Source organism: Falco peregrinus, chromosome 7, assembly GCF_023634155.1.
Source record: "Falco peregrinus isolate bFalPer1 chromosome 7, bFalPer1.pri, whole genome shotgun sequence".
NCBI classification, from domain to species: Eukaryota; Metazoa; Chordata; class Aves; order Falconiformes; family Falconidae; genus Falco; species Falco peregrinus.
In genome coordinates, this window is record NC_073727.1 from 31,540,268 (window position 1) to 31,684,446 (window position 144,179).

The 144,179-nt window shown below is 37.1% G+C and overlaps 1 protein-coding gene across 2 annotated transcripts; it reads right to left on the reverse strand.

Moving 5' to 3' along the window:
• Window positions 1–19,964: 19,964 nt before the first annotated feature.
• On the reverse strand, window positions 19,965–104,244 carry TBC1D32 (TBC1 domain family member 32). 2 transcript variants are annotated; one of them, XM_055810873.1, is made up of 34 exons: window positions 104,155–104,244; window positions 101,699–101,853; window positions 97,500–97,661; window positions 94,508–94,685; window positions 93,793–93,864; window positions 92,482–92,607; window positions 91,514–91,592; window positions 91,268–91,368; window positions 91,119–91,180; window positions 90,456–90,600; window positions 89,668–89,727; window positions 88,138–88,237; window positions 87,731–87,868; window positions 86,419–86,511; window positions 86,027–86,169; window positions 83,436–83,563; window positions 82,086–82,287; window positions 79,059–79,141; window positions 76,485–76,623; window positions 75,714–75,801; window positions 74,092–74,210; window positions 73,332–73,448; window positions 69,874–69,962; window positions 57,622–57,744; window positions 56,264–56,372; window positions 55,329–55,422; window positions 49,458–49,583; window positions 39,508–39,591; window positions 30,387–30,456; window positions 29,463–29,578; window positions 28,371–28,525; window positions 26,525–26,665; window positions 24,469–24,657; window positions 19,965–21,188 (listed from the first exon to the last, which is right to left on the reverse strand). In XM_055810873.1, the coding sequence occupies exons 2-34, from the start codon at window positions 101,851–101,853 to the stop codon at window positions 21,069–21,071; spliced, it is 3,906 nt and encodes a 1,301-aa protein (XP_055666848.1). In that variant the 5' UTR covers window positions 104,155–104,244; the 3' UTR covers window positions 19,965–21,068. The 2 variants fall into 2 exon arrangements, with proteins under 2 accessions (XP_055666848.1, XP_005242222.2); XM_005242165.3 differs by lacking the exon at window positions 104,155–104,244 and adding an exon at window positions 103,745–103,979.
• Window positions 104,245–144,179: the final 39,935 nt, after the last annotated feature.

Here is a 144,179-nt window from a genome sequence, read left to right on the forward strand (position 1 = left end):
AGCTTTGAAATGTTTTCTGTAATCTTTTTACATGTGTAACTCTTAGCAGGCTACTAAAATACGATGGTGATAACAGTAAGATAGTTATCCTTTTTTGTTAATTTTCTAAGTGCTTTCCCTACCGCAAGTTCTGCCAGGAGTATTTAAAGGGGGCGGGGGAAGGGGAAGAGTTGACAAAGGGAAACCAAAAGCATCTTTATTCTTTCCACTTTATAGCTCAGCATGTGAATGATGTGCCACTAAATCTTGCCTTTTACATACATATAAAGGTGGAAAAATAAAAAGTGAATTATCAGTGCTGTTGAAGTTGATGGGAAAACTACCGTGACTTTCTCAGAGGCCAGTGTGAACTCAGAATGAACTCTAAATGAAAGTTCAGTTCTGGCAGTAGATGCTGAAAGCACGGCTGGCTGCCCGATATACCTCAGCATCTCACTAGCACCTATTCACTTGCCTGTAACTTGCAATCATGCTTAGATAACAACGGTCTAGGGTAATGAGCTTAGGTAGGATCTGCTCCAGAGGTGGTATATGCCCTTTATTTGCTACTTCCGTGAGGAAGCAGAATAAAAGAGGGAGGAATTGAAATTTTCTTTTGAATTTCTTTTTTCTAAGGGGGAAGAAGGTGTATAGTGCTTAATGGGTGATGGTAGACTCCTTATGAGATCTAACAGAAGAGTCTGTTTCTATTCAAGAATATAATTGGGAAGTTCTTCTATTGCTCTGGTATCTGTGGGAGAAAAGAAAAAAAATGCTATGAATATTGCTAACACAAAGGACTTATAATTGAAGTCCCCCCCATGCTGGCATGTAGTGCAGTTTGCTGCTACTCGGTGTTACATACCTGACACGATGCACCAGCAGGGAATGAATCCTCCTGAATCATAATCACTGGACTATGGCAATGGATGGCGGCAAGAGAGGAAGTCTGGAGAAAAGGAAGACTTTCCCCTGGTAGAAGGATAACATTAGAGATCATTTAGTAAATCTTGCACACACAAATCCATAGGCCCCAATGAGATTCACCCCTGAGTGCTAAGGGAGCTGGCAGATGTCAATGCTAAGGCACTCTCCATCATCTTTCAAAAGTCATGGAAAACGGAAGAGGTGTTTGAGGACTGGAGGGAAGCCAATGTCACTCCAGTCTTCAAAAGGACAAGAAGCAGGACCCAGGAAACTACAGGCCAGTCAGTCTCACCTTCATCCCCAGAAAAGGTGATGAAACAGTTCATCCTGGAGGTCATCTCTAAGTATGTAGAGGAAAAGGTTTCTGGGAATAGACAACATGGATTCACCAAGGGGAAATCATGTTTGACCAGCCTGATAGCCTGATGGAATGACTGGCTGGATAGATGAGGGGGGAGTGGTGGATGTTGTCTACCTTAACCTCAGCAAGGCTTTTGATACTGTCTCCTATAACATCCTCATAGCTAATGTGGGTTAGATGAGGGGAGAGTGAGATGGGTTGAGAACTGGCTGAATGGCAGAGCTCAGGGGGCTGTGATCAATGATGCAGAGTCCAGCTGGAGTCCTGTAGCTAGTGGTGTTCCCAGGGGTCAGCACTGGTTCCAGTCCTGCTTTTTTTATTCATCCATGACCTGGATGAAGGGACAGGGTGTACCCTCAGCAAGGTTGCTGATAACACAAAACTGGGAGGAGTGGCTGACACCCCAGAAGGCTGCGCTGCCATTCAGTGAGACCTGGACAGGCTGGAGAGCTGGGCAGAGAGGAACCTCATGAAGTTCAACAAATGCAAGTGTAGGGTCCTGCACCTGGGGAAGAATAACCCCACACACCAGTACAGGCTGGGGCTGACCTACTGGAAGGCAGCTCTGTGGAGAAGGACCTGGGAGTCCTAGTGGACAGCAAGTTACCCTTGAGCCAGCAGTGTGCCCGCATGGCCAAGAAGGACAATGGGATCCTGGGGTGCATTAAGAGGACCATGGCCAGCAGGCCAAGGGGGATTTTTCTCCCCCTCTCCTCTGCCCTGGTGAGGCCACATCTGGAGTACTGTGTCCAGTCCTAGGCTCCCCAGTTCAAGAGAGAGTCTACCCTCAAATAAGAGGGTCCAGCAGAGGTCTATGAAGATGGTGAGAGGACTTCCCTATGAGGAAAGGCTGAGAGAGCTAGGCCTGTTTAGCCTGGGGAAGCCTGGGAGGGGATCTTATCAATGTCTACAAATATCTTAAGGGTAAGTGTCAAGAAGATGGTGTTGGGCTCTTTTCAGTAGTGCCCAGCGACAGGACAAGGGGCATTGGGCACAAACTGCAGCACAGGAAGCTCCACCTGAATAGGACAAAAACCTCCTTTACTCTGAGGGTGGCAAAGCCCTGGCACAGGCTGCCCAGAGAGGTGGTGGATTTTCCCTCTTTGGAGACATTCAAAACCCACCTGGACGTGATCCTGTGCAACCTGCTGTAGGTGAACCTGCTTTAGCAGGGGGTTGGACTAGATGATCTCCAGAGGTGCCTTCCAACCCTGACTATTCTGTAACTCTTAGATTCTGTAATGACGTCCCTGGGTCTGTGTTTCTAGACTGCATTAAAGTCTGTTGTGGTGTACCCAGTACTGCTTGACTTAAGACAGAAGAGTTTTTACCTCTAAGATACCTTTGAAACAGAAGAATTGGTATCCAATGAGATACCATTTGTAAGATACTTCTGTTTTTTTCCAGACAAGTGTGGTGGGTTGGCTTTGACTGGAAATAGGTGCTCCCTAAAGATGCTTTATCACTCCCCCTCCTCAACTGGACAGTGAAGAGAAAATATAACGAAAGGCTTATGGGTCAAAATCAGGACAGGGGGAGATCACCAATTACCATCATAGGCAAAACAGATTCAACTTGGGTAAACTAGTTTCATTTATTACCAAGTAAATCAGAGTAGGTTAATAAGAAATAAAACCAAATCTTAAAAACCTTCCCCCCACCCCTCCCTTTTTCCCAGGTTTAGTTTGCTTCTAATTTTCTGTACCTCCTCCCCTCAAGCAGCATACTGGGGAGGGGAATGAAGGTTGCCATCAGTTCATTGCATGTTATCTCTGCTGCTCCTTCTTCCACAGAGGGAGGACTCCTCACACTCTTCTGCTCCAGCGTGAGTTCCCTCCCATGGGATACAGTCCTCCACAAGCTTCTCCAACATGAGTTCTTCTTATGGGCTACAGTTCTTCATGAACTGCTCCAGATTGGATCCCTTCCACAGCATGCAGTCCTTCAGGCACAGACTGCTCCATTGTGGGTCCCCTGTGGGGTCACAAGTCCTGCCAGCAAACCTGCTCCGGTGTGGGTTTCCCACAGGATCCACAGCCTCCTTGGGGCATCCACCTGTCTTGGCATGGGGTCCTCCACAGGCTGCAGGTGGGTACCTGCTCCACCGTTAACCTTCATGGGCTGCGGGGGGACAGCCTGCCTCACCATGGGCTTCACCATGGGCTGCAGGGGAGTCTCTGCTCTGGCTTCTAGAGCACCTCCTCCTTTTCCTTTTTCACTGACCTTGGTGTCTGCAGAGTTGTTGCTCTCACATATTCTTACTCATCTCTCTGGCTGTAGTTGTGCAGGTGTTTTTTCCCGTCTTTATATACATTATCCCAGCAGTGCTACCACCACTGCTGATGAGCACCTTGACCAGTGGTGGGTCTGTCTTGGAGATGGCTGGTGTTGGCTCCATCGGACACAGGGAAAGCTTCTAGCAGCTCCTCACAGAAGCAACACCTTTAGCACACTCATACCTCCCCACCCCACCCCCAACCCCTCAACTCACCACCCTTCCAAGCTACCAAAACCTTGCCATGCAAAACCAATACAACCACATATTAGTGCCAACCAACCTCAGTGACAGGGTGGACCCACCTCTGAAATACCTGCTTGGATAAGATTAAACTTTGTTGCTTGCTGGGTGTTTTGTGAAACAGAAATATCAATGGCACATCTGCTATTAAGGTACTTTTTGGTCGGGGAAATCAAATGTTTCTGAATATCGTTAACAGCTCATGGGCTGGTAAAGTTTTTAGCTTTGGGAATATACATTCTTCCATGACAATATAAATGATAGTAAATACATGCTTAGTACTGATAGATGTTACAGTGAACTATTAATTTGTTTTTAAAAATGCATAAAGGAAAGCAACGTCCAGAATGTGTGAAGAAACCATGTTAGTTCCCATTTACAGCCATGGATGGTGAGGAGAGGGCTTGGGCTGGAGGCAAAAGCACACTTAAATGCGTACTACTGATGTAACAACAAACATTGCTATCCAAAAAATCCCGAGCCTAGTTTTACTTGTTCAAACAGCGTAGTACACATATATGGATGGATGTTTCAGGAAGAGAAGAATGTTATAACCCAAAAAGAACCAAATTCAAACACATACTAATAAAGTTGACATAGATATTTATAATGAGTAGTCAAGGAAATTTTATGTATATAGATTCTTTTAATGAATCACTGCTATACAGAATGAATTTTCAGCTGCCCTGTAACAAGTGTATGTACCAGTCATCAATAATGTGTGTTGAAGTTGTCAGAAACCACCTCAGAAGAAACATAATTTAGAATCATTAAGGATGTCAAATAACCCTGGGGTGATAACAAAAGCCTTGAAAGTATAGGCACAGAACCACAAAGAGGCCCTCAGACTATAAACACAGATGACTACTTATTGATCAGCCTGGATGCAACCTGGAGAGAAACTGGTTTTAGATCATAACTTATTGTTTGGCTTACCTGTGCTGATTGAAGGCACTAGTGAGGCCAAGGTCTGTATCCTGAAGTGTTGAAAACAAGAATCTCCAGCTGGAAGAAACTGTATATTGTGGAAAATGGTGAGGCAAAACAGCACATTTCTGTTAAATCTTTTGCCAAGCACTGTATGCAATGTTCAGGTAGTTTAATCGTGAATAGAATTGTCTATCAGCCTGTGAATATTGTCTATGACTCATTATATAGGTGAAGGTCTCTTTAGCTTGTTTTTGCAAGTCTGCAAGACAAATCGCTGGGTTCACTGTTACCATACTTCAGAAATGAACATGCAGAAATGATCAGTCTGATATACTCTACTGTACTAATACACACACAAGTATCATCACCAAAGAAAAATCTGTCTGGGTATTTTTTTAAGGTTTGGTTGATTACATTTTGATCAATTAACTAGGTTATATGCTTTTGAGGACTGGGTATTAAATCTGAGTGCAACTGAACTTTGAGAAGGGCTTCAGGGTGCAAAATTTCAGTCTGTATGCACTGTCATAAGCATTCTTTTTTTCTACATTTGGAAAGAATACCCTCTTAATATAGCCACTATGGCAAATCCTGACAGTTCAGCTGATCAAATATTACAATTTGGTTTTATCCTGTCAAGTTGGATAGAAAAGATGAGATTTTCCACAGCTGAATTCTTAAATTGTTGTAAGCTGAACATGGCTATAGCTTGCCCATTGATGGTGCCACAAAAATGGTGGAAGTTGCATCACACCATTCATCAGTATCCTGGGAAAGTAACCATTTGAAGAGATGGGAATGAGGTAGATGACGTCCATTTTTAAAAAACAGTTACATCATTTACTCCAGTGTTACAAAAATGGGGAACATATGAGAAATCATTGTTCATTTTCCTGGATGGAAGAAAAGCAAAGAAGCTGTAACAATTAAAGACAAACTTAGTATTTGATTTCCTCCTAACTTACAGGGAAATGGTGATTAGCAATATTGGGAAAAAACCACATTATAGTGGGTTGACCTTGGCCAGCTGCCAGACACTCCGCCAGCTGCTTTTTCACTTCCCCTCCTCAACAGGGCAGGGGGAGAAAACGCAATGAAAAAGCTCATGAGTGGAGATAAAGGCAGGGAGAACACTCACCAATTACTGCCATGGGCAAAGCAGACTCGACTTGAGGAAAATTATTTTAATTTATTGCCAGTTAAAAACAGAGTAGGATGGTGAGAAACTAAAACACAACTAAAACACGTTTCCCTCTGCCCCCCTTCTTCCCCAGCTCAACTTCACACCTTCATTGCTGGCTCCTCTGGCTCCTCACACCATGAGTAATGAGTTTTAACTCACTTCTCACTGCTGGGCAGTGTTTTGCCCTTCCTTACACCCTTCCAGAGACGCCACCATCTTGTCTGAGGGACTCAGCCATGCCCGGCGGGGCCGTTGGAGCTGGCTGGAACTGGCTGTGCCCAGCACAGGGTGGCCCCAGCCGCCCCTCACAGAGGCTGCCCTGCAGGCCCCAGTCAGTATCTGTGCACCTGCCACAGGTACACACACAAAGGGGATGTTGGAAGGAACAAAAAAAAATGAAAACAAGGACTTTTAGCACATGCTGTAGAAGAGGGGAGGAAAAAGCAGGCAGAAAGGGGCTGGAAGGGGCAGCCAAAATGTTCTCATGGCTTTGTTCTTGGTGTGGTTTCCATGGCAGGCTGCTGGAGTGCCTTCCCTGCTGCTTTCCAATTTTTAAAATACTAGCTTTGAATGCAAAATGCTGAGTTCAGTTTTGGAAAAGGTTCAGAAAGACATTTTATAAAAAAAAAAAAAAAGGACTTTCATGTTTCAAATGATCTGCTGGAAGCTCAGCAGGGTTGAAACCACACTGGAAGAGGCATATGCCGTCATGGCGACCTTTGCGAACGGGGCCTCACAGAGCCTGCAGCCCTGCGCGCTCCCGCCTGGCTCCAGCGGGTTAGGCAGAAAAAGAATGAGTAAAAATGCTACTCAAATAAGTGCTTATCTAAGCGCTAATATAATTTTAAGTGGGTCATTAGTTATAAAGCTTACGTCAGAGAACTCCGGCCTGTAATGTATTAATAATCTCTACCACTTTAAAGTACAGGTATTCATGAACCTGCTGCTCCCCTGGCATTACGGGCAAATTGCACTTGAGGGAAATTGAAGCGATACAAACAAGGATCAGTGTCGTGCACAAGCAGTATGGAAAAAGAGGTAAAGTTGGAAAAGCAATCACAGCAAACGCAGGAAGAGTACTATCAGTGGCCTTAGGTAGTGAAAAAACCAGGTCCTTAGAGTTTCTTTAGAAATGTTATACATGTAATGGTAGTAGATGGTATAAATTTCTTTTTTTGACTTCTTTTGTGCATGCAGGCAAGCTGAGATTACACCTAAGAGTTAGGTATTATATGGTACAGATTTGAATTATGGAAGAGCCAGGTGTAAATTTTAGAGTTTTAGTAAATCTAAAAGGGTTGGATTTGGTTTGGAGATCTTCCTGTCTGAAATTTTACAGGCTGAAGTGTCTACAGGGTTAGATCAGAGATCAGGAGTGATTTTTACAATATCAAAGGCAAATTAACAAAAGATTCATAGGTGGCTGGTATTGTGGGAAATGGCATGTATTTTAATGTCATCACAATCATAAAATATAAATATCTTTCTCCTATTGACACTAGACCAAGGTGCAGAACAAACTTGAAGTCGTATCAAAAGAGATTGAGAAAAAAATCACTATCACCATTTTTATTTATTCTTGATGGTTTAAGGGCCTTTTTGTTTATTTGTTTTCTTTCATTCCTTCTTTCTCTAATTAACTTTTGGTGTTTACTAGGAAATTTGAGAAACCAAGACAATTTATAATTAATTCCTCTTAAATTCCTTTTTTGCAAACATCTCATCTATATCAGGTTCTAAGACTGGTGTTTTGTTTTCAGTCTCATATACAGCAAGGAAAACGTTCCCTAACACATTGGGGCATGGGATTAATCCTTACTTTTCTGTGGGTGAGGTGGGTTAATTTTTTTCCAAGTCTGAAATCTTTCTTTTTGATGAATAGCTTATGCTGCTTAAGAGCTTTTGTACCTTTCATCTCTAGACCAGGTGGAATGCTGCATTGTTGCATTTCAGAACAGATTTTCTCTGACAGTGTCCCCTATTCACAAAGAAATAAATGGATATTGCAGAATCACAGCAAGGCAGAGTGGGGAGATAGGGTTAGTCACAATTTGAAAATAGAAAGAAATCAGTCTCCTGAATGAATGTTTTCCTACTGTATGTGACTAATTAAAATCCATTACTGCTTTCTGCTTTGGAAAAAGCAGTTGAGATAGATTCTTGGTAGCTTGTGGATCAAGCCTGAAGAAGATCGTATTGAAAAGCATTGAACTATGTGCAGCTAGATACTGAACAGTAATGTAACAAAGATATGTATCAGACTGAGTATGAATGATCAAAAGATCATATTTTAAAGAAAATGAGAAAATTCTTAGGAGATGTACCCATAGTTGGCAGTGGAACATCTATACATTGGTTTTAAAGCCTTAGACCCTTCTAAAAATGTGAAAAAACATCTTTAGAAGGTTCTAAGTACATATGGGACTTTGGATGCATATACAAAGAATTGGATGCGAAGTATTAAGTGCCCCAAACTTTGAAACAAGTATGTTTCTTTAAGCTAGTTTCCAGCATTTGTTATCTGTTGTAGTGCTGTTGGAATACTTTTATCTAAACAAATGCATAGAGCTGGGACTTCCAGTTGATTTTTTTAATTGCTTTTTGATTAAAACCCCTGGAACTATTTAAGCACTTCAATATAATAAGATGTTTAGAGCTTGCAGTTTCTCAGTGAGATTGGAACAGGCTAGGCTGACATGGAGATGTGCAATTATGTGCTAACTCAAAGCTGATCACTTGCCTGGAAGTTGTATGGACGTAAGATGGGCACATGTGCATTCATGTCTCTAAAAGGCTTCCCAACCTGGACTGGGCTGTGCCTTACTAGCTTACAGCCTGGGCAAATTGTCTGGTGTTACGAGTACTTTCTTCTCTGCTCCTGATAAGGTTACCAGCACTTCCAGAGCAGCCAGGTTCGGAGGGTGGGAAAAGCTTGATCTCAGGTAAGGCAAGCAGGGCTTTTTAAATACCTGCCATGGGTTTATGGAAAATTCTTCACTGCAAGATGTTTCAAAAGAGCTGCCTGAGGCCAATACACTGGCCATTTTAACAAAAAGGTTCTGTTGAGGAATTGTCAGCCGCGTAAACTTTGGACAGCATTACAGACAGCATTACACAGAAAACACCATTCTACAGTAGCGTGAGAGCTCTGTTGCTTTCATATACTTCTTGGGGCTGATTTTTGTTACAAGCAGATGATCCTTTCTTATCCATTGGAACTGCATTTTTAAATTCAGATGGTCTCTGTTGTGCTCTGATTATTTTATGAAGGGCCTTCTTTCCAACTCCATGCTGGCATACTAATTTGATAGTTATTTCTTTTCTAATTTCTTAGTCTCAAACCTAATGTTTACACTCCTTCTAATGGTTTTTTATTATTACATTTACTGTTTTAAATTCTGGTTTCTCTCTGTACCTTAAGTAGCTTGCTGCCAGTGGAGCATCTTTGCCACACCACTGTGCACACAGTGTTCACTGTCTGCATTTGCATAATGAGCTAATCTTTGTTGGCTGGTTACTTTGTGGAAAAAATTGAACATTTAACTGTTAATAATTGCAATCTATCAAACTGCACAGTCACCTCACAAATGAGCACAGTATGTTTGCTGAAACTACTGCTGAATTTTATAAGCTTTCACTCTCCATACTGACACCTGACTAGAAACTTTACCTAACATTCAGCTCTGTCAGAAGAAAGCCTGGGATCTTACCAGGTCTGTTGCTCTGGAATTAATAAAAGCAAGAGATTTAAAAAAAAAAAAAACCAAAAAAAACCCCAAACCCACCTGTTCTTTGTTAAAGGTAATGATGTGTCTTAATATAATGCTAGTTTGAGGTAAACAGAGAAAAGTAGGTACTTTCCCAAGCTACTGTTTTAAATTGACTGCCTTGCCTTATTGTTCACTGAGTTTATACTTCTGAGATTTTCTTTGCAAGTAGAACACATAAACCATTAATCTCTTCAGACAGATTAAATAACTCTACAGATAAATATTTAATTTAACCATCACATCTAGCCTAAATTCCTCAATCTACCTTTTTGCAGAAAAAAAATTAGCAAGTCTTAGCATGGTTTTCAGTAGTTACACATGAAACTTTTACAGGTGAATTTACAAATAGCTTAATTAATCTCAGTGGAATTATCACTGGGATTAAATAAAGATGTGTCAACATTGGCCTCTCATGTGGCAGAGTGGCATGTTTTTCAAAAGTGATAAAGTGCATCTAGGTCCCTTAGCCTTTGTGAGCAGCACATTTTTTGTGAGTTTGACTTTTTTATAAACATAAACCACAAGAATGTTACTGTAATTCAAGGAATTCTTCACACCCTGTCCTGAAATGTTTTGAAATTGCAATAGAAACTGCTAGTACAAATATTAAGGGCTAAGAAGGAGGCTTTTTCCTGAAGATCTTGCAGGAGCTAAGGTGGGGATGGACCAAGTATTATTCCTCATGTTGTACAGTTGTTTATCTGCAGCATGGAAAATGTGTGACTTGCATACCATTGCCCATGACAAAGGATGCAGAGTCAGGAACTAAATGTGACTCTGTCTTGTGTGTCTTCTGACAAAAGACCTTTGAAGACATATATGTGGGCTTTCCCGTATTGCTCATACTTTTAAGTAAATAACACTCAGAGACTGTATTTAGAGCATCTACTTCAGCACAAGCTTCCAGAAAGATTTCTGTTAGGATCTATGACAACTTTTAAACAGTAGCAGGCTGAGCAATGCCTTGTGCAAGGAACCTGTGGCTGCAGTCAGGGAAACTGGAGAAAGGCTAAATCTGGCTGATCCACAACACACATGGTCAGAACCCAAAACCATCATGAGTTGACTGTATTGTCATTAACCTGGAACTTGCAAGTAATACTTCAAGCATCCCTTCACAGTTACTGGTTTAAGTGCACCCTTCCATTTGAAGATCACAAGCCCTTTAAAACGAATTCCTGAACTTACACTATTGCAGTCATTGTATAATTTTGCTATATTTAAAAAAAAAACAACCTGTAAGTGGTGGGTATACAAGGACCTTAGGGATAGATGCTGGCAACTGTGGTAGGTACCAGAGGAAAAGGACAGTTCAATCAGCAAGCTGAGGTAAAAGCTATGTGCCAAAGAAAATTTACTGTGGGTCTCAGCCGGGATTTACCCAAAGGAAAACATTTGCTATGCTGTTGGTGCCAAGCTTGTTTTCTTGGTTAGAATAGGAGAGAACATTTGGCTTTTTCTAGTTTATTGCCCATTCGTATCTTCTGAAAGGCTCATTTGGAAGACCAGGTTCTGACATTTATCTTCTCTGCTCTTTAAAGTCAAGTCAAACTGGCTGCTTATAATCCAGACCATGCTATACCATAGAGTATGATAACATATTTCTTTAAATCTTTCAAACTTCTTCTTCAGTAGCTGAAATTTATAGTAAGAATACGTTCATGTGGGGGGAAAACAAACTATTCTTACATTGGAGTTTTGACAGTTTCATCTTCTCTGCTGTAACAAATGACAGTTTAACTGTTTGTGACGCAAGCGGAGGAGAGATTTTTCCATCTGTGCACTATTACTCACATTACAGGTTCAGCTTGCAACCCTGATGGGGCTTCCACTACCCATCCAAGCATCCAGAAAACAACCTGCACAAAATAAGATGTCCTTCTGCTGTTCTAATTATACAAACCAGCTAGTGGAAGGATCTGGTAAGAATCAGAGTGGTGCAAGCAGTGGGAGTATTTAACATAGGGGCGAGGATTATAGAAGACAGCAGGTTATTAGGTTGTTTTAGCTGCATGTAAGAGAATGTCCTGGGAGTTCTTTATTACACTCTCCAAGGAGTATTCTATTTTAAATAATTCCTTGTTATTTTGGGGGACAGTTCTGAGAGAGGGGGGCTATTTTCATGGGAGACTCTTAAGAGAGTTTCCCTCTCTGAAAAGAATCACTGTGCTTTTGGAAAATATTTGATGAACTCTGATGTCAAAATTTTGTTGCAGCAAACAATTCCATTATTATTCATAATAGAGAAAGAGCTGGCAGCTTGCAGGTGGAAGATCATACCTTTTTCCTCAGTATAGCATGTTAGTATTGTGTGATGCTGTCAATAGCTGTTTGAAACTGGCCTCACAATGAAAAGCAGCTGGCACTAAGAATAGCCATAGCACTAGTCTGCAGGAGCATTACAGAATAAACCCAGAACACTGACTGTTGAGCATTGCATTGAGATTCTCCTACTTCTGCAGTTCAGGATGCTTTGGAAGCTTCAAGCCTACTGTATGTTGAAGGTGAAGTCAAATATTTGGGATGTAAAATTAGTTTCTCTAAGGGAGAAAGCTATTTGGCTCCAAATGATTTGGCTGAAAATTGATTAAATTTACTTTTCATGGGAGTCTGAAAGGGTTGGGGTATCTAGAGGCCATCGTTTCTCCTCACCTCCAAGATCTGTACAAAATTAATTTCCTACAAGTATCTGAATGACTCCAAAGTGATTTAGACAGATGGTCTAACTGGCTTCGTGGGTCTATAATTTCCCTCAGAAGAAATTCCTTGCCAAAACTGTATTTGTTCCAAACCTTGGTTTCATATTTTCTAGCAGGAGGCCTTTCTTTTGTTGATTCAGAGCTGGAGAAAAATAACATTATAACTAAACACCATCTTGAATCAAAATCGGGAATAAGTTCTTTTGGACCTGAAAGCTTTACTTAGAAAGTCCATGACACAAATTGTGACAGTATATGGCATTGTTCACAACAATACTTGCAATTGAAAAAAATACTTGCAATTTGCTTTCTAAGTGAAAATTGTGCTGCAGGAGGTAAGTCTTGATAACTCCAAAAATGTACCTTATCTAACCATCAACCCATGACTCAATTTTTTTTAAAATGTTGCGTCCATTTTAAAAGCAGCTAATTCCCACATAATGGATGAATTTTATTCCATGACAGGCTTTGACTTAGGGTACAGGAAATACCAAGAGCAAATGAAATCCTTTGAGAGACTAAACATTGATTTCTTTCAAATGGTTAATTTCCCTTAGGGTTTTTATTTGTGTTGTGTTTGTTTCTTTAAAAAACTACCACAAAAAAGCCTGCTCTCCCCATTCATCATTCTAAGTGAATTTCATGTGTTCTCCTTGTCTTATTCTATTTCTGAGCAGGAAACAGACCTGATGAAATATTAGTCAAGTGTCAATTCCCAATTTAACCCCATCTAAACTAATTTTTCAAACCATGTTGATACCTCCCTATACCTCACTGCATTTGTATGTTAAGCTTTAAGACTTTTATTTTTTTTCTTTTTTGTTTTTTTGTGATTAAACGGAATCAAACAGCTTTATGCTCTGGAGCTTTGAGGTTTTTTTAATTTGCTGGCAGTTTGGTATCAGAGGAAAGGAACAGGGAATGTGTTTTTTACAAATATTCTGCTGAGTATACAAAACTTTGAACCAGTTCTTGTTAGGTGAAGTAATAAAGCTGGTACGTCATTCCTGATCTGAAATTAAAAGGTGCATTCTGAACAAAAGTGAAATCTGAAAGGACATGGTCTGTGTATCTGGAAATAGCATTTTAAATGATCGGAAACCAGGCAGAATACTTTGAAGTAGAAGTCACACCTCTGTCTACTTACATGTGATCAGTTAGTAAACAAAATGCCAGAAGAGGCGTCATGAATACACTCCACTGATTTGCCAGAACAGTACAAACACTGCAGCTCTCCAAATGACTTCCTTACAGGAAATAAATGCTAGTTACTTTTTGTCACATAACTATAATGTAATGATTCAAATATTTTTTTATTTTCTATCTGCTCAAACTAATTAAAATTGTGTCTTCAGTTTTAGTCCTATGTGATATATAGGTATATATTATAATTTGAAAGGGAAAATGTGTGCTGTCATTACCATCTATTCTTAAATTCTTTATATACATTTTTTCCTGTTCTACCTCAGATTTGTCCATCTCTAAGGCCTTGTGCTGGTTTAGGGGGGATTTTTTTGTTACAATTTGCCTAGAAAGCATCAGAGAACTGGGGAAGATCATATCCCATTGATACTAATGAGATTTATTTTTTGTTAGATATATTTTAAGGACAGAAAGGTCAGAGATATCACAATTAAATCACTGTGTAGCTTGGGCTGTGGAACTTGGAATAGATTGCATGTTTTAGAATGGCATGTGTTCTACGATAGCTTGTATCTCAAAAAATAGATCATGACTAAAAATATCGATCTGATGATTTTTTATCTTAAAAGTAACTTTGTTCTACTGGATAATTATCTTCACTGTGACAGCCTCTTCCGTCTGTTTCCATAGCTCCTCATGCCTAGATCTCACACACTCTTGTTGGCAATGTGCTTTTCTTGTTTGTGGGGTGGGGGCTGGGGAAAGACATTTGGCTAAGTTAAGAAGACGTTACCCGAAATCTATGCTCCATATAGACCATCACAGACAGTGAGAGAATAATCTAATACTCTAGCCTAACAGTCTTCTCTTGAATGGACTAATTACACTATGCCTCATAGGTCCTTAACTGTGTGACAATTATTTAGTATGACACTTACTGTAGCTTTTATCACAGCCTTCTAATTTTTGCACGATTCCTGGAAGTGCTGGGAATGGAATAGGATGTTATTTCTTTAATAGTCCCTGATGCTGCAAACAGAGGAAAATAGTCTTTTCATTTACAAATTAGGATTTCTTTCTTAGCCACAACTCATAAATGTCTCTGTTGCAAAATGTCATGGTTTAACTCTATCCCTGACGAAACCAAAACACAACAGTCCTTGCCCTGGTGTGGGTAAGTGATGAACCTGCTCATTTCCTTAGGAAATGCAACCTGAAGTAATTGCTTTCAGTGGCTGGTTTTCAGTAACGCTGCCCAATAATGTACCTCTTTTCTCAAATGTTGAGACAGACTGCCAGTTTCCTTCTCTGGAAACCTGCTGCTGTAACTCACTAGTGAGGGACCTGCTGTATCCTGAAACTCCACTGGTGCTGACTCCATTCCTCTTGCCAAATCTCTTGCCATCCTTGAAGCATTAGCCCTGTATCAAACAAAAATGCAAATGATCGAACCGAGTACATGTTCACTGGACAAGCAATAGAGGATGATTCCCATGCTGGAGGTGATGAAATGCAAAGAGGCTGGCAACGAAGCATTGTGTCACTACTGTGCATTATATGACACAACAACTTTGCCTATAGTCTCATATTTTCTAACTTCCTTCTGAATGTCAATTCACCAGTGCTGCTGCTTTCATTCTGTATTGTGATCCCTTGTCATTCAAGACACCATGTCAGCCTGTTTACTGGGATCTTTTAATGTTACTCAAACTTAGGTCCCTTTGAAATCTGTGGAATACTGCTACGGATTAGCTAGCAGTTACTTTGAGAAAACACACAAAAAAAAAGTTTAAAGAAGCTGAGACTGTTTACCTGTTGACCTAGTGATTGTTTGAGCTGGACATCTTAGAGCAGTGGAAAACAGAGTTTAAAGTGTAACTATTTAACTTTGATCTAATTTTTCCTACTGGATCTAAAAGTTGGGGGTTTTTAACTTTTTAGTTGCTTCCACTGCCAGGATTTCTCTTGTTGCATGAACACTATATGGTAATGAAGAATCTGTTTCCACTTGCAGAACTGTCATTTTTTACAAAGCAAGTAAGCGCTACTTGTATTTTTTTAGACAGGTACCCAAAGTTTCCAGAAGTAAAATAACTTGGCTAAAGGCAACACGGCAGACATGAACAGGTGACAAATATTTTTGTGTATTACTCATTTTATCCCCAAAGGCTGAGTCATGCTGCATAGGCTGCTGAAGGAGATGGCCTGGAAACTGCGTGTCTTTTAGGGATAACACAGACATTTCTATCCAGCATGGCATCCCAGCTGATGCTTAGGAGGGTGTGACAGCAGAGGCAGCAGTGCTTAGCTTCCTCCAGTAGGAGACTGGGTCAGGACTGCTGACAGCTTATGTGGGCAGTTATGTCGTCCTACAACTGGCTTCTCAGTTTTTCCAAACTGGGGTTTTATATAGTGGTTTGGGTTTGTTTTGGATGCTTTTGCCCCACTTTGACCCATGTTTAATTAAAATCATGTTTAGTTACACATTTTAGGTACAAGCAAGGAAGCACTTCTTACCCTTTAGTGCTTGGGCTGTCACTGGGGATTGGGAAGAATGAGACAGCTGAAAATAAGAGAGATAAAGACTGAGGGAGGTAAATACAATCAAGGTGGAAAGCAGGGAAAAGAAGCTGGAAGAGGCAACCATAAAAATACAAATACATTTAGAAATAGAAAATGTCTACATCTCAGTAGACTTTAGTTCCCTGAAAAAAAATGGGGACCTGTGCGAAGGAAGAAATTTACCTATAAGCCAGCAAAGCCAGATGAGGGAGTTTTCAAACTAGAGATAATATAGCATGTGGGTAGGTCTTCAGGTATCTGTTGCTAAAATGGTCATTTGTTTTCAGAATGGCTTTGATCCAAAGACCCCACTGTTTTCCCTGACTACCATCCCTTTAAGTTCTGTTTCAGTCTACTTGTAGCTTGTCATAAGGCACAACGGAAAATTATATTATTATCAGGTATCAAGATTTAGCATTTGCATAGCATTTTCACGCAGTAAATGTTTTACAAATATTATTAATTAATCATCTCAGCACCTACATGGACTGTATAAAATTGTAACTGTTTTGCAGATGGGGAAACTGCAGCTGATTGAATTGCTGGAGGCAATGCAAAAAGTGCTTTTGTCAGTAGCAGCAGTTTGCTTTGTGTTTGTACTTACCTTCCCGATTATTGCATGCTGCACCTCTTTGCACTGATTTGATGCAGTATTGATGAAAGTTGTTGATATTAAGGGTCAGCTCTGCAGTCCCTCTCTCTTCTTTGTTGGGGGATAAGGAATACAAAGTAGCAGCTATTTAGATGGCAAGAGTCCCTCAAATGTCTAGCACAAGAGCTAATTTTCCTGACAAATATCTGCTGCTGATACAGGAACTGACAACTTCCTAATTGGTAGCCTAATCAGCCACAGTCTCTTTAAAATGTTATAGAATTTCTAGAAACACATATATATTAGTGTTCTAGTGTTATTATCTGGATGTTTGTAATTTGGTTTCTTTGAAATATATGCCAAAAAAATACTTTTTAAAAAAGAGACTGTTATTAAAAAACAGGTTTTATGGGAGTCTTGAGATTCTTTGGCCGTGTTGTCAGGCAAATACTTGGTTCCATCAGCTGTCATAATTTTTTCCTCATACTTGTCAGCCTCTTTTATTAAGTAGGTGAGCAAACGCAGTTCATGGAAGTCTAAAAATATTTAATTTTTTTTTTCTAGACAGGAAAAAAACTAAATACATGAATTTATGAAATGCATAGTCAGGAAAACAGAAATTAGTGGCAAAACCTCCATCAGTGTTCACTCCTAGATTGTACATAATTACAGAAATACAGAAATTTTACTGTGGGTTCTAATGTATTTTATAATTTGAATTTGTGTATGCGCTCACACATTCATTTTATCTAGTGAATTTGTTTTTCAAGAACTTTACGGTAACCTTTAGTCTGTCTCACAGGAATGTGGCAATGATACTGGATAAATCTAAATTCAACATTCGTGGTTTCTGTTGGACTTCTAAAACTTTTATTATATCACAAATTCTAATAAAAAACATTTTGAGATACCAGACATTCTGTAAAAAAAAAAAAAAAAAGTTATTGCAGGTGTTGATAAAACATAATATTTTCCCTGCTTCTTTAACCAAACCAAGAACTACCTAATGCTTAACTTCCACTACCTAACATTATCTAGTAACGCTGCCTACATAACCAGGATGCATTTGGGGAAATTATGCTGCTTAGTTACTAAACTAACTACGGCAGGGACTTGACCAATTGTGCTGGCTACTTACAATTCACAGTATAAAGACTTCTTATAAGAGTACAGATGATAAGTAACTTTTTGCTGGAGAAACTGAATCTTGTTTTAATTGATAAAGATCAATGTCATTGGAAACACCAAGGTACTAAGGGTCTGATATTACAAGATACAAGGCAGTTTACCAACTTTCTATGCAATTTAATTACCAAGACCAAAAATCTCTTTAAAGGTAACTGCAGGAATAGGGTATTTCACTCTAAACTGAACTAGTGCAACTATTACTTTGGCTAAAACAAAACTGAAATCCTAAGAAAGGACAGATCTCCCAATAAAAAGATACACTCAGTATTTGCCTTTTAAAAACTGTGGGCAGTTTAAGGAGGAAGCACAAATTTCAAGGAACTTCATAATTATTGCTTCAAATTTACTCAGGGAAAATAAGTATCTCAGTGTTAGAATAGGTTTATAGTCCAAGACTAAGCCAAAAATAATCTTGTTTTCGAAAAGTTGTTTAGAAAACTTGATACTGATACCAGAGTACTTGATACTTGACACTAGAGAATCTTCTATACTCTCAAAGTAATAAACTAGTATTTGCTGTTTTCTGTGTAGCAGAACTTTTACTTCATCCAGTTGCAAAGCCTATTTAGACGCCATCACTGAGCATGCCAGTAGTGAGTGACACAGGATCTTAACACCTTAAATGAAAGTTAAGGCAGTTTTGTGGTAAGACTTCATAAATCCAAGTGCTGGATCAAGGCTTGGCTAGATAACAGCATGGTTGTGTTGTCTGAGTTTTTGAAAGTGTTTTTTTCAAAGAACATGGTTTGAAAATATGCATTAATAAAGGGCATGAGTAGGGAACAGAATGTCTGGAGATGAACCCTTCTAAGTAAAATCTGCACTAAAGCTATTACTTCCTTTCTTCCATTGTCAATTTTCACCTAAGAGTTGCTTACTGACTTCTGAAAACGGTCTGCTTCCCACCTCCTAAGACAGCAAGATGAAATGACAGTCACTGCCTGAGCTAGTAAGACAGCTCACAACACATGAGTAGGATTCCTTGGTGAGTTTCTTCATAGCACCCAAACAGACCTATGCGTCAGTTTTAGAACCTATCCAGAGGTCTCTGAGGCCTTTTAATGTAAATACTTTATCATGCACCATAAAATTCTTAATAATCTATAAATGACATCTGCGAAATAATTACAAAAAGACAAACCCAGCTTTCAGACCAAAGTCAGAGATCACCAGTCAAAAATACCTGTATGGATGAATATTAGAAAACAGTACTGTTACTCTGAGGGGAAGGCTGTGGGCCAGCAGGCAACAAATGCCAGTTCTGCACAGAAGAAAAAGCAGGCAAGTGTGTTTTACTTCATGGATGAATGCTACTGCTCTGAAATGCTCCCAAAAGTTTTGCTTCAAGCCAGTCTCTAAGCCCTGTAGGCTGAGCTAATCCCACTGTCTGAACTCTTTCAACCTTCCCAATACTCAGTGAACTTGGGCATCCCATGAGACAGCTTCAAATCACAGAGATCTATGGTGAGGTAGTGTATAAGAAACACTGTAATGTGTCTTGTAGCAGAGAACATAAAAACAGGGATAGAATAGAGATTGTGAGAAATGGAAATTAGTGCATCTACTGAGAAAATACCTTTAAGCAAAGATGAAAAGCCCTGAATAGAAGAGGCCAACAAAATACAGAAATGAGGGGAGAAAAAAAATCTTGCAAAATGAAAAGAACAAGCAATCTACAAATACGGGGGTGGGGGTGTGTTGTGTGAGTGGTAAGAGTGAGGGAGGCTGGAGAAGCAGCTTTGCTGGTGATGGGTAGAATGCACCAGACAAACCACACTTCTCCTTTTTCGTTTCAAAACATCTGTTACAAATTTGAGAATAAATTTTAATAACTTTCTAATTTTAGATTTTATTTCCATTTTATTTCTGCAGTTAGCCTGAAATGTCTAAGTAGACATCTTAAATATCTGAATGTCTACTTTTCATCTAGCCTCACGCAGGCATTGTAAAGATTACTTTTCTACTGGATTCTTTTTTTTTTTTTTTTTTTTTTTTTCCAATTTTGATGCAGATCTGATTGTATGAAAAATATTAACTGGCCACAGGACAATATGTTGTATTCATCCATTTACATACTTTGATTACTTGCAAATATTGAAGGAGACCTCCTACTTGACAATAACTATTATTTTATTAGCCATAATTTTGATCAAATACAAAGGCATTTATTAATTCTTGACAAACCAACTCTATTATTCATTTTAGGAATATGCCATCTAAACGACATTTATTGACCCAACATCATGCCTAGTGCTTTGAAATTTGGATTTAAAAAAACAACTATTAATTGGTGCACAAATATGTATTTATTTCTTAACAGAGAACAGTGATATAATAGAATATGGAAAAGAAAGCTGCTAGAATGTTTCCTCTGCTGTCCACTGACTGTTACCTAAAATCTATCCTTAAAGCAAATGGGATGCAGCACTCCTCAATAAAACCATGTTTCTTCTGAAATTAGGAATTTTAATCAACAACGTTGAAATTTTAGCTACACTGCACTGGTGTTAGAAAATATTTAGCAGCTTTCATTCTTGCTTTTCATTGATGATATAAAGCAAGCACAGATGAAGCTGCTTCTTAGTTTCCTGCCTGAATGAAACCAGAATCTTTAAAAGCAATGATTTTCCAGAAATACAAAGAGCAGACGAAGAATGTATGTTACAAATGCATGTTTTATGACATGAAATTATTTACTTTATTAAAAAAAAAAAAGGGGGGGACAGGAATATCATTCTTTTCATTGCATGTATTGGAACACCCCATTTTCTGAACCTTATCCACAAACTCAGAACAGCTGTGTATAGGGAATTTGTTTTTGATTTGTTGACTTTTCATGCACATTTTCTAAGAAAAATCACTTTGTCAGACCCTATCAAAATACAAAAGTTTTAGGACTGTGCTACAAGGAGATGACAATAATGCAACGAATTGCAAACAGGTTCAAGGCTTTATGAGGAAGACACTTCGGTACCCTACCAGTGAGTTCTGAAGCTGCCTTCTGTTAACTGAAAATGTGGCTGCACATACAGTCTGTCTGGAAAAATGTGGTATTTTAGGTCATGAAAATTAGATTAAGACCTTTTCCAAAAACTGGATTCTGATTTACAATATGTACAGCCTGACTTATCTTAGGTGAGTTTAATTTACCAATCAATCAGCATCCTTTTAAAGGATCTATCCACAACTGGAAATTAAAGTGCTTGTTTGCTTCATCTATGGATTCTGCACTCTGATGTTCCTCATGTCTTTCAGCAACATAGGTCTGTAGATTGCCTCCAAGCTTTCCATGTATTCTAAGTAATCACTCACTCGAAATCCATGGAGTGCTTCTTCCTGCAGAAATACACACAGAAAACATTTATTAGGTAGGAAAAAAAAGATGCACAACTTCAATTTAATGAACTCCAAGCTTCTAAAGATAGCTCATTTTGTTTTGCTTGTCACAGCCTGGGTGTTTAGAACACACACATTTTATTATCTTTCATTTAGAAATAAAGAATTGGTAATATCTGCTTCCAGACAGTTCTTTCTAATTACAGTCTTCGTAACAAATAGTTCTTTTCAGGTGGACATTGTTCATCTCATTTTTGGAGAACATGCCATATGAAGATTTTTAAGGAAAACAAAGTAAGCTATAAGAAGGCAAAGCCAGGTACTAAAATACTCCTCAAAAAAAAGACTTCTACACCAGCACATGACATGCTAGATGTTTATTAATATGGCTTTTATATCCAACTAGATTCTCAATAAAACTAGGAGAGTAACAGTAGATACTTATTTTTAAAATCAGCAATAAAGAAAGGTCTTTATGAAGTGATTAAATAAAAACATAATAAACACTTCTGCATGACCACAATTAATTCTTACTAATTCCAAAACACAGAAGTAAAAGAAGGTGCCCTCAGTAAAAAGAAATGAACAGGCCATGTTCCTTCTCGTGGCTACCATATTAGAGGGAACGGGAGGATGCATGGCAGAGAGCAGGATCCTGAAGAACAGTGTAGATAAAATGGGTGAATTTGTTGCTGCTTTGAACTGGAACAACTTGCATGCGCACCATCTACTAAGCCGTATTACCACTGTTGGCAGCATGTGCTGCAAAAAGCTCTCTGGAGCCAGACAGTCCTTGTGGACATATGTTGTATCTGCTGGTGTACTGACTGCGCACCTTGGCTAAGCAAAATTCTCCTGAGATCATCTATTCAGGCTTGGAAGGCACTTTGGCACCTGAACAGGAATTTAAGATGGTCTTTATATTTCTTCTTCCCTACTCACAAGTGAAAGCAAAGGCACGATTTTACCTTCCAAGTCGCTCTTCATGCACTGCGAGAAAGTTAACTACAGCACAACAGAAAACTGACTCCAATAAAGAACTGCAGTAGGTATTTAACTCTTTATTTTAAGCAGTCAAATCCTATATTGATTAAATATGCACATGTATTAAAGCATTGGTCAGCAACTTAGTTGTCAGTAATATGGCCTATACTCACAGAAAATAAAGTGAGGAGTAGCTAAATTACTCATAAGAGACTGACATACTGGCCTGCATGTGCTATTACCAGTCACAAACCCTGTAGCCTCAGTTTCTCTATTTTATCCAAATGAAACCGACGAAACCAAGATAGTCAAGATGATGAGGTGGCAGTTTACAGTATTCTTACTTCACATATGGAAATAGTAAAGCTATGCATCTTTATCCTTTGATGAAGAGATTAATAAAATACCAAGCAATAAATTTAAAGTTTAGTTAATGCTGAAACTTCAAGACACCTTGAAGGGATCATGTTAGTAACCCACCTCAACCAACAGAAACAATCAGAAAAAGGAAAAAAAATTTCATGGGTAACTTGTTTCTTCTACTTCCCTCTTGGCACAGAGGAAAGGCTAATTATAGAGTAATAGAAGATGATCTTTTTCACAGGTGGTCACCTGGTTTTTATCACTAGAAGGACGTAATGAAAGGCTGAACGTTTTACATATTTTAAGTGCTAGGCATAATGTCATCTGAATTGATAGCAAAGTTTTCTCCAATTTCTTCTTCAGCATGCAAATGAAAGTATATTTATATTTTAAGAAGAAAATATTTGCTTTAAATTTAATAGCTAGCTGGAACTATTTATTAGATAATACCAACAAAGGTGTATTGCTGTCAAATCATCTTTTCATTACAGATATAAAGCATGGTAGAAACTTGAAAACAGAAAGTACTATCGGTTCTTGGAAGGAAAATAGGCAGGCGGGACTTGTTTGTACAGCAAATGACCACTGCTAGTATGAAGCTCAAGATGTGACATTGCATTAAAAAAGAAATATAAAATGAATATTCAAAGTTGTAGGTGTGTTGGGTTTTTTCTTAATTGGATTATGTTCTCAGACTAGTTTACACTTCCACTTTTAAGATCATTGCTCCACTACAGTAATCCAAATCTGTGAATATTGTGCTGAGAAATAGGCTAAAAATTGAAATTGAATGTGATTATTTCAATGAAAGGGCAGCTGACTTATGCCTTTGCAAGTATTAAATACAAGTAACCTCACAAGAAGCCCATAATATATCTGAAATCAAATTAATAGAATGACAGAATCTTTTTTTCTTTAGATTAATTAAGATTTATCAAAAGCAAGAGTACAGTTTAAATATGCTATTAACTCCTCCTTTTCCTGCAGTAGTCACTCAATGAATTGTAAATACTCTGGCAGTGCATTAACACACACAATTTCTCATTAATTTAACAGTACCGTGTCAAATCTTTGGCCTGTTTATACTGTAGGTGACAACATACACATTTTCTCTTCTAAAATTTACATAAACTATCCCAATAATGCCATCAGGATTAAGTTGTTTTTAAGCCACATTGACCAAGACCAGGTCAAACAAAACAATTCACCCATTAGAGAGTGTACCAAACATTTTCAAGGAAAACAACTGAGCTGACATATTCTTATTTAAGAATATGTAAGTTGGATGCAAACTAGTCTAGAAAACTATTGTTGTTAGGACAGACTAAGATGAAGATTAAAAAAAAAAGTCTTGCAAAAGACTTTTGACTGGAGAAAAAAAAAAGAGCAGATAAAAAAGCAAGAATGTCTCTGGGAACAAGGGTCAAATATTTTATCTATTCATAACTGCATTTATAGCTAAGCAGTACTCTGCAAAAAGAATCTGATAACCAAATGTAATTTATAATATGGCAAAGAATATCCAGTTTTGAGGCTGGTTGTATAGCAATTGGCATCTGTTCAAATTCACAGCTCACTGAGCTTTGTGGCACATCCCTTCAAGCTTTAGTAGGAGACCACCGCATAAACCCACCTTTCTGGAGAACGTTTAGTTTAATGACATTGAGGCCATGTAGAGAGAACTGAATCAAATGCCCTCATGACTTCATGTGGCTATTTACTTGCTTACAAATGGAACTGATCAGGACAAAATGCAGGACAACTATACCCCACTTTCCTGCCAGAAGTAAACTAAAGTGTTATTTCACTCACTTAAAAAAAAAAAAATAAAAGGTCAATGTTAGTAACAGTTTCAGAGTCAGTAACACATATTTTCAGTATAGACAGCTTTGCTTCCCTTCAGCAATTGAAAAATTAAGAAAGAAATCCTTACTTTAAGAAAAACCTGGAGATCTTGGGCTTCAGTGTGCTTCAGGATGTCTTGCTGTAGGTGTCTGAACACAGAAACACACATATATACTTGATAATCGGGACCAAGGAAAATACATACAGCAATGTAGTGACAGATCTCACTCCAGTCCATGTAATTCCAGAAACACTGAGTTATCCATTGCAGACAAATCTAGATGAGAATGAAATTAATATATAATTAAATTGCTGCAGACATTCAGTCATAACTGATCAGATTTATCTCTTTTCTATACTACAGACCCTTTGTCCTGTAACATTACACTATTTATGAAAATAAAAGGGATAAAGTACAAAAGCCAAGAAGCATAATTTTTTATATCACAGCCTATGAACACACTTCCAGAGGGTTCTGCTAACGTAACACCCTGCATCTGTATATCTTGCTTATCTGAGTATATTCCAGCAACTCCTGAGTTTGAAACATAAAGTCTAGTGAAAGCAAAGGTGATTTTTTACAAGGTTTTTTTATGTGGCCTGAAGTGTAATGAGGGTGAAGGTGTGTTTAATGTGGATTTTCCTTTAAATTGAAGTAGTTCTTTGCCTTATAAATGAATGTTAGGCCCATCCCTAGGACATGTTTATTTAATGAAGTGGGTATGGAACACACTTAGCGAATCCTTTTTCCAGTTCTAAATCACAACGTATTAAGATGTGTACAGCACATTTCATTTAGTTCTAGGCCACAAATCTTCTGCTAATCAGTCCTCAAAGTGTTTAAAAATATGCAGCAGCAGAAGCACCAAGATTCTAATTAGATGACAGCAGCCATACTCTGGCATTAAATCTGTTTTCATGTATTTATTGATGCACACAAGCACTTAAATACATCAGAGTTGTTTTCACAGTTCAGAGCTTGTTTGTTTTTAATCCTGCAGCAGAACTGCAAAATCACATAGAAAATACAGTGGCACCCACCAGTGGCATTTCAGTAAGATGGTAAATAAATAAAAAAAAAATAATTCCCAAAGAAAAAACCTTGTCAGCAGCTTAGAACAATTAGTCTACTATTAATTGAGTACAAACAACTTAAAAAAGCACACAATGTTTTTAAAAAATTAAGTTTAAAAAACTTACATAAGAATAGTTGAAGGAGTGACTTTCCCCGTGTGTTTTTCCAGCCCAAAATAGGAAACTTATCATAAGCACCTCATTCCTATGCTGAGATAAAGTCCCTCATCTGCCAATCTTTTCTCCTCAAAGGCCAAATACCAAGCTGACTATTTTAAGCAGTATCTGTACCATACTGGCATCTGCCCCCATTAAGAAGCGTCTTAAGCTGCAAATCTTTTGGCAACAGGGAATTTTGAAGGCACAAGATGAAACATATTTTTCTTGCCTTGGAACAGCAATAAACTTTCTTATTGTGGTGACAGATCCTTGCATTGGCAATCTAACTCATTATTGCATGAAGCTGTTTACATTTCATCATGACTGTAGTCTACAAGTAATGCTCTATACGTAGCATTCCAGGTTACCCAAGAATTGTAGTAAGTAGGTATAAATGGAAGCTAACATCATGGATAAATATTCTTCTTTAGTAACATCTCTTTAATATAGAATAATAGTGTGTTACCCAATTGTAATAGTTATGGTAGCTCAAACAAAATTAATTTTGCTCTAATACCACCTGAACTGCTTCCTATTATATGCCTATCCTAAACTACTCATTTCCCTCCTATGGAAAGTTTAGAAAATCATTCCAGGAAATAAGATATTCTATTTATTTTAATGATAAATCTGATGGTTTAGATGATGTAGTAGGTTTTTATCAAGTTTTTTGCCCAGATATGTAATGGAAGCTCATCAGCTGCAGTACACTGTCATTATTCTACCAAAGTCAGTTCCTTTCTGTTTTCAGGCATTCTAAGTCATTACGTATTCAGTATAGCTCTTACCCCCAGATCCATAGCCACCACTCAAGTGCAGTATAGAAAAACCACAGTAGTTCCCGAACATCCTTGATTTTGTGGATTTGAGTCAAAAAGTTGATGATACTTTGATATGCTTTCATTACTTACCTGGGACGGAGTGAAACCAGACATGTGGAACGCTGAAAAGACAAGTGGCAATTCGGCTTTCAGCAACATTTCAATGTGGTGAGCACTGCAAAAATAGACTGGATGGATGCCAGATTCCACTGTGGTAATAGGCAGGTGCATCTGATTAACAACAACAACATCATCAACAAAATTGAGGAAAAAAGATTACAGACTACAAAAAGGTGTTATTTTAAAATACCTTGCTGAGAACAATACATAAAAATACATAAGTTCACTTGTAAGTCATCCCAGCTATTTTAAGAGACAGGAAATAGAACAAACAAAAAAGCTGGCACTACCATCAGGAAAAATATGTAGTTAAACTAAAGAAAATTAAAAGTTAGAAACTGTTATTAAATATATCCTGACTATTCCTTTGCATTAGCAATCTAGCTCTTTGTTGCATGCAAGCTCTAATTGCCAAAGCAGAGATGGAGAAACTGATGTTATGTTTTAAACAAAAGAACAGAAAGAAAAAAAAGACTACTTTCTGTTGGATTTTTTTTTCTCTCCCATTTACTGGCAGATACAGTGGAACTTCTATGGTGTTTGAAGTTGTTTTCTGTGTGCATGTTCTTTTGCAGTATGTGTGGCTGGTATGAGTGAAATTCTATTTTGTGCAGCAAAAGAAACAGAGGTTTTATCAGTATGGAAAGCTCTGAACACCAGTGCATGGTTTCTAGGTAGTGGAATCCTTGGCTTAGTGCTAGGTCAAGGTACATCCTTTGGAATTTTCCTCCTTCCTGAGGTAGGCAGCATCACAATCTAATGGCTGGATAATCCCTCATTCATGTTTTGACATTTTATTTTAGTTTACATTAAGGTAGTTATACAATAGGTTAATACTGAATTTTCTCGTTGTGTTTTCAAGATATATTATGAAAAATAATTCTTTTAAGTACTGAGAATGAACATTAGCACTGCAGCAACCTGCCTGCAGTGCTGGCTAGTTATTGTATGCAAGACGACACTGAAGTTCTGAGCACTGACAGTGTTCAGCACCACTATACTCATACAATGGAGCAAAATTTCATAGTGCTGGAACAACCTCAGGGTGAGACACTGCTGTGAGCGGACAAATACAGTCACTTCTGGTGACAAGACAGACTAATTCATATTAATACAGAAGCCTGCATGCAGAAGAGGTACAGAATCTAACCCGTGCTTCTTATTCCCCAGTTTTCTCATAAAGACTACAGTTATTTCATAGTTTATGTTCAAAACGTTCAAGACAATGTGACAATGTATAAAGTCAAACTGGAAGTTTTAAATAGTTAGAATAACCTCTAATGAAAGATGGAAATGATGTTTACTACACTACAAACTTGATCCAAAATACTAATAATTTTAAGTTGTCAAGCATTCAGTATTTGGGCAGTAATAATTTTTAAAATTTACTAAATATATTCTAGTGTATTTAGTACATTTTAAACCTGATAAGTTTTACTAAAAAATAATCAAAAGGATGGACTTGCACACTGTAATAATAAAAAGAAGGTCATTCAACATTCAACAGTATTGCAGCCTTCAACACAGAATTTAATGCCATGAATAAAGTTTATTTTACTGCGAGCTTTAAAATTCAATAACACTGCCTTTACTATCAGTCCACCTGTTATTTCACTACTTTCAAATAGCCATTTACACAAATGTCAAATCTATATTTTTTCCAGGAGACTTTTTTGGTGTCACATATTCAGTTAGAGGGCTGTAATAAAAACTTAATGCATTAAAAAAATCCACCCAAAACTGAGAGAATTAACAAAGTCTTCTTTAGAAACTTCTAGAGTTGCTTTTCAGAAAGAAACAGCTTTTCAGTTCTTACAGATACATGCAGTCTTGGCAGCCAGAGAAATGCTGAAACAAGAAGATGTGAAAATTGCTGAAGAAACTTCAGTGTCTTTTCCCCATCCCCTGACATTATGAGGAACACAGAAGATGCAAACCAGTCGTATCCAGCATAGCGCTCCTGCAAGCAGCCTGTGGAGAAGGTTAAGGAACTCAGGCAGAGATCTCTGCTTCACCGTCCTGCAGGAACTCCAGCCCTCCTCCTCCCCAGGCCCTCGCACACAGAGGCAAAAGCTGGTTTGTTGGAGGTGGGACAAGGGGAATGCAGCTGCACAGAATACAGCTTTTTGAGGCACTGCTGCCTCTCAAACTGAATTAAGAGAAACGATTTAAGCTACATTTTTTCCAGTCCATAAGTAGTCAAGCCCAATCAACAAAAGCAAACAAAACCCAAGTAAATGCAATAAACCCTGCACCAAAACAAATGTGCTTATAGTACAAGAAAGGAAAACAGTGGAGGAAGAGAACAGGAGTTGTGAAGATTATGGGGGGGAAAAAAACAAAGTAAAAGAAAAGCTTTAAAGCAGAGATTAAACATATTCTGACTAATATAGCTGAAGTGTATTTTAATAGTGATACGTTAAGTCCAATACCTGAAGAATATAGCAAAGCTTGTTGGAAAGAGGTATCTGTTTTTTTAAAAATAAGTTCCACAGTAGATCTAAAAGAGTCAGAAGTCAAAACATTCCTATTGATCAGATTACAGCCACACATTACATGGGCTATATCATTAACTGTTTGTATTGTTGGAGTATCACAAATACTCATTAATGCTCAAAAGTGCATTGCCGCAGACTCTATTACACACAGATAGATGTGAACCTACTCTAAAATGGTTTATTACAAAATTAATGAAACACAATATAAACAAAGTATGGGAACAAAAGGGTGAAGATTTTCTTGACTACATTGGGTGTACAGTTTAACTTAATAAAAAAGTGCTGTCTTATTTTTTGTTTTTATTTCAGTACATATTACGCATCTACACCACCATCAAAAGCCCGCAGCAAGAGGTCAAATTCCACTGCCATTTTTAGGCAATATAATTTATGCCATCAAGAAAGGATACAAAGTGAGGATATCACAGTCCTTTGCTGCTGTTTCAGAAATTTCTCACAATTCATTAACACGAAGTACAGCCCATTTTCAGCATGTTCTTTTAGCAAGTTTAGGTATTTTCCATATCTAGCACAAAAAAATTAAATCCAAAACTATGGTTAAATATTTTGGTTTTAATTCTTAAAAAGCAAGAACTCACTTTTAACAGGCCTGTGAAAGTTAAGTTGTCATGGTGTTGTTCATCACAAACACTATATTGTAGATATACACATAAACGGTTTACTAAACCCTGTTATGCTTTAACCTAGGAAGGATACTCACCAAACATCTGCTACTCAGTATTACAATTCCTCATCTAAATTCCTTTTACTTCAGTGTTAGAGACTGTGGTGGGAAGGAGCAAGTACTCTAACACACATGACTCATTTTCTTCACATACATTACTCAATTCCATCTAAGTATATTGTATGTGTAATTATTAACATTAGAGTTCAAAGATTAATGCTGAAGATAACAATCTGTGGAAGTACAGGCATTAGCTTTTTCTTCATCACGGCTCCGCAAATTATAAGCCAAATAAACTGTTTAAATGGCAGATAACTAAGCTTAGCTAAACAGAACCATTTAGAGAAGTAATATGAGGAAAAAAGACACATAACTCAGGATAATGTAACTTTATGGTAAACATTACTAACAAGTTACAATTAGCCTTTACAACAATAAAGGATAATAATTAAATTATCTTTACAGATTATATAGGTTATGCACTAATACCTTTTTCATTTTCAAAGTTAGAACTCATTTTCTTAAAGATGATTTTTAGATTTAAACAGTATAAAGCACTGAGCTGATGGATTAAGTATCATTAAAGTCATCCCATGAAAATCAAACAAATCGCAGAAATACACTAGGGAAATACTTTAATACCAGGTACCTGACTGTCATTTCAACACCAAGCTGCTGCACAGATGAAAGGCTTTCTTTCTTCACAGCAGCATCCACGGCTAAAACAAAACAAAAAATGTAATAAGGTATTAGATAAAAAATATTTTACCTGAATACTAATGTAAAGCTTCTTTCATGTATGAATACCAATTCTGAACAACTGTTTCTTATTTGAAATGAGTTTAGTAGTGTTGGCAAAGGATGTATCAAGAACCTGCATTCTTCATATACTTTTTTTTTTATTAAAATCACCTTTATAAGGAAATCTTCACTGTTAGTATGGTTATCGTTATCTTTACAGCACGATGTAAACAAACAACATCTTTTTCAGTCTCATTTCTTAGTAGAGCTTTATCCTTTCTGGACAAGGAATCAGACGAAGAAGCATTTTCTCATCTACTTTCTTCCATTCCAGTGGTCTTAAAAGTCTCCAAGCTAGAAAACCAACTTTATTAACAAAATTTCTATTTTGATACGAATCACAGAAAACTGTATAACTGATGGATTTTTTAAAATCCTGTGTTTCTATGCATTGTTCTTTAAAACAGTAATATACATTTTATTTTCTGCATTTGTTTAAATTAGAAATCCGTTAGACAAAATAATAAATTATGTATTAAAGCAATCTCTGTTGTAATATTTCCTCAAAATTTTAAATTCTAAATACAATTAAAAATAGGCATTGTTTCTCTCATACCATCTAAGATAACTATACCTCAACAAAAAACTACAGTCCAATAACGAGTTACAAAGCTGAGGGCTTAAACCTTTAATATGCTTCTTTCAGACTGATACTTAAAAACAAAAAAGAAATTAAACAAATAAATAATTTTAAAAAACCCAAACCCTAACAACTGACTTATTTTGGTAAAAATGTAAAGAACATGGTAACAGAAATTAAAATACATTAATGTGATAAATGCAAAAATCTAAGCAGATCACACAGCAACTTGCTATGCATTTTTTCTATATCCACCTCAGACAGAGAAATCAAACTGAAAGATTCCCTGGCTACCAATTCAAGTAAACCCTCTACATTCCTGGTAAACAAACTAGGCTGTTAAAGTTAAAAAAAAAAAAAAAAAAAGCAAGCAGCAATCTGCTCAGGTTGACATGAGGTTGGCTGAAATTTTCAAGAAGAAAACAATACAGTGAAATTACACTTGACAATGAAGCAATACAATTCAGCAGAGGTAATATGGTAAGACAAAACCCACACTGTATTATAACTTTAATAGAGGACAATGATCTAAGTGTAGTGTCCTGAGAAATTAACTCTGTACTTTTGACAAATACATTTATACGTAAGAAAAATCAACTGGTCTTTCAGCAAAATGAATTTATTCAATAATCTGATAAGACTCAAGTAGCAAACCCACATCAGAGAGGTTTTTCTTACCCAAAAAACAGAAGTTCAAATATCTTTTGCATAGCACAGCCGCAACACAGTATTTGGAAGAATACATATAAAATCACAGGGCATTTGAGATGAACCAACCATGGAGATGAACGAAACAGTTCATATATTTTTACGGCTCCTGTTCCAAGTTACCTGTTTACTCAGGCTGCAATTACCACACTAGAGCCAACTACTTTTCAGGTTCCTGTGTGCAACTGTGAAGGCAAGAGGCGTACGTATGTCCTAGAAACCACGGGGAACTGGAATGTGTTGGTTATGACTAAAGGCTAATTCAGTCCTAACATGACCGTATTCAATGGCAGGAGAGAGGCAAGCAGTATAACACCCTCTAAGCCAGAAAGAAGCCCTGTCTCCATTTTGAGGTGGATTCTCCTGCGGGCAGCAACGCAGGAGCTGGTATCCCAGTCCAGCAAGGGTATAATGAGGAACAGCTGTATCACAACCCACAATCTGAGCCCAGTTTCCATTCTGTAACTGTTCACAGCAAGTACTGTATGCTTATTTCCCATTAACGTTACAAGAATGCAATTGCATTGATTTTCATTGCCTTTTTCTTCTCTGTTGTAGTGATTTCTTAGTCACTGAAAAGAGTTTTCTCCGTATCAGCTTTCCTTTTGATATGTTGCCCAGCATTGTGAACAAAGATAAAATTAACATAGAGTTTGGAACTAAAAATAATTATATATTACATAGCACCTCATCAAGGCAAAAATTCTTGCTTTTGTACACCAGTGTGTTTGATATAATCATAGCTCCATACACTAGGCAGTCAAGTTGCTGTCAATCCACAAGTCACAACGGGAACATGAAAACTGTCACTCTTTTTCCTGGGTCAAAAGTTTTGATTTTCCATTTCATTTAGCAATTAGGAGACTGGGAAGACTATGCTTTAGAAAACTATAAAGTCATTTAGAATACACAAAGGACCACTTCCCACTGATTAAAAACTGGACCTGGAAACTTTAAATGGTTCATTAAGCTTAGAAAATTGTTATTAACAATAAGGGGAATATTGAAACACTGCATATTGCAATCCATGGATAAAAATTTGACTAGTAAGATTACAGGAGTATGTTGTGGCTGCACTGTTGTAATGATACTCATACCCCTGATTTAATACACTGAATGTAATTTTCTGTAGAACTCATTTGACAGATACTTATCAATACACCTGATATAACCGCCTTGAAATACAATGGGTTTCATAACAAAGGCATTGACAGACCAATTCTCTAAAGAATGAAACAAAGGACAGAACACCTCTCTGAATTGTGAATTGTGAATTACATAACACATGGTACAGCACTGTGGCTAATGGAATGAACAACATGCTTTGGCAGCTTCCTTTTTATTTATCTAATTTAAAAAAAATACAGTGTTGAACAGGCATTTTACATGCCTTTCTTTAAAAATGTAAACCATTGTAAAATAGAAATTAAGTCACTTGAAGGATATTAGAATTCTCCAGGAGTTGATTTACAATTTAAAAGAAAAAATATTCTAATAGAAAGTTGAGTTTATCTCTCATTCCAAAATGCATTTAAAACGCCACAGCAGTAACTATGGACCATTTTTAAGTGTAAATGATTTTTTTTTTTTTGCCATTTTTAGTCATGCAACTGGTCTTTATATTAGCAACCTACTGCACACACTTCAGATATGCTAATCATAAGAAATATTGGTATCCCTGCTCTAAAGTCTGCTTTTAAATCTACTATCTAACATATTCTTGTTCATTCAAAAGAGAAACTGCTTCCTTTGAAACACCAAAGACCGCAAACTATTAATTGTCAGTGATAACTTTAAACAAAGAACAGAACATTACATGTGAAAAATTGTAGAGCATTATCTTTTTCTATAACAAAGAAATATTTTGTTTTATGACTTGGCTATCTTCCTTTTGTTTCCAACCTTTCTACCTCTACATCAATTCCAGTGTTCCACAGAGAACCAAACCAAGAGAATTAGGACCTCTGCTGCTTGAGTGGGGGGAGCAGTGAGGGTAGGGGGCAAGGCAAAAAAAGGTGGAGGGGGCTCAGTGAGCAACTTGTCCCACCTGGTTCAGTCAGCCTACATCTGGGACTCCTAGCTAAGGCATGCTTCACTGCCCTTGCCTATCTAGTCCTCATCTTTAAAGAGAAGAGATCCTGTGCATCCTGCATAGTTCCAGATGCAAATCAGGTGGATCCTGAGGACAGGCAGGGACCTTATTTATTTATTTATTTATTGCAGAACAAAACCTAGTGATGGAAAGGAATGTGAAGGTTTTCATCTTGTGTCAACAGGAACAAATGGGCTGATTGTCTTCTATGGTTTTATCTTTCAAGTCTTCCTGCAAAACTCTGAGCAAAGGGTAAATGTCAAAAGGGATTAGGGAGAATGGGAAGAACAGCGTGAAGGGAAGATGGGGAGAATTCTTCAATCAATCTCAGTGTCTCCTTGCTTAGAGGTCATGACTGATCATTTGTACTAACTCTGATCATGCCCATTTCAAGCACTTAGTAGGCAGTACGTCTCCAAATGTTTTGTAGCATTCACAAAAACGAATAACCCATAAGGCATGTTTTGCAGACATTTACATATTATTATTAAACTCAATCTATAGCTACAAACACTTCAGAGTAAGTTAACTGGCACACACAGACTTCAATCAACTTTACAACTCACATAAAAGATGACTTTTTTATTAATTTTCCCTCTTACCATGAAGAAACTTTTATGTGTTTAAGTCAGAAAATGGGCTACATTGTATTCATACTGAAATGACATGCTGCCAAGCTGAAACAGCTTTACAGTGTATTTCATACAACTTAAATGGTCTTTAGGTAATAATTTTATTTCCCTGTTTAACTACCGTTACCCCAAAGAAACTACTGGCTTCCCTTTTGTGTTAAGTGAAGAAAATTACTAAAGCTGTCCCTCACATTATTAATTTAGCTTTTTCACTTCCTGCTGCCCAGGCAAAACTTTTTTTAGCTATATAACCTCTACAAAATGTTAATGAATGTTAAATTTTAACTCTGGTGATAGTAAGAAAGACTAGGTTTCCTTGTATGGATTGAAAATACTTTTGATTCAAAGTAACCACATAAGTAACACTGTAAACAGTTGAAAATTCCATAATGGCCAGAGCCGTCTGCATAATTTCTGCAGACGTTTTGAAATGAAGCATGTAATTATGTTCGCTATCAGATCTCTAGTCTTTGGCTTTCCCCATACAAACTGAAATTGTGGAACTTCATGCATTGGACATCACAAATACTCAAGCTATTTTTGGCAGCAACATTATTAAGAATGAACAACATTTGCAGTCCAATTACATGCAAATTGGCAAAAGGCAAAAAGCTTTTTGCTAACAGCATCTTTAAAGTGGGCACCCGTATTTCAAGAAGTCCATTCATCAAATGATGCAGAAAGAAGAGAAGACTGCCCTTCCTTCTCCTTCCCTTTCAGTCCAGTTTGCGGTTATAGTCCTGTATTTCCCCTTTGCTACTCCTTCTGATCAGCTCTACACTGATAGCTTCCCATTGGTGTTTTTAAAATTTCTCAGTTCATTACCCAATCCACCTGACCCTTAGAAGATTAAGAACTCATTAAATGGTAGAAAGTTCCTATGAGATTTTGTTCAGCTGGAGAACTAAGCCTCATCCAGAGAAAGAACACACCACGACATTTGAGTTTTATGGCCAAGACCTGAGATCCCTGCAGATCTATCCATTTGGCAGCACATGGCAGAGCTGTTTCAGAGACAGAGTCCAGTGGAAATAGAGAACTGAACTGCAAGGTCATCTGCACAACCAGAGCTACCAGAAAAAAACAGTTGATCCTGAAAGGTCGTAGCATTCCCAAGTTTGGGTAGTCTGCAGCACATTGCAGATATTAGTTAAGAAGTTTAGACACCAACCTATTAGATGACTCTGCAAGTGGAATTCTTTGAGAAATGGGTTTGTTGGAATCTTGAGAAAATTAATACATTTCTACAAAGCATTTATGTTGCAATTAACTGGAATTTGCTAACAGGAAGAGCAAGCGACTATTCTAGAAACTCCATATCCCTAATGCATAATGCCTATTTTACTACCATGCCAAATTTCAGTTTCTTGCCATGCTGTTGATGTTACAGCTAGACATCAATGATTTGGTTTTCAATGTTTTGGGGTTTTTTTAAGAAGAAAGAAAAATAAAAGCAAACTAGAAAGTATTAATTCCAGGAAAGAGGATAGAGTTCATTAACATTTAATGTACACATTGTACATTATTTTACTCATCTGAATCCAAATCACAGCTGTATCATTGCTGCCAGCAGAAAGTAAACTTCAAGTAAAATTTGTGTCACTGTTTATAATTAAACACTGTAACTGCATAGTGGTTTATCAGATATTTTCCTTCTCTCTTATCTTGAAAATGATAAAAACCCAAACTAATTTGATTTTTCCATATTTGCAAATTTTATAATGGACTGAAATCCTGAGGGATTCCACAGCAGATGGATGACAGTGTTATTCTAATTACAACCACCTACAGGTTTAGAAAGCTGTCATTTTTTAAGATAATCGATTTCTCATTTCAAGAAACATGATAAACATTGAATATCTATGCACTGTACTGAATCCACTTTCATGAAAATTGTGGCTTCCCTTCATTAAAATTAAACAACTATTAGAAATTGTTTTTCAGTTTCTCAGACCCAAATTTATTCAACAGAATGGTGGACACACAAAAATGCCAAGTGCACATTTGGCTTGCTTAGATGTGCAGCTAGAAAGATGCATCTGGAATATAGTTTACCTTGTAACAAGTCATTAGCTTTACCTAATTCAGAAAAATGTCTCTACTGTTAGAGCAGTTTTAGGATTTAGCTTAAATAGTGTTTACACATACATACATGGAAAAGACACCGTGAAATAACATGGCATTCAATAATTAATTGTTCTCCTTGGAGAAATTCCAACCCTTCATACGCATTAGCATAAAACCCTGGTAAATGTACACAAATCTGATCAATCATTATTCAGCCAGTGAGAAACCTAAATTTAAGTAAATAAGGTTTGATAAAGATTCAACCATGTTGTGTTTGTCCCTTCTGTAACAAACACAGGAAGCATAATACTGACTTGGGTTCTCAAAGTACCTTCCCTGTCTCCACAGGAAGACCACACTGTACGTTTTATTATGCATAAAAGAACATGAAGTGAGTGTAAGTTTAGCCACATCACACACCTAATTCTTACAACCAAACCCTTTTACTATTCCAGAGTGGAGTATGATCATATATTCAATTTTAGAGCCAGATTTTTCTTTCACTTTCATGTTAATCAGTATGAATTTATTGGTCTAAACTAGTTTCCCTGGACAACACTCACTGCTACACTTGTCTGAAAAATGTACCGACATTTTAGTAGCTATCTTCCTGAAAAACTTAGAAGAAATCCTTGATGAAACATACACTGTTTGCCTGAGCAACACTCCTTCCTGAACTGGAGAACTCAGCACAAAAAAAGTCTGTGATAATGGTGTTGCTGATATGGAAAGAAACCATTAAGGCAACAACAGCCCTTTGTCTACATTTTACATCAGTTTCTTACCACCAGACCACTGACTGTCCTTGAGAAGGCTTCTCATTCTCCCATTTCTAAGCTCCTCTTCATTAAAGCACATGGAACGCCATCAGACAACCCTTTACATTTTGGAGCTTTTATTTGAGAACTGAACGGGCAAACTTATCCAGAATTAATGTTCAATGTGTCTGTATAAGACTAAATGAAAAAAATATTCAGAAGATAAAAATGGATAGAAAATCTGTCAGGCTCAAGCAAATCAAGACTTGAGGCTTTTACTATGTTATCTTTGTTTTGTTTCTGTGCCTATTCTTTGGGACTTCCTGTTCTAAAAATAACTAATTTAAAGAGTGCAATTGCACAGGATTTTCAAACCTGGTGTTTCTAGAAAGTTTAATTTTAGATAAATAATGTAGTCTCGTTGCCACTGGCACCTAATCAATGGTTCATGGTGAAATCAATGAAGTAGAAGATCCAGGATAAACCTCCCTGCATGTGTTTTAAATCCTAGCTTTGAACAAGAAGTTGAAAAGAGTGGATTGAAACTAAGGTACTCAACATCTAAGTGAACAGAGTATGGACTACTGCTTCCCTTCATTAGAGTTCTTCCACAACAGATGGAAGTACTTAGCTGTATGAGTAAGAAACAGCAGGATGCTGTCTTCGCTGGGCAAGGCATCCACTTGGAGGTTGCACAGTTAGATGTCTGCTCCTTCTCTAGTTAGCTTTTGCCTTATTCAAACAATGTGCATCTTCCTGTTTTTCGAACAGGGAACGCTAAGATAACCTTCAAAAGTTAGGTCTCTGGGCTATACTGTTGTCCAAAGAAATGTGAGATAGGCATTCCCCAAGACAGAAAACTACACCTGGGCCTTCCATATCGTTGGAGATTGTGTGATACTTTGAACTGCAACCTAAAAAGAGATGTGCAGAAAGGAGCAAGAGGGGCAGTCTAGGTATCAAATAAATCATTTACCTCATAAACACATTATGTGGACTTTTAAAGTAACAATCAAAATCATAACTTGAACTGGTAAGTGTCAGAAATATGTATATAGCAAGTCTTATGACTCCATGAAAAGATTTTTATTGCTTATTATGCCTCCTGAGAAGTTGAAAAGTAAATGACAAACTAATGCAGGACAACAAAAAATCCTTTATGGATCTTTCAAGGAAAAATAAAATAGTGACAAGAAGAACTGTCACTTCAGCAACTCTCTTCATTAAGCAAAGACAGACATTCTCAAATAAAATTAAAAGTATTTCATTAGCAAGCTCTCAGAAGGTAAAGGCCACTACATAAAAGAATAAGATCTTCTAAATTACTAAAGGGGTTTTATTTTGAAACTTCAAAGTCGAATCTGAAGTCTCCAAGGACACTATATTTGCATCCTATGTATGTGAGGATAAAATATCAGTATAAATAACAGGCTCTCCCCAAAGCAGACTTGGTTCTCCAGAGTCAGTGGCAGAGTAAGTACTCAAAATGACTGAACTACAACCTAAGAGAAATGTCCTGGACAGATAGAAAAGAATGAAAGTGCATTTTCCAGCAGGTATTAACAACGCTTCTAAATCTTCTAATTTTGCTAGTCCTTCAAAACATTAAAATGTATTGCTTTATACTCAGAATAAATTAACTTTATCGTTCATCCTTTATTTTTGGCTGTAAAGATAACACCTGCAAAAAACTAATACTCAAGATTACTCTGCCAACAATAGCAGTTCTTTAATAAATTGCATATACCTTTGAGTAATTATATATTATGGGGCTTTCGAAAGGTGAGCCAGATTGCTTATACCATCTTAAACATTTATGCCACCAGCTTTGCAAATGATGCTATAATAATGTCAACAAATACTTTGAATCATTCCCTCACCTGTCCCGCATCTCCATCTTTCCATTACACATACAGAAATGTGAAAGCCCATTGCAAATTATCATCTGTACTGTTTACTTAAGCACATCATCTTTTGCTTCCAAAGTGAGGAAATATCCCACCAGTTAAGTGATGACTTCCTGAGCTGTTAAAGAACATTTTAAACAACTCTCAAAATGCTATAGATACATTTAGAAGGAAAATAATTTAAATATGAAGAGCTGCATGGCAATAAATGATTAGGAAACTGACCTTCATGGTTTCCTGTGCTGAAATAACAATCCAATTGGCTTTCAGAAAGATGTGACACGAACTTTTCAATTAATTCAGCCAAAACTGCAAAAAGTGAAAGCCCATTAAAACATTAGAGGCAACAAACAAAACGTGGAACTACATTACCTAACAAAATGACAATATGTGAGAAAGTAAAGGTATTTGAATACCTGCATGTTTATTCATGATTTTCTGGGGGAACAATTCAAAGCATGCATTGTGCTTCTGCATTCCTAACACCATTCCTACCTTAAATTAATTTTTAATAGTTTTACTGAAAACATATTCAGTGTAAACGGAAAGAGAATCACATATTGTCTTAATGTTCTCCAAAGATTACTGCAGAATTTGTTACATGGTTTCAACATGAAATGAAAATCAACTACAATTAAACTACAGTATCTTAGCACATTTGTCTGTGTATGTAAACAGGAAAGAATGTAAAAACAAACAAACACCAAACAAACAAAAATGCAGCAACCTATATACAACAAGAAACACACGCCAGCCCAAAATGATGCTAACAAAAGTAAATGAAGGGTGGTTACAAATAAAAATTATGTACCACCATGTATGCCATCACAAGATAGAAATTATTCACTTGGAATTAAGCAACAGGAACAGGTACTTTGGGAAATTCTGTATTTTACAATGACTATAATGTTCTTACTCAATTCTTGACATGGAACTTTGAGTGTGCAGACACTGCATAGGTAAGTCAGATGCTGACATCTGGTCACTGTGCAGGTAATCATATCTCTCAGCTTATCAGGATGTTAGTCAGGAAGTCAGTGAGAAATCTCCATGACAAATCATTAGCAAAACCCATTCCTGATTCCTAAATTCTGCAGATTTCAGGATACTGCAACTGAGCAGATCCCACCTTAGAGGTTTAAAGAAAGGATGCAAGGAAGCTGTTACATATACTGCATAGAGGAAGCCTATATTGAGATAAGCCATATTAAGAATTCACAGTAGGAACAATTAACATTTTTAAGAAGCAATGCTGCTATCCCAAAACAGCTGCTGTTGTCATGATAAACAGGATTTAAAGAATTGTAGTATAACTTTTTCACAATAATGCAAAGTAAGGAACTGTATTTAAAGAGTAATGACTGCTGTTACCCATGAGATTTCTTGTTTTAAGACTGCATGTTACCATTTCCTTGGTAGCACCACAGTTTAATAGCACTGAAGCTTTAGCCCTGGTCCTCCATTCCTGCACATGATTCCATGCACCCACAGGTAGGTTTGCTGGTTTTAGACTGAATGATTCCTCTAACCATTTTCATGGCTAGCTGCACAAACAAGTAAGGCATAACAATCTGTGGTGGAGATGGCAATGGAGGAACCTTTGAACTGGTTTGAACTTTTGTGGAGAAAACTCTTAAACTAGCCTCGCTGACAGGAAAACTAACACAGCACACTGCAGTGCAAGCTCTTCATGCGTGAGGAGGAAGACAGAACCTCCACCCACAGTCCGATGCTTGTTAGTCAGAAAAATAATAAAGAAAAAGATATCATAAAGACAATTAACTCCTTCCAACCGTTAAGTTAATATTTATTAAGTTAATACTGACATTAAATCATGATTATTTTTTTCTTATTAGTTGTCTAAAATATTTACAGAAATTTATTTATATTGAATGCGTCTAGGAAAAGTTTTCAAAAGTTTGAGTTTTGGTACTACTATGTGTTCAGGTTTCAGCTGGGATGGAGTTAATTTTCTTCTCAGTAGCTGGTGCAGTGCTGTGAGTTGGATTTGCGGTGAGAACAATGCTGCCAGCACTGATGGCTTTGGTTGGTGCTGGGTGATGTTTATACTGAGTCAAGGACTTTTCAGTTTCTCAGGCCCTGCCAGCAAGAGGGCTGGAGGGGGACGGGAAACTGGGAGGGGACACAGCCAGGACAGCTGACCTGAACCACCTAAGGAGGTATTCCATACCACGGGATGTCGTGCTGAGTATATAAGCTGGGGGAAGAACAAGTAAGGGGGGGATATCTGGTATTATGGCATTTGTCTTCCCGAGTAACCATTACACACAGTGGAGCCCTGCTCTCCTGGGGATGGCTGAACACCTGCCTGACCATGGGAAGTGCTGAATGAATTCCTTGGTTTGCTTTGCTTTGTGCATGGCTTTTGCTTTACCTATTAAATTGTTCTTATCTCAATCTTCAAGTTTTACATTCCTTTCCGATTCTCCTCCCAACCCCTCTGGGCAAGTGGCATTGAGCGAGCAGCTGCGTGGTGCAGCCAGGGTTAAACCATGACACTGTGTTGATGGGTGAGGCAAAGGGGAAAAAAGTTTCACTACAACAGCTAAACTCGGATTTATAGTTAGAGTAGCCAACTTCAGCAATCACAAAATTAATTTTGCATTGCAAAGGACTACTAAATCAAAGAAAACATTACATGTGTAATTTATATTCTTATGAATTTTTATGGAGAGAAGAAATGGCTAATTAAACATAATATAGCTATTTTTAAACCTAGTTAATAAACCACACGGGACTAGCAAAAGGCAGTTTCATAGAAGAGTAACAGTTTATTCATTTTGTGAGAATAAAGAAAATAAATAATCTCACTAATCTTCACTAATATGCTTAGTGGAATTTGGTCAACAAACAATATCACAACTATTTGTGTAAAATGAGCAAATATGTCTATACCTGGATCAGTAGATAGCAAAACCAAGAAATTAAAATTTGTAACTAGCTAGATGTTTACTGTATGACTATTAGTACTGTCACTCCATTGTAGAATCGTAGAATCATTTAGGTTGGAAAAGACCTTTGAGATCATCAAGCCCAACCATTAACCCAGGACTGCCATCACTACAAGTCCATCTAACATCTAACTAACCCAAGACCATCACTACACCATGCCACTAAGCACCACATCTATGCATTTTTTAAACACCTCCACAAACAGTGATTCCACCACTTCCCTGGGCAGCCTGTTCCAATGCTTCACCACACTTCCAGTTAAAAATATTTTTCCTGATATCTAGTCTAAACCTCCCCTAGCATAAACTAAGTCCATTTCTTCTTGTCCTGTCACTTGTTATCTGAGAGAAGACCTACCCCCACCTGCCTACCACCTCCTTCCAGATAGTTGTAGAGAGTTATAAGGTCTCCTTGAATCTCCTCCAGGCTAAACAACCCCAGCTCCCTCAGCCACTCCTCATAACACTTGTGCTCCAGACCCCTCACCAGCTTCATTGCCCTTCTCTGGAAAAGCTCCAGCACCTCTGCATCCATCTTGCAGTGAGGGGCCCGAAACTGAACACAGTATCCGAGGAGCAGCCTCACCGGTGCCAAGTACAGCGGGACGATCACTGCTCTACTCCTGCTGGACACACTCTTTCTCATACAAGCCAGGATGCTGTTGGCCTTCTTGGCCACCTGGGCACACTGCTGGCTCATACTCAGTCAGTCGACCAGCAGCCCCAGGTCCTTTTCTTCTGGGCAGCTTTCCAGCCACTCTGCCCCAGGCCTGTAGTGTTACATGGGGTTGTTGTGACCCAGGTGCAGGGCCCAGCACTTCTCCATGTTGAACCTCATAAAATTGGCCTCAGCCCATCAGTCCAGCCTGCCCAGATCCCCCCGCAGAGCCTTCCTGCCATGAAGCAGATCAACACTTCCCCCCAGCTTGAGCAAGTGCAAGCTTACTGAGGGTGCACTCAATCCCCTTGTCCAGATCACTGATAAAGACATTAAAAAGAACTGGCCCCGTATGCCATACTATAATAAGAAACAGCAACTAAAAAGACTAAAATAGCACATAATTCAGAAAATTTAAAACCAAATCAGAACATTGTACACCTCTTCCCTTTTTGTTGGAAGGCATCCACATGCTTGACTTAGCAGTCAAATATTACAGTTCAGTGCTTGAGTTAACAGAAGTGACAGCTCAAGTGCTAAGCAGTTTTTTGAAACCAAAGCATTAACTTTACTTCCACCATTTGAAAGTATTCATCTAAGTGCCTTTGATCTTTGAAAAGCTTTTAATCAAGTCTTAAGAGAGGAAGAAACATGCGTAAGAATTTATCAAAAAAAATGTGGTTAATACATAAATAGAGGGTTTTCACAGCATGCTATCCCTTTCAAAAGAATGTCCAGGTGAAATGACAAGTAGTTACTTTAATTTTTGTCTTTCAATACTAAATCATTTAGCTGCCTTTGGACACTCCCTGAAAATCTTTATAAGGGTGGGAACTGGCTCAGTGATTTTTCCTTTAACTGGAAAAGTAGACAAAAGCAATTTAGGAAAGTTCATTGTATAGTATAGTCAGTATTGTTGTAAAAGCCCACATTCTCCTGCAGAGGTTATGTTCAGAGGTAGACCAACTCAGTGAAAATGTTGATTTTCTTAAATTATGGTAGCTTGGCTGTATTAACATTGAAGTTTTTAAGAGACTGGCAATTACCTCATGCAAATTTAATCCACACATCCAAAATAAAGGGAATTTTAATGTAGGAGTGTGTAATCATATACAAAATAAATGAAAGGGCTTTAAAATTCCCTAAATGATTGCAGTATGCTCATAAAACAGCTGAATTCCTGCAGGATTATTTTTTTCCCCTTGAAGAACTAATGTACAAAAGGAAGGTATTGAAAATGGCTTCTGAACTGCATAAGAACACTAATTAAAAAAATTCATGTGATTAAAACTGTTTGAATAGGTAACCACCATGAGAGGTTATCTAATTTCTACTCTGAAAGGTTTAAGCCAGAAAGGTCAAAAACTGTGAAAACCATCAGATTTTTCTAGGTCCTCTAATGTCAGTATTATTGGATCATATTCTACACCAACTCACAGATGCTTCAGAGGAGTTTAAAAGAAAAAAACACTTTCTTAAGAGTTAAAAGTAGTCCTGCTTGACTTGTGTTAATGGTTAAAAATTCAAGAGTGAAAACCTTGGACAGCTGACTTATTTGTAAGAGTACTGTCAGAAATTTTCAACTCCATTGACCATACTTCAGTTCAATAAATCTATGAAAAACATAGCTGGCAATTCCATTCTTAATGGCAACAATAAGGAGGAAATTTTTGAATTCCTAAGATAATAGGAGAGACTTTCAATTACTGCATATTGTAATGGCAAAGGAACAACCTGTGTTTTCTTTGAAAAGAAGAAAACAAGAAAATAAAGATTCTAACAGTGCTTCCATTAGAGATGAAGGTTGCATATCTTACAACAAGATACTTGTATCTTCTTTACTAATGGAAAAAACAGCCTTTCAAATCCTAATCAAATGTTATAATCATCACACACACGCATGCACGTTCACGTGCATTTACACTGCTTACAGGATATTCCTACGAAGTTGCTCCAAACTGGTCTGGGGACAGAAGAAAGAAGTTTTGATCTGCAATTGTTCTTCCTGCGTAACGTGTAAAAACCCACTGTTCCACCCTAATTCTGAAACAAGCTTCCTGGAAAAATCAAGGACATAAAAAGGTAAACATCTTTTTTTGTATTATTCTAAAAACCTCTTCTGTGAACGCAGTATTTTTACATTGGTCATACTAAAGAATGAGAGCAGACCACAGACCACAGACAAAGATGTGACTGATCTTTGAGGTAGAAAACTTAGTCCATATTTTAGAAGAGTAAATGGAGCTTAGAGAATCTATATTCTTCTTAAAGAGAAGAATAGGCGCCTCTGAGAGTCAAGTCAGAATGGCGATCTAATGCAGTTACCCCATTTGTCTTTTTGAAACTACAGCCTAGATAATCCTCTGTCACAAGCTGTATATCTTGATATAAGCTACATTTACAATGCCTGATTAGGCTATTCTGATAAACTGCCAAAGTTTAGCATTTTGTTATCCCGAATAAAAAAAACCACAACCACACACAACAGTCATACCTACTGAAAATACTCCTCTTTTTGGTTCTTAATTGCATGGGGCAAGTTCTGCAGTTACTTTCAACATTTTGCAGCAATTGCTAAAGTATGCAGCACAAAAACACCAGAAACAAGACACTGCCTCTTGAGTATTCATTGTCAGCAGGTTTGGACAGAGCTACCTCAGACGATGCAGAGCTCACAAAGAATTAATGGATTCCAGAACACTATGTTGATCATAACGACTCTGCTTTCATCAACCATTTCACTTGTAAAAACTGAAGAAAAATCCTGTGTTTGCCAGTAAGTTCTCATATGCAATTTCAAGAGCTGCTATGCTTTTCATATCTTTGAAGTCATCAATAGCTGCTGACACTAAAAGAATAACGGCCTAAAGATTAGAATTATCTATATGCCTCCCACATGTATTTTTTGTGTTTGTTTTTTAAGCGAGAACCATTTGGAGGTAAATTAATAGGCCCTAAAGAATACTGGTGATCTAAGTCCAGATTTCTGATGGAGATGTGCCATGGAAACGGGATAACTCCAGGTAGCAAGTAATTTTAGCTGAGTTTACTACCCCTATCCATATCCACATATGGATATAAAGCTCAAGGAGAATGATTAGAATTTGAGGACTGAGTATCTGTCATTATGAAGGGAAGAATGTTAGCATATTATATGATCTCTGCAACACCCTTAATTTCTCTTACTTAGGGTTTAAAGTCTCCTAAGAGGGAAGATTAAGGATGTTGAATCTGCCCAGACAGGAAAGAGGTCAGCTGCTGATATAACATTGACGTCAGCTGCTGATACAACATTAACTGGGAACACATAAAAAAGAAGTTGCTGAGGTTGAAAACAACAGAAATGCCTTCTGCCATACCTGAAGGACAGGAAGAGTGAGACAACTGAAAAAGGCATGGATAAAATAGTCAAGTAGAGACATGGTTCAAAAAAACCAAAAACCACCTCCCAATCACATGAACAATTTGAACATGCAATATACTAAGCCTAGATTCACACGGACTAATTTTCTAGTCAAATCCAAGCTATTTCTCACAGGAGTTGATTTGTCTCTTTCTCTTCCTGCCAAAGCTCAGATGCCAATACACAGAAAGCTCCTACCTAGATGTACTGAAGATGCTTCAGGGAGGACACAAGTATTGCAAAGAGTAGTTCGAAAGGGGCCAAGACTTAACCTGACCAAGGGCTTTATCCATAGTTCTCTAGCTGACCTAAGTGACCCAAAGATATATGCAAAGCCACTCAACAACAAGTAGCTGTAACTCTAGCATCGACAAAGAACCCCTTTGTCTTAGCTTATTGCACTTAGAACAACAGAATTTAGAAGGTGGCTGTCTACAGGATGTTCTCCTTTCAGATGGCCAGTCCTACCACACTAAAAGACATACAATCCTGAGAAGTTTTGCATCTTCTGTTAGCAGTTCAATAAAGGCATTTAAAACTGGATCTTGATGTTTGACCACAGAAAGTACTTAAAAACTATAGTCAGAGGTCATGCTTTAGCAGAGAAAATGCCAATCTAGGGATGAAGATGGACATTCTCAAAAGCAATGTGATACGACAGCGTTTAGCACAAAAACATTGACCAAGTCAATGTCATGGTAATCAACACCAGAGGAGTGAATTCAAGATATTGATACTATACAGTTTGCTCAAGGATTTTCTGATGGAGTTCAAGCAGGTTCTACAGATTCAGCATCTGGTAATCCTGACACTAAATCACAAAATATTTTAAAAATCAATACACACTACACTATACAGTCATTGGATCCAGTTCATCTTTGCTGATTTTGTTCTGGTTCAACTGCTGTTAATGTTAATCTCCCTTACAAAGGGCACAGTACAGGAAGTGTATGTATGCATCTTTGTTCTCTAATCCTTGGAGTTTGCTCCATCGGTAACTACAGAGAAAGTTTTGATTTCTTGGAATCTGGACGGAAGCTTCTTAGTGCTCTAAAATCGGGGAGAGCTTCACATGCTACAAAAGATACATAGCAGCACAGCTGGCCCTCATAAAATAGTTTCAGTGAACATGATGTTGCCTCAAACCACACAGCAGATATTTTGCTGCTTCTGAAGTATCTTGAAGCAGATATGCACCATTTGAACAGCTTTGCATCCACCTTAAATTACCAAGTACTTACACTGAGTTTATCATATTACTATCCTTTTGCAGGATGATTTTATTTATTTGGTATTTCATTATGATATTCTGTTTCTATCTTCATATTTGCTTTTTTGTATGGTTTGTGAAATCACTTGCATAAGTTCCTGTGAGGCTTAACATTTCCACAGACACTTTCTTGCTGATTTTTACTACCAGTTCCATCTCAGCTGGAAACAGTTATCCAGAACCAAGCATAATTTTTTGCTTTGGGTTAACAAATCTTAATGACTCTCTTTAATTCCTCATTATAGCTTCTGGTACCTCCACAGTTGCAGAAAACAACCCTAATGTGTTTTGAGACTGTGTAAGGATAGCTACAAAGCACAAAAGGAAATACTTTTTCTTTGGAAGCCACCTACTTTAAATGTATGTTCTGTTTTTTTGTAAAAGTATGTTTTTTCAACAAACAATTCCTTTTAGATGCAGGAAGACAGACTAACAATTTTCAATGAAAAATTCATATAATCCAAGAAGAGATCAGTCTAGAAAATACTAAATTATTTGTGCTTCACAACATATAACATCAAAAAATCTTTCACTGATCTACTAGATCAGTCATACAAGAGAAGTAAACACACAATTTTGCTAGAAAAATCTAGGGTTTTCTTAATGGCTACTCTTCAACTTATTTTTCTTATGGCAGAAGCTCATATAAAATACATTCAGTTATTTCTGAATGGTTATGAATCTCTGTTTACCTGTTTCACAAAGCTGCCTGAATATATGCATTTGTGGACATGTACAATATAGTGTATAAGTGGATATATGCCCTCTATACCAATATATATGTATTCTGTCTACACACATGTTCTTCCAAACAGAAGGGGAAAGCTCTGACTAATTTACAATCAGCTAAGATTATACACTCAAGGTTGTTTCAAAAAAATAATAAGAACAGAAAGCTCAGAATTTAGAAACATTCAATAATTACTGACTTTAACTACGTTATACAAATGTCAAATTTCTTATTAACTATTTTAATACTAAATTAGTTCCTGTATAAATGACTCCATTAAGGCTTCTGAAACCATTTTATACTTTTGTGTTGCTATGTAATTTATCATAGAATTCAGGTCTCATGTAAACCACAAATGCTGGGTTACTTTGATCCCATAGTTCATCTGCCTTCACTGCCAGTTGTGTTTATTCCTTACCTGAAGAATTTAAAGGGAAACCTTTGGCACCTGTGAACAAAAAGTCAGACTACAACTGACCATCTGACCATAACCAGAATTCTTACAGAAATGGAAGCCAACAGTTTCTGAAAACACCTAACTTCTTTATTGCTACATAAGTTTATATATTACAAGTGAGTTACCACATCTGATTTCTGATGATTTATGTCACATGGGTGATCACTTGCTTTTGTTTTGGCAACGCTCCTGCATGAGCATGCTCTTCACTAGGATGAAGAAAAATCTTGAGTGTGTTCTTTGATGTTTAGAATGGCTTAATTCTGTAAAGTTTTACTGAATTTGGCCATTAATACAATTTCTCAACCCTACAATTTCTCAACCCATCTTAAAGTCATTCACTGATCTCTGGGAAATGTGTTTTCTCTCAGGCTCTCTTTTCCATTTTCTCAGCATCTCAACAATGGACCCTTTAGAGAACTGAAACACTTATATTTGAGCCCTGTTTCTGCATCAAATTTCAGAGCCAACACAGAGAGATGACAGACATAAGAGAGAAAAATAGGACATCAGGCATAAATCTTTTTTTCTCAGGAAAATCCCATTGAAATAGTTTTCATATTCAACACAAAATTATTGACTAATTGTATAGATAATGTAATCCTCAATGAAACTTTAAAGAACAGTTGCTTGCCAGTGGCCTTCTGTTTTGCTTGCTCTGTCAAACTCAGTACGTCCTACTCACCCGTTCCACTGATGATATCTGGTCTGGCTTTCATAACTTTGCAGAACTCTTGCCTACAAATTTCTGTCCCTCCAGTTTGCTTCTCTGGACTTTTCAAGAGTGATAGAAGCTTGTCAAGATCTTTATCTAGAAGAAATTAAAAATAAGTGTTATTCTGTAATTATAATCCTGGCTCTTTTTTTAATATTTTTCTTTCTGTTTTTTTTAAACTTACTATATAAATCATAAGAAGCTATTAGTAACAGTGTATCATAGAAACAAGTAGATGCATTCAGAACCTAGAAAGCATTTCAACGAAAAACAGGAAAGTCAGATGCAGCTGAAAGCCCTGTCATTGCATAGTAATTTTGGCAGACTTCATACCTTAGAAAGAAAAGACTAAATAAATATCCCTTATCTTATGACAATTAAACTGGAGAAGCAGTCCTAAAGCTGATGACATTCTGCTTTATACAGAACAGAAATATTCATTCTATTTACTGCTGGGTTTTGAACATTTAAGACATTACTGAGGTACATAACTCCCCTAAAGGTATTACTCCTGTGTCCTGAAGTGATATAAACTGGAAAGACATTTTAAAGAAAGTAGTTTTGTATTTCCATGTAATTTCACCACTTTGACAATCTAAAATAGAAAACAGGCAAAGATCTTCCACCAAATATCATTGGTTTAACAATAAAACTGTGAAGTGGCAGTACTGATTTGTGCAAAATTAAATGGAGCATGATAAGACAGCAACGTAACAGTGTTCGATAGAAAATCTCTGCTTCCTTCTGCAAGTAGGTTTCCTTCAGATGCTTCTACTTTGGACAGATATTATGGCATGTATGTGTATACTTTCAGGTTGCTAGACATACCTATTGAATAAATGTTGTTAAAATATATTGGGCTGCCCATACTAAAAGAATTCTTGTAATAGCTTTGCTGCTGATCTCCAGCATTTCCTAACTTCAGCTGAAGGACTTAAAATTGGACCAAAAGGTTACTAAAGTATACTTTTGCACCCCCCCAACATTTTCCAGCCCAGGGCCACAGGCTCCTTGTTGGTGCTGTCAGAGGCTGCAACAATATAATTCAGACATTTTCTAACTTCTGAACACTTGACTTTTTACCTGAGCACTATTAAAACAGTCTTTTGGTATAATTGTTATGTATGAGGCAAAAATGTATCAGATAACGTTTTTCATGATATGTTCAGCTTGCTTATAAAACAAATCTGTGGAACAGTTTACAAAAAAATCCTTATGAAAGGTTTCTTTTAAATGCAAAGAAAGTATTCCAAAGATTGCTCCTTACTGTTACTCTTACCTTCTTATTAAAGACACATTCTCTCTTTACAATAGGGAGACAAGACTTCAAAATTAAAATTGCCATTGATGCTATGACAAAAGGACAATAAATATGTTCTCTTCTCTTTTGGCTAAAAGTGATTTTCCCCCACCCTCTATTTTCTACTAACTTAAAGGAAATTACACATAATTTACCAATTTTCTAGAATAAAATATTACAGGCTGAGGCAGTAAATTTCCCAGCTAGCTGGATCTCACAGAGGCTGGAAATCGTTACCATGAACCATAGTAACAAATGTAGAATGATCATGTGTAATCATACACAAAAATGTTAAGTTGGCTTTCAACAATATGATGTCTGTACTTAAAGCCTTAAGAATTTTTTACTTAAACACCTTCTGCAACCAAAATGTCTGTCTTCAAATTCACACTGAACAATGAATATCAGCAAGCTATCATGACATATGATGACAGAGCACACTGAATGATATATGCAGGGTAGCAATTAAAATAATGCATACATATGCTTTGGCAGATCACAGAGAAAATAATTTCTTCCTATATGCAACATTTGTTTAAAATATGCTAATATATTGGGAAGGGCTGACTATTCAAATTCTGTTTTTCTGAAGGCAGAGCAAATTTCAAGTTCAAATGCCAAGTCATTTCATAAAGTAATTATATGCAAGATAAAACAGATCAAACTCAGTTTTCTAACAGAGAATACTGACTCCTACAAACTGGAAACAATCAATTGGACTGCCTCTCCTCAAGCAACTTGGTTGCTAGAGTACTTGATGCTAGTATGAAATGTTTTCTCATCAACTTGGGGGGAAACATAAAGGCATTATCTGTGATAAGGTAAAAACATATGCATTCACTCCAGCTGTGTGCAATCCCTTTGCTATGAGACCATGCAGTTCCCATCATTGCAAAAGGATCATAGTCTACACTGCTACTAACTATCCACTAATGTGATAAAGGTTCTTTACACCTTGCAAGCTCTTCTTTGTTCTGTTTCTACATTTTGGACACTATAGAAATGAATTCTGTCACAAAAGTTGACTTGATTAAAGATTCAACAACTGTTTTAGTCAGTTTATTTATGGCTATTTAGAATATTTGCTGTTACTTTTACTTCTTCATAGTATTTTTTTTTCATCAAAACTTAATTGTTTCCACAAACAAAATATTATTTTCAAATTGTCTTATTCCTTTAAGATGATTAGAATCTTTTCAACAGAATTACAATATTGCATATAATTTATTGTAAGCTGATCTAAAGACCTTAATGATTTATAATCAGTAAATTGTCTCCCTGACATTGTAATTTATTATACAAGACACAGTATTTCCAAAGAAGCTTATTATAGTAACTTATTTATCATTAATAATTATTTCAAATTATTTAACCTGAAATCCTTTGTTACCCTCAATATCTTTCCAAATAACAAGCACTGATGCTTAGAACAGTTCATGTGAGTAAGAAAATTTAATGTGAAGGATTTACTCTTAAAGTATTATTAGTAACATTTCTAGTTCTTTCGCTGCCCTTTTCTACTATTTATATAACAGATGAAGACTGGGGAAAATCTTAGAACTGCAGAGCAACACTCCTCTACAAGTTAAATGGTTATTTTACTTCCTAAAGGATTGTATTAATTCAGTTTGGCAGACAAGGATCAGAGACTACAAGCTGAGATTTAATCAGTCAATTTACCAAACAGGGCCCAGGGTGAAACTGATTCCCCTGAAGGAAACAAAACTACTAAAAAAAAAAATTCCCCCAATAATTTCAAGAACAAAGGATTTCAAGATCATGGCCCACCCATCTATGCTGTGTCCTTTGGGCTTCTTGATTTGACCCCTACTTTCTTTGCAGTTTGTCTCTAACATTCTTCCTCTCCTACAGGTTTTACAAAATTAAATCTTCATTTTATGATTGTTGAAATGCACACAATGCTAGTGTGTAGCAGCGTCAATGCATCCATAATTGCACTGTTTAAATGTGTAACCTTTCACAATGTTAGCTTATAACAATAGGATAAGGAAATAAAGATTGTAGTATTACAGTCTTTTCTGAAACTTTGCTAAAGACCATGGACTTTTCTGCCTAAGGTTCCCCTGGGAAGGTAGTATTTAATAAAAAAGGAACTTAAGCAACTTCAAATACGTATCAACTAGAACTAATGCAGATACATGTTTTGCCATCAAAACAGGGACAGGCAAGCAATCTGCTGAGAATAAGAACTTGTTTTTATTTAACCAGTGGATTTTTTCCCATCCAGTCAAGGAAGATACAAGACAGCTCAGAGAATGCACAGGAATGTTCAAACTCAGAAAAACAGAAACAAGCTTACAATCCATGCAACAAGATACTAAAGCATAACCATGCACTTAATACATCTATCATATACTGTAACTGCTATACTGTGGCAACTTCAGCATCTTATTTTCTTCCAGCTAAACTATTTGCTTTTCTTAACAGCTTGTCATTAAACATGGATATCACTTCTACCAGCAGGTCATCACAGTACAAAAGTGAACCCTGGGGTTTTTTTGAATGAATACTGCTTCCAAAAAACTCACGATACCAAATAAATGCCAGCTCACTTTCACAAGTTAGCAGGCAACTGTAACTTGCCCAACAGTATTACCACGTAGCTGGAACTACAACTACAACACAGTCCTGGGCTATGCATACTGCTTGTTACTGAGGGTGGGCTTTCACACTGTTGCTAGAGGTTTTCTAACTACATGCCAATGCCAAAACAGAGAAGTCCTGCTCTTCTCTTTTCTTGTATGTCACTAAACAGGTTCACTAGTTATCCTACACTAATTACTTGCCTTTTTTTTTCCTGAAAGAAATACAAGAAGGTACTTCTAGAGGTACTCCACCCAAGGACTCACCACCTTCAGCTAACAAAGATCATCTTCTGCCTTATATAAATGTAACTCACAGACTTTTCTCATAATCACATTTTTAATCTCTCTTGTGAAACAGCAATTCTGTCACTGCCTATCACTACCATACTGTCATGCTGAAGGATACAGTTCAGATATTCCCCATCTTCTACTCATGCTCTTGATTTCTTATTTTCCAAGCACTGGAAATAGCAATTTTTTAATTTCTTTCTTTTCAATTTTGATCTATTTATTCTGATACTGTCTTTCAAAATAACTTCACATCCTGAAAGCTTCAGTCTGGCAAATCAGATATTCACAGTTCAGCGGAAGAATCCCTTTTTGTTTGTTTGTTTTTTTAAAATGAAAACTGAAATAGAACACTTCAAATGTTGGGGTTTTTTTTCCTTTTTTTCCAAACAGCAAACACAAAATGTATTGCTTAACTATGGAACTAGATGTTCTGTTCATTTTTCAGTGGTACAGTCTTCAGCTACCTTTAATATCAAAAACACCATTACAAATTAATGTATCTCAGTAGTTCATCAAACACATTTGCAAACCTTTGAAATTTCATTTTTGGAAATTCACTGTTAGTCGTAAAGTTTTACTCAACCTTTCCTAGCTGGTTCCCATCCATGAAAGTGGCAACTACAATCTCTATTCCATTATCCCGCTGATTAATGATGAGCAACAGAATTGCTCTGAACATGAAAACAGAGAGGTTCTGTGGGATACAATAAAATATGCTTTTCCAATTCAAGAGCTATACTACCTGCCTCCTCGAAGATATATTTAAAACTTTACAGTGATTTGGTTGTTGTCTTACGAAAATTGTCTTGAGAAGCCTGGAACAGTATTACTAAAGTTTAGATGCAGAAAACTCCCTTCTTTTATAACTACATGGCCTTTCCTCTTGTCAGAGAAAGGAATCACCATTTATTTTTTCTAGATTTTTATAAACAGACTATTTTGTATTCTACAGTTAATGTGGAATTTTTATCACTTCTGAAAATCTGTATCTGCTAAGGAAATTCACAACTAATTTCTCGTAAGTGCATCTCAAGGATACAGTAAACATGAACAAACACAAAGAATGATTTATTTACTATAAACCATTCAGATTCTTTTGCATTGTCTATGCAAATTAAAACCTTAAAATAGTTTCTCTGTATGAATTAAACTTCTGTGCCTAGACAGTTCTTCAAAGGATTCTTCGGTCCACCCACATTCCAAATTGATGTTCAATGTAGAAACCAACTATCCTAAACGCTGTCTATTTCACACATCGTCAAGCTTTGTAAACACAGGGATCTGAATCACAAAAACAGTGTAGAAAAAATTTGTAGCTTAGCCATACTGTCTTGCTTCAGTTACTAGAAATATGATATAAATGTCTCATGAGTCACCCACCTGAGACGAGCCAAAAGGTTAATCTTGAAGTTTGCATAAGAATTAGATTACTAAACAGAGCTTTGCAGATTGACAGTTTCACAAAGCCAGACAAGCAAAACCAAACCAACTTATTTAGCTACAAATTCAGCCGACAATAAACAACCCTTAAGCATTTATGGGATTATAATCTGAGGGATGGGGTGGGGCAGGGAGGAAGGAAAAATTTAATAAATCTAGAGATGCTTGTTTGACATCTACACTGCTTGCAGGCTTTTGATGTACCTTGTCTGTATTCAGCTTTCCTTGAAACTTCTGCAAGATAGCACTTTGGCAATGGGAAGGATGAAAACATTGGCCAAGGATATGGATCACTGCCCTAAAAACAGAACCAGAAAGAAATTAATTTCGGAGAAGAATTAATAGCATTTGCTCAATCAACACAAGGTAAAGTTCCCTGAATTATTGACTATGCACCAAAATTATGCTTAATACTACAATTTGCAATGAGCTATTCCATAAATAAAAGAAAAAGGAAAAAAAAAGTTGAAGGGATACAAAATTCAAAAAGCATTTGAGCCAGAATTTTGTCTGGTATCTACCACTGACAGTTTTGATTTTACAGTTCTTCTTTTCAACCAAAAAGGAAATAGCAATTTTTATAAAAATAAAATAAAAAAACCATAAAACTGTATTTCCAATTGTATACACTGATCTAGCTGTCTTTGCAGTGCTGACAGCAATTTGCATTTCATCTTTATAAGACTGACAGCCTGTGAGAAGCAGAACATTTAAAGCAGCTGCTCAAGAAACACTATATTAGACACCGCAGATGAAAACCCAAGCATGGAAAAAATATCAAATAAAAGGAAGATATAACACATGGAAAAATAATAAAGAAAACACAGAAATAAAAAAGGGAAAAAAACCACAAAGTGCATTCACTTTTATACTAGGAAAAGTAACATTCAAATGGAGCAATACAAACATTTCATCTGAATGAGCGATGTCCTTGGCACATGCCCAATCCCCAGAAAGTGGGAACAACGTATTTCTTCAGTGTATCGCTTTTAAAAAATTTTAGCCCTTTATAAAGCTAAAGGTGGACTGGTATTTTTTAATGTTAAATAATTTTCCGCATGCTGAATTATCAGCAAAAATGTTCAATTAATGAAGGCAGGAGTTATGGAAAGAGAAACTGTTAAACTTTAGATTCTAACCTTATCTAGGTCTCTCAAAGGCAAAATCCTTTCCTGTGGTCCTCCAATCACATTTATCCTTACAAGAACATGGTTTCTCTCCACTGATAGACCATCAATTATAAAATCTCTGGGGGAAAAAAAAACACGTAAAACCGCAAAAACAAAAAATCAGAACCACTTTGATTTACCAGCTGTTCAATTCAAAAAACATTAATGAGCAAGAAGATCTTGAGAGACATACTGGAGTTAAAACACGACCTGGAAAACACATAGGCATAAAGAAATAAACAGAAACATTAAGTATTTTGAGATGTTGGCAAGCATAAGCCTAGCTCTGTACCTCCCTACCTACTGCTGAATGGAAACATCTGAGCAGTTATTGGTCACAAAAGAGTAGAAAACTGCACAAGCTTTTTTTATGCCCACATGCTCAGTAATTAGGGCAGAGACAGTTAATGGACCATCAAAATTTGTGCCTTATTTGGCCTACTAGCAAATTTTGGCTGTCAAAAACAGTTATTCTTAACTTAACACACAGCTAACCTGCTGTCTGAAGGCACTGTGTAGCCCAAGGTACAACATTTTTTAAAAGGACTAAAAATCAGGTTTTATACACCAAGTTTCTTCCAACCTTTTCCTTAGTAAGGGAATAGTAGGTCTCATCCTGAAATGGTAAATAACAATCACCTATATCTGCTGAGACTTCACCCGTACTGGTTGATTTAAACTCAGTACTGGTCCCATACAGCAAACAGTAAAAGGAAAGTTCTTAAAACTCAGCATGCCAAGGGAAAGGACAAAATATCTGTGACTAAATGACTGTCCACTTCTGTCCCAAAAATACACTTTTCCTTTGAAAAGATACATTGTACAATTTTATATAGAAGTTAGCAATGGAAAGTCACAGAAGCGGGAGTCTCCACTATGGTATAAATAAATATTAAAAAAAAAAACAAAACCAAATTACTGATGATGCCTTTAATTCATAAGCATTAAAACAATACCCTAATTTTATATTATGTACATAACATAAAAGAATAATGTAAAATTAAAAGCCGCATTTACATCTACAAATTTTGCACTCTTTTTTAAAAAAAAAAACCAAAACTTAATTTTAATTCAAATAAAAATGAGGAAAATATTTGCTGCTTTATTTCTTACACTTTTGAGGTGGACATGGGAGAATGAACAAAACTGTCGTATCTTTTCATAACTTAAGATTGATGACAAACCTGCACATAAACAAACTTAAGCACATTAGAAGCCAACTTCAGTGAGAGCAGATGTATTGTTTAAAGCCACTAAGGTATTCATGCATTTGTTGTCAGGAAAAAAGTCTGATAGTTAAAATAACATTTACATCAGTCACTTCTTACCCTGGTCCTTCTGAAGTTTCTGTGACATTTTCCTCCTGAGCAGTTAGTAAAACTTGTGACACTTTATACTGAGATTCCAAGAGTAATAGGGTATTGAGCTCACAGCACAGCACATTTAACAGCCTGCAGGATACATTGAAATGATAGCACATCACTCAGGAATCCAGTAATGCACAGTAAGGCAAAGGTGAACATGTTTATGAGATGTCAAAAAAAAAAAAAAAAAAAAAAAAAGAAAAAAAGGCAACCCAAAAACCTTGAAGTATCTGGAAATACCCAGACAGAACTGGGTCAGGAACACTCTTTTATATCCCTTTTAGCCACTCAAGTGGCACAGCCTTGAGCAAACAGGGAATAGTTCCCAACAGATTTTCATGTGCACCGAACAACCAGAGAAAATATTCACTGGTCAGCTCAGTCTGCTTTTGAGCTTATATCACACAATAACAAAAGTGACACAGACTTAATCAGACATTCCATGTGAAATGTGAATAAATTATACAATAATAGGCTGGTAAGGCAACTCAGAATCAGGTTGGCTGAAGAATGGAAAGGGAAGGAGATAAAAATACATCTTTCCTTTAGAAAACAGCCTTTTAAACACTTTTGTATAATCAAATTTAACACAGTTCAAAAGCAATAGATTTACCTTGTAATAAAAACAACAAATCTTCCATGTTTTCCCTTTATTTCAGAAAAACACAAAACAACGGTAAATTAAATTAATAATCACAAGAGAACATAACAGCGCATTATATACAATTTTCTTTCATAACTTCAGGGCAAATTAACAGTGAAAGTACTCCAATATATTTCACGTAAATTTGATGTAGGGCAATCCAAATCATATTACTTCCTTTTTTCTTTCCTTTTTTTTTTTTTAATCTATTCATTCTAACACAGCAACAGAGTAATTTCATTTAAGGCTTCCTGTTCATGGAAAATAATATGACTAAACATTCTTGTTGTTATTTTTCTTTTCTGTTTTATCACAGTAATAAAACACAATATAAATAAACTCTGATCAGCATTATATTTTGCATTCACATAAGACTTGATATCAGCTAAAGAATACGTATTGTCTGAAATTTGTAGTCCGTTAGTCAATGCCTATTTTCTTCCATGGAATTCCCAATATGCTTCTACTGACAATAGCAAAAGTTCACAAGCTATTCTCTGCATAATTTAACACCTGCAAATTCACACAATTATGGCCAAGGATTAAATGGTCAAGATGATAATATGTCTTCTTTTTTTTTTTTCTTGTTGCTTTTTTAATATAACTTGTTCTGTTCGGTTTCAGTCCTCTTCAAGTTTTATTTAATTTTACATTAACTATATCCTGACAGTGATTTGTTCTCAGTACTTTTCTAAATCACAGAAGAAATGCCAGTTCAAGTACAATTTTTTTTCTTATTGTATAGAAGAAAAATCCACAAAAAGAGCACTGAAACCATTATGAAGATGGACCATTTCTTCTGTTAAGTATGATGACTTTAAATGGCACAGAACCAGTTTCCAGCAGTTAAAAACCACTTGGGGGAAGACTGATGGCTGAGAACACTTATCTCCACTGGCAGAGCAAAAAAAAAAATAAACCATAAGCAAATAAAATTAGGTAGAGGGATTCTGATAGGATAAATGACAAAATATATGAGATCTAAGAGGAGCAGCCTCTGCTGTGGCATTCAAATGAAATTTTCATCTACATGGAAAAATCCATGTAAAAATGCCATCACTGAAGTACAGATATTTGGTTAAAGGTAATATTCCATTGCTTTACCTTCCAAAGTCATAAATGTAGAGACTAAAGTTTGAAACTAAAAAAAAAAAAAAAGTGTCACATTTTCTAGCACGTATATTTGCAAACATGCTTGAATATAGCAGTGAAGGTTTTCTTTTTTATTTGTTTTTAATGGCATCTGGAATATAAGAATTGGATTAGACCACCCAGCTCAATATCCTGTCTATAAGGAGCGCATACTTATGAAAAGGTATAAAACCTTGACAGATACAATAAAATCGAAGCATATCTTTCTGAGATACATTAAGTATGATTAAGGGCTTGGGCCATCCGACATGGGGAAAGAGGCTGAGAGAGCTGGAACTGCTCAGCCTGGGGAAGGCTCTGGGGAGATCTTGTCAATGTGTATAATTACCTGACAGGAGAGTTTGGAGATGGAGCCAGATTCCTCTCAGTGATACCCAGCGAAAGAACAAGAGGCAAAGGGCATGAATTGAAACACAGGAAATTCCATTTTAACATACTGTGACAGTGGTGAAACAGTGGAACAAGCTGCCCAGAGATACTGCAGGATCACCACCTTTGGAGATACCCTAAACCAGACTTGACACAGCCCTTAGTAATGCTCTCAAATCGAACCCACTTTGAGCAGAGCAGCTGGACTACACAATCTTCAATCTCCCTTTCAATCCTGATTCTATTGATATGGAGAAATAGTGTGAAATGGGGATAATGGACATCGATTGTGATTGTATGTGTCTGCTTAAGGAATGTGGGTATGGTGACTAGTCATGGGTGCGGTGACAACTACAGTTTTGAGGAGACGCCTGCCCCTCTTCCTCTAACAAAGGGGAGACGCCTGCCCTTCTTTCTCTAACAAAGGGGCTATCTAAAAGAGAATGAGAAAAGATGAGAGACATTCAAATGCTATCTAGAGGGAGGGAGTGCTAAGTCTCCTTGCTGGAAAAGATTGGGTGGTCACAATCACCTGAAGAAGATCGGGTGGTCACAAGGACATGAATCACCTGAAGAAGATCGGATGGTCACAAGAACATGAATCACCTACAAACCTGCAAGACCACCACATTCCAGGAAATGGACTGATAAGCTAATTAACATACGAAGCGGGGGTTTAGGTAACGAATATGTATAGGCGTTAATTGAATATTCATTTGTTCATTGTATAAATGTGAGATGGTTCCTCACTTCGGGTATGCACGCTTGTGGAGGAGCGATCCCCCGTGCATCTGCGCGCAATAAACATACCTACTTTATAACTTTCGAGTTATAGAGTCTAATTCCACATGTCACTATAATTCTGTGAAAACTACTAATACGATTTACCATATTCCCAGGAACAAACTGCAACACAGATAAAACAAAAGGTTATCTGAAGGCAGTCTTTTATAAAACAGTAGTTTTAAATAAATTCAGAAAAATCAAAATACGTATCATATTTGTGAAAATATGGTAGCAGTAAGTAGCTTGGTTTCTGAATTCTGCATTCCCTGTCCTATGTCATTCCTGTCTTTCTTAGAGGGTGCTCTCTGGATTCTCCCCCTTCAATTACAATTACACAACTAGTACTTTATTGTAAAAATCTCTAGTCTGAAAGAAGGCATGGTAACTAGTACTTGTGTACCGATGTAAACCAACTATCTCTTTGGTTTTGGTAGGTGGAATCATAATGACTTCTTTAATTATGGCAGAATAGAAGGTCCTTCATGGGAATAAACCAGCTAGTAAAAAAATTCTAGCTGAAAAAAAACCCAAACAAACCCAACACCTTGTTATTTTTTATGTTGCCTTTCTAATTTTTTTAATTGAAAATAATGTAATTAAACCACCTATTAATTTCTGAGTTGCTACCCATTATGACGATAGCTTAGTATCATATTTCTTAATATTTTTTATATTAGTGTCTTTTAAGACTACAAAATAAGACTACAAAATAATATGGTGTTCCCTGTACTCCCATTTTCTAAGTTGCCTTTTTTTTTTTTTTTTTCTTTCCCAGCTTCAAATCACAGCTCTTTCAAACACCACTTTCGTTATGGTAAACCCAGGTCTAGCCTTCTGCAGTTCCCACTACACTCCCATAGACTATTCTTCCTTACTTTCATAACATGTTCTTTCCGAAGCCAATCTGACACTCTGCCTGTACCTCAGGGATGCCTGCAAAGATGCCTGCAAATGCTCAGCTGGCAGTGAAAGCTGAAATAGTCTGTGATGGGCTGGCATCTGCCATCAACTGAGCACCCACCCAGTAGCTTGCTCACTCCCCACCTCCCACAAGCAGACCAACACCCAGCCAGCCTCCGAGCAATTGCCACCTGAAAGACCCCCCACCCTCCACAGTTTTTATTGCCGAGTGCAATGTTAGATGTTACGTGGCATGGAAGATCGCTCTGGTCAATTCAGGTCAGTTGTCCCAGCTGAGTTCATTCCCAAGCTCTTGCACACCCCGAGGCTACTTGCTGCAGAGGAAAAAAACAGAGCCCTGCTGCTGAGCAGTGCTCACGGTGTCAGCCAAAACACCGGTGTGTTATCAATACTGGTTTAGTCACAAATCCAAAACACAGCACTATGTGGGCTTGTACGAAGAAAATCAACACCATCCCAACCAGTACACATTCCCAGCAAAAAAAGATAAAATTTCATGCTAGAAGCAGAAGTCCATCCACCATAGGGAAAAAAGAAACCGCCACATCTAAAGTAAACTATACTGCAATCTCCATAATATACGTGTGCAGGCAGTGTGCAATGGCTAACCAAACCTGAAATGCTTGTCTGTGCTGTCTATAAGGTGTTCCAGTGATGTGACCCCAAAATGGAGGGTTATACTAGTCTTTAGTAAAAGGTTTTCTTTTGGCTTACAGTTACTGCCTTCTATAGATACAGGCCAGTGCAATACAGTGTGACATCTGTAAAGAGCTCAGCTATGGGACAATGTAAGGTCTTTGTTTTTCTCCCAGGAATCAATACTAAAAACATAAGTGGAAAAAATCCAAGAAGTGGAACCACTTTGCAGTAGCAGGACATCCTTCTTGCTAAATGAATATGGATACCAACAGAGAAACCCAGAGCAAAATTTTCATTAAATAATTCCAGTGTTATCATCATCATGGAGAACAGACTCAAAACATTTAATGTCAGAGCCTACACTACCAATTTGAATTATTCTTTATTATGCTTTGAGTATGACCTGAGTTCCAATGAGAACACTGATCCAAACAGCAAGTGGCAATTACTATCAAGCATGCCTGACCAGTAGACAAATGCAAACGGCTAGCAAAAAAAACCAAACCCAAAACAACCACGAAGCCAAAAGCTACCTAGTCAGTATTACAGAACCAAGGGCACTTGGAAGCTTCAGCCACCAAAAGCTTTGCATGCTGCCTTTGCAGGCTGAACAAAGCGCATAAGTAATGAGCAGAGAGAACGTGCCTTTGCATGTGGTCTTCTAAAGCGTCAACGCTTTTAATTGTCCCACTGAAGGCAATGCTCATAGTGGTTCTGAAAAATATGAGATCTTGTGGATACAGAATATTTTTCAATACCCTGCGTTACAGCTCCAGTGCCTGAGACACTGGAAGCCACTGCCTCAGGGCAGTGATGTTTCTCCCAGTAAGAAAACTCGGGGACTGATGTACTCTGTATAGTATTTTCCACATGAAAAGATTTTCAGAAGAGTACCTACAGTACTTTATCTACCCAATGTACTTACAAATCACATGTAACGTGATTGCTAATGGCAAGAGTTTCCCTAGCTAAACAAAAATGCTTTTCATAAGCATCGCCTGCCAGCCTAGAAGACTCAAAAGTGAGACAGATTTTAAACTGCAGGAAGTGAAGCGTTTTAATTTCCCTTAGTGAAGTGAAGAAAAATAACCACCAACAAATAAGTGATATAATCCTACCACAAAATCTGCTATTCCTGTTTTATTAATTATAAATTGTCTTACATTAATAAACTTAGCAGAATTCTATTAACATACAAGTTAACAAAAAACTGAATTAACTCTGTAACTACACAATGCGGAAGCATGCCAGCATAATCCTGTTACAAATCCCCACCACTATTAATACAGACTCTGTCCTCTTTTACCTTTGGATTGATAAACAGGGGTCAAAGATTCACAGGACATGTGCCCTCTCCAGTGATCACTACTGCAGAAGTCTTTTCCCTCACACACATCCAGCATGCACACTTGGAAGGAAGAGATTCATTTCCAGAGAACTGTGTATCACTTACTAAAAAGATAACACAATTAATAACCCAATTTCTATTATTAACTCAATCAATTCTCCTTATTTAATTGGAAAAAGTTTGGTAGAAAATAATTGGAGGACTATATAGCCTTTCATGCCTCCAAAATAAGATAATTCAAATCTGCCAGAGTCAGAGGAAGAAGGAAATACTGTTAGGCTTAATTCCTCCCTCTCTCACCATACTCCTCCCTTCCTTCGAGAGGAGGAACTCTATCAACATGGCTTTCTTCCATTCACGAAGAGACAAAAGGATGCTGAATGCCACAGGATGTGGCATGAGAAAGGTTTCTTCAGTACATCGAGCCAACAGTACCATAAATGCTGTTGCAAGAGTGAATGTACCAGCCAGTCACTCAAATGTTAGCAATCAACAAGATTCATCAGTGACATTAGACAGTGTTCATGGGTTATGCCAGTATATTTAGAATAAAGATGTGTGAAAAGCAAGAGATACAGCCTTGTTTCTGGCTCTGCAAGTGAAGTAGAAAGAAAACATGAAACTAGCAAAAAAGTGCCATGTTTTCTAAAGGGGAAACTGGATTTGTTTAAAGTATTTTTTAAATAAAAGGTCTTGCTCCAATGTATAATGAATGAGACTTTAAAGAATTATATAAGAATATTTTCAAAAAGCTGCTATTCATAATGCTTTTTAATAAAGAGAGGGGATAAATCTAAACATCATGTTGACCTGAGGAAAATGAATGCTCAGCATTTGTATCTTCTACCTTTAGAAAACAAGGCAATTAATGCTCCTCCCATTGTGTTGCAATTATTAGAAATCACACATTCTCTTAATTAACAATACATATAATGTAAGTACAATTAAGGGAACAAATTACTTCATGTGCTGAAGCTACCTCATTATTAAAATGCAATTATATATAAGAGGGTGTGTTTACAATGCAGATGAAAACATAACGGAAAAGAATGCAGGGTGTTTATTATCTGTATTTCCTCAACCCACAAAGCTACCTCTTGCCTATTACAAGCTTGTTCATCTCCCAGCTCCTGTAGCATTTAATTAATTCACTTGAATTTCACTGGAGTGTACTTGATGAAATTTTGACAAATACATACTGCTTTCAGGCAAATTTCAAAACGCCAATTGCTTTTCATGTCAGTAAGCCACTGAAATTCTCTTTCCTAAAACTTTCTCTTAATAGTTTTGTTGGCCAACAGAAATAAATACAATGCAATTTTTATCATCTTCTGCACCATTCAGCAAGCTAGAAGATCAGTATTATAAGAAAAATATATTCACCATGATATTTTATATGACCAAAAAAAAGTGACTTAACAATGTGTATTGGGTCTGGCTGAGCCCCACGGCAGCCCTCACAGTGCTGTACTTTTTATTGGCAGCTGGAAAGGTGGTGATAACACACCAGGGTCTTGGCTCCTGCTGAGCAGAGCTCACAGCATCACGGCTGTCTGTAAACCCTTCCCCATCCCAGGAGGCTGGGAGTGGGCAAGATCTTGGGAGGAGACACAGCCAGGACAGCTGACTCGAAGTGACCAGTGGGATATTCTATACTATATGACGTCTGCTCTGATATGCAAGCTAAGAGAAAGGAGGAGGAAGGGGGGGACAGTCGATTTACGACATTTGTCTTTGGAAGCAACTGCTATGCGTACTGAAGCCCTGCCTCCCGGGAAGTAGATGAATACTGCCTGCTGATGGGAAGTAGAGAATAACATCTTTTCCTTCACTTCCGCACACAGTACTTTTGCTGTTGCCTCATTAAACTGCCTTTATCTTGACTCACAATTTTTTTTTTCCATCTTATTTTCTCCCCACCTGTTCTGCTGAAGAGGCGAGTGACAGAGCATCTTGGTGGGCACAGGGCACCCAGTCCAGGTCAAGCCACCCAGCCCAGGTCAAGCCACCACACAACGTCAGAATTTTTATTATACAAATCTGAAAATAACTAGCCAATATTCTTTTTCTATCTGCAGAAAGCTCCACACAATCCTGGGGCTGATATTGATGAGCATGTAACTCATTAATATTTACTATCTTCTATAATTCCACAGAAACATAAATGCATTTAGATGATTCACACAAGCCTGTAACAAATACTTCTTTTCAGTCTTACCTTACAGAGGCCTAAAATAAATCTATTTTTCATTGCAGTTCAAATTATGATTCTACAAAATAGGTTGTCTTCAGATATCTCTAATGCTAAGCAAGCACGTTGTGTCTTTAAAATTAAACAGTCCCAATTTGCATATCTGAAGGAAAAGGATTTATTCTCAGAGTTATTCAGGCATTTTCCTGCAGAAAGCCAAACTCTTGAACAGAGTGCTGTCTTTGTTGCTTGATGACCACTAGCATGAGGCATTTAAGTGAACAAGTGCCATATTATTAGAGAGCGATTAAAAAAAAATAATAATTCCAGGACCAGTGTATGTTACAAAAGTACTCTGTTAAATGAGGGGAATTTTTGCAAAGCTGCCTGTAGTCCAACTCTGATCCCCTCCCACTGTCCACAGTCTACTCTTCCCAGTAATGCTGTTTCTCCTAATTGTTATGCATGCCAACACTGACAAAGTCTCTTTAATTAATTTTGGAGTATTGATACTTTTTAGGGATGGGAGTTTGGTTATCAAAAGTACAAAACTGGTACTTTGCCACACTAATTGACCTAACAACACAGTGCCACTAACATTCACAGAAAACTCAGTTTCTGAACACAGGGAATGTAACATGTAAATGCCTGAATAATGTTTTAGGCAGAGGCTTTGAAAATATATATTGCTCATCTATTTTCTTGCAGGCTGTAAAAGCTCAACTCATAGATGTATTCACTGTACTGAAATACTAGATGAGCTGCCTTGATACCATATAATTCATCAATCTGAAAGAAAAAGTATGTTACTCCTGTTTACTTAATTTCTTTTGTAATGTAAATTACAGAGACTCAAAGAGCTTAACTCCAACTTCTTGCCTAGAGTTTTCCTTTAATAATTAATAATATTTTTTAAAAAATAGTTTAAAAGGATCTTCAAGTGAATAAATCTTGTCCTAGAATTGTGCAATAGCTGCAATTAAAGAAATACCAGATCAGTGTTTGTGAAACTACTGAAGAATCCTAGGCCAAGATACCTCAAGGTTAAGAATGATAAAAATATATACTCACATTAGGCTATAGAGTGTGTGGAACCGAGTATTTTACCTTGATCACACAGGACCCAATCTATATGAATGCACTCTAGGGAGCATTCTTTATAGACAGATACTGGCTATGCAAAACCCTATCTAGCTTCCCTACATTCTCCCTTCAATTTCTACTGCGAGCACATCACTTCTCAGAGCAGGCAAGCTTGGAAAGGAAAGCTCTTCAAAATAATAATCCAGAATTCATACTTATTCAAAATGAAAACAATCACCCACCAGAAAATTCAATATTTACATTATAAACATAAATAGATACACCTATGTGTTTTGGATTAAACAGACTGTGGAAATACCTCTATATTTTAAGTTTTATATGTAGTTACACAGCTAGTAACCAAAATAATTTTAAGTCACTGAAGCACGGTATTCACATGAAGAAAACTGCAGCTCTAAATTGCAGAAGTTGTTTAAGGTTCAAGTATGTAGATTTGTAACTCATTTGAACAATAAAAGCGAGTTACAGGACCTCCAAGTATAACCTGCAAATTGAACAGAACTGAAGTTCAGCGCTCAGCTCTGGGTGGGCCACGTGTACAAGTAACGAAGTATATCGCTGTGTAGATCCGTGAACGATTACAAGAATGCAGGTATGGCTGTACTATTGGTACTAAGCCTAGAAGAAACAAACATTTCTAGACAAACGTTTCACCAAAATCATTCAGTTACAAAACCATTCAGTTTTTCAATGTCACCGTTATCACAAACATTTAAATATTTTATTTCTACATAGCGGCAAAGAAAAATGTAGATCTTTTGCCCTTTCTAACTAACTTTCTAAAATTTCAGACCTGTTAAGCATCTGAGAGCATTTGATCTAACTGCTGCTAAATTTCATCAAGGAGCAAACCAACCACACAAGGCAAGAACACAGATATTTGCAGTCAGCAGCATTTACAGAAAAGCTCATGGAACTTGGTTTCAAAACGTATTTTAAATTAACTGTACACTGCATATTCAGGTAACATAGCCTATCTTACAATATTAAACAATACAATAAGCATGATAAATTCCACAGCCATCCAGAATTCTGGTATCATTTTAATAGGGAACTTTGAAAACTATGTAATAATAAAAATTCTCTTTGTTCAGGGAGTTGACTTAGTCATATTAAAAGGGTCATGTGTCAATTCTCTATTATTTACAAAAAACATTTGTACAGCAAGCCCAACATGCTTTTGAAAAGCCATTTAATCAGTAAGTCGAGTCTTACATTATCTGTGGTATGCACAGGTCCATATTAAAAATCCTAACATTGTATCTTTCCTTGTTTTACAGGAAAGGAAAAGAAAGGCAAGGAGGAAGGGAACAGGGCTTTTGAACAATAAAAAAAAAAAAAAAAAAAAGGCTTAATCTGTTAAAAATGAAGGTACCTATGAGGTCCTAGATATCACTGAGATTCCAAAGTCCATGCAGAACATGAAGCCTCTATTGGAAATCATATTTAAATGTTTTTAAAAAAATCTTTCCTTTACTTGATTGCTACTAAATTATGACAATATCTACCACTTTTATGAGTAAGTTTGTACAATGAAAATACTACTTTCCTGTAATCTGGCAGTTTGACTGGATTTTTGCTTGTTTTTTGACTTTGTCAGTGTCCAGCAGAAAATGTCAGTACCACAGTGGACTCTAAAGCTCATCTTACCTGTGTAACAATATAGCTTCTTTTACATGATTACAGATGAGCTTGTTACATTGCTCATATGCAGGCTTATGTATAGTTCTGTTGCTCCACAGGTTATAGGCCTTGTTAAAAACGTTGTAAGCATTCAACAGAACTTCAACATATGATCCATGAATTTGTGTACCAGTCTGTCTTAGAGCATGGACGTCAACCGCTTATGCAATCATATTGTATAACTCAGTTTTGTCTATACCTTACACAGATTCCTAATACCGTTGTAGGAGTAATCTGCTCTTTTACTTTATACACATAAAACACAATCTAAAAGCAAACTATTATTCTAAACTGTAAAACATCTCACTTTCCCTTATCCTGAATTAAGTCAATGGGAGTTTTGTTAAGCTTTTTAAGGAAGTCAGTATAATCCTACATGAAGAGTAGTATCTTTAAAATTTCATCTTAGGACTGCTAATTCCTAGCTAACCAGTGATTTCCTCCAAAGCAGCATTTATAACTTTTAATTTATACAACAAATTCATGTATCTCCCAACTCCGAAGTCTGCCATGTTCACCCTTATCAGGAAATTATACTGTATGTTATGGTTATTCATACATAGTATGAAATAATTTTACTGTGATATCAAAGTCCAAATACAGCTGCAGGAAGCTAATGTTGCAATACTTAATCAACTGAGCTAGATCTTGCTCAAGCAAGGTTATCAAAGTTTTCCATATTATTGTAAAGTACAATCCAGTAGATCTTTTATTTCAATTGCACAAAATATGTTAGTAATAAAAATGTGAATTCAAGGATTTACATATCCAACTTTGGAAAACAGAAAAAAATGCAGGAACTAATTACTATGTAAAAATATTATAAAGCACTTCATATTACAAAACATGAGGTTGATAGTGTGAGCATATATGAAGTGTTCCTTCAGGTTCTAGAAATATTTGGGATCAAATGGTACTCTCATTCTCAAAATAAGTTTTGTTGAAATTGGTGATACTTAAAACAACACTTTAAAAAGTAATTTTAAGTACAGGGAGACTAAATAAATGAACTCTGGTATAAACATGCTAAAAAAATACTTTGTTTATTTTAGTATTTTGATACGATTTTTGTTTTATGCACTACAATGGATATGTCACATGTTCATTGCAATCAACTGAACAAAATAACAACATGCAATTTCTATTACTGCTTATTGTATTATCCATATATCCATTTACAGGTAATAACATTAGTTTCACTGCTATTCTCATTGTGTAGGTCATTTTTCATTTAATCATCTTATGTTAAAAAAAGGGGGGAATTACACCTTCATGCACAATAAAAACCAAACAATGTTATCTCATCAGAAGCAACACATCCAAGCATGTTATATCCTATTTAGTTAATGTGACCAGAGAATAAAAAACTGAGCATCTTACCTCAGACCAAAGATATGTGATTGTTCATAATTGAATAAGGAATGAATTTTAGCTTCTGAATTCAAAATTACAAGCCTGTCAATGATATCCTGCCAAAGGAAGACAAATGTAAAAATCTCATGTATTATTTTATTTTTAATGCATATAATAGTTTCAAAGGGATGTTTACTACAAAATGAAACCTATTATTAAAAGACACATTGAAATTTTTTCTGTAAGGATAAGTGCTTTCCACCATAAAAGTTAATGGCAAAAAAAAAAAACCATACAGAAGGTTAGGGGGGAAAAAAATCCAGTTAAAAAAACCTAAACATACAAAATGATCCTGGCATACCAAGTATCCTAGTTCTTATTTAGCAATAAACCACACAAAAATGTTACGCTGTTTTGTGTGTTTGAAATAAGTAGACATCTATTTTAATGAAAAGAACAGCAAATCTTTTTGTATAATGCCCTTTCTCACAACAGTTAGTATACATGCTTCAAAACATGGCCATTTATTCTCAGCATAGCAAGGCTTGGCTTGGATGTTGAGGCTTACATCTTTCATCCTACAGCAGCTCATGTAATAGACAATGACCTGCGGCTGCTTCAACTTATTCCAGAAATCCAGCCTAGTTATATTCCCCTCTGGTTCACTGTGTACCCAAACTGCTTCAGAAGAAAAAATTTCATTAGAAGACTAAGAGATGCATAAAAACATTCACTGATGTTATCATCTCAGAGACTGCTTGCTGTGCTATGGTCAGAAGAAACAAACTACAAAATCCTTATGGGCTTCATTTAGTCTGGATTAAATCCAAACTTTTATTTTCTCCAAATTTAAGTATAGTTTTAGAGACAGTAGGGGGAGTTATTATTCAACTGGTTAGATCAATAAGTCATTTTAATGTGATATGAGAAAAAAGTTAGGATCCATACTTTCACAAAATCAGCCAAAGCTATGATCTTCAACAGAGAAAAGTAAACACCACTTCCCAGTAGTAGAAAAAATAGAATTTTTCAAAGTAAAGTGTTTTCATAAAAGGTATTCTTATTAAAAATACAGTGAAAACACATTTTCCCTATTGGATTTTAGTGGGTGGTAGGGGAGACAGCTGTGAAGAATGCACTTTTTCCACATAGTATGTTCACAAAAAAATTCTCAATAAAACCATTCAACTCAGACCTCAAGACTGTTCATAAAATAGGTAGTGCAAGCAATTGATTTGTTTGGGGTTGAAGCCATTTAGATATTTGCACATACAGAGTTAAATGCCAAAGGGCATTTCTCTGACAACAGCCTCTTTCTCTCACCTGTACATCAGAGCTTGGAGCCTGCAAAAGAGTAGAAAGAGCAAGCACAGAGACAGGACTATTGAGAAAGCAGACCAAGTCTGATCTGGGATATTAGGAAGGAAGATAATGAGCAAGGTCTGATCAGAAAAATGTGGAGATACATCTGCAATGCTCAGATACATTGTGTGAGCAGAGTGAAATATTACAGGTAGGATGTCATCTACTTTGAATAGCTAAGAAACACCATCCAAATATAAGAGTCTTCATAATCACTGAAAAAAAAAACCTCCCAAACATTTGCCTTAACATGTCTTTCAAAGCTACAGTTCTGGAGGGTACTTTCCAAGCTAGAGTCCCGAGGTAGGTAGAAGGACCCTGATTTATCTGCTCCGTTTTCTAAAATATTTTTATAATCTAAACAGAATTTTAAAAAATCTTGCATGTATTAAGAAAAAATTTCCTAAGGGCACAAAATAAAAACCTGACTAGTCAACCATTAAAAGTAGTAAAAAGTCTGACTGATAATCTGTTCAGTCAATGTCACAACTAGTTAGCCAAAAATACTAAGGAGGAAAAAAATGTTCAAATCCGGCATATTAAGAAATAAAGGGCATACAAACATGATTAAGTTCTGTGCACTATCAAATATAGTTCAGCATAAATATTACAAGTCTGATCCTGTGGCAATGTGACATGATTCAGAAATGTAGAAAAAACAAAGCATACAAAGCAATTAGGTCTTCTAGTTGCAGTGAAATTGCTTTTACTTTGCTTTCTAACCATACTTACATTTGGCCAAAACTTTTACCTTTAGCTTTCTGCAGTCACTGCCCAAAAACAAGGTTATAACCAATCCGTATGTCTGCTTAATCCCAGGCGTTTTCTGACTACTCAAACTTAGTCATCATATGTTAAACTGACATTAAACAAACTGACCAATTCCCTTCTTTTAACTACATAACCTTGGATGTCTCGCTTAGGCTTACAAACCCCCCTGTTGCACAGTAGTTAAGAGAGACAAATCCCATCCAAAACATCTGTAACTCCTCAGGGAACTTTGAACAACTGTATCAGTATTGCTATTTCTGGAAACGTAGAGAAATCCATCAGAAGACTGAAGTGCCTCAAAAGCCAAATAACATAGGCTTTCAAAAGTCACAAAAATCATTACTTAATATCTACCCTAATCTGAAAGCTCTCAAATATGTATCACCTTCAACATACATTTATCTCCCCTGCTCCCAGTGCCTCAGAAAACTTGACTGAACAGAACTATCCACCAGTGGACATACCAACTTTGACCGAATTGGAAAAAATGGAATTTATCACCCCACTTCCTCCTGAAATCATCAAAACAGTATTACAAAAAAGAACTACAAAATATCCCTTCCAAACGTAACATACATTATTATGATATACTCTGTCTAAACAACTGAACTGTCACCAATACAGAGTTTGCGCTAAATAAAAACTTTAATACAACAGGAATTCAATAGATAACTCAATAGATTAAAAAATCTCATTTTAACTGCCACCTAAGGTCACAGAATGAAATTTGCCTGTGCTTTGTAGATGAGAAAAAAACCTTATGGATTGCAGTTGGATGAACTAGCACAAACCAATACTAAATACAGAAATAGAGATACTGATTTTCTTAGAATTGAAATATGCCTAAATGAGTAGCTTCACAAATAGTGATTTTTTCTGTGTGTGAATCATGTATGTTATTAAGAAAGCTTGACTGTTTTTTCTGGTTTTGTTTTTTTTTTTTTTAATTTTTGCTTAAATCCACAGACAGTGGGATAAAGCAGTATTATATGAAATGCAAGTATAGATATTCCAGCATTTTCCTGTATGTAACTGCATGCACATACAGAGGTGTTTATGTATACCACTTTTTTTTCTATGGAAAAACACAGTTCTAACACAAGCCAGGAATGATGATCTTAATATTAGGCATCAAATTTTATATTATCTTTAGGATTTAAAAATTAAAATTTAGGTTAACATGAAGTGATATGTGCATATACTGCCCTCATGCTGTATGTAATACAAAATGCAGAAAAATTCAAAATCCTTTAGGAAAAAGAAAAACTTACTCTGTTATTGCAGTAAAATTTTCTCAGAAAAAGTTTTTCACAGATGTATTTATTTTTCCTTCAGAATAAATGTGTACTTACAATAATATCTGCAGGTACTTCGCGGAGTGAATACTTTGGTTTATTTGGTATATCTTGTTCACTCAGGAGCTCAAAAACTGCAGGGTAAGTGAGCATGTTTATCAGAGACAGAAAAGACTAGAGAAAAAAAAAAGTGGGGGAAGGGGGGGGCAAAAGGGAACGAGGGAACGTTGATCAGTTAAGTATAACCAAGTAAACATGAACAATTATTTGCCATTTACTTTAAGTTTGTTCTTATCCTTCTTTGTAGGCTGAACTTGACATATGTATATCTGCCCAGGATAAGACTGCAAACCCTGACAGGTGTCTGTATAATCTAAAAGGGCAGTAGTGTCTACGAAATATATATTATCTATAAAATTGTATAAAATTTTTTGAAAATTACAATATTTTCTTTAGCACGTAATTCTAAAATACAAAGACACTGCATACTCTACAACATGTCAATCTCCATGATCTTACTACAGTAATCAGACATATGAACTGATGGCCAGTATTTTAAGATTTTCAGTTGTGACCATGATTGTTATTTATTATTTTGTATTGATTTTAATGGATCCTTGGCACTGCAACCTGCCATGCAGCACCAGAATCCTTTCAATCAGTCATCGTTTGACTAGTGTACTATATTAATTTTGCCTACATGGCAAAAAAAACAGGTATAGTTGCAATAAAAGCTTACAGAAAGGTAGGTATCATCCTACCTGAAATACAGCACTGGTTTTGCTATGCCAGTACAGAAGATTAAGTAATTTCTCACCTTCTGACAGCTTTGGTCAATAGGGTCAACTGGAGTAGATTTGGGTTGAGTTATCCTCAAATCATCTTTTCCACACTCCAAAAGAGCCCATAATTCAGTTACAAGTGCCTTTATAAAGCCTAAAACAAATTTTTCTTCTAATCATGAGAATGGCAAGAATATCAGAAAAATATTTTCATATTTAAAACGTTTTACATAACAATTCTAACTCATATTTTCAAAATTCTCTAAATTGTCAACTATAATTTCACAAGACACACTGCCTGAGGGTTACTCTGCTATTCTCAGTCCTTTAGTCAAATTGCCTTTCTCCAGTGGTCTGCTTATATCTAATCTAAAATATACACCAAGAGTTTGCAAAGACTGTTATACTAGAGTGGGATGATATTTATATATCGTCCATGTAAATGAGCTGCTGACCTCCTCGAACGAGTTAACTGCTACAGATCAAGGCTTAGCTAGTATTGGCTCTGTGGTTCTAAAAATACACATTTATTATAACTCATTAATAAATGAAAACATACCACAGTGAAAAGTTAAGGACTGCAAAAATCTTTTTAAGAGAAGCATTATTAGCTGAATTTAACATGTTAAATTAATGTAGAGGAGGAAGGACAGCCATCTAACTCTGAAACCTCCAAATGTATGTTACAAGCCTGCTACAAACTTCATCTACATTAAACAACCTCTACGCAGGTTTGAAAATCAATGCTGACTATTTTTGGCCTATCATTTGTTTTTAACACCAAGGGACGTAAGAAACAACTTGGCTGAGAACCTTAACCAAGAGATGGGTTGCTCCTCAAGTAGATCTGCTCCCTGCTTTCTGAAAGATCCCAGAGGCCTAAATAATGAGCAACTAACAATCAGTTTCCTTGACCAGCAGAATTGGCCTGCCTTTCTGGCAGTTTTTCAGTCAAGTCATTTTAATTTCACAGCAGCCAATTCTAGATACTCGGAGAGAATATCTGCAACTTTTGTACCTCATTGATTTCCTCAGCAACTTAAGAAGTAGCTTTACTTTATTGCTAAGATTCTAGTTTTAACATAACGACTACCTAGACCACTGCATGGTATGACAACAGTTGAGTTATTTGAGAGTGAATCTGAAGGACCTTTGTCATATGGGTTGACATACAAGAATTGCCAATTCAGACAATGTCAGTTCCATTTCACTGTTGTATAGGAGCACCAACGACATTCAGGCCTTTGCAGTTTCTCACTCTCTGAGCAGTCAGTAACCACGGAAAAGTACATACAACTTACAGCAATCAACAGTTATTAGTTCTGATCTGTAGGTCAATAAAAATCACTTGCAAATTTTTAGCAACTTCTTTTTTAACAGATATAAATGTCTTCATGCACATACAGGAAAATTCTGGAAATATAAACCAATGAAGTAAAAAATTTGCATAATTCAATTTAAAAAAAAAAAACAAAAAAAAAAACATCTAAACTCTGCATCAAGTGAATGACTTAAAAGTTGGGGGGAAAAAAATTCTATCAAGAAAAAAATCAACAGACATTTAAGCAGTCTTTGCTAATTCTGTGTGATTATTCCACTCCGCTGATCCTTTCAGAATATGTGTAACTATTCATAATAGCATCATTCTTCAATTTACCTGAATTCTGTAGAGCTACTGCACCTGTTGGTGTTGTTGCCATTTGTGTAACAATCACTCTATTATCAAACTCTTCATATTCATTAGTCTGTTAGTAACAAATATAAAAGCACAGTGTTAGTTATTCAGAGGGCATAAAACCCTCAAATGATCTCTTAAATATTGATCTTTCCTACACTTATTTACAGAATTTAATCCAATGTATGGTTAAGATTTGAACAGTTCATCCTCTACAGACTTAGCAGGGTTAGATTCCAAACCAAACATCTTTATTGAGTATCTTATCAAACTTTAAATGCAAAATACTATGGTTGAGACATGATACATCAGGAAAGAATAAAAATGTATTATAATGTTTTTTGCACACATTCAGTAGGATGACTACAACATCATGGTTTTTCTCCCAAAATGCATATTATCCAAGTTTTTATTACATTTTGAGTGCCTAGCATATCTAGATTTCAACACTACCTACCAACATAGTATAGAAAAATTGGCACTTAGGTGAAAACAAGAAAAAATATTTTTCCTAGCATTTCAAACTTTACAGTAAAAAGTCAGAAAAACTAAATATATGCTTGACATTCTGAAGATAAGCAACATCCAACAAACTTAAATCAGTGTGGCACCAATCTCAAAGATAAGATACATTTTAAATTCATTTTTGCAAAAATTAAGTGACAAAACTGTTTCTGGACTTATTTTCTTTCTTCTTTATTTTCTTATAATCATTAAAAGAAAGAAAAACTGTACAGACTCTGTAATGCTTACCTGGAGTTTTTTTGATAAACTGCTGAATATAAAGTTCACACAGTCATTTATGGCACCTGTACTATGAAGCAGAAACAGTCCTTTGGGTGTGGCAGAAAAATTCAGCAAGGCATCTAACAAAGTCTCTTCCCATAACAAACTGCAAGAGTAGCAATAAAATAATTTAAAAAGTTATGTAAAAAAGCATGTGAAAAAAGAAAAACTAAACTTCTAACTTTGAAAACCAACACCCCTTCATTCACTAGACTCTGTGCTTATTCTAAATGTTTACACTATGATAGTTTAAAAAAAGTGTTTGGAAAAGTTGTAATATGTATTAGACTCTATTTTGTACAAATATTCACACTCATCCTGGCAAAACTAAGGTTAGGTAGGATCACAGAACAGAAAGACAATGTAACAGGGAACCCAAAAGACTATGCCAACCTTAAACTTACTTACGACTTACTAACACAAGCCAATTCTTAAGGTATTAACAGGGCAGCTGCAAACTGGCAAAGCAGACACAGACTTTCCCACCAATGTAAAAACACTATAAGGAACTAATAAAAACTCATGTTTAAGGAGATAAAGGCTCCTGCCAGAAATTAGTACAGAGTTAAGAAAACAACGTGCAATATATACACAATAGCTTCACATACTAACTACAGTAAATGGAAAATATTTTCTACAGACACGGCAAGAACAGCAATTGCAAGTATGAAGTATGATGATACCCTCCTGCCCTGCAAAATATTCTATGCCCAAAAAATAAAAAGGAAGCAATTACACTACCTTTGAATGGGTACCATCCCTGCAGGTATCACGAGACTCGTGGTTCTGCTTCTCCAAAAGCATTTGCTTACTGGATTCTCATCTCTAGTTCTCATTTCCCATTTTTTACTCGTATCACCAGCAAGCAGCATACAGCTTTTCTCATAGCAGTCAACCACTACCCAAAATTTTAATCACTTCTGCAGAATCCCTGCCAAGTCATGTTCAGAAGCAAAAAAATTCACCCAGAAATGTATCAGCATGTCTTGTTCCAGAGTTAGCGAACAATCTAGATGCCAGGAGGAAACTGCAGTTTATGTGTACCTCAACAAGTTCAACAAGGCCAAGTGCAAGGAACTTGTGCAAGCACAAGCACAAGCACAGGCTGGGCATAAAATGGGTTGAGAGCAGCCCTGAGAAGAAAGACTTGGGGGTGTTGGTAGGTGAGAAGCTCAGCATGGCCCAGCGATGTGCGCCTACAGCCCAGAAAGCCAACTGTATCCTGGGCTGCATCAAAAGAATGATGACCAGCAGGTCAAGGGAGGTGATTCTCCCCTTCTACTCTGCTCTCATGAGACACCACCTGGAGCGCTGCATTCAGCTCTGGCACCCCTAATATAAAAGAGGACATGGACCTGTGGAAGTGAATCCAGAGGAGGACCATAGAGATGATCAGAGGGCTGCAGCACCTCTCCTGTTAAGACAGGCTGACAGAGTTGGGGTTGTTCATCCTGGAGAAGAGAAAGCTCTGGGGAGACCTTATAGCAGCCTTCCAGTACTTAAAAATCCTACAAGAAAGCTGGAGGGGGAGTTTTTAAAAGGGACAAGGGGGAATGGCTTTAAACTGAAAGAGGGAAGATTTAGATTAGGTATTAGGATTAAATTCTTCACTGTGAGGGTGGTGAGATACTAGAACTGGTTGCCCAGAGAACTTTTGGGTGCCCCATCCCTGGAGTGTTCCAGGCCAGGCTGGATGGGGCTTCGAGCAACCTGGTCTGGTGGAAAGTGTCCCTGCCCATGGCAGGGGGGTTGGAACTAGATGATCTTTAAGGTCCCTTCCAGCCCAAACCATTCTATGAACCCACAAATCTATGTCAATGGTAGTTATTAGTAGCAGCCACCTCAGTCAGAGCTCTGCATCCCTAGATTTCTTTTTGCCACTAGACTGGAATTCATATAACCAGTACACATGCCGCCACCACCACAGACTGGAGTAATAACTGTTGAGTTATCTCTGCAAATTTTACATGAAATCTACTTAATTAACTAGGTTCTGCACTAACACGAACATCACCCAGAATTTTCAGGCTCACAAGTATTTGTATATTTCCCATCTTAATGCATACAAACTTCTATAAAGGGACATTAAGTTTTAGTATAAAAGGAAGGATGCCTTTCATTTAATATGTATCAGACTTTCAGCCAGAATGCTGCCAATCTTCCTGCATATTTTGAAGGTTTAGATACCATCCAGCTGAACATCTTAAATTAGCACTATGTCAAAGCCATAAGATAAACTCTAACAGCTATTTTGTTTTATGCTTTCTAATTCACATCTTCCTCAAACTAATTCCTGTAGACAGAGTCAACTATAGATCAAGTTTCACATAATTAGACACAAATCTGTAAGCCACAGAAGTTCTAAGAGGTCAAGAACAATTTTGTAACTCTACAAACACCTACACTAGGACAATATCATTCCCTCTACCTACCACTATGCTTTTGGAAAAAAGACACAGGGTTATAAGATGCCTCAGTTGTCAATAAACTAGCAGTATGTCTTCATACTTATGCATGTGCATAAATTAAGCATCAACTTACACGTTTTTTGACTCTAGACTTATCGATGAAGTCAGGTCTGCACCAGTTACAGGAGTAGGTACTCTTTCTGAAAGTAAATTCATCTGAAATAAAAAATAAATAAATACCTCCTTACCGTTTATTTACACCATTTTTAAACTCCAGATCTTGCTTGTTCTCTTGTTATATATCAAAAAAACCACGATGATCAGGCTGTAGTCTAGACTTTGGTATAGAATAAATTATTCCACTACATCTTTTATTCCAGAAAAGCTTATTTTTTATTTCTTCCTTGGGTATAAACCATTTTAAAGTTAGTACATTTTTAAAAAAATCATTAGAATTCTTAAAACAAAAAATTCTTTTCTTTATACTTTTTAACTGGAGACTGTCAAAGCAAAGATCATCATTAAAATAAATAAATGTTAAAAAATAAGAAGGCAACTCTTTACTCCACTTCTGTCACAGGTAATGGAAATAACAGCCTCTGGAGTCAACAACTCAATACAAAATGTATTATGTAATATTGCAAATTTTATTGTATTTATTGACAAATTATATAAATTTATCTGAATTAGTATGCATACAATTGGAGCTACAGGCATATATAAATATATATACATACTTACATATATTTGATGAGTTTCTAATTTAAATTTTAAATCAGACATTTTAAAATAATTGGTGTGAGAAGCACTGTATATTGCAGATGAATGATTTAAGCTGTTTTATGTTTCTAGGGATAAAAAGCAAATTGCATCATTCAAGTGAAAGTGAGCAGTCATGAATTTATGCTCTTAGAAACACAACCTAATAAATCCATAAAAGATTCCTCTATCAAATTAGTCAGTTTCAGTGGATCTGTTAAGTTCCCCTTTTATTATCATTTGTGTAAATTTTGTCCCAGAATTCCAGCAGAATCTGTCAAGAAAAAAGTTGTTTCTTCATCAGCCTTAAAACTCCAGGAGACATGCAAAAAAGGAGTAAACAAATTACCAGTCTATCCATTAAAAAATTGTCACTACTGCTTGGAGAGTCTGAATTCCACCATTTTTGCTACACTATAAATGGCAGAATATTTTATAAACTGTCGATGTCTTAAAATTGAACAGTGACAGGAAATAATTTAAAAACTAATCAAGACAGTAGAGTTGAAAATGTGTTTTTCCTGTACTAACTCGTTGATTCCTGAAGTCCTGAATAGGTAGATTCCACTTCAGTCTCAATTTGACCTCCAAAGCAATGTGAAGAAATGGCGTTTTGTCAGTTAAATGTTTCATTATTTTTTTTAAATTCAACACATTCATCCTACTTATCCTGTATGCATCAAAACAATTTGTCTAAATGATGTACCATACCATAGTAAAGGATTTTAATGTGCAAAGAATTCTCTTGCGCATGTGTAAATGCTGTGGTGCTTTAGAGCAAATAACTGGATATGTCCCCTCAAAGCACACAACAGTCTGCTTGTGATAAATATTAGAATAACAGGTTAGCTCAAGACTGCCCAGTTACACAACAAAAATGCACAGAAATACAGTTATGTAAATCACAGCATGATTCAAGTGAACTAAACTCCTTAATTCAATAAAATCCTAAAATTCTCAATGCAAAGAAAAATGTAAGTTTCAAAAGCAACATTCTTTGATGAGATTTTAGTGTGACATCATTAGGATAAGTAATAATATATTTTATTTTCAGTCAAAATGTATTATTTCATGACCATATTCATATATGAAAGCAGAGAGAAATATCCACTAGCTGCTGATTTAAGTCTCTCATGTTCTATCCTTCTGATATTTTCTGCCTCAGTTTACATTGTGACTGTTTTTGAAATTTCTAATCATAATAAAAGCATACACCATTTGACAGGAAGAATAGCTGTTCCATTCTCTTTCCCTTGCATGCAATCTCTTTCCCACTTCCTTGACTCAAAAAAAAGAAAAAAAAAAAATCTTTTAGCCACTTTTTTTCTTCCATCTTGGTCTGCTCCTTTTCTAAGAAAATATTTTACAATCACTCGAGAAGGAAAAAAAAATGAGAACGTTCCATTTTTCAGTATAAAGTGAAACAACACAGGTAAATTTTGGTTTTCCATTAGGAGTTCCAATAACTATAGTTTAAATACGCATTCAGTTTAGCTGGAAGCCAAAGCTGAAGCTTTGCATGCTACCCTTACCTAAATGCTGCCAATGTTATTTTAATGGTTCAAATGTTTGACTTTTACTTCAGTGTAAACTTTTTGAAAAATGGTCTTGCAGCATCTATTGTCATTTTTCCATCTTAACTAATTTTTTATAATAGGTAAGAATTTTCACACTGCATATGATTAGCAGAACAATGAAAACAGAAAAGTTTAATGAATAAAGCGGTGATCCATATACCTTGTTCAGTAAATTTATAACAGAAAATAGAATAGACAGAATTATTGGACCCAAGCTCTTTCAAGCAGAAAAAATATTAGACTAGCAGTCAAAGTGAAGCTCGAGTGCACATCCTACATTTCATACGATATCCAAGTACATCGGTAAGACAACCACTCCTGCCTGGCACTTCTCATTATGGTCTCTTGAGAATATTTCAGTGGCATCTAACTATTTAAGTCAAGTATTTGGAATCTCCTTTTGTCCTCCCTATCTCCCATCAAAATAAATTAGTTTAACCTAAAAATTACTGAGACCATAGCTTAGGAGTTTATCTTTTCAAAATATCCCAAACCAAGAGTGAAAAGAAGATCTGTGGTGGACACTGGCTATCATGACATCAAGTGACACCTAGCATCAAGGGCAATGAATGATAAATCTCATTGGTGCAACTTGAGAACTCCTGGTTTAATCTTAAGGCACAGAAGTCTCAAACTAAGCTTCTGCTGGGTTCACATAGAGAAGGAAAACTTGAAAAGTAGAGCTTCATTCTAACAATTCCAAGCATTATCTCACTACTTATCTATAATATAAGAAACTTGAAGCAAAGACCAACTATTACATAAGCTGAATCTCTTACAGTTAGATTTTTTTCTCAGTCTCCCTAATCCAAAACACGATTTACCTTTTTCCAGGCCTCTGCTATAGACTCATGCAAGCCATAAGGAAGTAATATCTGCAGACCTTCACAAGTTCTATACATCTGACGACACACGAAAATGAAAGCTCCTTTAACAGCTGGCAAAAGCTCGGCTCCAGATAAAAGAGAAATATCATCACGGAGAAGCTTCTTTGTAAATGGAACAATTACATGAACAGCTGTAGGACTAGAAATAAAAGAACACTTTTAAAATGTTGGGGTTTAGTCATAAATAAGCCTCAAAACAAATCCTATGACTAAACTTATTTACATTTTTCTAGAGGAAAAGAAATTATGGAAAGAAACAATGACCCACTATGGCAGGGGCCAATTATGTAACAATTTGTTAACATCTGTCAGAAGAAAAGAAATACACAGCAAGTGATTTTATTTTGCCTACAGGTCTACATAAGCAAAAATGCATCTATTGTCTTCCATCCAGCCCACATAGCCATGAACTACACAGACTGTTTTATAGGAGTCCAGCTGGGAAGTATAACAAGAAAATCATTTTGGTTTCTGCTTGACCAGTGTTAAGGATATGTTAAGGCAAAATTTGTCCTTGTTCTTCCTTTTTCCTACCTGAGATCTCCTTCTGAAGTCTTCTAGGTTTGCAATGCAAAGCACAACTCCCTCCAAAATACTATCTTTTACTTCCAACCCCCCTTAAAAACATACGCAGCTTCTGAGAATCCTCCACTTGGAAGACACATATTCCAAACATTTTCATGACCTGCAGCTTAGATATTTTTAAAGGCTAGCTTCAATTTTACTGCCCTATTTCAAGTTTTAGCATCACCTAACAATATACTACCCACAGGATCACAGAGATCCTAAGTTAGGTACAGTGTTACAAATGCCAGCTACTGATAGAAGATCTGTCTCTACTAGATGTATTGAAAAGTGAATGGTACATTAAATCTATTATTTCAATAACTTAAGTTGATTTGTAATATTTAGTCTAAAAAAAACCAAAAAAAAAACCACCAATAAACCAAACAAAAAACTGCGAAGAGAGGCCTTTGGCCTGAACAGTAGCACAATGAATACAATGGAACCACATTCAGAGAAAGGAAAGCTCTCGCATGAATAAGTAAAAGAACAGAAATCTTCCCTAATAAAATTATTTCTTTGAAATGTCATTTCACCTGGTATACACCTCTCTAATACATTCTCTGAAACACTTACTAGTTTGCTTGATAATCAGATGTTGTACTCCAAACATAAACAAAACATATGACATTATAGATAAATGAAAAACAAGAAAATTAGTCTCATAAGGCTAATGTAACTCATTAAAGTACTCACTAATGCCATTTGTTAATGCACTCTTACCTATCTTCTTTGGCAGTTTTTTCATTTTCTCCATAAAGAAGAAGAGAAAGACCATCTTCTACAGCAGCAATCCTTGCCAAAATATCAGCTACATCAATTAAAGTGGTTTCAAGACAATTTATATACATCTATTTGGAAGAGAAAAATAAAAAGGTTTAAATTCAAGGATTTCGTGAAAGCTGTTTATTGATGTCTGGCTTATGTATGCAGAACCTGAAGATCTCCTTTCCAATGATTGCTTAACGGCTTAAAGTAAGTAAACAGCCTATGTTCAAACACCATCACACAGACATCTTCATCACAAACGACAATAACTGTCATTTTTAATGATATGGTAGAATCCAATTACTGCACAGAAGTAGAGAACAGACTTTTGTAAACTCCTTTTTCTCTTTTTCCACCATGAATGCCAGCCAGAGGTATAAGAACAATGCCCAAATCAAGGTGCAAAATTTGCTAAGTCCCTCGTTGCTGCATGTGCATTGGCAACTTTGCCCAGAAATGCAATTCCAGTTCCCAAGATTTTCTGTATCCACCTCACTTCTAGGCTGCAGTAGACCCAAACAGCCATTTGCTTTGGAATCATGAGGAAAATCTTCCCCACTGGAGCAAAGCAAAAGTCCTCTACCAATTTCTTATTTACATCAGAGCACTGTATAGCCACAACTCGGCTGTAATCAAGCAGAGTTGAACATCTAATTCAGCGATTCAGACTGTTCAGTATGGTATCATGACTAATGAATGCGAAATTAATGTTAAATTGGCCATTTCTTATTAATAAGTGAAGTCAATATTCCAATGGTAGACAAGCAGAACATGGGTGCTTCATAAAGAACCTGTGAGGAAGCAGCAAGGGCAGGATGGACTGCAAGGGATGAGAAGCCAGGAGCTGAGCATGATAACAAGGTGGGCAGAGGCAATGGCTTGCCATCGGATGGGCAGGCAGTCCCACCATACCCAAGCAAGGTGAGCAGACAAGGTCCAGTGATAGTAACCAGTTTACCCAACAGTCTAGATCCCCTCCATTTTGTGCAATACAAAAAGTTTGCACCTTTGTTAGAACAAATACAACAAATTCCAGATTCACAAAACATAAGGAACCCACTACAGCTACCGTGCATTAAATATTTCTGAACATGGTATTTTTTTAAATAGACAGTTACTAAGTCACAGGAGGGCTAAGAATTTGGTAAGAGTTCAGCCACATACAAGAGACAGCTGAGCCCAGCAGAAACAAAAAGAAGAAAGGGAAAAACTGTTAAAAGTTGAGGTAATTTCTTTTTAACTACTAATTTATAATAAAGAGAGACAGCTGTATATGCTTTAGAATACCACATGACCACAGAGACTGCCTGGGGGATTACACAGGCCTCCATCACAGAAAATCAATGAAGTATTGCCTTAGTACTGCTTTTAAATTTGACTATCAGTGTTCAAAGCATATGCAGGTTCGGTCATTTTTTGTACTTGAAAAACTTGGCACTGAATTTTTGCAAGGTATAGTAAAAACAAGACAATTTAAAGTGTTAATCTTGCAAAAGCATCCATAGATAGCCTTGTAATAAAATGTCTAAGTAATGCTACTGTATTCAGTACAGACACCCACAGAAGAACTAAATTATTGATATGATCAAGTTTTTGCAGACTATTGTTTTAAGCTTTACAGAAATAAATACTTTAAAATATTTACTTTGAAACTGATTTTTTTATATCTTTGAATACCATTTTTGTATAGGTAAACATATTTTCAGGAATGAATAGAGTCTTTTCTGAAGAATAAACAAATTGCGCTGAACAAATAATCAGAAGGATATTGACTAAATTCAGTTTTAAGAACCTAGATGAGGTATTTAAGTTAGGGACCCAGACATCTTTGCAAGCATGAGTCTCGGGAATTAAATTTGGAATTTCTCAGCCATTAAATACTCTCAAAATCTCTTTATGTAAGACAGCTCAGGCTCCTCCATGGGCATTTCAGACTCATAGCCTCTCTGTCTTGAGACTTACAGTCACCTAGATCAATTAAATCATCTCGGCCAAAACAAAGTAAGACAGGCTGAAATTATAACTAGACTTTTAACAACCTCATTAACGTTGCCCAAGATTTTTACCATTTTGATAGAAATGTTAAAAAAAAAACACAACAAAAGAAAACAACCCACACTCTTCCTTTTACCAATTGAGAAAATAATAATTTTTCACAAAGAATTACCTATTTTACCTATACTAACTATTGAGAACACTTAACTTCACGTTGCCAGTTGAATTTAAAAATTTAAAAAGGAATAAAAGTAGGTTGCCTTTTAAATAGAAGGTAGAGCAAATAAACGTCCAAGAAATATCCAAAAGACATCAGAAGGAAAAAAAAAAGCTATGTGCTTCTCTCAAGTGATTTTTGCTACCATTCACAAGATTTCAAGAAAACCAAGTCTGTCAATCAATCATAACCTACAGTACTTAAGGCATACTATGACAGCTAATGTAGAACATACTACAGAAGTTGCTATTTGTCTAAATAAATCTACATAGAAAACACAGAAAAATGATAACATTCTATAGATTTCAGAATTATTTGGAAGATTACTACAAACCTGTGTGCCACTCAGTAAACTTTGAACAGGATGAAGTAGGGCATCTATCACTGCATCCATATATAAACATTCAGCAGCACATCCTGTTTGATCACAAAAAGCTTGCAGAATCTCCATAACAAGACTTGCTGGAGAATAATTGTCTGGTGAACACAAGAAGTATTTATTAGTATTTTAACTTAAACAAACACATCTTTATGTTTTATTAGATGTTTCTGAATTATAATTTTGCTAAGCATTGATTTAACACAATTACAGGGAAGAAGGAAAGGTAAGGAAGGGAAGAAAAAAAGCTGCACAAATAACAGACTCAAATCAAAAACTGCAAAAGAAGTTACAACATGCCTCATAACAATGATATGTATTAGCATCTATTAAACACAAACATTTACCTGTATGTGCTGCCAAAGCTGTCTTTGGGTAACTTGGGGAGTAATAAATAAGCTGAGTAAACAATACCAACAGATCGGTTATGGATACACGATCTATTAAAAAAAAAATAAAAAGAGGAAAGTACTCTGCAAATTAATATGCAACTTTCATTTTACAAATGAAATGGATCTTGCAAACATATCTAAACAGTGCTTTGCTTTACTGAGAAAAACAACATGTGTACACCTGATAAAATAAAGGACATGTGCATCCATGGGACTCTACCGAGGTATTTCATGATCAACTAATAAGCCTTGACCTTGCTCCCAACAACAAACTTATAGCTAAATGCAGATTGGAAGCTATTGCTCCAAGTTGAATGCAATTATGTTAATAAATCAGACAATTTGTAAGGGAAAAGTTGCTATCTGTGAAGCCAAGGACACTATTACGAAGACAGACGGTGAGACTGTTACTTTTCTAAGGGAGAGAAAAAAGCAACCATCACCAACGGACCACTGCTTGAATGGTGTTACACAGATAATCCATAATTGAGAAAAGCACTCCATTACTAGATGTTTCTTCCTCAAAACTGCTCTACAGTGGATCTACTAAGTCTTGATTCTGAAACTAGAGGGACAAAATACCTTCAAAAGACAAGTCTCAGAATTAGTGGCCAGTAATGTTTTCAATTCTACACTGAATTCATAGAGATATTAATGTAACAGAACACTAAAATTTCTCTCACATACTTGCATTTGCCAACTCTGCACAGTGTATCACCATATGCACATCTCCCTGGATATCAAAGGGCTTTTCCATTCCACATCTTTTGTCCTTACCAACATTTCTGTTCACATGTACCAACTTTTTCCTCTAGCATTGTTTTTACCTTAATTATATGAATAGGCTAAGCTCAGAGCAATTGTTTTCAATTTGCAATTAGCTTGCAATACTGATTTTGTTTCACACCTGAAAAACAGTTTTGGTCCCTGGACATGTCTTTCTTCCAACCAATTATATCAATACGTTTGACAGAAGATATTACTCATACCTAGAAAGACTGAATTACTTACACACTGACCCAACTATCCTTCAACATGAAATTCATGTATTAAACATAAAGACAAAAATGATCTATTCAACCACATCCATCAAAGATTAAAAAACTATGTTGCTGCTCAGAATTGCCTATACTATCTTTTAAGAAAGGTTTCCAGGCACAAAATTATATTCTGTTCAGCAATGTCCACAACATTGCAGTGGAGACATATATTAAGTATGGATAAAGAGTTTCTCAACAGGTTCCATTTTCCTCAGCCCTCCCCTTACCTTTTTTATTATTCAGCTGTACTGGAAAGAGATTTCGGCCTTGCTTATAGATCAACAATCTTCCTAAAAGGCACAGTGAATGAACAAAATAGACGTACTGCAATTCTGGTCCAGTGTAAGAAGAGTTCTGCTTATCACCTTTAACAATAAAACCAAACAAATACGATTTGACTTTCAGTTTACTTTACAGTACCTAGCTACTACCTGCAACATACATGTATCATTTTAGATATAAAGACAGACAGCCCAAGTAACTAACGACTGCAATCAGTGTTCTCTCAGAAGACAGACACAATATTTTGGGAAGAAAAAGAACAGATAGAATGTCTTCCTCTTGAGGTAGCATGCAAAGACCTACAGAATGTGGATGTATGGGTACATAATCCAAGACATGCAAATATACTCACTACGATGCTGCTGCGAGAAGTCATCGACTCCCGAATTTTTATTAACTGATGCCTTGCAAAATTGAAAATAATCAACACATTGCTGAACAGCTGCACTAATCTGGGGGAAAAAAGCAGAAAATAATAAAATACCTGGCATTTTACAATAAAGTCATCCTCTCTTGAATCCAAGTACTGTCCTTTAACACAAGAACCTGAGTATCCACTTCACTGCAATTACCTCATGTTTCATTGCTTTGGATGGGTTACCCAACAGGAGGCAAAATTTTACAGAGCTATTAAAATACATCACTATTATTATTACATTATCACACTACCAGCTCCATAAGCATTAAGACAATCTATGAAAAAAAGAGTACAGAGAACATGCAAGTATTTAGACACATTAATGGCAATGATTGCCATATTGTCATTACTATGGAAGACTTTCATTTTCCACACATGATAAACTTTGTCTTGAATATATTTACTAAACTGTAAGTTTGGTTGTTGGGTGCTGTCAGTGCTATTCCTGTTCTTTGCAGAAGTGTATCATTATCATAGCATTATCATCTAATCAATGTATATAAAAGTTTAAAAATTATCAACATAGATTTAGAAAGGAATCGCAAGTATTGTTCATATGAACAAAGAACGACCTTTAGCTTTATTACAGTTTGGAGCTGGTAAGATTTATTCACAAGTGTAAGTAAAATATACAGACATACATAATAAAAAAATAATCTGATGTTTACTCTATGCTTATAAATTAGACTATGCTGCTCATAGACTTCCTATTATAAACTTTTTGTTCCATGGAACGTGCTTTATTCTATGCACACAGATAAATGAGACAAACATCTCTTAATAGCTGTCTGCATCTTTGTCTCCCATCTTGAGGTTTTATCTTAAGGTTTTACATTGTATTTCACTTGTATAACAAGATTTTACAAAATAGTCAGTCCTGTGTATATGAATGGATCACACATCTATATTGGTCTTACTGAAATCAATGAAACTTCCACCCCAGTGAAGAGATCTGCCCATACAGAATATGTGATAGGATTAACACCTACGTTACTAAAGATGTTTTCCCAGTTTGATTTATCTTGCTGACACTATGAATCCTTAATGCTTCATATCACAACTTAAAGAACACAGTGGTGGCTTTTTCATCTCTTTCCATCAAAAATCTAAATTCAGCATAGAGTTTCTGGTGTTTTTCATACACTATTTGCTATTTTTATACATTGTCAGAAATAATGCTAAATATGAATACAACATAAGGAAACAATAAATAATAATCCTAATTAAACACCTGCTGTAAAACTTCCAAATTTCCCGTTACTCAGATCTATCTGGTCATATACCTTTGTATTTAACAATGACTTATCTAAGCAAAGAGAAACTAAAAAGTTAGAAAGCAAAAGGCTCATCTAGCTAAACAACATGGAACAGCTCTGACAAAAGGAAAAAAGGGAAAAAATGTTCAAATTACAATGTGCAAAGCAAGAACAATCTCCAAGTAAATTTGCCTTTGGAAATACTTACCAAAGATTTATATTTCTTTTCCAAAAGCCTAAGTACCACTGTTCTGCTGTAATATGCATGCTAAAATGAAAAAGAAGACCTAATGTCAACTTCAAACATATAAGTTTTATTTTTTAATTAAAAAGCAGGAATTATCTCCAATTATGTTCTGTTATTAGGAATCTTGTGCACAGTACATATTCGATGTATCAAACCTCAGCTTGTGTAAAAAGGTATTATACTTAACTGAGCCTTCTGTTTGCAGTACACTTAACATAAGAAAAAAAAGTAATTAGAAAAATGTTAGCAGAACATGCAGTAAAACAGAAAAACAATAACTACGCTGAAATGTTAAGACTAAGTGTTTTGACATAGCCATGTAATCCTAAATTAGAGGTGTCTACATGGTAGGCTGCAAAAACCTCTAATGTCCACTGGAGGTTAGCAAGTTGTGTGTAGCGTATCATATATATAACTGTACTTTCATGCTTATCACTTCTTCCAGAATATGTGCATCTTTTAATGGCTATCAGTCAATTATGACAAAAGGACTGAAGTCACAAAGCGCAGTATGTTCTCAGAAATTCTATGAAAACTAGTAACTGAATAGAAATGGAGGGAGAGAGTAGTTTTAAAGGGTAAAGGGCATAAATGCCTAAAAAAACCCCCAAACTTCCTTAATTACAGTGCTCATTATAGGTTGTTATCAGGACACAACAGGTCTGTGATAATAACACTCATAAATAAAAGTTTTTAAAACATGAAAAAGTTATGGGGTTTTGGGTTGTTTTGGTTTTTTTTTCACTTACCGTCCACTTTTTAAACCATATCGCTTTGATATCTAGCAGAGCTAAGAAGTAGATTGGACTCAAAAAATCTGGAGAGGCAGGATGATTAGGTTCATCTTTTACTGACAAAAGTGACAAGGTACTCTCCACTACTTCTTCCATGTACCTTGTGACACAAATACAAAAAAACAAACAGAAAACAAATTAACTTAAATTATTCCACCAGTAACATTCAGGAACAAATTTATTGTAAAACCTTAAACCTTGTTTAGGTAAATCATAAATATGAACAACATTACCTTTAATTTCATCTTCTAAGCATATTAATTCTTTGTATTACCATGAATAAAACTGATACTAACATCCATGTGTATTGTCCCAAATTATTACATGTTTTGTAAGTCCTAAATATTACACGTTACTTTGTAAAACATCCAAACTATATTTGTTAAAAAGCACTTAGGATACTTCAAAAGATAAGCAAGCAGCTTAACATGACTCATGACTATTCCTATGCAACCTCCTTATTCAACTTTTCCCACACACTATTTTTATTTCACCCCTTATCACTGACCAGTCATCTTTGCATCGTGCATCAACTCTCTGCTAAAATTATATGTATCTAATTACATGCCAAAAATCATTAAATTAAGAAACAGTGACAGGTTTTTGAAGGTGACATACTTTTCTGGATGACGAATCCAGGAGGATGGAGCTTCCTTTTGGTACTCATTTAAAAGGCGGACCTGAAAAAATAATTACTAAAATTAAAAAAATAAATAATGCATAAAATTTCAGTAATGGTAAAAAACGTACACAATGTTCATTTATACCTTTTTAAGTAAATAATTTATATCTTTGTTAGATACATCCAGACCAGCTGAAATACGAAGAGAGTATTCTCCAGAAAGGAAGTACAACTCTAAGTGTCTTGCTAAAACAGAAGAAAAGAAAAAAAAAAAATCACCAGCATGAAAATAGTGACAAAACAGGCTATTATACAGCTTAATTATAAAAGTTAATCTATTTTCAGGATGTACATAATTCATCAAGTCTTAAATGTAATCAAATGCACATACCTAAACTTGTATAGACATCTTTTGTCATATTAAATGGAGAAGAAGAAAAGGCTTTTGCATAGAACCTAAGAATTTTCTCCTAAGAGAGAAAAAGCAAGCAAATTATTAAATAGTCACGTTACTGTGTATTATTATTGCACAATGATCAATATGTAGTGGCATTATTCTTAGTATTATATATTTATAGGTGTTGAGCATATTCTATAAAAATGTACAGTTTGGGAGCGCAGAAACCTACAGTCCAAGGAAATTTTACTCAAATACTTTAACTGACAGTACCAATGCAAACCATCACTGAAATACAAAGAAGTAGATCAGGGAATATTACTGTACTTTTCCATTAACGTTAATGGTTTTATGTTACTAAACATACCCGTGACTTTAACTAGCACTGGTTTAAAAGAAACCGTAGCTCTTCTAAGCTGAAAGAGAAATAAATGACAGCAGGTGGGGCAACTTTCCTATTTATTTGGTAATCACTTTAAAATTCAAAGAAAAAGAAAACAAGGCTTAACTGGGATAATAAATAACCTAAAAGAAGTTTAAGCAGCTGCCTCATCAGTGCCTGTGTAATACTACTATGTAACATTTTCTCATCGACATGGAGCATATATATGACTTAAATAGGAAATATTAACATGACATGTTTTACAGAATAATTTTGTCTTTTTTTTTTTTTTTTTACATCTGTTTGCTAGAAGACATTCAAACATCTTTATTCCCATTAAAAGATATGCTCCAGTCTCTAAAAACCCTACTGAAATCCTGTTGTAATCCTTTAAATCAAGACCTACTGGAATCATATAGTTCTTTTACTTCAAGAAGAGTTTGTGTGATACATACACTCATAATAAAATGTCTTGGGAATCTGCTGAATTACTCATAGTAGGTAAGTAACTCCTTACTCCTCTTCAGTACTCTTTACTATGGCTACACATCTGATAACTAAACACAGAATATTAGCTTACACTGAATGTTGCATCAGGATCTGACAGAGACATCGTCAGATGCTTACGCAGATTTGGCCAACTCTCAAAGTTCAGTACATCAGAGGGAGGGGCAAAGCACAGTGTCTGCAATGCTTCTTGGCGAACCTGAAGTAGTCAGAAAGATAAACATCACAAACCCATTCACAGCAACCTCTCAAATATGTAATTTAAAATATAATTTGGAGGCAGGAAGGCACAGCATCTGGCTGTAGCACAGATAAGGAATTTCAGAATATTTCTCTTTACTATACTTTTATGGTAGTTTAGACAAAACACTACACCACTGAGGAAAAAAAGAAAACCAAACATATATTTAAAGAAGCAACAAAACCATTTTATATACGTTTTCAATACTAGATAGAAGACTTATATTCTATTTTCTGCTTGTAATCAAATACTTTGTTATCAGGAAATATAAGAAACTATGGCCAAGTGATACAAACATGCCTAGCAGCTCTCTAAAATGTCAGTAAAGTGGAAACAGAGTTATTAGACACTGTATTTTACTGCTGAATTTTCATCAGCATTATAATCTAAATAATCTCAAATAACTTTTTTTGTTCTATTGGTAGACAACTGATTTCTAGTAATAGATTTCATATTCCTGAAAGAAACTCTAGGAAATTTTAACAATATTTAATAGCATCAGACTTTTTACCTGGTTTTCTAATAGAACTTGAACACAATATTTATACCAGTTCCTACCTACCATGCCTTTTTCAACTGCCAGACAATCCCAAATAAATCTAAGACAACACTCTCAAAATGATGTTTCTCCAAGCTTCAAAAATATCAGCAGCTGATGCTGATTGGTGGTTAGAGACCCAAATTAGTACTGCCACTGATAGAAAAAAAACTAACTTGGACTTTATACATTCCACCTGGCAGCAGCTTACTGGCAAATCAACAGGCAATTCTCTCTTCTGATAGGGATAACACAAAGGACAACACCGAAGTTACCGAGAAGGGTAAGAGACACATATACAGGAAAATAAGTGTCAATAACTTTATTTCTCACAGAACAACTTTTTCTAAATTAAAAATACACATCTGTAGCATACAGAGTCCTAACAAAACAAAAAAGATACTTCCTGCAACACTAATTTTTGAACCAGATAGTTATGAATGATGAAATACTGCACTGCAGAGCAGCAGCTGCACTGAAGCCAAGATATATCAACTAACAAAGACACTTCAGTACATGTGAACTCTGATGTATATACAGTCTGTTTTCCAATATGCCATAAATATTCATTTGTATTAACCCTTTTTTTCTGTTTTTAAACTTACTTCCTTAGGCTGAATAGGGTCAAGCCTTTCTACAAGCAGCTGTAATTGTTCTTGACTCATGAACGTGTAACTCTGTAACACACATTATAGAATGATCATTAGTATATTTTATTAAACTGAATAGCAGACAATTAAAATCATCAGTCTTTCTGATATCTAATTTTCTTTTAATAATTAGGACTTCAACATTTATACTGATTTAATATTAAAGTCAACATTCTAAATGTTTTCTGCTGTTTGCCCCAAGTTAAATTTATAGCAACAAAATTGGCACTACATATTGTGCTCTGCTGTACTTGAGCTTCCTGTATCTTCATAGAATTCCTTATAATAATTCATTCAGTAGGTACTATGGCATGGTGCAGTAGTCTAGAAATGAACTGCACATTACTTGGCTCCTGAAGTAAAATCACAGAATGTTAGATGATGTATTGTTTTTACCATTATTTAATCTTTTTCTTTGCAGTACTGGAATAGGTACTTTAGAGCATATGGGCATCACATTAATCTCATCTAGCATACGCTGTCTAAAGGTTAGATAGCTAGTATAAGCTTAGTACTTCAAAGTGAAAGAAAGGTAATTAATTTGGTTTAAGATATATCAGATGGAAAGGATGAACTTTTTCTAGGGCTGTTCTCAATCTCCACTGACAGAAACTTAACAATTTTGCAGTGCCACACTTATTTCGTAACATAGAGAGAAAACACACTGTACTTGGTTGAATGAGGAGTCACTGTCAGAACAGTTGTCTGTGTAATAGCCACTCTGACGTTCTTTCTTTGGTTTACTATCCAGCTCCTTATTACGCATCCGATCTTCTTCAAACTTGTTAATCAAAGATTCTATCACAACCATCATGACATTCTTCAAGGCATGCATCATTTCTCTGTATCTTCAAAGCAAAGATGATTTTAATATTAAAAAGCATAAAAAATCACTAATTAAAAAAATCACTGAATTGTGAATAACTGAATATTGCATAATGCTACTTCGACCCAAACTCACAGAATTTACACATATGAATGAAAAACAAATGCAAATCCAAAATGAGCAACAAAACATGTATGTACCTTAAATGTTTCAGATAACTATAGTTTAAAATTACAGTAAAATTCCTTTTTGCCCTTCTGAAACTATTCAATAAAATACCACTAACATAATCCTGTTTTGGGAGGTCCTTAAGAACAAAGTGAATCCTCCAAAAGGGAGAATCTGTCCCTGAGAAAACAGCCTAGTTCTCATCCTTGTTACTGTTTGTTTCTTCAAGTGGAACATCTAGTTTTTCTTCTGCTATAAACCTTGAGCAGAACCGAGAGAAAAGAACACATCATCCTGACTCAAGATCTTGAGTACAGGTCATGTACAAAAAATAATTTTCTTTCAACAAAACCAGGGTTTTTCTAAGTTACATATATTGAATAATAATATCCAGAAGGAAGCAATTCAAAATATAAGCTGCTTCAGAAAAACACCCTATTGTAAAATGTTGATATTTTATTTCAAACTATTTCTACTTTAAGACCACTATTACTTATTTTACAGTCACCAAAGATATAAATTACCATATTGTGCTTTAATATCCTCCTACCTCTCAAATGAAAAATATAATATACAGTCATATTTAGTTCATTGGAGCTTCTTCTACCAACTTTAACAAGCACAAGAACCCTAGGGTCCTAATCCTCGAAACAAGAAGACACAAACTGCATAATTTGAAAACAGTCATCCTAACATCTATTTCCTGCGTGGAAATACAAGCCAAGTGTAGTTGATTTCTAACATAAATGACTGTACTATGAAAATACAGAATGGAACACTAAGGAGTTAAATTGCTTAATACGTTTTTCTCCATAAATACCTTTAAACATACTACCTACCACAGAAAATGAGTAACTGTTATGAACAAAACTGGAACCTTGAATGATCCCGAAATGTTATCAAGACCATCACAGTGAGACCCAATAATGCTCGCTCAGAGTTCAGAATGCTTGCAGACGGGTGACAAAAAATGACCCTATAAAAGCATGGTTCATAAAACATATTTCTGTGTACTTCTAGAAAAGAAACCATCTGAAAATAAATAGAAAATAAAATCTTCCAGAACAGAAACACATGTCATTTTTTAATTCCTTTCTTACTGATGACACATACTAAACAATAAGCATCAAAGTAAATACTAGTTCCACCAAAAAAACACATGAAGTTAAAATTGTGCAGTAAGAATGAGTGAAAAAAAACAGTTCAGCTAAAGTAATGCATAAAATAATTTTAGTGGCTAAAATACATGACAGTCAAAAATTGTCTTTTTTGGGTTTGTCCTCTGCAACACATAAAAATGACCACTGATGCTAAAATAGTTGGGAGTTAGTTGATTTTCATTTGCCTACATTCACCATTGCTCACTTTAATTTCATTGTTTTCACACTGTAATGTTTCAGCCTTAGTAAAGCCCTCAAAGCCCTCATCATTGGCTCGCTATAACAAAAACAGAGAGGCAAGGACCTCATTCACTATGACAACGAAAGTATATTGTTTGCTTTAATTAAAGAAAAAATATTTTTAGAACTGCTTTAAGCATTATGATATAGTTGGATTTTTTACAGGAATTCCAAAAAACAATGTGATGCACAGATTAAACTTCTGAAGTTTTACCTATTTTCTGGAAGTAACAGCTGTATATACGAAAATCATTTTCGTAAGTACTAGTGACCACTGCTTTAAAGAATCATGGCGATTATCTGCCCATGCAAATCTGAAATCCAAAGCATGAAAATTCAGTAACAGAGCTACCAGCCTCTATTCCACGGACAAGTTATTTTAATGTCCACAGGAAGGTGAATAAAGTTAGTAGGGAAGAGATGACTAAGAAAAGAATTTAACTGGTACTCACAGAGGTTTTTCTATTGAAGGCTGCTTTACTAAATACGGTGTTCAAAGCCAATTAATCTGGACCATAGACCCTGTAATATGCTGACATGTGCATACCTACTGATTTCTGGCCATCTGACAGTCTGAGTCAAAAAATCTTAGACAATTATACACAGCTGGTCCACATACCAATTCCACATTATACAGATAGCCCTGCAGAAGTATCTTTGCATGTACAATAAAATACAAAGCAAGATAACTCAAACTTTAATTTTTAAACTAGTCAATGGAAGCAGATCTGACTAAACACACTACTCTCACAGGACACCTGGTTAGACAGCAAGGAAGAAATCCTTAAAAAAACCAAAAGTACACATGTATTCTCATTTATTTTTTAAAAAAAAACCACCTGGTCATGCACTCTCCATTTATATCTACAGAAATCATCAAACCTTAATACCTGATAAAACAAATTGTTCCTTTAGGCCAGCTTCCATATTACAACTGAATTTAATTTGCAGCAGTAAAACAGTATGAAGTAGTGATTCTTCTCTCAAATCTTACACCTACTGAACTCCAGTCCTAGATACCTCAAAAAATTCATAGACTTGCTACCGATCTTTTTATGCAATACTTCATAATCTTAATTCCAGAGTGAGAAGAAATACGACAAAAGCATTGTAGGGTGGGAATACCTGAATTGCTTAGCACTGATTTTTTGGAAACAAAGAATCACTTTTGTTACCGGTTGGTTCAGAATTTGTTCAAAACAAGTTCTGGAAAGGAGAAAGGAAGACATAAGAAGAAAAAAAAAAGTGAATTACATGTATATACTCACTCTTTTGATTCACGGGTCTTCTTAGTAACATGTTGGACAAGAGTGTCATAGCCAGATACTTCACCCTGATTTTGAGCAGAAGTACATTTTTCTGTTTCTTCTTCAATCACAGATCCCACTGTATTATTTATATATTGTCTAAGGTATTTCACAAACTCATAGCTGCAACAAAATACACAAAATTAACAGATTCCTTGAGCTCACCGTCAAACATACTCAACGTTATATTAGCATTCATTATCTTCTATCCCAGAAGACCCCGTTACTTTAAGGTAAGGGTTTATGACTTGCAGAGAAATAAACTTCAGTGGTGTAAAACACCACAGTAAAGTCTGATTTTTTCCAATACGGTCATTAACAGCATGTTCCAGGAAGAAACAATACCAAATAGTTTCTAATTTCCTTTTCTGTTTCTTCTAAATGTAAAAATCTACTCAGACAAAAGGTTAAGGTTTTGTAGACAAAAATAATAGAATATCAAGAAGTCTCGAATTCCAAAAGAAACATTACTTGGAACATCCTGAACATAGCACTGTCTTATGGTATATCCATCTGGTATTATTATTTATGCAGTATACATACAAAATGAGAACAAACCGAAAACACAATTCATAAATTCTACCGTATGAGCACGTCTAAGGTTTAAGAAAGTCAGTGTGTCATGATAGCATGCAGAAGCCCTCAGTCAAACTAACAAACTAACGGTCTGTGATTACATGTACATATTAAATACTAGGAAATTGGCACTTTGCACTCATTATTAGATACTCACAGAAACTCGTTTAAACAAAAGAATAATCAAAGGAGGATTTCAAGTGAAAGACTCTCAGTGGGTCCTCAAACACTGTGTTAGCTACAGGAACTGCTAAAAAGTAGTGCTCAGAATATATTTTTTTTAGTTAGTTTTCTGATTTGTATAAAGGACAAGGCAAACAGAAACACACAAAAAAGTAATCATACATAAACAGTAGATGCACATCATTATATTTTCATTATATCAAATGTAGATGTGCAACTTTCTGTTCATTTGGATAATACAGAGTGAGAAAAATTCAAATGAAAGTCAGTTCACCATGTAGGTACTGAGTCCAAAGCTATAAAATGCAAATATAAGTAAAAGCAACTGTTACAAAAAGTTACAACTTTTGCCTTTCTCAGATACTATAAACTAAAAGAAAATGAAATCATATTACGTTCATGGTACGTTAAAAAAATAAGCACAGAAATTGCATCTTGTATCATGATTTTTAATGTATGTACATGGATTGCCTACCTCAAGTTCCATCAGCTATAAGGGCCGGGGGGGGGGGGGGGGGCGCACGCTCCTTTTTTTTTTTAACCCCTTCATTTCCCACTTTAATTCCTACATCACTTTTGTTCTCAATGAAAGTAACAAAGAAATACATTTCAAGAAAGGTGCAAACAAGTTTATTTGCATTTTCATTTGTCTTTAAGGCTAGCTTTTTACTTCTGCCATAATAAAATGGCACATGACTCCACTGAATGAAAGCTTTCATAAAACTTTCTCCCATTTGTTTTCCAACAGTAACATTTCCAGGGTATACATTTTTGCAGTGGCTGCTTCGCTCTGAAATACACAGCAATCACATCATTATTCATGCCACTAAGTTTACGTCTGCTTTATGTCCTTGCCTTGATCTTCTGTATCATTTTGCCACCTTAAAAATGTTCTGCAACACAGAAGTATTTCAGCAATGATAGAACTACTTCCTCATATGTAGAATCAAGTCAGACTGAACCGGATGGGCTTACAAACGAAACACCAGGGAAAAAAAAAAAAAAAAAGAAAAACAGGGTTAAAAAAACTCTAGGACTTAAAGAAAAAAATACAACAGAAAACATGCTAATTATCTAGTTTACAATACTGTTCTCTACCATTGCACATAATTTTTTAACTTGATTCCATTTTCCTTTTTATTAGCTTTCTGAGGATCCTGTGTTTCTGTCTTTTGTACATCAAGGTGGGAACAAACCACAAAGCAGCATCTCAAAATCTGATAAAAATTCTGAGGCAAAATAACCATAAGTTAACAGTGCCGATCAAAACACTGAGCTAAACAAGTGCACTGTGATGCCAAAACGGCACAGAGTAACTGCTCAGAGACGAATTTTGTCTTTAAGCAGCAAAGGTATTTCTTTCGTGCAACGCTGGGGAGCTAGCCGATTTGCACCGGACAAACTAGCTCCAAAGTTTTCAGTGAAAAGTTAGGTATTTTATACAGTTTTCATGAGAGGTTACACAACATCTTTACATACATACTCATTTGATTTTGACACCTAATCATTCCATCCACAATAGGGGGGATCTGTCTAGGTGGAGTAGATCTTTCGATTTTCTTTGTTCCTGACTTGATGGTCTCCTTATCTCCTTCAGGTGCCCACCTTATCTTTTCTAATTATTCAGAGTACATTCCTTTCTCAACACAAACAGAGCATCACCCAGAGCTTTGTACCAAACTCATCCTGACTAATCTTTTTATTTTAAGACCTTGTTCTGTTTCAGTTGGACAACCCAAAAGCACACACTACTAATAAAGGAGCTTGTAGTCTGGATGGATGAGGTAAGGCTCAAGGAAAAAGCTTCTTAATTTTCTCGCTAAAAAATTGCCATATGACTGCTCTGAGCTTCCATGGAAACCAGCCTATATCGCTGTGGGTCATGAACAAGACTACAATACCTCCAGAAATATTCCAGGACCAGAGTAATGCTCACATTCAATCACTTTATTTTCCATTAAATGTAAGTTAAAACTTTTTCTCATGAAAAGAAAGTACCTTTAGGACCACCGATTCTTTAACATACCAGAAAGAGTAATGGATGCCATGGTTTCACTGTTTTAAAGAGGAAAGCTATGTGTGCATTGTTTCCACAGCTGTAGACTTTACTCCCTTACCCTGGGTATTCTCCTAGTAAGTCCTCAGAAGAAATATCTTACAGAAGTAATTTCAAGGTTTTGGTTGTTCGGGCTTTATTTACTGTATGTATCTTTCTTTAATATATCTTTCTTTAAATAAAAATTGTTTTATTTCAAAATTACATGCAATTTTCAACTTTGATATGTTTATAACCATCGTTTTTACTCTCATGCTTGTCACCCAGTAACCTGGTACTCAAAATTCGTAAGATGCCAACAAAAATGTTATCCGATACAATTTGTAATACAAATTAAAATTAAGCTAAAATACATTTTAAAGCATTTAGCACCTTCAGAAGATACAAAAGTTTTTAAATTATAGTGAAATTTTAGATAAACCCTAGTTCTATTTCACTTATTTACTTTTACCTAACTTCTACCACTCACAAAGCAATGCTAAAAACTAGACAAATTTAAAAGAGTGTAGATAGTCCTGCTTCTGAAAAAACTGGCAGGGAACCAGCTTTCTCAGAAAGAGTCAGGTCACAAAACCGGTCCTTATTAAAATGTCTTCAAGGTCATTTCAGCATGATATTCTGTTGACTTACCATAAACACATACTAAAAATCTCCCATGGAGTAAAAAAATAAGCAAGTTAGAATACCATGGAAAGGCAAGAGGAGTGTAGGCTCCAGAAATCTACATTGCATGTAAGCAATGCTGCACTGTCAAGTCTAGTTTAACAGAAACATGATGGGGATACATTTCTGCTTTATTCAAAACATAAATTAAATAACTACCTCATAAGACATACAAGGGTTCAGTAACATAAGCCAAACAGAACAATCAAATACAGAAGCCAGCTAGCCTTCTTAAAATTTACCTTATTTTGGAAAACAAAATTAGATTGTCTAGCAGGTGTAAAAACACTGCCTGACAGCCTTCAGTGAGGATTCCTTCTAGCTTCTGTTCATGTGTGCATTTAGTACGTTACATGTACATATTCATGAGAGTTGGCCAAGTTAGGTAGTTTTCTAAGTCACTCTCTCACAAACAGCTCATCAATTACCATTACAGTAAAAATACAATCACCAAAAGTGGAAAAAAGAAAAAAAAAAACAACTCAGAAAAATGGCAAAATTAATTTTATTCTCTAAATTAGCAGGTTTTGAGAATTGATCAGTGACAGGAATATCTATCTATATATAAAAATACATACACATTCACATAGAAATATAACTTGTAAATATTTCCCAGGAACAATATAGTTCAGCACATTTCACCTCCTTCAAAAGATTAAAAAAAAAGCAAAAATATTTTTACTTGTGAAAATTTTCATCTGTTTCCTCCAAATGCAAGAGAATCTCTTCTGCACATTCTACTGATGGGGCTCCAGTGATTTTTTCCTTCACACTCCGCAGCAGCTGCCTAAGCATAGACTGTAACAGAGCTTCATCTTCACTTGTAAAGTGAGACATCTGTATAAAGCAAATATAAGAATAAAAATCTCTCATAGTGTTGGGTTTTTTCCTCCCCTCAAGATGCTAAAATCATAAATCCCTTAAATTGTCACTTTTTTCCTGTTACCAACAACATGAGATTTTCTATCAAAAGACACAATCACAGACAAGAAATATTTGACAGAGCTTATCTTCAGATGAGCTGGAAACAAAATAATCATATCAGTTTTAATAAACCTCATGTTAGCTTAGTACAATATTCCTAAACAAGATACTGCATTAAGAAAAGCCTGAATATTCCTGTTCATAGTTGCTTGAGGACTTTCCCATCAAACAGGCACAAGACTACACCGTAGTTTGGTTTTTTTTTTTAAAAAAGGGGGCTTCTACAGATGTAATGACTGCATCTTGATGAGAACCCTCTACAAGTCTCTCAGCTGCTTCTCATCCACTACTACTACTCAGTTCTGATTTTTGGATCCCTCTGCTCAAAGCTCTTGCCATGCCCATGATCAAGGCTGCTGGCAGCTTTTGCAAGGGGTGGTGGAATTATCAGCACTATTTTAATTTCCCTGCAGCAATCAACTGCAGTGACATGACAGTCCAGTCAATCTAACCCTACAGCTACTGGGAGAAACTGGGAGGAGCAGCAGCAGCAGCGAGAAACTGGAAACAGTCCAGAAGACAGCATCTTATCAGTTTAATCTTGAAGGGTTGCAAAAAAAGCCTAAAAGCTCCCTTTCTATCTTAATTAATTAATTAATCTAAATTTATGGCTTAAACTTCTTTATATTCCAATCCCCAGTGGCAGGTCTAACATATATTTCTAGTTTATTTGAGGAAGAATGATTTAGAGACCTTTGAGGGGTTTTTATCAAAAAGGAAAACAAAAAAAAAGTCAAAGACTCTCCACGCGTCTGTGAATAAACAATATGCACACTTGGAAGAGACAATACAATAAATCACTTCTTTGTACTTAAACACCATTAACTAATAAAACACAAATAAAAATCAAAGCCATATAGCACCAGCTGGAGGAGTTGCTCTTTATGAAAGGTAACGTTTCCGAGTTAGCAGTTCTCTGTGGTAAGTAGCACAGCTGCTGAACATTTCACTTTCACTAAACATAATTCAACATTAACTCCATCATCTTACCAGAAATAGTGTTACAATTTAAAAAAAAAAATCTTGTAATAATCTTAACTCCCTGATTTGCAGTCCTCTTTCTTATAGTCTCAAGGTATTTCCTCAAAGTCAATATATTTTTTAAGTCTATGTAAACCACTCTCGTAAGTCTTATATTTTGATCTTATTGTATAGCACCCTAATCCCCTGCAAAAAAAACTTCATTATTTTGGTATAACTAGGCATTTTTAAAAGTACAACTAATCTGGTAGTGGTTGGCAATCCCTGCAAAGCCCCACTCAAACTATCCATAAAGACAGATCACTAGAATATTGCAGTTTCACCTCCAATTTGCTTTTAAAAGTCGTATTTGACTAACGTAAACACTAACAGATACTCATCTTAAAATTACTTTGTAAATGTTTGTGGTTCGTTGTGTTTGGGTTTGCTGGGGTTCTGTTTGTGTTAGTTCCCCCCCAGCAGCCGCACCTCCCATTCAGTTTCCGGGCAAGGTTTAAACCGTCGGTTTCTCCCCAAGAAGCCTGAGCACAAGCCCAGTTTGCGGAGCCTTTCCAATTTCTAATTCTGTTTCCCGGCACCGTCCCGCAACCGCAAATCCTGCCGCAAAACCCAGGGGACGATTCAGACGCGGCCTGTTGAGGCCAGCATTCATCCTTACAAAAGCCTTTGCTTGAGGCAAGGCTTGTAACAGAAAACCTGGCAATTTTAGCAACAAACCAACGACAGCAGTTCACAGAAATAGGAGTAGTGCGAGAATTCCTACCCCCTCCCGATTTTTATCGTCATTCCACTGCGTATCAGTTCTCGGCTGTTACCCGGTTGCTAGTGCCAACTCGTGTATGACAGCGGCTTGTCTTTTAACAAGCGTCAGGAGAGGAGGGTTCACCCTGCCCGGGTCCCGCTCGCACGCCACGGCTGAACGCACCGCGGGGCTCTGCCAGGGCACCGCTCCGGCACCGCCGCAGCCGCCCGCGCCGCTCTCCCCCCGCAGCCTCAAGGCGCCCCCCTTCCCTGGCCCGGCCCGACCCCGGCGCCCCGCACTCCCAGTTCCGCCCAGCGCCAGGCTCCGGGGGCCCGGGCCGGCCCCGCGGGTTGTGGCGAGGGGCGGCGCGGCCCGGGGCCCTCTCCAGCTCTGCGCCCCCGCCCCGAGGCCCCCGGGCCGGCGGGAATCACCTTGTAGGCGGCGGCTGCCCTCCCCGCCGCGGCGGCCGCGCGTCTCCCCGGGCGGCGGCCCTTAGCAACCGGCGGCGCCCGCTGCCGAGTCTCGCGGGGCCCTTAGCAACATCGCGAGAGGGGCCGGGCCGCCTCAGCCCGCCGGCCGCTCCCCGTGCGCGGCGGGGGAGCTGCTGCCGCTGTCCCCGCACGCCCCCTCGGCCCTCGCTGGCTCGGCGCCCCGACCCGCCGCCGGCGCTCGCCTTCTCGCAGGCTTCCCCGGCCAGCGGCGGCCGGCGGGGCGGGCGGCCGGCCACAGCCCCGCAGGCTCTCTTCGTAACGGGTCCGAGCATGTAACGGCCTCCGTTGCCGCGCCGAGGCTGTTTGGCTCCCGCGAGCGTTCTCTGCAGCGCGGCATGGTGGTCTCTGTGTTGTCAGCCAAATTCCTTAAAATGAAGGTGCGGAGGAACAGCACTGAGCTGGGAAATGATGGGTCCGCACTTGCCCCTCGTTCTCGCCTCCGTGGTGAAGCGCCCAGGCCACGGCAAGGGAGAACCCATGGCCTGGATAACAGACAGGGTTATCGATAAGCTGCCCCCTGCCACCCAGCAACACTCATTAACCATTCAGCGGCAGTTAACTCGGCTCTCCTTGTGTTCAGGCTGGTGTGTCGGGGCTCCCCTCCGTCAAGCCCATGGTGGCCGCCAGCCATCTGTGTGGCAAAAGTTTTCCGCTAAAATCAAAGGAATAAACTTATGACGATATTCACAGTTTACATCAGCAGGGGAGCAGATTGTCTCGATAAATGAAAATATGAGTGGCAAGGTATTTTCCAGTGCTCTTTAACTCTCCAGAGGAAGTATTACTGAAAGAGTAGATAGTAGTATTTTCTATTCAAAGAAATGCATAACACAAAACAGCTAAAGCATTTGTATTTAAAATCATTTTCCATTAGCTCCATTAGCTTATTTGCAAGCCAGAAATGAGTTATAATAAACCCTCATAATGACGTTTGACAGTGCTTGCATGTAAGTTGACTCATTGTACATTTTTACCCTCTACTCCTACTTTTTTCTAATGATTTTGATAATGTCAGTAACGCTGCTCTTCCATGATGACATGTTCCTGTAAGTGGATCTGTAGCCCCTTCGCTCTACCTAAGTGTGGGGATCCTCCACTCTCTCACAGTAGAACTACTAGCACGTTGGGGCCAAGCATGTAAAATGCAATATTTCTATTGAAATGTGATGATTCGGGAATTGAAACACAAACCTGTCTTACTGCTAGCTCCTCAGAAACAAGATTTTGATCAGTTGCAGTGGAGTGTCTGTGGTACCTTTAACACTGTTCTCTTCAGCACTTTGAAGCAGCCAGTGCCCTCAGGTGCCCACAAAACAAAAACTGAAACAATTGTCTGCTGACTGTTGCTTGCAGAGATTCTTCAGTAAACTCACCAGAGTTCTGTTGGCTCAGCCACACACTCTCCAAGTCTTCTAAGTGCGCTGTGTGGAATGGACTACAAGTGACAGCAGCTTATTCCTCATCCGTGCCAGGATCTTCTTTCACAGGCAACAGTCTGGTTTGCTTCTTTTCTGTCCCTATACCAACTGAGAAGTGCTGTGCTGTGGTACAACGCTTCTAATTCCTCTGTCATTTCACAAGCACTGACTCAAGTGACAGCACCTCAATTTCATGGCTGGTATGGAATAAAGAAACTCAATATATGTAACAGTCAGCATTCGGAGTCCTTACTGAGAAAGCCTCCATTTTAGCATGCCTTTCCTATCTTATTAAACACATTAGAAGACAAATTGCAGTTGTAGTGGCATCACAGAAAGATGTTCTCATGGTACCTGTGGTATTTCTGAGATCCATTCCTTTCTACTCTCTTCCACCTGTATTTCATTCAGCTACTTCTGCCACATGTTTTACAGCAATTGGAACCTGGAGCCCTTTCTCCTGAGCCGAGCTGGCAGATCTCAAGTGTCATTGGGCATGATCATTAGGATGCATCCAAGCAGATACCTTCTGAGGGTGATACTCCAGAGTGAGCAACAGTAATCTGAAGTGCATTATGTTTACATGGATGGATATCAGTCACATGAAAGAGGCTGTAATCACTGTGAAACTGCTTATGTGGATCTCACACTGGTGATATTCCACTGTCTCTTAGACCAAGGCATCCTTCTCATTGGCAAAAATATTCCAGAAGTTCTCTCTTGGTTGTACAAATGAAAACCCCTGGCTCCTAACCCTAGCTCAGGAAGACATGAGTTACAAACAAGTCTTCATCACAGTGCTGACCTCCAAAATTTTAGAAACTTAGAGAAAAGAGTAAATGCACCAGTTCTTAGAGCACGTAGCATATAAGGTAAGAAAAGTTTAAAGCTGTGAAACATAGGGATGTGAGTCATTTAAGTATTACAGAGAAGTTTAATTTCCATACCTGCTGATTAATAAGACTCTCCTCATACCCTGAACATATCCCAGAATTTGAATTACCAGGTTTTTTTTCCAAATATCTGGAAATTTAAAATTATCCTGCAGTGTCCCAACACAGCCATCCAGAAAGGACGAAACTGTGGAGGAATCTTCTTTGCAGCTAATGGTAGTAGTAGGAACAGATGGTCTTAGTGCTAATGTCATTACACTAGGGACATAATTTCTTTCCTTTCCTTACTTTCTGCTCTGTTCTGCCCTGCCATCTTCTCTTTTCCTTCAATTGTAACTGTCCACAAGACCATCCTCTTATGGATGGCACACAAAAGTCTGGAGAGATTCTGATTTTATGTAGTTGATGCACAGCCATTAGTGTCTCCAAGAACATTTAACTAAGACTTTCAGCAACAGTAGGTAGGACCTTTGTTTTAGCGAACTGAAGGAACTGGTTTTTAGTATCTGGTAGAATAACTTACCATAACCAGTATGTATTGAAATCCGGCTTCATGCTTTTCCTTGACTGACACGGTTTTCAAAGGAGTATATACCAAAGAAGAACTAAAGGGGAAGGCAAACTAACTTGACCAAAACCAACTTTCTATACTCCATTCTAGAGCTAAATCAAGAATAGGAGGAGCAAGGATACCCCCAGTTTAGAGTTTCCCAAACTAGGACTAAGACAGATGTCAGGAAATGAGAAGTCAGTGTGAAATCTGGCTCTGGACGTAATGCAAGAAGCTTACTCCACCTTTCTGAGTATGCTGACATTACTTAAGTAGTTCTTGAGCCCCCAGATAAACCCTTTTATGAACACTGTGGCATTTGTTGCCCTCTCACGTCTCTATTCATGGGAGTCTCCCAAATTTGGAGGAACTTTGAGCATGTTTTGAAACTTCATTAGATCGTAATCTAATCATAAATATCAAAAAGGAAACTGCTTAAAATATTACTGCTGATGAGAAAGTCTTTTTAAATGATCTCCAAAGGAAATTTTCTATTTCAGAGACCATCTGCCCTTTCCTCTCTGTGCACTCTGGGGAAATACTAACCTATTACTAGATATTTCCGTTAAACAATAAGGAAACGGTGGGTGAATGGGCATGAGGGCTGCAGGCTGGATCACTTCATACTGTCAGCTGCGCTGGGAAGGCTTGTTTTAAAGCACAGCCATACAGAATTTACACTGCCTCTATTGCAAAAAAAAAAATTAAAGTATCATGATTTTAGTCTAATGTTACATCAGATGAGTTTGTACCTTACTATAGAGAGCTCATCCAATATGAGACACACGTAAGCTCTTCCAGTAATAAAAATTAAATTGAGTCAGTTTACTTATTTGATAAATTTCAGTTATGCTGACATTTCAAAAAGACTGAAGGTCTTACATTGCTATGCCTGATTTTTTTTTTTTGATTTTTTTTTTTTGTCTGAGAAAAAGAAGTGGAAAACTGGCACGAAATCAATAGGACTCTTGCATAACATTGTATAGCACCAACTCAGAACTATCCTGCCCAATAACAATCAGGAATGTTATTGATTAAAAATTCAACTTAGTGAATATATAGACACTGATTTTTCCATCTGTATTCTATGACACAGTTGTCAATAGATACTCTTCATGTGGTTGTAAAAGTAACTACTGGAACTGAGGTTCAGTGCAGGCAATGAAATCTATATTGCAATGCTAAGTAACTGCCTCTGTGAATCAAAGACAAAATAAGCTTCAACGACAATATAAATATCCAAATGCCAATAAAATGATTTTCTGATCCACAAATCTTTCTTGGTGAAACTTCAAGGAGCTAAGGACATATGTGTTACTGGCTTTGATTGGCTTTAGGCAAATCTCTCAAGATTGGACTTACATCTTTGTTGGAAATTGAGGATAATAAAATTATCTTTATGTGCCGTTATGAAAATTAATGTTGCAGAAGTACAATATGATAACAAAGTGACATCATAAATCTCTGATTTATTTGCCATTTCTTTTCTAATTAATATTTTGGTCTTTTTTTATCATGTATTTCCTGAAGGTGGCAGCAATATTCAGGAGTTGCATGGATGCCTGACTTTTGAACCTGTTGAACTGTAAAACAGCATTTCTTGAAATGTAAATGCATCTGTATCTATGGCTATTTATAATATACTAAAATCAAACTTTTATGGCATAGATACTGTAGTTGTGGTCATATGATGAGCAATATCACCACAGAATATGAAGAAAATATGTTGACCTAGGGTGACAGGATTGCTTATTCTTTTGTCTGATAAGAATTCAGAAGCTAAAGGAATATTCCTACAGTACTATACATTTTTAATTTTTTTTTTTTTTATTTATTGCTTGCAGTTAAAGTTATCTATTTCATTGGCTTCAGTGAAGTCCGGATCACATATATTTTCTGAAGTGAACTGTTAGCTTATTTGTGGGCACTACATTAGCACTTCAAAACATTATACAAATATTATCTGTGATCACTGAAGGAAGATTAGAGCCTATCTATAAGGTTCCTTTCAGTTCCATTCCTTCACTTGATCTTAATCATTTATAATCACTGCTACAGTCACTCAGGCCAACTGTATCTCACACCAGCATCACAGGGTTTTAGTTCAAAAAGAATCTTTAACACTTCTCCTTTTGCCTTAGACTCAATACACTTTGCATTATCATGAAATGGTTTTGCTGCTGAGGCAAGGCAAGTACATCCACATTAGAAACAGGAGACAATTTGGAGAACTCACTTCCATCACATTGCCAGCAATTGCCTGGTCAGGGACTTGCAGATCCCAGCCACAGCTTGAACGGAGCATCATGGAAGCTAGCAAAGACATTGCAGCAGTGCTGTCCTCCCGTTGGTCTTTCAATCCAGAACTGTATGTTAGGTAACCCTCATGCCTGCAAGTCTTTTGGGAGCTCCAGGGCTGCTCTCACAGTGCATCCAGGACAGGGGCCCAGGTCCTGGTGCTGCTGTTCCAGGAAGGCCACTTTTGAGGAAGGGAATTGCATAGCTGATGATGCCCCTGCTGCTTCCCTGTGAGTCTTCACTGGTTCAAATGGACCTCCCAAATTCACAGCTGAATGTCTCATCCTGAAATAAAAGTAAGAAAGAAACTGCATTTGTTTTAAATGTAATCTCCCCACCTAAATATGCATGAAATGCAAAAGCTACAATTTTGAACCGTTTGTTACACTGTTACACTGACTCCTAAGGAGTCTGCTCAGCAAACCTAGCGGCCTTTTCTGTTGTATGTGAATATTCCTGTGCCTTAGAATTGTCTGACTTTCTTCTTGTCCTCCCCAGTTACTGTTTCTTCTGCCTTACAAACCAGTACTTTGATATCCTGAAGTTGAATATTTTTATGATTGCTTGATTTTACGTTCATCTTTTGTACAGTATTGCTAGAAGTAACTTCCTTCAGATTTCCTTCCAAGATCAGCATTAATTCCTGCACTTGTTATCCTGACATTTCAGAATTCTGAGCTGCTGATGTGGTATTCTGTTGCAGACACAGACTGTTATTCCTTTTTGGATTTCTATTTGTCTTAGATTTCCCTAAAATGTATCATTGCTGTCACTTTATTATACCATACTACACTATAAAGCCTGCATAAGTGGTTTTCTGCTGAGCCACCACACCTTCTCATTCCTGTTTCCCATCTGTCTTCTGAAAATTGTATCCATCCAGATAAACTTCAGCTCTCCTTAGTCAATGGCTTGTTCTTCTATAGTTCTGAATCCCAGTATCAAACACAAAACAATTTCTTTCCTGTACCAGCACACCAAGTGCGTTCTGTAATCTTAGTATTTGCAGGGAGTCAAATACTTTACATGTTTGCTATGTAAGCTGTTGGTTTATATTCTTTTGTTCATATAATTGTTTTTAAGAGTTTCTTCTAGAAGAACAGATTAATCTAGCCAGATGTGGTACACAGAAGACTTTGTTCTCTTCATACTTGGAATGCTGTAAAATGCTTGAAAAGTAAGAAAATCATGCTCTTTGCTGCTCATTTGAAGCTATACTCTTTTGTAAGAGTTGCCCAGGAGGGCAGAATATGGCCTGTACTTTGCCATGCTTTATTCCTCTGTGTACTTCGAGCAACGTGACCTGTGTGCTTTGTTTTTCAAATAGTTTTGTCCTAGCAAACTGTGACCTCCTCAAACATCAACATGATGTTTTAAAGAAATAGTAAAAGCATTGCTTGGTAACAACACTGTTTATTTACATTCCAGAAAGCATTTTTTTAACTTTTTATTTCACTTAGATAATGTCTGGGATCCTAACATAATTTTACATCTGAGAAAAGTTTTTGGACCCTCTCTGAACAAATACCATGTCTGAAATAAAGAAAGATGGATGAAGAAAAACAGCAGTTCTGAATGTCTTCACACAAAACAAAGGGTCTTTTAATGAAAATCGATTTTAAGATTGCTGTGTAACAGAATCTTTTGTGCAATGGAATCTCACTGGTAACACACAAACATCCCGTGGAATAATGAATTTCATTTCTTTGGAGAAGTAAAAGAATATTTGTTATAGTTTTGTATTATTAAAGTCAATATGCCACCCTTATCTCTGGTGTAATTCCAGTGAATTTTAGTGTTAAGGATGAATTTGATTCAGTAAGTCTGCAAATACATTTCTCTGACATGAATAATAATCTCTAAGTAACAAACAGAATACTTAATATTTTCATTTATATTTATTTTAGTGCTCTCATGGCATGAGTAAAATTCCAATAGAGACATGGGTTTATCAGCCAAACTCATTTCAGTGAGGAATAAGACAAATACTTCTGTATCTTGATACACCTCTGCAGTAACTGTTACAAAATTTGTAATGCATATTTTATTCCAGACTAAATCATTGTCCTGAAAGATACTGGTAAGTAAATAAAATATCAGCCATATATTACTTTATTTTAGTATTTTGAGAAAAAAAGTGATTTTCATGAAAACCATATGGCTTGCAGCAAAATGAAGAAATCTATTCACAGAGCAGGCATAACAGACATTATTAGGGCTCTCTGCCAGTACTTTGGGATGCAGAAGTGTAAAGCTACATTCAGTTAGACAGGACTTGCCTCCCGCTGATCAGGACATTGAATGTTACAGCCTGTTTGGCATGAAATGTCAAATTTTTTAAATCTTTATCTGTAAACTCGGAAGAAAATTGAACAGCCTGTAAAAAACATATCCCTCCTCTTCTTCAGTTCAGAAGACTCATATCTTCAATTCCTTTTCAAGGGAGCCACCTCCTCGATCCAGGCAATCGTACTTAGGCATACGTGTTTGGGGCAACTACCAGAAAAAAACATTCACCGAGCCCCTGTTCTCCTGAGTCAGAAGTTTATTAAAATCCACAAGGAGGGACTCGGGTCCCATGGTTCAGGAGGTGCCATTTTTCCAGACTTGTGAATGGTCTTGTTTACTGCACCAGACCTGCAGCGTACAGGTCAGTGCTGCTGAGGGTGGAAAGACCTGGGATTCTGGGGTGGAAGAAGTCAGCTAGTGATGGGGCTCGGAACTCCATAACCTGGCTTTACGGTCAAAGAAAATGCGAGCATGTCCTGTTTTGATAAGGCTGAGTGTAATCTTCAGTACTTTCATATAATGAATATCTCATCTATAAAATGGGTTTTGTGAACTTGTAATGACTTGATTGAAGACTGATTATTCTGCTTGGAATCCTTGGAGTGCTCCCACAGCAATGCAAAGTATGCTAATAATGGGATAATTACTATTTTAAAGTCTGTTTCCCTTTTGGCATGCTCTTCCTGCTTAACTCAGGTTCCTGGGCTTGCACTGGAAAATAATGTGATAGCTGAAGGGAAGATTCCCTGTGGATGTAGACTCTAAGCTGGTGTATGTTGATTAACTTGATTTATGCCGATGGATCTATCTTAAAATTACACCAGTGGAGGATTCAACACCAGTTTTAAGGAGGATATACTCAGCTGAGTAGTTCTTCGCAAAGTTCTCAAAAAACTTTAAAAAAACATTCCTGCTTAGTTTTCAGCATAATTTTGCTAGCTACTCCGATGCTTTATGGTGTTTATAGCACTAAATAACTGTAATGCCATTGTGTTTCATACTCTATTTTACTGCGTATGCACCGTATGGTATTGATGTGTATTATATTGCATATAACTCAATACAATAAACATAGCATTACAAAACAGAGTTGCTGCATTTTTTTTTATTACAGGTAGGTTACCTACTGTGATAAAAATAATGTAAAAATACAGGGAAATTATTATTCCGTTTCTTCCTACTTTTTATTCACGACATAACCCATAGTAAATTAGATGCAATTTTCATGAAATTTTATACAAACATAGATCTTGGTATAAAACAGTAAATAAGCTCTGCTAGAATTTTATGGGTTTTACACCTGATTTTTAAGATTAGTTTATGTTTGTAATGCTTTGCTTCAGAGGTTACTTGAAGATCAGTCCTGAGGGTTATTGCACATTCTCAGTAGTTTCTGAATGCAGTGCCTGCCAAGAGTCTCACTTTGCAGAACTGAACCATTTATTCTTTCTCTTATTTACCCATATGTAGAATATTTTGCATTTTAAACAGGAGACTCCAGTTCCTATCCATCAGAAACTGAAATACTTAGCTAAGCTTACTGAGATGAGCTGTCTTCTGTGGATGACTGTACTTCCAGAAATACACTGCATGGCTCTCATTTGGTGGACTTGATTCCAGAATGGGTCCTGATAGCCAAAAGGAACCACTGAAATAGCATTTTTTAGGCAGTGCATGGGAATGTTCAGTGGCCCTCAGCAAATTCTTACTCTACTCTCCCCAGACATACTAAACAAGGAAGATGCAGGTAGAAAATACAAACTGAGGACTGTCCCTCAAATCCTGCTCTGGAGCTTAGGTTCCTTATTCAGGGCTGCAGGTCCATGCCTCTCTCTTGGTATCAGGAGTCCACGTTCTCTCTGAGTGTAAGAGCCCATCAAGACTGTTTGAATAAGCTAGGCAAAGCTCCTGGTGCCTTTTCAGAGTGTGCCCCTAGCTCGCTCTGAGAAGAGATTAGCAGTAGTAGACCTGCATAATTAGGCATCCTCCAGCCTGAGGGACCCCAGGCTCTCAGCAAGGTCCCTGGCAGCAGTCTGCAATGTGAGTGCCACAGGGAAGGGAGGGAAGTTTCCCAAAGCAATGCTAAATTCCTGTAGCTGAAAAGTGGATGCAGAGATGGAGCTTGACTGTTGCATTGTGGTTAAGTACTGATGTGGGACTGGCAGTACTTTTCCTTTTATTACTCGTAAGTCCAGTAACTGTTTAATATAAAATGCATAATCAGTCCTGACAGTAGTGACAGTCCCATCATCTCACTCCTACCCAAGTGTCCTAGTGACTCTGCAGAGCCAAGCTCTTCCTTATCAACTTTCCTTCCCTCTTTGGCAGATCCTGACTGCCTTTGCAAATCCTCAGCAGGAAAACAGGAAAGTCCTGCTCAGCCTGCTCCTCACCAAGTATAAAATTCTCCTATTTTGTTCAGGTTTGTGTTCAATTCCCAGTTTCTAGGGCTGAGCTAGATAGTATCAGTGAGCACTGTGATATAGGAGGGGAGAAGGTGTGCAGGCATCTGGGATTTTCAGAGCCAAACAGGAGACTGCATCCTAATTTTCAGTTTGGGGTATAAAGTTTACCAAGTCCTGTTTATACCAGAGTTCCTTCTGAATCTGGTCCTAAATGGCTTCCATTTTTCACATGTGCCTCTTTCTCTACACAGTTCTCTCTATATCTATGACAGTTCTTATACCAATTTCTGATACCTAGGATAACAAAAGGGCAGAATATGGAAGATGTGTCATACCTATATAAGCATAATGCTCTTTTTCAAATTCTCACTTAATTTCTATAAATTAAAGGCTTTTTATCAGACATATTATAGCAAATTACAACCTATATAGGGTACAGAAGGGAGTGAAAGGCAATCTGGATCAAATGTGCAAGGAACTGGTTATATATGCTGTATTTTAAAAGTTTAATCTGAAAGCAAGGCAACACATAGGAAAATTTCAGCCAGCCTTCACATCTGTCTGTCAAAGATGATTTGGGTGTTATTTAGTAAGTTAGTAGAGCCTATCATCTCCCAATACCACACTATTACTTGTATCAGAGCACCAAAGCCTTGGCTTATAATACATTATGCAGATTAATTTGTCCTGCATAATTTCTCCAATTCCAGTAACACTGGCTTTGTTTTAACACTCATGATTTTACAGCAACACAAGACCAATGGAGCTACTTCACTTGAATCCTTTCTCTTCAGTTTTATGCTAGTGTAACTCAACCATCAGAAAGAAATCACATCTATCTGCCCTAGTGTTAGTGACCCACTCGTGCTTGGTACTATAAAAGCATGTGGTGCAGATCCTATGGAAGGAGGGCCAGGGCTAGGCTCAGGCTTCCTGCAATCATTACTATTCAGCCTGCTGCAACTGTGACCCCCCTGGAATTTTAAACAGACACTGCAGTGGCTCATTGGGAACAAGTGAAGCTGTTCAAGTGCTGATTATTCCAGCAGAGCCTGAGCAAGTTAATTAATAATTAGGTGTGAAATTAATGTACACCTTCTGTTTTCCCTAGTACTTTTCCCATGTCGCTAATTTGCTTCTGCACCACCAAGGGACAAAGTAGATTTAAAGAACAGATGGGGGAATGAGCTAAAAGTCTCTTCAGGTAAACCTTGTTACATTTGCTAGCTTTTTTTAGTGTCATATAGAACTTTGTCTTAACATTTTAAAATGTCTGATTCCTTAAATCCTGAATATTTTTAGTGCCTGTTTAAAGAACGCTTAATTTTCTGATGAGAAAGAAAAAATATTGCTTTTTCTTTGTTATATTGTACTATATAAATATATAGCATATTATTTCATTATGGTTTATCCTGTATGCTTGCATTTCAAACACATTGTTGAGGGTGTTTATATAGGATGTAATAGGTGAAATGGTGTGAGTTGATGTTAGGGCTGCAGTATTGCATATAGCATAGCTGTTGGAGGGATTTTTTCTTTCTTTATGTTCAGTAGATTTTTATTCAGAGGGAGTGTTTTGTGAATCTTTACAATGAGAAATACATAAACAAAGCTGAATGACTCTGATGGCCTCTGTATGAGCACTTAGTTGTAGGCTGCACCAAAATGCAGCATGAGTATTACAGATACTTCACTGAAACTATAGCTTTGATTGTCACCTGCAATATAGGGTGTGGGAAAATCTCTTAGAAATCTGAGATTTGGAAATGAGATGAAGTCTGAACCTCTGTTCCTCTTAAAAGATGAGGTTAGGAACTTTTTTCTCTAACTGGCTGTCTCTGGGCTCTTTACTATGCCTAATCTTTCTCTTGGTGCTCTTTCTGTCAACTCAGACTGTGACTTTTGTTTTCTGTGGTCTTACTTTTTTTACCACTCCAGGCTACTGGACAGGGATGAAGATGTCTGTAGTGCAAGGGAAATTATATAAATGTGGAAGTTTCCATGAAAGTAGGTAGAAGTCTCTTAAGAAGTTTAAGGAGTGTCCATTACTGTGGGAGCAACACATGGCACACAAGAAGGTGAAAGGCTTTTTCCCTTTTTGTAGAACGGAAGAGAATAGGAAATCCTTCTTTCCTAAGCAGAAGGATGTCTGCAGTCCCCATCCCAGTCTTACCTCTTCCTGACCTGGTAGGGAAGCTTAGCAGATCTTTACAAGGTTGCTTTGTTGCTTGTTTTGAATTTGATGCTATTCAGATATCTCGCTTCTGTTCCAGCCAAGAGTACCATTTCTATCAAGAGATGAAATGACTTGACACACTAGCGATCTTTTAATTAGCTCATTTATAATGCAAATAATTTCCCAAACTGTCCTTATTGCATATGCTAAGTAAATAATCTGAACAAAACTGAGCTAACCCATCTTGTTCAGATTCACCATCTTGCCAGCATGTTAGCAGAGAGACTTTTGTGATCCTCAAGCCTGTTTATTTTAATGATGTACCAAAAGGTAGCACTTTCCTTTCTTTGGATGCTATTTACCACCAAAAGATCTAGGAATAATATGAAAGGTAAATAGTTAGGCTACTTATAAACTGAGGGAGGCATATATGCCAGCATTTAGGTTTACAAATCGTAGTTTTTGCATATAAATCCAAGGAACAGTTTATGTAAAGACTTTTAAAAAGCTGATTCATCAAAAAAACAGTTACAAAAATACATTAGGATTAAATAGAATCTAAATGTTATGGCTGGACCTAAGTGGCTTGATTATATACTTTTACATGTCTGGCACTGTGTTTCCGCAGTCCTAATAAACTGAATTTCTATTTCTTCCAAAACGTGTTTCTACTGCTTATCCCATTTGAATAAATATTTTTGCTTCAACTGGCTGGCAGGGGAAGGGAGGCAAAACCCTTCCACTGAAGTCACTGCTGGTGACAGCCATGAGCAGCACCTGTCACACAGAACATGGCACATGCGCGGGTGAGGGACTGTCCCTGCAGCAGTAGCTACAAAGTTGATCTGTGACTGGCGAGACTCACCACCTCCCAGGAAGACACATTTTAAACCAGTCTCTGTACAGTCTTAGGTTAAAACATTGTTAGTGCAAGCTTATTATTATTATGGATGTCACCAGTTTTCTGATGTGGATGTTCTGTTTCCACCTCTTCTCCTAATCCCTTCCTAAGACTGCCCACTCTGCTTCATCCATACAGGTGGAATCTCCTGGGTAAAATAGGACCATTTATTCCATGCCCGTGTTTAATCGTATTTCTGGTTAAAGTGAAGGATCCATAATAAGAAACATTTTTTTTCTGAGCAAAAACCTTCTTTTCAGTGTTAACTTATCAATATATATAGATATAGCTATTCATCATTATAGCAATATTTCCTGATTTAATCAAATTAACAAAATTGGCCTTCATTAATAAGTCGGGTCACTTTTTGCTTTTCACTTTGATTTATTTGCTTTGTTAGGAACGTCCCTCCGTTTAGCTGTGTCTCTCATCTAATGTAATAGGTAGATAGATACTTTTGGGAAAAAGATATTTAACTTAAAACTCTGTATCCCGCTGGGGAGGAAGAATAAATTTTATTGAACTAACTGGAAGTGCTTGTAGTCTGTGGTTTCTCTGTGCCTCCAACAGTACAACACATGTGAGGGACTGTCACATGTCATGCTATTTTTTCAGTGGCAGAATCAGTTGCAGGCTTGTATCTCCACCTCTGTGAAGCACAAGCCCCATGATAGGGAACAACATTAAAATCCCTAAAACTGAATTGGAGGACAGAATGTGTGACATGCTCCAAATTTTCATTTTCACCACGTGAAGTCGGTCGCATCTGTTGGGGGCAAACAAAGTGGCTAGTCTTAGGTGGGACCCTTCTGGGTGGCTGGTTGTGTGCTGCTGAGTGTGTGTCACTGGAGACAGTGGCGGAGGGAGGGAGGGGACTGTCCTGCTTTGGACTGCCCACCAGGTGCACACCACTTGCTGCCACACCATTTCTCACTCTCCATGTTCTGGTTCAGTACGACATCTGATTATATCAGATTCAGGAATACGTCTCTCTGACACCTAGTGGTTATTGCTTTTGGTGCTTGGATGAGAAACAACCAAATGTCGTTGTCTCTTGAAAAAGATCAAACACAAGAACATATCTTTCTTTCCCCTCACTTATTATGTCATATACATTTCACAATATTTCCAGTCTCTTTCTCACAATATTTACAGTAGTTCAGAGAAGCTTTGGGTTCCTAACAGCCTTGAAGTTCACAGTATTACAGCATATGCTACTACAGTAGCAAAATATAGGAGAGTGCATTTTATGCCTGTCGTTTGCATTATTATTTTTGTTCCACTCTTAATCGGCCTACTGACTTCCTCTTGCCACCAAAAAAAAGCCTTTCCTCTTTGTCTTCTCTGCTTTTTTGATTTCTGGTTTGCTTGAATTTGTAATGGAAATAGAAAAGTGGGAGAGATTCATAAGATACTTGGAGGATCTTAAATCCCTGTAGCTCTTATCAGAACTCTGTGGAAGGGCTGCCACCTGCGTTCTTCATTTCCTTCCACTGTGCCAGGCTTTCCTTCCTGCCTCCTCCTCGGCCCAGCCTCCTGCAATCCCTCTTCCCTTCCCTAGCAGTTTGGAGCAGCGCCCCAGCATGCATCATTACTTTAGGCATGCCTCAGGGGAGGAAGCCCCTAAGTTGCTATTCTTTACAAGGTCTCCCTGGCCACTGCCCTTACTATTTTTTTTTTCCCTTTTGTTAGACAGAAATGTCAGGACCTTCTCCTCTGAGCTTTCCTGAACTTTGGGTGCTAGCCATAAGTTCATTTCGCTATGAGAGAACATCTGAGTCTAAGCCAGTGGCCAGACTCCTGATGATTTTGGAGAGGTTTGGATAATGGCCATACGAACGTAGGACGGATTCTGTTAGTCAGAATTTCTTTCTGTACCATCTCTGTCCAGCAAGTCAGAGAAATGCCATGGCTCGCCCTAATTCCCCAGAACACTTGTTTGCTGTTATGGTCAGTGGTAACTACAGCAACAGTGAGGAGCTCTTTCTTGACTCATGTCTTGAGCTATTTAAAATGTAATTAACTTTTCAGCGATGGTAATATTCAGAATTTTCCATTTTTTGGAAATCCACCACTTTTTTTTTTCTTTTTTTTTTAATGCCTCATGTACCAAATATTCCCAGGCCAGGCAACTTCCTTTATCTGTGATCAGGAAAACCAGAAAATGCTCATTCTCACTTTTTACTGATATTTAGCCAAATTTTCCCAGCATGACTTTATCCATATCATATTGAGGTTCACATTTTAAAAATAATATCAATAACTGGTTACATTACCCCTCAGTCAGCCGTTTGCTAAATTTGATGTAATTAGCACTTTTGTAGCTTATAATTGGTCCCAGCCTTCTGACCATTTCGGTTACCCTTCACTGGATCTCTTCTTCATTTAGTAATATTTTTCAGCATACTGAAATTAATTTTAAAACTCTCTACCTATTAGCCACGTTGTCCTGTCCAAATTTCAACATTTGACTGGTGATTTGGTGTAACAAGGTGAGCATCTTACACTAATGTTTTTAATGAACTATTGAAGAAATTACTTTGCAAAACTTGGAGCTCCTAAATTTCTTCTTGGCATATATCTCCTAACTGTGCACACCCAAGTATTCATGAGTTCTTGGCTTAACTCTCACAAGATCTTTCCTCTGTAAATGTTTTTTGCCAGTCACTTCTGACCTTGAGATGCAATTTTGCAATGTTTCCAGCTTTTGAAACTATATCAGAATATCCTCTGGGGTCTTTTACTTCTTCCTAATAACTAGAATCTCATATGGTTTTAAATCCTTGTGTGTCATGTGCTGGATCTATGCTTTAAACTATGTGTCAAATTAAGATAGTACAAAATCTGTGCAAGTTGATCCACAAATTGTTTTGTTCGTTGATATTTATAATCCTTTTCTCTTGTTTTATTATAATTTCTCAACTGTGGAAATTTTCTTTCTCTGTATCTCTGACAACTTACACGTTCAAAATAATTTAGTTTCAAAAACATATCAGTATGATCCTTCATCAAGGAGAAAAGGGGTGGCTGCAGCAATGATAATTTTGCTGGTTTAGACAGCCAGAAGTCACACAGTCTAAGAATGGTAATATGTAGCAGATAAGCCATTTGTTCAGCATTGACTGAATTGGAGCCAGCACAGAAGACACAAGCAACTTCACTTACTAAATTTGTTGGAGAATAAGGAGCCTACTTAGCAGTCTCCCTTTATTTCAGTGAGGTGTTTTTTTTGTTTGTTTAACCTGCTTATCAAGATCCGTGTTGGATATCTTTTCAGTAGTAGCCTGGATATGGCTCTGAGAACCAACATTTGGAGAAAAGATCCCTACTAAATGTAAGGCTTTAAAGCTGGAAAGCTAAAATTACCAACTTTCTTGGAGTCTAAATGTTCTGACACTATGTGGATAGTGGCCTGCAGCAGTTTATATAAGGGAGAAAAGGAGACACCACTGAAATACGCAAGAGAGGTGATAAAAATTGTTTCAAGTCTAAGAAAATCAGGAGGTAGTCAAAAGCTAAACAACCTGAATGATCAGACTGGGTTGTTTAGCCATAGACAGAAGGTAAAGGGATATGCAGGATTTTTTTTTCCTGTGTCTTGTTTAAAACCATCTTCTTTAAAAATTATTAACAGATTACATGGGGGTGGGGGGAGGAATGGAAGGATGGAGATGTGAACTGAATGGAAAATAAAGTTATTTTCTGGAGTTAAATATTTTCTGCTGAGACATTTGCTGATAATACTTGGTGCTCAAGAGGTTGTTGATATTTGTAGAAGTCACTATTGATTTTAAATGAAATGCTATAAACCAGCTTCTTTTGCACTTTTGTCCATTTTGTTTTAAAAATTGTTGAACAAATGCACCTTTGGAGACCACACCATTGAATTTGATTCAATAAGATTATTCTAGGCATTGACTTTTACCTGTTGGCTCATAAACTATGCTTTATCAAATTCTAGTTGTAATTTAAGCCAAATAAAGCCTGTTCTTTAATGAATACAACGGTGAATATTGCTGAACCACATCCTTATTTGTGTTGGCTAATGGCACAGTTGCAGATAGACTTCAGAAATGTATTTAAGAGTTGCTCCCCTTTTACTGTATTGAAACTCAGCTAAATCTTCCTAACTACAAGGTATTAGGATGCTGTCTGCCCTTATTATTAGGGGACTTGGGGAAATAGGGATGCTATATCCTGGCTTTTCAACACTTTCCATTATTAACATTCTTACAGCTTTTTCTATAAGACTTTAGTGGTTTTTTTCCCCATAGTATTTACAGGAGGATTTTGAGGAGTGCTTAACAGTTAATGAAATATTTCTTCTTTCTCTTGTTAAATCCTGGTGAGCTTCTGCTGAGATTGTAAGTGCCTGATATTGCAGTTTTCCTTCTTTCACACATGCACCACAAGAACAAACTATGATAGCAAGCTGAAATATTCACAAACCATGAAGCTCTGTGGCTGGGCTGATTCAGAAGTCAAAGCAGAAAACAGTTTTTCTTTCTAATACAATCCATGTATGATGCCAAAATACACTGTTAAAACAGTGGAATGAGATCTATCTCCAAATCTGCTGCAGGATCCCCCCAAAATCCTTGTATTTCCCTGCAGTATGATAGAGAGAGAGAGAGACAAAGGGAGAAGGAAATCTGAGTTCTTGTTGACTATCTCCCAGGCCCGGGGGCAAACCAGATAATTGCAGTCCCCATTGCATCAGAGGAAACTATATGGGTATGGAGAAAGGAAGGAAGTAAGTTATGGCAAAATCAGTTTGGGCAGTGACACATAACCTAGAAACATCTCAAAACCTAGCAGCTAGGTATGTCTATCTGTTACGTAGCCTTCCCTTTCACTATTGCTAGGAGCCTCAGCCATTCACGAGGGCTATGTTGCCTCAGATGCTGTCTAAACACAGAATAGGAAGACAGTCCCAGTCACATTTTACAATCACAGCCTAAAAAGAACAGGAACAAACAAGAAGCCATATGCTGTAAGAAATCTGTATTTTCTGAGTTGGCATTTGGAAATTTCAAGCAAATTTTTCCTGCAAAACTAGCTTTCAGACAGCTCAGTAGGCACTCTTGCATACTAGGATTGGGCATATACCCCAACACAGGTTTAATACACAAAGCAGTGTTAAAGGTAATACTTCCTAACTTTTTCACATTTAACATTTCAAACTATAACTCAAGTTTCTTTAACATAGACAGTTAAACATATGCAAATAAATGTATGTTTACAATTCTAATAATATATGAAATGAAAGTAGTTGTTTTGATAATGAATTCAAATGAATAAATTATAGTCACCACTTGTCTTCTGGAAAAAAAAATCTTCCCTCAGCTACATTCACAGATTTAAGCAGCTTCAGTGGGGTCTTTTAGCTCAAGCCTTAAATTCCATTGTTAAGCAATGGACAAAAGTTCTTATGAAAAAAGTGGAATTTAATTAATGGGATTCCTGAAGACACCAACTTAAAATGAAGTTGAGTGATTAACCAAATGTTGTATCCACTCTGAAGATTTGAAATATTAAAATTTAAAATAGTAGCATAGAAGGAAATGCAGTACATTTTCTTTTAAGTGGAAGTCAGAAAAATTTCTACCAATAGAGTAGTCTCCAGAACACTAATTCCTGGGAAAACAATGGAGCAAGTCCTTTTGAAAGACATTTCTAGGCATGTGAAGGAGAAGGAAGTGATTGGCAACAGTCATCATAGATTTTCCAGGGAATAATCATACCTGACCAGCCTGATTGACTTCTGTGTTAAAATGCTAATTTTGTGGACCAGGGAGAGCAGTGGATGTCATTTACCTGGACTTTAGCAAGGCTTCCAACAGGGTCTCCTACAATGTGCTTGTAACTAAACTGGGACATCACAGTGTGGATGGGTGGACAGCTAGTCATTTAAAAAGAAGTTGGATGGTTGGGTTCAAAGGACAGTGATTAATGGGTTGTGTGGAGTGCCACAGGGTTCTGCCTTGGGACCTGTTCTGTTTAATGTCACCAGAGCAGCCCAGTCTGACCTCAGTGCTCAGCGTGCTGCAGTGGGGCTGGACCAGGGACCTGCCAGGCATTTTTATGATACAGCTTTATACAGCTGTCAATGTCTGCATTCTGGAAAGGATATGTTTAGAAATGATTTTGCTTTTGAAAACCTATTATGTAAGTAACTTTAAAACTACTTACAGGAGGAACCGGGCATCACTGAGAGATATTAAGGCTGAACAATATGTTACTTACAGCTGAAAATTTAATCTGGTGTCAACTCTAAACAGTTCTGAGTAATACAGTTTTTATTTTAAATTTAAGAAAACATAAAATCAAATTAAAGTAGGAGTAGGTCTACTTACTAATAAAAAAACCATGCTAATTGGCAACTCTGCTTACTAAAAATTGAATTTATTTGCCAGAAAGAGCGCCGAGTCAGAAAGAGTCATTGTGAAACCAGCTGAACACAAAAAGCCAAATTCAACACTCAAATGCATTCACACAGCTATCACTGACTGGGAACAGGATTGGCTCAGAACATGGAAATGAGTAAGCCTTTGCCAAGTGAAGGAAAACTGAGCCAAATTTCAGAAACCACATCACAGGAACATTTCCCCACTGTGCCTGTGGTTGTGGTCTGGTGGTCTGCTGAAGTGAGGGAGAAGAGGGAAGCATGAAATCAGCCAGACAGATGTGTCTGCAGGCACTGAGCAGCCAGAGTTGCAGCACAGCGGCAAGGTGCCTCACTGACTGTAACTCTTAAAAAGCCGAAACAGCACTGAAAACAAAGTTTATTAATTCTTTTACAGACATTTAAAGAAAGATGACTGGGTGTGCTTTGTAAAAGCAATACCCTGCTTGCTGAATCATAGGTGTACTCCTCCTGAACAGGCATTTTGCTTCACTGCGTTGTTCTTTCCTCTCTGCATGTGTGACAACAGATAACTTGTGTTAAGGGAAGGATCACTCTATAGACTGTTTTCACTGTGTTACTGAAGGATGCTTTAAATGGCTTCATTAACAGTAAGGAAAAAGAAACTAATTTTACATGAAAATATAACTTACTGTGCGGTGGTTTAACAGTGATTTCATATACTTTGAAGATAGGGTTGGTGGTATTAATGTCCCCATATGAACTGAATCTGGCTGTACAAAGTAGGGTGGCGCAGGAATGAAAACCAGCAAAGCCTAAATTTGCCTAGGCCTTCAGGATAAAACAGTAAATCTAAACTAGTTATTTAGCTAATGAATATTTGCTTAAGACTTTGGAGGACACTGAAGGAGAATCCTGAGAGAAATTCTTATTCTTAAAAATGACTAAATGATTACTAGACAAGATGGAGTTAATTTCATTCATATTCCTACAGGTTTTTTTCTAGGCTGCAACATCTATTTCTGTTACTTTCAGTGGGACCAGATAGTAACAAAAGCTTCTACTCTCAGTGCTCCTGAGCAGACCTGCAGATAGCACTTAGCAAGTCTAATGGGCCTGGGGAGATGATGCTGCAGTGATAGGTGAGATGCATTTCAGTATAGCCCACAGCCCTGAGAACAGCGGCTTCCTTTCCTTGCTGATTTTCTTTTCTGTGGGGAAAACTCCAAAGTGTCAGCAATGTGAGTCTTATCTTAAGCTGCTAAACTTTATTATTTACCCAAAGGATAAAGAAGGTTATTCACAGAAATGAAGCCATTCACAATCTAAATCCTGTCGGTGTTCTTTAGATGCAAGGTGCCTGCAATGGAAAGCTGGTCCCAAGAACCCAGGACAGGATCCCTGCCTACCCAGCAGGTCTGGAGGGTTTCTCCCTTGGTAATGATGAACTCTGCCTAACGATGTGCATAGTACAGCAAATATTATACAGTTATCTATACTGATGCCAATGCCTGTGGCCACTGATGTGGGTGCAAACAGCTGTCATTAGACCACGCTGACTGTGCATGTACTAACTAGGAGATTACCAGTGAGAGCAACAGCAGCTCCTCTATCTGGTAGTGTAATGATGTCATGGTGTCAGAAATACATAGGAAGAAATCGGCGTTTCCATTGCTTTAGGCTTTTCCTTCAGCACATCACCATACTGCCCCATGCTCCTAATCACACACTATGCAAGTGTACTGCAAACATTTTAATTTTCCATTATGTGTACCAGAAAAAATGCTTACACCATTAATATATAACTTTCCCTGCCATGAAATATTCAGCTTGCACCTGACTGGTATGAAGAATAGAAAACCATGGCCCATTGAAGAAAACAAGCAGGCAGCTGTACAGGATGCAGTGAGCTATATGAAACTGCCAGATCAGAGGGACTGTGCATGTGAGCCGGCCATAAAGCTCCCACTTTTCCCACCAAGGAGGACAGTGCCTGGATGGGGCTGAATGCTGCTGCATGTTAAACACTGGCTGTACACTTTGCTATGTGTGCTGCATTTGTGTCGTCGATTTAGTAAAGTCACAGCATCATCTCCTCTGTCTGCTGAGGATGCTTCTCTGTCCCATATTACAGCTTCCATTGTCATGATATAAAAAAAAGGGAAGCATGAACAATTGATAAGGCTGTGTGTTCGCTTTTAAAAACCACTAGTGTTTTGCAGATATGCTGTGTGTAATGAAATGTAAGAAAATATTTTTTCTTTGCTAATTAAAAATAAAGCTATACAGTTACTTCAGTTACGGTTTGATCTTTGGCACAACTTCTTGATGGTCTTTTCCACACTTGCCTCATTTTTGCATGTTACTTCTAGCTAAGATTTCTTCTTAATTCTGAGATTTTAGCATTGTGTAGTGCAATTGTAACCCTTAGGGAACAGCCAGCCCTCACTGCACCCTGAGAAAGTCTTTGGAGGGTAGGTAGAACAAAAAAATGAATTAGCAACACAGTGATCTCTCAATACGTTTTAATGGCAAGACTGGATACAAAGAAAGCACAGGCTATGGTATGAGCGTCAGAACAGCAGTGGTTGCACCGAGGACAGAGGAAAGGCAAGGAGGCTGGGCTTGTGCTTGAATGGTGATGTCATTTCTACAGTTGGATTTTGCAGTGCTTGCTGGAGGAAAGCAGGGGCTTGAAATGAATCACCACCTGAAACTGGTTATTTAAAGTGATAGCGGTGGCTTCTTTAATGCAACAAGCCACACTGTAGTTCTGCTGTTCAATCTGATCGCCTTATACGTGCCTTGACTAATTGCAGTGAGGCCATGTATAGGAGAGGAATCCACTAGCAGGAGAAACAGGATGGTCCTTCAGAGCTCCCTCCGAGTGCTCCTTCCGCATGACAGTGTGAGGACAATAAAATGTTAAGACCAGGGCTTTCCCTAGCTGATTTTGGGGGCGTTTAAGTATTTTTCAGGAAGCTTTGGTGGGGCCTGCTTGTGCTGTGTATCCATGCCCTGCAGCTCCCTGTGCATCTCCATTGCACACATCTCTGCCACCCACTGCTGAAAATCTCAGGTTACCTCCTTGCATCAATTCTAGGTGATGAGACAAGTCTCCCAAAACTAGCTAATTAAAAGAGCCATTGCAGCATCACAAGAAAAAGCACGCTTTGTGATCAAAACACTCCAACTTCTGTTTGTACAACCTTCCTCTCCGACTAATGGCATCTGTTCCATGAGTGTGCCAGTATATCCTGTGGTGCTTGTCAATAACAGCAGGAAATTGAAAGCTGAAATTTCTATATAAGGAAACTGAATAAAGAGTTTGCATTCTTCCAGCTTAACTATTTTTGAAAATAAAGCCACAGTTTAAGGGTGCCAGAAAGCACAGTAAAACCTGCAGCCTCTTGCAGACTCAGAACAGATGCTTTCGGCTGGAGTAGGAGGGCAGAAAGAAAGACCAGCATGATAGACCAGGAGAAAAAGAGGAAAAGGTTTTGGGGAGCTACAAAGAAAAAGGTACGTTGAAGACAAGGCTGCAATGAAATTAAAGTTAGTATTATAAATAAATAATGGCATAATTTTCCTAGTAGTGCAGAACTGTGAGCCTGCTGACGGAGTAAACTCATTACTTAAGAGTTATCTGCACTTGCTGATGGAAACTGTCTTGCTGGATGTAGAGTGTGGAACATTCCTGAATATGTTAATGCTATAAACTGTTCAATGACCTGTCATACCAACTTTACAAGAGTCCTTAATGGCCTCTTGCAGATCTGCTGCATGCAAGTGACTGACCCAGCAGTGATCGGAGAACATTGCAAAACTTTGTCTGCAAGCATAGATCCTGTTTGTGCCTGCAGACATCATGCTCAATTTACAGCCAAAGCTGAAAGTCCTTTGGAAGTTGGCCCTTAAGGTCGTATCTTCTGTCCTCAAGTCTGTCAAGGATTTTTCCCCTACAAGATGTTCTTGAAAGTTTTTCTAGTGCATGCTTGTCTTATTTTGCTTTCTTTTTGATGTGGCAGAAACAACAACCTTTGGGAGAATTCAGATAATCAGATTTACATTTTGTTTAGCCAGTCTCACTGCTACTATCTTGAAAATAACTCCCAATATAGTTTTATACTCTATTATCATAGTATCTGATCATCTTTAATGCTAAACAATAACAACAAAGAAATTCCTAAAGGAATTCAAAGAGGGCCCAGGCATTTTCTTCTTTTTGGCATTTTTCTTTTTCAGTGTAGGTCTTTGCTTGGGCTGTGAGATTTTTAACTTTTGAGATACTAATAATTTGGTTTACTGATTTTTTTCTTCAGATTCCTGTAATTCAGGTTGAGGGGAATTAATGTTTCTCATTACAATGCGGCATAGTTCTTAGAGCAGAGAGTCTCTTTTGTTTAAGGTTTTTCTGTGTTTCCTAAAGAAAGTAATAACCTTTTTTAATTTCTTTTTCTTTTACCATAACTGGATCCCTTCTGTGGGAAATGCTTTGTCCCTATACTGTCCCAGGCTTTATCCTGTGCTTTTTACCCTGGCACTGCTATAAAGCAGCTTTCTACATAGCAGATATTTTACCCTTTAAATGTATGCATACACTTAGAACCTCTCTTCAAAAGTGTCACATCACCAGTATTGAGCTTTTTCAGTTTAATATTTTGCCATGACTTTCTCAACCTTCAAGGTTCTTTAATTTACCTGTTTTAACTCTGTTAACTCGCTGATTTGCATCCTTCTTGTATTACTATTAAGTATCCTGCTGGGTAAATCTGAAGGCATTTAGAACTGTAATTCTCAAACCTGATAAAGGCAGAATGCTTAATTTGTTTAAATTATTTACATTAATGAAAACTGCTCAGTGGAAGTGGATTGTCAACCAGCTAGTTTATAAAATACTGAAGTCAGGCTTTATAGATGATTCTAGGGATCTAAGAATAGCAGGGCAAAATTACATTCTTTAATTGAGAAGCTGCTAACTAGAAGATAAAACAGATTCGGAAGGGATTTAGTGGCATACTGGTAAATGGATAGAAGGCAAGTAGGCAATCTAAAATTATTTTATTTCTTCCCTTGGTTTTGCTTATTTTACACTAGTGAGTTAGTTCATTGAAAGTTATTCTTGATCTATAATATTGTAACTGATGGGAGAATCTGGCTGAAATAAACTTTCAAAATCTCCTAAAGTATGAGTCACATAACCAGGAGGCAAAACAAAACAAAACATGAATTACCCAGGGTGTAGTCCATGTTAAAACATGGATTCATAGACTTCATGTTAAATAGCTTTTCTGCTAGACCTCTTTTGGTACGTAACTGCTTAGCCCTTTCCTCCTGACAAACGGTGGTAGAAGCACACAAGTGCTCAGAGGCTCTTGCAGCAGTCACCAGCCTTTGCTTCAGCTCTGTCTACATCGGGGTCATTCATTTCCACAGCATCAGTGCTGAGAATGGAAGCACAATTAACAATTAATGAAGACATTCTGTTTAGTGAACTCAAAGGAATCTCATAAAATTGTTTCCAGCCCTACCTGAGCTCTTAGTGGTGGCGTATGGGCGAGTGCTGATCTGTTGGCTATGTGAAACTCACTGCTGTGCAGAATCGGGCAATGCAAAACCCTCTTGCTTGCTGTTTGCGAGTTGTCATTGGCAATGAGGACTGTAAAGTACCCTGAATGTACTGAACATGCTTTGGAACAACATTAAGATAACAATGGGAAAATAATCCATCTGTTAACAAAATCCAGTTTTTATTTTGGAGTAATTCACATGAAAATTCCTTGGTTAAGTGTGCCCTTTTACTATATTACAATACATTATTGTGGCTAATGCTTTTGAAAGTTTTTTGGGGGCAATAAGCAGCAAATTCAGTTGTCTAAAAATGGAATTTACTGTCATTTGAGATGCCCTCAGGCACAGTGTGTAGCATCCAGCTGCTCCAGAACAGCATCCTGTTTGTCCTGTGTCACACCTGCCAGACACATGTGCACGTACCAAATGCCCTAGGGCATCTCAAATGTCACTAGGTGCCTGTTTTAGTCCATTGAATCAAGCCTTCTGTGTTTCTTTCAGGTGAGGTTAAATTGAAGGTGGGTTTAAGAGAAATTAACTTGAGGTGAACTTAAAGGCAAGTCTTGGCACAGAGCTGAGCATCTCCTATATTTCTGTGATTTTCTCCCAGTCCCATGGATATGCTAAGTACACCAGATGGCCCTGGCCACCTGTAAATATAGGCAGTTTCACCACGTGCAATTCATGCAACTAGATTTCATCCTTAACATCTACATCCTGTGTACGGAACAGTACCTGTCATTTAAGTCAAAGAAGTTATTTCAGTCTATTTGCTTTTCACTAATATGCTCATCCCCCTTAATTTCGGGGCACTTCATATAGAAACAAATTGCAATGTCAGATCAGAGCTGTGAACACAAATGAAAATTAAAGACAATCAACTCCTTTTCTTTCTGTTTCAAATAAAATACAAGGACTTGTAATTTCTGATGGGAGGATCAATTTAGCCTTATCAGTGTCTTATTTAATGTGCTTACAAGCACATCAAAAAAACCTGCTGTCATAGAAGTTTTTCCTCCAAGTTACATCTCTATTGGAGTCTGTTATTCTTAGCAATTCTGAATTTTCCCAGGTAAAGTGACAATTTATCATTTTGAAGTGATGTTATCACTCAAATTAGAACCCATAGTTTTGTTTTTCAGGGGAAAAAAAAAAAAAAAAAAAAGACAGCCAGTTTTCTATATCAAGAAAATACTCCTTCATAGATGACAGGAAAAAGAGGCATAGGTGTTTGGCATATTAGAATCTGACTGTAGTTATATTTCAAAAAATGAATGCACAAGGTAGGAATGTGATACTTGTCAAGTTCCTAATACAAAAACATATTTCAAAGCTACACAGTTCAACTCACCTTGAAGAACTCTTTACCCAGCTCTAGGAAGAGCTCTGGTTCAATGCACATCAAAATGGTGGGTCTTTCAGTGGAAACAGAATTTGGTTCAATCCTCTCAAGGACAAACCTGGGCAAGAGCTTTAGAACATGTCAATGGAAACAATTTTATAATATTCTAGCAACAAACTAGGAACAAATTTTGTCCTCTGTTGTATTTACATAAATTTGACTGTTACTATGGGCCAACGAGTGACTGGTGCTTGAAAATTGGGCACCATACTGCTTCTGCTGAGGTCCCCGAGCTGTGTCAAGGGTGCTCCACAAGAAACATTCCTTAAGAATAAACCTATGCCCTGCAACTGCCATCCTAGACGAAGTAGGTTCAGCAGGGAGAGTTAGTGGTGGCTGGATGGATCAGACAAGGAGATGGGAGTCTCCAATACGTGCTCAGGTGGCAAACTGCTTCAGTGCAGCTCCCACTTACTAAAATTCTTAGCACCTAGATAGAAATTTAAACTCCTGATAATGGCAGGTTATCAAAACCACAAAGAAACTGTTATTTGTAAAGAAAGATTATGTTATCCCTCAGTGTTTCCTCACCTTTTTGCTCCTGATTCATTCTCCATACCAAAGTCTGCCAACCTTTCTCAGCAGAGCATCCTCTTGTCCTGGAAGCCATCCCACTCAAACTCCGTAGGAATTCCTGGGCAGAAAGATGCTATTCATTTCACTAAAATCATCTAGAAGATGAAGGGTACTTGTGGAGCGGGCTATGCCTCCACAACTATCATTGAACAGCAGCGTATGCAGCAATTTGACTGCAGCATTAAAGCCATGCACCCCGCGTGCTCAGGCAGGTGACATCGTTAGACCAGTATTGCCCAGCTTCTGACAATTTTCCAGCTCATGCAGCTGTTGGGAACATATGGGTCTTAATGTTTCTGTACTTAGTGATTCTTCCTCTTGCTTTTTCTTATGTATACACACACATCCTACAGCCTGGCTCTGCTGCACACACTGAACATTAAAATAACAGATTTGCTTTCAGAACAAGATTGTAATGGATTCAGCTCACCTTAGTTATTGAATAGCTTCATTGCCTTGGAACAAATCTGAACGTATTGCCAGGTCTGTGATCTGCTTCTTTGATAGTGGTAAAGAGTTTATTTGTGAGTGCACTCAGTTAGGTATGTAAGTGAATCTGAAAACTCTGAGCTAACGTACAACTTGCTTCTTCCCGATTATCTTAAGCATTTCACGTGTGGAAATGTATTGCATTTTAACTGGGTACAGTAATTTAGGTGGAAAGGTAGGAGCTGCAAATTTCAGTGCTAATTAAACAGAATTTTGACAGCAGGAGGAAGTGGTGTGCCTTGTCTTTCCAAATATGTGTTCAGTCCAATCTGTCTTTTTAATTGGACTGCAACAGATTATTAAATGATTCAAATAAATAATGGAAGAAAACTTCAACTAAAATCCTGCTGAAGGGGAAACTGCCTTTTATTAAAATGGTTTTGTATTATTTTGTTCTGCATTCTGACAAATACACAGCCATGAATATTCTTGCTTCAGTTATGACAGAAATTGTTCAGATTGCCATATGAATATTTATTAAAAATGTTGATAAAATTGCCATCATATTTTCAAATGGGCAGACCATGAACAACTGCATTGCCCTGCAGCATTATTTAATAATTCAGCAAATTCAAATACATAGCTATCTTGAGAATTTTAGTAATTAAACTCCAAAGTGAAGCACATATGTAAGCCAGCTGTTTTCTCATGTCCCAGTTCAAGGTAGAAAGAAAATTCAACAGTCTTACCTTTTGGCAAATTACGCTTTGGAGGGAAGAACAGTAAGGAAGAGAAATTGAAGGTTAATCCTACAGTAGCAGAGTTATTTGAAAGATATCTGAGAGGAAATCATATGCCTCTAGTTGTGTTTACAGCTGGAGGAAAGGTTGGGAGTAAGGTAGCCAACTCTTAGAATCACACAGAGTCACTGCTAGAAAAATCCCTCTCTCCAAAAAAATGCAGTTTTACTTAAAATTGCTCTCAGAAAGTGAAAAAGTTTTCAGTTGAAACTATTTGGTACTAAGGTATGGGAATAAGATACAAACCTGTTGATCATTTGGCAAATCACATTAGTGCATTCACCTGTGCAAAAGCACTGTCTTGGAATAAGCAATTATTGGGTAACCATCTGGAGCACAGGAAAGACTAATCTACAGGAGAAATTAGATCAGAGGATAACTGGTAGACTGGTGGACCTCCAGCTTTGGGAAAGACTTTGAGACTGATACAGTCCCTACAGACTTGAATATACTTCCTTGTTTAGTTATCACAATCCCCAAATGGTTTTCTTATTCTCCTTTCGCCTCCAGATAAAACCTTGCACATGCTTACCAGACACGAAATATTCTGATTTTTTCTAGTTTTGAGTGTTTAAGCAGGCTATCTGTCCCAGATACAGTAGACACAGTCAGTGCCACAGAAATTTTATGTTGGAAAAAAGTTGAATCAGTCATTTAATTCAACTACTCTACATGGCTATATCTTCCTTCTATATGTTGCCAGAGGTGGTACATGTAGAATATAACCCTGTGTGAAAAAGGAAGTTTCTAAAAGCTGGGGATAAAAGACAACCAAATAAGCAAGAGCAAGATCTACCCAAACTGTTAATGGCATGGCACTGCATATGTGTACTCCATGACTTTGATGAGCTACATTTCTTACTGATTATATCCAACCACTAAATCTTAGATTAATAAAATACTTCTAGGAATTATCTTTCAAAGTAAGTCCTTACAGCTGAGATAATTCCCATTTCCTACATTTATCCATTATTTGCTCCACCCCGAGCCATAATTCAAAGTCCAAGTTGTTTTGATACTCAATCTGATTTCGAAAACTATGTTAATTCAGCAAACTTCTTAATACTGAGCAGCAAACGCTGCTTGTTATGAAACCAAATAGAGAACTAAGTAAAAAGACAAACTAATAAAAAACCCAAACCAAAAAAGTGAACTGAAAATCTAAGTCAGTGTGATGATCACAATGAAAGAAAGACCTCAATCTGGTTGTTTCAAGAACAAACCAGTTTATATTTACATAAATATAATCCATATTGAAGCATCTGTGATTGAAGAATCATTGTTTGTTGTGTATCCTTAATATTTCATACAGACCTACATGCATTTTTCTTCCATGAAAATCTCTCACACTCCTGTAGGATGCACCACTAATAAGTGCAATTCTGTGTTGACAGGTCTTTCCAGCTACTGAAAATTCTAAAATATCACAGCATCATTTCTAAGGAGATAATGGTTTACTAGAAATTGCCATGGCGAAGTGTGCTTTGAATAAGTTTGTGCACATCCATCACACAGTGCATGGCTTTCAATAAGAGGTTTTCATCTTTATGTGATACATTCCTTTTTCAGATTGTTTCATCTTCTTTGATTTGATGTTTAAAAATTACCCATGACTTCGGCAATATCTCTTTATACTGTTCACTTCATGGAGATTAATCTACACAGCATTCAAAGAGGACACAAGAAGTAGTCATCTCTGATTTTCCTATGACTATATTTCAACTCTCCCCACTACAACAAAGGGGTAGACCTCAATTGTTGAAATACAAAATGAGAAGATTTAGAGCTGAAAATAGCTTTCATTAGGTCCTTTCATCTATACAGTTTTGCCATTTCAGAATTTCTGTCTTTCAAGGGCATTTGTCCGAGTTAGCTATAAACAACTCAGGCCATACAAAGGCTGAAAACAAAAGCAATGAATTTTTAGTTTCAATTCTCTGATAGTTGGAAAAATATTTTCCTTCGTTCAAAAGAATTTTTAGTAGTCTACCTTCTATTTTCAATTCTTGATTTTCTCAACTGTCCAAATAATCAGGCAAACAGAAAAATCCCAAACTTTGCCATTATTCTTCATTTAAATTTGGATTACAGGCTTGGAGTGTAAATGACACTGTTCTGCCTACTGTCTCTATTTGTCTGTATGTAATTCAGCCAGCTTTTGCCATAGACAAAAAAAACCTTTTGCAGGAGAAATTCTGTGAAAGTGTGGGTTTTAATTAAAATTCATATCTTTATCATTGTCATTGGTTGACAAGAAGCTCAACATGACCTGGCAACGTGTGCTTGCATCCCAGAAAGCCAACTGCATCCTGGGCTGCATCAGAAGTGGGACCAGCAGGTTGAGGGAGGTGATTCTCCCCTTCTACTCTGCTCTCATGAGACCCCACCTGGAGCGCTGCATTCAGCTCTGGCACCCCCAACATAAGGAGGACATGGACCTGTTGGAGTGAGTCCAGAGGAGGACCACAGAGATGATCCAAGGGCTGGAGCACCTGTCCTGTGAAGACAGGCTGACAGTGGCAGAGTTGGGGTTGTTCATCCTGGAGAAGAGAAGGCTCTGCGGAGACCTTATAGCAGCCTTCCAGTACAAGAAAGCTGGAGAGGGACTTTTTAGAATGGCCTTTAGCCATAGGACAAGCGGTAATGGCTTTAAACGGAAAGAGGGCAGATTTAGATTAGCTATAAGAAAGAAATTCTTCACTGTGAGGGTGGTGAGGCACAGGCACAGGTTGCCCGGAGAAGCTGTGGATGCCCCATCCCTGGAAGTGTTCCAGGCCAGGCTGGATGGGGCTGTGAGCAACCTGGTCTGGTGGAAGCTGTCCCTGCCCATGGCAGGGGGGGTGGAACTAAATGATCTTTAAAGTCCCTTCCAGCCCAAACCATTCTATGATTCTGTGATCATCAACAGAATCATAAAACTTATGGCCAAGAGAGGAGATTACATTATTTTGACCACCTAAGTTTGGTACCTATTATGCTAGCTTTTTAATATTTTTTTTCCTATCCTCATAGCTTTTAACTGAGGCAAATAAGTCAAGATTTTACTACAATGCATGCACTGTATTCTACACTTTCTTAAGGACAGTCATACAGGATAAACCTTATTATCAGGGATTTTTGCTGAAAATCAAATATTAGAATGAAATGAATGTGGGTTTGTACATGTCTTTTTATTAGGAGTGAAGCAGAGGAAGACACATGATCTTCTGGAAGGTCCTCTGTGGGTTTAAGATTAAATCAATCAAGCAGTAGGGAAAAAAAAAAAAAACAACAACAAAAAAAACCCCAAACATAAACTGTAACATACAAATAACTCATGTTGGAAGCAATGGTTGGAATGATTCATATTGGGAGCATTCCTGATGCATTCCTGAAATCCTTTAACATAAACATTTCAATGGATAATTTTGCACAATAAGTTTATTTGTAATTATCAAACTGTGCCTGGAAATACCATGTAAAGATGGAAAATGTCCAAATTACATAGATATACTATTTACTACAGCTACTGCAGTCAACATTGTGTGACTGTTACCACAACTTAAGACTGATGGAAATGGTAAATATTCTTGACTTTTTGCTAATGTTTCCCTTAACATTAACTTGTATCTACAGTACAAGTGGAGGGATGCCTGTAGCTGGATTATACTATAAATACCAATAAGAAAGGGTTTTAATTCCTGCTGCTTGTATTTGCCAGTGACTCCACATGTTAGTTATGATTATTTACCTTACACAGTATTTATTTTTTTAATGTCCCAAACACATATGGTGCCTTTCCTGGAAGTGGCATCAAGTGTCAGCATCTCCTTAGGTATCATGATAAATTGATACTTTTTCTGTTAACATATTGTAAAAGAATGTCGATGTTTCTGGAGGTAATTGGATCTCAAGTGATCCAAGTACCTGGTTTTACTGCAGGTGAACACAATCTCCAAATGAAAGCATTAAAGCTTGACATACATTCTCTAAAATCAAAATTGTTGTTAAAACAATTGCTCTATCATATTGCCCTGAAGGAATTGATCAAATCAATTGTACGTAATCACTTACTCCAAGTAAAACTGAGTGACAACTTTAATGGAAAATGCCTGTCTTGTAGGTATATTGACAACAGGATACAACATATTGCTCCCAGAAGAGCCAGAACATTTTAATAGAGTAATATGAATGATAGTAAAGAACCTGGAAGACAATTAATGACAATTAATTAGTTGTACTAATAGACCTCAAAAACTCTGGGGTACTAGCCCAATCACTACACTATGTACATTTTGTATTTCATATGTAATGCAGAAATCCTGGTACAAGAGGAAAAATAGGGACTGGCCTTCTGAGTTGTGTTTGCCTTTGGTGAAAGTTGATTGATTTTGCAGATGTTCCAAACTGATAGATACAGAAACAAACATTCCCGCAAATTATCTTGGCTGTCATCAGAAAACTAAAACCAAACTGAAATTGCAGATCAGTTTGTCAAAGTCTGAAAATGTTATGGAAAGTATATATTACAGACCATGATATAAAAGACCTTGAAATACGTTTCAAGAATCGTTTCAGGCAGAAACCCTTCAGGTAGAAACTCTCTAGTTTCAAATTCTCAGATATTCATTCCTGAAAAGAGAAGAATGGCCGTAACAAACAAAAACTCTTGATGTCCCTGTGATGCTTTTTAACATTTATAGTAAATTCTTGTGTTCATTAACCCTTTTTATTTTCTTTGTGTGTATGTGTGTGTGTGTAGATTCACCAAAATGCCTATTGTTTTTTAATAGCTATTATATAAAAAGTGCTTATTTGTGCTGGTGTGTGTATACATGAGCATTTCATGTGTAGGCTGATGGATGTACAAGGCATCCACGGGGCAGAGGCTGCGGAACGCCTTCCTGCCCCCCGCGAGGTCACCCAGCCCCGCCGCGGCCGCGCCGCCGGCCCTGAGCTCACAGCGCCCCCTGCCGGGGCCCGCCCGCAGCGCCGGCCTGAGCCCGCCCCCGGACCCGCCCTGCCAGGCGCCTGCCTCGCGGCGAAGCTTTTCTTGTTAAACCTCAGGCTCAGATAAAATCAAAAATATTTTCGGTAATCTTTCAATTATTTAGAATAATGACATAGCCACCGACACAACTTTTTAAAACGAAAAGGATCCGGGTTTTTTGAGCATTTTGTTGTGCTTTTCTATACATTATTTTTTCCCCCAGTATGGAGATCAGCTGTATGTAGACATGGTGCAAATCTGAATAAGGACAATATGCAGATTCGTATGTGCTGTCCTTCAGTGTCTTCCAGGTTAATGTGCTGTGTTTGCAGGTGATGCTTTTTCCTATCCACCACCACTTCCGAGCCCTGGTTGGGACGGGGATGTTAAACAATCCGTCAGGCACTTTGCCCAGCAGCAGTTATTCTTCTTGTCACAGCCTGAAAAATTATGTCTAATATCTATCTGCAGCCTTGGTTTGCAGAGCTGCATAGAAATGTCAACTTGTAGTAAAACCAGTAATTAACAGTGACATAAAGAAGGATTACATTTCAGCATAACATTTAGAATTAAGATAAAGATTTTGGCTTAAAGACACACGATGTTTCTGGTGCTGAATTATGTTTTAGGTCTTTCTGTACTGCTGTAATAGCCTGGAAGGTCCAAGTCAGCAAATGCCATGTCTGGAGGCACCTAATTTTCTCGGAAGTCCCTTAATTGCTTCCTGCTGTGACTGCAAGGAGCATGCCTGTCTGGGCAGCATGAAGCTGCTTGGTGCCTTGGTCTGTGGAGTCCGTGCGAAGAAAGCGTCTTTCTAAGCTAGAACAGGAATGGAACAGGTTGGTTTTGTGGTGATCAGTGGCATGGCCACATTGATTAGCACTGCAGCGTTAGGATCCTTTCTATGGGTTTACTCTGCAAAGCTCATTACTGTCCTGCTTTCTGGAACATTTTTAATATCTTCAAGGAAGAGATAGGCAATGATGCTATTATTTTTTTCCATTCTTTTGTTTTCACCCCTGAATTGAAAAGACTGGCAATGAACCGTAGGTATATGGGAATAAACCTTTCTCAGTACAATTTACAGAGCAGCAGTATGCTTCTGCCTACCTGTTCTGCACTGGGGAGTTTGCAAGGGAGCCAAAAGAAGTTTCACACAGTTTTAAGTGCATAGTATTGACTTAAATGTGTTTCCCTAGATTTCATGAATATTCAGAATAATTATACACAATATATACTCAATTCCCAGTTGCCTGTCTGATGTTAAATCTACACATACCCACTGTAAGAGCAAAACATTTTTTTAAAAAACTCATGGTGAGTTGTTACAGCAGAGACCAGTGGTAGAAGTGAGCTGTTTTATGATGGTGTGTAACACCAGGCTTCCAACACATATGCCAGCACTTTTCAGATGTAGTCTGTGGGTCAAGCAGACTGCAAATCAAGAACTTTTACAATTTCACACTGAGACTTCTACATTTCCATTTCAAAGGCGGGTAGAGACCCTATCTGTTCTTGATGTAGAATTCCTACTTGAAATCAAGTGGTATTGAGGGCAAGGAACAAAAGTTGAATAAGTAACAAAGATCTATTTATGTGCCATGGAAAGAACAAAAATCATGTATGTGCATCGGCATCGCTTGACTCTACATAAATTCCTAAAATGATCTGCGCTTTATGTAGCAGTTTCATGAAGTAATCCAAAGAGATTTTGCTTCGGTTTTAGCATTTTACTTGCAATTTATAGTGTGTGTTTCCCTTTCCTGTACCTAAGATTAACCCTTATTTTCTGGCTCATTTGGCTAATCAATGTGTTCTTCCTTTCTCACCAAACATTTCCAGCAGTTTCTTCTACAGTTATCAGCTTAACTGGCTTCATACCTGTCACTGCTTTCCACGTTTCAGAAAAGGAATTTACCCTAAGGAGTACAAACAGTGACTAAAGAAGTTCATCTGAAATGTAGTAATCATTCACCATTTCCATAAACTAGTGTGCAATGGGTGGCAAAAGGAGTTCTCAGGCTCATGTACACTGTATCAGCTTGTGCTGCGCCCATCTCAAATTGTCAGACATAAATATACTTTCTTCACCACCATGTTACAAATACTTACCCCATCTTTAAGAATATTTTTGGAAAAGATCTTCAGCAAGTAAATCTGATTCTAAGTTTCCAAAAATGTAAAAGCAGCTTTCTCACCTAGTGTGATGTGAAAGTCTTTGGATTTCTACCTTGTATCTTGCAGTTAGTGAAACTTTAAGAAAGAAAGAAAGAAAGAAAGAAAGAGAGAAAGAGAGAAAGAAAGAAAGAGAAAGAGAGAGAGAAAGAAAGAAAGAGAGAAAGAGAAAGAAAGAGAGAAAGAGAGAAAGAGAGAAAGAAAGAAAGAAAGAAAAGAGAGAGGAAAATCAGCTACACTAATGATCCAATTTCCTCAGATTTCATTTCTGAAGCATTATTAATTTAATATTTTGATTTTTCATTGAGTGGAGACAATGAACTTCAGATAATCCAGTACACGAAGAAAGACGGTTCTTGCTTACAAGTTCTTGCTTACTGCTTGGAAAACGTGCATGTTCTTCTGTATGAACAGAGGTATGGGCAGTCAGCTTTTCTGTTCCAAGCCTTTTGTAAGATAAGTAAGGGAGGAAACCTACTGTTTCACACCTCTTTTTTTGTTTGTTTGTTTTATATGTTCCAAAAATTGAAAAAGAGCAATATTTTCACAAGATTGCAAAACTGCATTGTCAAATTGTTACTGTGTGGATTTTCTATTGACCAGAAAAGAAATTCCTGACATAAAGCTTCAAAATGTGTACATACCTGAAAGATATTTAAATATGTATCACCTATTTTATATGTGTATACGTATATAATATCTCCGCTTTCTGAAACCATAAGCTTCTGCACTAGAGATGGAGACTTAATGCAAAGAGTGGAGCAAAAAGGACAGTTGCAGGCTGAAAACCTCACTTTCTGCCTTAGTGGTTTGACTGCTTGGCAGGGTGAAGAGAACTCAGAATCTTGTTTCTTCCACGGGGACTGTTTCTCTGTGTGGCATGTAAGTGCTAGTAGCAGTAACACAATACCATCTCTCAGTCATTAGACTGAGTTTCTTTGGCTTGCTGTTCTTTGCATGAAGGAGGGAGGTCAAGATCCCCAGGGAGCAATGTCATTCTGCTCCTGGAGTTTCTGGGCATGCTCAGAGAAAACAGGAAAAAAATTGGGAGGTTTAGCTACACAGCTGAGGGCTAAAGTGCTGGTTCAAACAAAAACTTGTTAGTATCCTGTAGATATTCTCACATGTATTCTTTTTCTGAATTATTTCTCAGGTTAATGAACTTTTCAATTCTTTTTCATCATCACAGAATCATAGAATCATTTGGATTGGAAAAGATCTTCAAGATCTTCAAGCACAACCATAAGCTTAACATTGGCAAGTCCACCACTAAACCATGTCCCTAAATGTCACATTTTTTGCAAAATAACACCTTTCTCTATAGGAATAAAGGATGCATCCATTTTCCTTCAGTCTTCCTCTGTCTTGCTAATTAAATGAGTAGCTTGGAAAGCCAAAGATACTGTTTTGAACTTTACAGTCTCAGCAGGGCTTGCAAGCAAGTTTACTACTTTGGGGGCAAGTGTTCTGATCACTAAATAATTAGCAAAAACCTGGGTGGTGGCAGGAGTGGAATCACAAGTGGCCTCAGCCTGGAAGAAGTACACGGAGTTGGAAGTTTGGAAAACACACAGCAAAATGGGGCCTCTGTAGGGAGGGAGGTGGCAGTTCCTCTGTTTTCTTGGGATGTCTGGCCAAAGGATGGCAAGGGAGCTCCAGGCAGCATAATGTGAGGTGGTTAGGGGCATGCTGAGCACCGCAGGTGCTGCCTGAGCTTTGCAGGAGTTCATGCTTTTCCAGAGCTTGGTAATCATCGGGGCCAGAAATTAGGACCTGTGTGCCTCAGTTCTCCATGTCTGTAGTAGGACCTAAATTCTTTATTAATTCTCATCCTCCCTGCTTACACTAAATCACCCTTAAAAAGCACTCATATAAGGACACTCTTTTTTTCATAGGAGGTAACATCTTACTGGCTTTGCCTACCAGTTTTACTTAGATTTTAGACAGAACAATTTGCAAGATACAGCCCTGACCAACTGCGAGAACACACATTCTTATGCAATTCTTTCACACGATCTTACACACATTCTCTGAAAATATTCTGTAAATATGGAATATTCTGAGATAATTGATACCCATTTTGGGTTTTATTGTGATCGAGTTTACAAGAACTATGCTTATAGATAATATGCCAGTGTCAGTTTTGAGGGCAAGTAGTTGAAAGTTGTTTCTTTCAAATGCAGCCTTGGAAGGTTGTAAGGCTGATGGCTTTTTTTATTCAAAGTTGACATGTTAAAGTTAACCCTTAGTTTAATGCTCAATACATTGCAACTGATTTTTCTCACTTTATTGAGCTAATTTTATTCTGTATGCTTTTAGCATAGTTTTGATATAATGTATTTTGTATTAAAGTTTAATAGTTGAAAGATAGACATCTCATGTCTCATTGGTACATGTCATTAAATTGCTGATACACTGTGTAACTTGACTTTCTTTTTTCTTGCAGTTCAGTTAATCTTAAAATTTCTGAGAAATTAAATAAATTAGTGTACACACTTTTAAATTCAAAGCAGACTACTGGACTTGGTGTTCTTTAGTGCCTGGGAAGAGGACTCACAGATTATACTGGAAGATCCCTTTCCAGGAAAATCTTATAACAAAATGTTTATTCCAGTAAGTTAATTTTTCCAGTTGTTTTCCCAAAGCTGTTCCTATGGGAACCCCTTGATTAGCAGTATATTTTTAATCCATTTGTGTTTTTACCAGCAGTCACGCCTGTTAATAATTTTTACTTGCTTTTATGTAAAATTTCTTGATGCTTACTTTTTTGCAGACCCTTTCATGTCGACAATACAGTTAATCCTGCAGGCTGCCAAAAGAAGCAGTTATGCTCCCTGAATGATTCTGGCCAACATATAAGCAGCTGTACGGCAAATGGCAACAGAGCGGTGCAGGGAAAATGAGAGGGAAACCTTGAAATGTTCTTGTCCTCCGATACTGCTGTAATGCTGTCAGTAAACCCAGTGAGCATGCCTCCGCCTTTCAGCCAGGAACATCTCACCACCCTGCCTCTGCCTTTCAGAAATCTTTTGAAATAGTGTATTTTGGGCCCGTTCTCTTAGGTGACATTAAATTTCACTTGTTTGCAGCTGAAAAAAACTTAAGAGAGGAAAGCTGATCCTCTGTTTCTGTGGCAGTCATGGAAAAGACTTTAAAATGACTGGCATAGGCTGTCTACAAGTGAGTGAACACAGTCACTCAGCTAAATGTGAATGAGCCTACATGTCAATCTAAAAATTATTGCATCTACAGGAAAAGGCTGCCCACAAGCATTCCCTAATCTTGCGATTGATTAAAAAAAATAATAATAATGTGATTAACAAATCTTATTCAAATGTATGGAATAATAAATGACAGCCTATAGATAAATGATTCTAGTTCTGTTTCTGCGTAGAAGGTGGTAGAAAAAAGGGACTTATTTCCAAACATTAAACAATTTGTAGAGCAACATAAATAAAATGTTCATTTTGATCTTCTGGATAAAAAGTACTTTTGGTTAGACTTCAATGCTTACTGAAGTATTGAAGCAGCTCTATTTAATTCACTGTAATGAATGATATTGCCTAAAATGTAAAAATATTGCTCTGTGACTAAACCACAGTACATCCCATTACCGAATATATTCAAATGCCATGTGAATCTCTGGAATTATTTAAATGAGAAGATCAAAAATCAAAATGAAATAAAACAAAACCTGAGGACAGGATGGAAAAGACGAGATGTCCTGAGAGGAAGGGAGCTCACCTATTTCCCCTTTGCTCTTCTGACATGGCCAAAAGTAGCCAAACTTTCTGTCCCTCACTTCAGCCACAGGTGGAAAACTCATCAATCTCTACATGATTTCAAAGACTACCACAGAAAAGCTGCTGCAGTTTGTAAGGCCTGGATAAAAAGTATTAGAATTATGTCAAAACCACTCACGTCTTCTAAACATCTAAAGTACAACAGCTACTGCACAGCTGATTTTCTGTTTGGTAATAAAGAACATGTTTTCCATCAATAAAGGTGCAAAACTGGGTAGGACTTTGGAGAATTACCTATTCTGGTCTTCTTTTATTTGTGCAGCTTTCTATTTTGAAGTTTGGCTGTATAGCTTTTATTTACATTGTTGGGTAGTACCTAATGTGTACAGTTTTATTGGATTCAATGAGATTACGCATCAGAGTAAGCAGCAGTGTCAATACATATTCCGAAATTTTATTTCATTGCTAATGTATTCAGTCATTGCAAGACTCCCTGAAGAAACGTAAAGACTGTTTTGTGAAAGACTATGTTACTTTCACACTATGTTACTCTTTGAAAACCTGAAATGACCATATTTGTTTTAAAAACCTCCCGTCTTTTGGAACAAAATTACTGGGAAATCCTGCCACCAATACACAGAAATAAAAGCTCACAAAATACCATGAGATCATCTCAGTGCAAGATTTTTGCAATTGAAATGGAAAATAAAATAAACAAAAAGCTTAGCTGACATTTAAGATCCAATATAATTCATGTTTATTTTCACTGTGTACAGAAGGTGGAGCCAAATTCATAAGGATCTGTGAACTCACAGTTCATTCTTTGAATGGTTTTCTAGTGTCTTTCTAGAGAGGCAGCTACCTCCGAGGAGACATTGATTGGGTTCAGTTACAATGTTGGGATAAATTCTTTTATGACCAACTTTTCTGGTGTTCAAGCTGTCTGTAGCAAGGTTTAGAAGTTCCTTGTCACAGCTGAAGAGCATCTGAGCCTCCATGTATT

Coding starts and splice junctions, on each gene's coding strand:
- TBC1D32 (XM_055810873.1), bottom strand. CDS start 101,853: ATGTCTCACTTTACAAGTGAAGATGAAGCTCTGTTACAGTCTATGCTT. Junction 82,288..83,435: donor AAAACTGCCAAAGAAGATAG/GTAAGAGTGCAT, acceptor TTTTATTTCTAG/TCCTACAGCTGTTCATGTAA. Junction 26,666..28,370: donor TGCCAAGACTGCATGTATCT/GTAAGAACTGAA, acceptor GTTGTTAATCAG/ATGCACCTGCCTATTACCAC.